Below are 105,520 nucleotides of genomic sequence, written 5' to 3'. Positions count from 1 at the left end.
TGGAGAAAATGGGCACCTATGGACTCTACCTATGTGTGGGACCGACGTATATGGTGATCTTGGTAGGCCACTCCTTCCAATAAGTTGAATTTCCATTTATGGAGAGTCATCAATTGTAAACTCTCCATGAAAGACAGACTTAGCAAGTGAAGACACATTTCTCTAGTGTGCTCTTTTTGCAAGATTGCTTTGGAGTCCCATTTCCATCTCTTTGGCAATGTTGGAGATCTAGAATAGATAATGGTAGAAGCTTAGTGGTGTCCAAAAGGGGGTTTTACTTGATTGACAATATCTTTCCAAAGTCATGTCTTCTTCTACTGGTAACAACTTCAATAGTGGCTACCTTGTGGCTACTTTATAATACGCCTCATCAGAAGAAATTGAGCCATAGCCCACCACATCATCTATGTAAATTGCACCATATAGTAAGGTCTAAAGAAGACCCTTAAAGGGACATGGGGAAGCCTTAATCATAACCCTAAGGGATAATTTGTATATAACCTTGACCCTAACCCTAAGGGATAAGTTGTAGATAGTACCTCATTTTTTAATAGAGTTGTACATTGTAGGTTTCCATGAAGTACTATCTCGCTCACTCTTGCCCTATCTCCTCTCTACTTGTACATGCTAATCACCCTAATCCTAAGGGGTAAGTTGTATATAACGCTATTTCGCTTCATTTTTTAGTAGATTTATACATTGTATGTTTGCATGATATACTCTCTCTCACGCTTTCCCTATCTGCCCTCTACTTTCACATGCTAAGAACTAAAAGTGCATATACTCTTGATGATGGTGGGAAGGTATCGTGGAAGCTATTTGATGTGTTTCCTTCCATTGGGGAAATTCTTTTTGCACTCCATCCTCATATGTCTTTTGCCTACATGATGCATTGCTTGTATAACACTCCCATCTCTATCTCCATTGAGGTATACAACCTCCATTTTCATGTGTTGTTGAGATTACAAGGCTTCATGCTTGCATTTTTCACTCCCAAGTTATAGAAAGAGTTATAGCAGCACTTTTGGTTCAAGAAGCTCTCCATTTCAAGAGAGAGAGAGAGAGAGAGATGGCATTTTGAATGTTGTAATGCTCTTATGAGATTTCGAGGGTGACAATTCATATGCATTTAAGTGTTTTGAGAGAGAGACTTTGAGAAAAGTAGAGAGAAAAAGATATTGCCAAAAAATTGGACTGAAAAAGGGACCTAGTTTTGGCGATCCCTTCTTGAATGAAAATGAATATAAAAAATGGGCCTATGGAGGTGGGATGCAATATGCTTGAGAGAGAGAGAGAGAGAGAGAGAGATGGCATTTTGAATGATGTAATGCTCTTATGAGATTTCGAGGGTGACAATTCATATGCATTTAAGTGTTTTGAGAGAGAGACTTTGAGAAAAGTAGAGAGAAAAAGATATTGCCAAAAAATTGGACTGAAAAAGGGACCTAGTTGTGGCGATCCCTTCTTGAATGAAAATGAATATAAAAAATGGGCCTATGGAGGTGGGATGCAATATGGTTCTCCCACTTTATTATTGAAATGGTCCAAAGTCTAATGGAATTCTCTCACTTGTGCCCTCACCTCCCTATCACGTTCTTTAAGTGTTTGCAAACCAAATTTCTCATCCAAACCTAAACCAAATCACTTGAATCTTTGCAAACCCTTCCACGTAGCTACTACCTTTCTTCCATTTCCCACCTTTTTTCCTTCCCTCTCCCTTAGGTTTGGGTGCCCTTTATCCTTCTCCTCTTTAGAACACTAATTTCAAGCCTCTTCTTTCTTTTGAGTGTGAACCTTCTTTCTTTGTCCCTCCTCTTCTTTTTTTGAGTGGGGATACTAATTTTAAACATCTTTCTTTTGAGTGGGAACCTTGTTTTTTTGTTTGTCCTCAACTTCGCATGGACTTTCCTATCATGCCAAGGTTCTTGAGCTTTGGCAACTAGGAATCCTTGTTCATACCCCACACGGCCTCACTTTTTTAGTGTTTCATCTTTCAAGTTTTTTAAGTTTCAAACTATGTGTGATGAATGTTGTGTGGTGGTGGAAATTTTCAATTCCTCGTTATAAATTTCTTTTAGTAATTAAATAAAATCCTCAGAAATATGCTTTTGCATAAGCACAGCCTTTACAGGTATCACAAGCTAAGTTTTTTTGTGATTTATTTAAACTACTTGAAATTGTAGGCTTAAGTCATCCTAGGTTTGCATGTGGTGTGTTTGTGTGAAGAAGACAATTTCGAGTTAGTGTTTCCTTGTAGGCATGGCAAATACCTATAATTAAAGTGCCAAGGGTTCAAAGAGTCCATCTCATACTCTTAGGAAGTCCATGCCCACCAAAAAGAACATGCCGTTCTAGTTCTTAGAGACTATGAAGCCAGTTTAATTTAATGTTGAACAGAAATCATCCAGGAAGGAGGCTCAACAATAGGAGCCTCAGTCTTTCAAGGTTGATATTGGTGTTGTTAAAAATAAATAAAATTTGCAATGGCTTTAGTACTCTTAAAAGCCTTGGGAAAGTTAAATAAGAGAGGAAACTCAAAACAACAAGCTAGGAAAAACTCAAGGAAAGGAAAGGAATCAGACAAGGAGAAGGTCAAGGGAGAGCCCTCCAAAAGTAGAGACAACACAACCCAAAAGGTTTCATGAGAGTTGAGTCTATGTTGCAGAAAGGAAGGAAGGATTGATGTGGAATTTGATGAAGGTGCATAATCCTAGTATGATCAAGAGGAAGGGGAAATGAGAGGTACCATTACTAAGGAAAGTAACGTTTCATGGGAGGAACTATAGCTTGATGCCATCTAAGGATTTTGATACTTCAAGGGAATTCGACATGAGGCCAGGCGTTCAAGGCTAGTCAAATTCAAAGAGAATCATGTTCATATGATAAGTATGATGGGGACCATAAGCCAAAACCTATACTTGGATGGTGGTAGACTCTAGACGTGTACTTCACACGAGAGGAGTCAAACTAAAATTTGTCAACTCTTGTACCGGAAGGTTCAACATCCTTATGGCATCAACCACAAGCATTGTAAGGTATGGTCTCAAAAACTTAAAATGGATTTAGAACTCAAATTAAAGAGCATGTTTTATCTCCAAATTTTAAAAGAGAGATGTTCATGGAATGGGACAACTTTAGACAAGGATGGGAGAGTCAACGAGGGACTATATAGATAGGGTCTTCACTACTTTGTTGAAAGTACAAATGTTTCATACTATAACTCAACATGAATATCTAAGTGCATTATCAAAGATCATTTGATAGGAAATCACTTGTTTTGATGTCACACATTTGAAGAAAATGATTTTTTTGGCAAATCGAATTGAGGAAAGACAAATGGAGAAGGAAGATTCGACATTGGATAAGATAGACTCGAGTTTAGAAATAGAGGGATAGGTTTCACTTGAATAAATCAAGATTATTTCTAGGAAATAAATGGAATCCTAACTTGGGATAAGGTAATAAAACATGACAAAAAAGTAATTCAACCCCTTCGTGCAAATGAGTTGACAAGGAGATGGTGCAAAAATACATAAACGAGGTTTATGCACATATGATCACACTCATAAATTTTCGATTGTGCATTCCATAAAGTAAAAGGAATATCCCCAACAAAGCAAGAGGCTAAAAAAGTGCAAGCACAGATGAAGGATGTACCTAAGGATGTGAAGGAGAATGATCCAGCTCACACTCGTTTAAATGCTTAGGGTAGTGTTGGGGACAAACCAACCCTAAAACATTGTGGACCTCATAGCTCGAGTTATAGGAACTCTTATTCCTATGGTGAGCCATGTTCAAGTACCAAAAATTTTTAAGAATGTAATTTTCTCTTACTTGATTTACGTAAGGGATTGAGATACGGAAGGAAATGAAGATAGCTTGACTATAGAGAGACGAGAGTTCCTAGATGATTATGATGATTTCTTTTTAAGCGATTTACCTAACACTTTTACCGTAGGTCAACAGGGCAGACAACCCTATAAAAGGGTCCCATTAGTGGCCTTGCATCATTCATTCAACAGCCTAGTTTGTAGATCAACTTCCACTATGAAGAGTAGTGCACCACCGTGTAAATCACCATATAGACACAATCCTACTGAGCAGCAAGAGATTCAATCCCAAATAGAAGATCTTTTGGCTAGAGGCCTAATTCAACCTACTAGCTCACCATTTGGGGCACCCGTTCTCCTTGTCAAGAAGAAAAATGGAACTTTTCGAATGTGCATCGATTATCATGCCTTAAATAAAATCACAGTGAAAAATCCATACCCCATTCTGAGAGTTGATGATCTTAAGTTGAAAGGATCCACAATCTTTAGCAAGATCGATCTTAAGTCAGGATATCATCAAGTGAGAGTGATCGAGCCCGATATTTCAAGACTCCTTTTAGAACCCAAACTGGTCACTATGAATTTCTTGTTATGCCTTTTGGATTGACCAATGCACCTGCCATATATAGTTGGATGATGAATCGTATCTTCCTACCCTATCAAGACTTTGTGGTAGTTTTCTTTGATGATATCATGATTTATAGCAAGAGTCGAGAGGAACATGAGAAACACTTGAATCTTGTTTTCTCTCTCTTACGTGAGAACCAACTGTATGCCAACCCCCAGAGAAAAGTTCTTTTTTCTAGCCTGAAATTGAATATCTTAGACACATCGTTTCAACTGAAGGCATTTGAGTAGATCCCAAGAAGGTAGAAGTGATAGTAAACTAGCCACAGCCTAAAGATATCCATGAGTTACAATCTTTTCTAGGTCTGTGTAGTTTCTATCGCAGATTTGTTAGAAAATTTGCACATAAGGCACATCCATTGACTGAACTACTGTGTAAGACTTGTGCTTTCTCTTAGGGTGAGCAGCACACTTTAGCTTTTCAATGACTTAAGGGTGTAATGACGCACACACCAGTTTTGACCATGCCGGACTTTACGAGACCCTTCTTTGTCATGGTTTACTGATGCTAGTGGACATGGTTTTGGGGTTGTGCTCATGCAAGATAACCATCCAATTGCATTCGAGTCACGTAAAGTAAAACCAGCAGAGCTAAACTATTCCACGTATGATAAAGAATTAGCCGCTGTGGTGCATGCCCTTAAACTCTGGAAACACTATCTTATGGGTTCCAAGTTACTCATTAAGACTGATCACCAGAGTCTTAAACATCTCCTTACTCAACTGGTGATCTCAGATCGGCACATTAAATGGGCTGCCTTTATTGACAGCTTTAAACCGATGATCCAATATCAAGCAGGCAAAGACAATGTAGTGCTGAAGCACTGAGCCGTCGACCTAGCATAAATAATATCTCAGTCATCAAGGGAGACCCTTTCGAGCCTATGAAGGCAGACTATCCTACTGATCGAGACTTTTCAAAAATTTGGCATAAGATTAAGCAAGCTAATAGCACCCCTATGGCCTCGTATTCCATTCATAATGACTATCTATTCTACGAAAAGCGCTTGTGTGTCACTGTACCATTTCGACGCTTGGTACTAGAAGAGGTACATCAGCCACCCTACATGGGACATAGAGGCATCACTGCTACATATCATACTATAATTCAATATTTTTTCTAGCCTAAGCTTAAAGTTGATGTTGCAACTTTTGTTGCATAATGTCTTATTTGTCAAAAAGTCAAGAGCTACAAGGGCAAATATCAAGGTTTACTTATTCCTGTACCAATTCTTGATGGCCCATGGGAGTAGATTTCTATGGACTTTATTATTGGATTTCCTACAACTAGCTCAGGTTTTGATATGATTTGGACTATCATTGATAGATTTAGCAAGCAAGCTTACTTTATTCCTTGTAAGAAAACCTTGACCGTAGTTTAGGCTGCTCATTTGTTCATCAAGCACATCTTTATACACCATGGCCTTCCAAAAGTAATCGTGTCAGATCGGGATAGTAAATTTTGTAGTAACTTCTGGACCGCACTCTTTGACAATCTTGGTACAAAGTTAGATTTTTCCACTGCTTTTCATCTCGAGTCTAATGGCCAAACCGAGGTCACACAAAATACTATTTGTGACATGTTTCGTGCTTATGTGTCTGGTCAGCCAAGCAAATGGGACAAATTTATACACATATTACAATTTGCCTACAACAACACTAAGCACTCTACTACACGCAAATCTCCATTCCAAATTGTCTATGGAAAGACCATTTCTACTCCATTGACCCGCCTTAAGCACCAAGTAGAGGCAGTTGATCGATTTTCTGAAGATTTCTCTAGCATTTTGGCTACTGTCAAAAAGAATATCGAGCATGCCCAAGCTCTATATACTGCACGTGCAAACAAGGGTAGAAAGAAAGTTGTATTTGTTGAAGGTGACCTAGTCATGTTACGTATTGAGAAGTGCAGACTTAAGAGTATTGAGACACACCCTGTAGTTAAGTTTGCCCCTAAATCCTATGGTCCCTTGAAAGTTTTGGAGCGCATTAATGACAATGCCTATCGGCTCAAATTACCTCTCGATTGGAAAATTCATAATTCTTTTCATGTGCACCTCTTGAAACCTTTCCATGGAGACCCACCAGTTCGACCTATTTTAAACGATGCACCATTGCTTCAAGGAGAGACCTAGCTCTTAGAGCCATACCAGATCATCGATCAACAAATCACTCAAACGAGACGTGGAAACTCGTATCCTATTTATCTTCTTACATTTAAGAACCACCCCATTGAGGATGCTAAGTGGATGCCCGAGCGATATTTTCACCACTACCCTGATTTATTGACTACTTTTTTGTCACACAATCGAGGGCAATTGCGATTTCAAGCAAGAGGGATGTTACGAGAATTGGAATTATCCCATTAATTTAATCCTTAAGTATTTAGTTTAGTGAGATCCAGCATTTTTGTCACGCAGCTGATGCATGTGTACTCGCTGTTCCGTAGTGATGCATGTGTGCTCCTACATGGTTGGATATACGGCTGCAACAGCTGTATGAGTGTGTAGCATTATGTGCACCACTTACACGATGACAGTATGTGTAGCATGTGTGCATCATCCGTACAATTTCATTCATGTATAGCATCATGTGCACCATGAGATGGTATGTGTTGTAGAATCCCGTAGGATAGAATAGATGCATCTTGCAAGAGGTGTGAGAGCACAATGAAAGAAAGATGGTAGTTCTCTATTATGATTGTGAGAGAGAGGTCTCTTACTTATAGAAAGGGGGAGAAGGTAATACCTTCCCTAGATAAGTGGCAGTTAGCCCCTACATCAGTGGAAAGGCAACCCATCAGGTAGAGGAAGACCCCGAATAGAAGCTTGATTATTGAGCATGTTGAGCCAGCGCATCAATGGCTCTGTGACAATAGCGAATAGCAAAGGAGATAAAGGGTAGCCTTGCCTAATAGACCGTTGCAAGGTGAATTTTTTGTAATTGTAGCCATTAATAGAGATAATTGCCGCTGCATTAGAGAATAAGGCATACAAAACCCAGTACCAAAACCCATCTTAGCTAGCACCTTAAAAGTAAAGCTCCATGAGACTCGATCATACGCTTTCTCCATATCAAGGTTGAGAAGAAGAAACTATTTATTCTAAGCCAAGCTATAATCAATAGATAGTAGAATATTGAGGATAGCATCATGAATATTTCGCCCAACCAAAAATCAGTCCATTTGCAAGCAAAAATTTATTCCTCAAAGCAATAGCTTTGGCCAATACTTTGTAAGCTCCATTGAGCATTGTCAAAGGTCTCCAGTCTCCTGGAGACATCTTGTTAAACACCCTTAGGAATTAATTTGATGGTACCTATATTGACAGCAAAAGGCAATGAACCCGCAAGACAAAAAGCGTTCAAAAAATGGGTAAGATCTCCTCCCAATACCGCTGATAAAATCCAAAGGAATCCCATCCGGACCTACAAGCCATGGACATAACCACAAATTTCAATTCAAAAATAGAGAAGGGTCTTTGTAACAGCAGCGCTTCAGCAGGAGAAACAATGCGTTGAAGAGGTTGAAGAAACGTTTGTACTCTTTCCTCATACAAATCCACACATGGAGGAGGGGATCCAACAATACTCGAGAGGTGTCTCCTGAACACTTCCACGATGCCTTCCTCATCACATACCTCTGTACCATTCTCATCCATGATGACTGAAATGTTCTCCTTGCTCCTTTTATCTTTGACACTCCAAAAAAAGAAATCTGATGGGGCCGATCGCCTCCATCCAACCACCCGAGCCCCACTTGTAACCTAGTAGCCACAAGTTTACAGTGCTCTAGCTTACGGATGTGTAATTCTAGTGCGGAAAGAAGAGGTGGCAAGTAGGGGTCGCGAGGACAAGCTTGGAGAGTAGCGAGGATGGTAGAACGCGTACAGTAAACCACGGATACCTCCCTCCTGTGAACACGGGCTTGCCATCTTCCATGTTCCTTGCTGACGTTAACAACTGCCCGAAGGCAAGATTCCCACCTTGTAATGGGGTAGATTGCCTTAGAACGAGCTATCTCCCAAGCCCTAGCAAGGCACCTGTCGAAGTAAGGCTGCCCAAAGAAGGAAGTATTCATCTTAAAAGGAAGAGGCCCCTTTGTTAAATTTGTAGAGGAAGAGGGTCTGAAGCAAAACTGAAATAGGCAAGTGAACCGAAGCCCAACAACCGACCAAAACATCCCCAGTGAACCCTAGGGTCTAGCCACCAAGCTGCATCAGAAATGTAAACACGATCCAAACGAGCTGCTCTCCAAGAGTCGTCACAGTGTCTGTTATGCCACGTATGCCGATGGAGCTGACAAAGTCGATTCTTTAAAGTCACACCAATCCACTAAATCAGTACCTTTAGAAAGAGTAGTACAAGCCTGAAGCTTAGACTGAGACATATCAAAAGAAGAATGAGAGCGATCACTATCTTCTTCTGTCATATTCCAATCCCCACATAACATGTTTCCTAGCACAAACAACCTGTAAACTTTCCCAAAGTTGTGAATGCTCATCAGTCAAATAAGGAGCGTAGACGGAGATCAGCACAAAGAAACTCCCTTGATAATCAACTTCCACAGCCAAATAAGACCCATCAGTAGCCTGTGACAGTACATGTCCAACCAAAGGAAGAGCGAAGAAGCAAAACCGTACCCCCATGCCCCCTTTGTGGACAATTATCAAAGAGGTTGAAACCAGAAAGTTGTAGTTCCTCCTGATCGTGATTACCAGTTTTGAGTTTCTGAAGGGAGAGAACATCCGGTTCGTACATATTGAGCAGTGTCAACAGAGCATGTCTTTTCCATGAGGAACATGCTCCTTGAACGTTCCAACTGATGCAGGAATTAGGACAGCTAATTGCTAATCTGGACCACCTCCGGCATCGTCATCTTCCATCAGCTCCATCAGAGGAGCAAACATATTGACAAAAGGCTCGGAGAGAATTAACTTAACCCGAAATTGCTGAATTTACGCCTTTCTCAAGTCCATATGTTTCCTCATTCATTCTTTAAATTTTTGATAAAATTAATAGTTATTATGCGCATATAGGTCGGTAAACGAGAGGCGAGAGACAGATAGATAGATATTTAGATACTAAAACCAGACTCGCCGCTAGTCTCCTCCGCCATGGCTCCTCCTCGCGCTTCATCCGCTCAACGCCTGGACCTCGCCCGCCCCTTCCTTCGAGGCTCTTATGGCGCTATCGACCCCTCCCTGCCTTCCTTCCTCTCTGTCCTCCGTGACGCTGGCGCCTCCGAATGTTGGCACAAGCATGGCACCTTCTTTGAGCACCTCGTAGATGTCTACCGCATTCTCAAGCTCTGGAGCGCCCCCGATCCTGTTTCCCGTTGTGGGCTCTTCCATTCGGCCTACTCCAATTCGTATGTCAATCTTGCCATCTTCCAACCGGACGTCGAGCGGCAGAAAGTGCGAGACATAGTTGGAGACGAAGCTGAGCGCTTGGTGCACTTATTTTGTATTGTACCACGACAGCAGTTAATCCACGACATGCTGCTCTTTCGCTTCACCGATCAAGAACTTTTGAGTGCACTCGACAGCCATGGCTTGCCGTCGCAAGAGGAAAAAGTCTCAAACGGGCACCATGTGATGGACAATTCGACCACGGGAATAGGAAAAGACATTGATCAGGTGCTTAAATGTAGACAGAAAATAAGGAATCTCATTCCCGCTGAGGGCTTCACTGTGAAACACATTCGTTCGGGCGAGGACGTGCACATATCCCGCGCTCTTATTGCTATCTTTGTTCTTCTCACCATGGCAGATTTCATCGATCAGTTAACAGGTTGGCAAGATGTCCTTTTCGGCAATGAAAGTGGGACTCTTACATGGGCAGGAAATAACTGCACAGCTTTATGGCCTGGGGACGGTAAGCCCGGGTTATGGATGAGTGCAATCTCTCGCATGGGAGTCTTGCTCAACCTGATTTTGAAAGAGGAGAAAGAGATGCGAAGCCTTGGGAATAATGAACTTGAACTTGAAGTTCCGCCAGTTTTTAACAATTGCACCGCAATTCTAATCCCCGCCCATCAAATTAAGGCACGGGACCTGTACTGGGAGGCTGTTCATATGAAGGAGGGCGAGAACACCTTGGAACGGGCAGAACCTCTGTTAACAGAATCTTGTAAACTCAATCCGTGGATTGGTGAACCTCATGTGCTCCTTGCCCAAATCTATCTCACCCAGGAGAAGTTTGATGTGGCTGAAATCGAAGCAGAAAAAGGTTTGAATCTTTTATTAGAATGGGGAACCAACTGGGACAAACGGATTTCGTGGGAGGGCTGGATTTCCTGGTCTCGGGTGCTAAAATCCAAGGCACAGGAAAAAAGCTGGCCCAAAAGTGCTTGGGGTGTTATCAACTTGGGTCTAGTTAAGTGAAAGGAGAATTTACTCGTGGGTAGGACATAAGTCAGTTGTGCACGGACCTTGCATCCTCTTAACAGACAGCGAACTCACAGGTAATATGGTTAACAAACTTTAATTATGATGGTTGTAGACTATGCTTGATTATTACACACACAGTATTCTGGAATCTGCTTACATTTTGTTAGTTGTGTCTGATATGATTTGGAACATATCTAATTTCGCCATTCACTCGTGATGTTTGCTATACTTCAAGAATATGGTAGTCGTGGTTTTTGGCCTGCACTGAGGAGGGAAGGCTTTAGTAAAGGTGTTTCCCTTTAAGAAAGGGAAAATGATGTGGATTTTTTGCTATTTTGGTCCCCATTTTTTTCTCCCCTTCCTCTCTCTTCTTCTTCTTCTTCTCTCGGCTTCCAGGGCAGGCCTTTTGAATTTATTCAACTTGTTCTGTTGCGTGAACTTATTCTGCAGAAGTCTTTATGGTTGGTCGAATTTTCTATCAAATAAATGTGTTCACCGCCAAGGTATCTCCACACATATCAAGCCACGTGAATTCAATTTTAGCTATAATTTTGCGTGCTAACAGTATGTTCCTGTGAGGATAATTCGTGAACTTCAGGAGCCACAGTCGTGGTCACTGAAGTATGTACTATGAATACTTAGCTATCAGTTTAGCGAGGGAATTGAACTAGAATCATTAATGTCTGAGTGGCAGTTGTACTTCATATTGCATATCGAAATTTAACAACCATCTGATTTGATTCGAGTGTACTTCACTCACAATTGACTGCAGACACTGTGAACACCGTTCTAAATTTTCATGTATACAAGGTACCGGTACTGTATACAGTTAAGACAATTTCAGTATGAAGAGTATGATGTGGAATTGAGGTTGATATATCACGTCCGTGCATATGCACAATGATGACAATGTTCTAAGGGAAATCTGTGCACGGAGACAGCTGTCCGTTATGCGTTTTTCAGTTTGGCTGAACCTACGTTCTTGTGAAATAGATTTACTGGACCAAGGGAATTGCATTGTAGAAAAACAGAACTTAATATGGTAAAATCGAAGCAGTCCAGAGTTGTTAGCTTTCAAGTCAATGTCACCATCTTCTTACTAGAGTGCTCGTGGTTCTTTTGAGGTGTTATGTAGGCTTTTATAATCTCGAATTTGGTGTCAGCTAAGACCCTTTGATGGTATGGGGTAGCTATCTCCACAATATGTTCCTAACATGGTTGTGCTAGAGACTCCTTGGAAGGATCATTGCAAGCCCCACAAGTCTCCGATGTAGGCCTAAAATAAAAATGGCGGAGGGAGGGGCTCTCTAAGAAATCTCTCAAAAAGACGAGCAAATTGTATCAACAAAAAGAGGATTACAAGAGAAAGATCAGCCTTTTCCAAGAAATCTCTTACTCCGGTCTTCATCCGAATCTCTTGGTTGGTCCACAACCATCTGCGATCCTCAATGCTGCTGGGCTCAACATTAGAGGCTTATGCAAAAACAACAAGGATTCCTTTACATATGTACATGATGCCAATAGAATCTCATAGTGAAAACAATAAATTTGATGCTAGATAAACTTGTGAAGTGAAAGGTAAAGATCCTTAGATTAAGCAGATACTGGGAATAGATATCAAAGTAAATGAATTCGTCAACAAGGAGAGAGAATTTAATCAAAGCATCAACATGTGAAAGGAGAATTTATGCTAAATGCAAATAATATAATGACTTGTTATGCGACGAAAAGAAAAAACAAATATGAGTTTTATCATTTATCTAGTTTCTATAGTAGCTCTGTTTGGTACAAATAGATTTAGCTTAGTGTTTTACAAGCTTTCTGTCATTGGGCAGTAATTCCAAGTTAGCTGTAACATTCTTAGTTTAATACATTCAAAGTTTTTTTGCTCGTACTTAAAACAAAACGAGAAAATTGCAAGTTTGCTAAAAGTAAATATGGGATTGACAAGACATATATACAGGAAACAAATGGCCAAAAGAAATATGCATGAGTGTTTAAAGTCATGAGAAATTGTATAAAAAACTTTAATGCATGAGTGATTAAAGTTATGAGAATGCATGGGTGTGAAGTGTCTTCTTCCCATTTTTTCAATTGGGCCCATCTGTGACATTAGAGGGCTTCTGCCACTCCTATCAACACATTGGAAAGGGATAGGTCCTTTTGGTTGCATACATTACTAGTTCATTTTTTGAAAAGCCAGGAAAAGTACAAGCTGCAAATTTGAATTTTGAGCCAATGGATATTTGAAATGCAAGAGTAACGAAGCAATTATAGAAACCTCTTTTGGCCAAATACCAGAGTAAGAAATGAAGGAAAACAAAATTAAAATAAGAGAGTTTGCAACGTATCACAAAATACCCATATATGCCAAGTGACTTTCTCTTTGATATGATAAATTATATAATAAACACAAATCTAACCTCTGAGGAACACTGAGCTAGTATAATGTATAATTAAGATGATGTATAATATAGGCAAGTAGATTTTGTCGATAAAAATTGTTGAGCATATCATCTTGTCTATCCTCATGTTCATTGTGAAACACCAACTAAATAAAACGTAAATTGAAAAAAAGGGTAGTATTCAAGCGCATTATTTAGTCTATACAGGTGACCTATTAGAAATGACTTCTTACATTCGACATGTCCTCAGTGGACAGTCCATCTGCAACGTTTAAGGTATGACAAGGTCCATCTGCAACGTTTAAGGTATGACATGTAAAACCTTCGCCTTAGAATGTGCCCATCTTCTTAAACAATGTGCTAATAGTAATCAGAGGATCATTATTGTATTTTAGGATTTCTAATACTATAGTACCTTTAAAAAAACACATATAAGTTGTTGTACGTGGAAGAAGAATAATTTTTCGTATTGAGTGTGACATTTATAAGTGTGTCTTGGTCACCCTTCTCATACAGGATTTTCTTGTATTTATAAATAACTTCTCAATTTAAAAAAAAAGTTATTTTTGAAAAAGAAAAACCATGTCAGCAAAGCTAGATAGTGTTTATTTTAAGACTATAGAAAATAGTGCAATATTTGAAAAATATATTCAAAATTTGTTTATAAGAAACATGTTTACATCTCAAACATAGGTCACATTACTTCATCTAGTTAGAACTTCTTCTGTACAAATGTGTGCATGCAACCTAGTCAACACTTCTTCCATACTAAATTATAACGCATTCATTTGGATCATTCTTCATTTAGCTCTTTCCAAGTTGATGTAAGAGTAACATAATATGTGACTCTGGATCATAAATTTAGATCTCACATAGCAGCATTTTAATCAATCCATACCAAGCTTAATAATAAGTAACATGTATTTTTCTAATAGACACTTAATAATACTAAGATCAATTGAATCAACATACAACAACACTATCTAAATGGAAGTTGTATCATGAAATAACAAGCAAAATCGACATGACCTCAATTGGTCTTTTCTAAAATCACATAAGGTTGGTGTAATTTGTGTGAGACAAACAATTGACTCTCTTATTATCAGATCTATCTAGATACCTTTGATCATATCACACAAAAATGATGAATATATTAAGGACTATAGACCTCCACGCATCCCTATGTAGCTTGTTGTGGAGGTTTACAAAGATCAAGACCTAAAGCTCAGGCTAGGTTCACTATATAAAATGATAAAAGTTTTTGACACATTTAGAGAAGGATGAGCCACACATCAACCTGAACAAACAACCACATGGGCTTATAAGAGAATTGGCTATGACACAAGCACCTCTATCACTATGTTCCATGCACACATAAGTAGAGTTGCTTTAACATTGCATATATAGATTTTGTAGTAGATTCGGCTATGGCAACACCTTCAACGGGTTCCAAGAGACAAGGTCATCTCCTCCTAGCTTCATGTAGCATCACATGCTAGTCATTGCTTGTCGCCCAGCACCAAGATATCTCTAGGCTGCTGCCAAAGGGCACCCTTTTCAACTTCGAACTGACCCAAAGGTGAAAAAGAACCTTAGGAAGAACCACGTCCACATTTTCCTGTAGAAGTGCCATGTGTCATGGTACTTGAACCCCTCTCAACCTTACAGGAGTATCCCCTCCTACGAAGTTTAGCACCAAGCCAAAAATGCCAACAATCCCCCCCATAAATTGTGTAGGGGAGGATCAACTAAAAGAACTACGGCCATACTAATTTAGTCAGATGAGAAATCTACCATAAAAAAACCCAAGAATGTCAAAACCAAAACTGTCGGCTCATTGCGAGCTCAAGAATCATGGTCTGCGTTGACATCATGGCCGGCGGTGGTTCATACTGAACCGATCCTACAAATTGATCACCTTGCTTTTCACGAACCAAGCAAGATCTTGAACTGCTACACACATCTTTTCCCTCTTTACATCTGTTGCCGAAGTCCTTATAACAGTATTTTTTCTCATGCCCTTCCCAACCACAATAGTCATAGATTGTCATGTTCTTCTTTCCATTGTACTTGCTTTTCCTTTTGCCCTTGACAGCATATCCTTGCTCTCCTGTACCTGTAGTATTTTTCTCTACCGCTCTCCATTCACTTAGAAGCATAGAAACGACATCATGGAAGCTCAATGCATCAGAATTTACCCTCATAATTGTGACGAGAGTTCATTGTACCCTGGTGGTAGACTGGTGAGCAGTATGGATTTGGCATAGTCATCATCCACCTATACCCCAAGCACTTGTAATTTCCTTACAATTGCTTGCATCTTGTTAAGATGTGCCAGAGAGTCTCCATCACCCATTTGAAGAGTAGAGAGCTCCTGTTTAAGCGTGATCTTAAAGTTTCTAACCCTTGAGCCGAACAATGTTTCCAAGATGCTCCAGCTTTGAGCTATAGTTTTTGAGATGTCCACATGGTGGACGAAATCTATTCCTAAAGACCTTCCTAGAAGGCCTAGGGCTCTTTCATTCTTCAAGTCCCACACATTCATCTTTTTTAGACCCTGATTGTTTGCAGGTCGCATCTCTAAACCCAAGACAACCCCTTGTCCCCTTCTGCATTAAGAGAAGTCTGACAAAAAGTTGCCAGGAAGGAAAGCTCCATCAAATTTACAATAGAGGTTTTTGGTAGACTTGACTTCGTCGACCACCCATCTATTCTAAAAAATCAAGGAGTGTGCACAAGCTTCTCAATAACTATCTAGGTGCTCACTGCCTACTTTGATACTACTTGTTAGGTTTCAAGATGTAGATTGCTACCTCAAAGAGATAATCACATGCACGGAACTGAGACAGATATCACACAAAAATGACTACTATGCACAAGCTTCTCAATAATTGTCTAGGCGCTCACCACCTACTCTGATAACACGTTAGATTTCAAGATGTAGATTGTTGTTACAAAGAGAGAATCACATCCAAAGAAGTGAGACAGATATCACACAAAAATGACCAATATATTAAGGACTCATCGAGACCTCCACACATCCTTATGCGGTTTGTTGTGGAGGTTTACAAAGATCAAGACATGAGCAAGACCTGAAGCCTGCGCAAGTCTCACTGCGTAAAATTATAATGAATTCTAACATAATCGTAGAAGAAAAACCCACACGTCAACGTGAACAAACAACACACAAGCATATAAGAGAACTGGCTGCGACACAAGCGGCTCTATCACTATGCTCCACGCACACACAAGAAGAGTCGCTTTAGCACTACATATATAGATGCTGCAGTAGAGTCAGCTACAACCAGACGCCTTCAATCCATTCCAAGTTACAAGGTTGACTTCTTCCAGCTTCATGTAGCATCATGCGCCAATCATTCCTCATCACCTAGCACCGAGATGTTTCTAGGCTACTGCCAAAGGGCACCCTTTCCAAGTTTCATGGAGCCCATGAACTGATCGAGAGGCGAAAAAGAACCTTTAGAAGCACCATTCCCACATTTGCATGTAGAAGTGCCATATGTCATGGTACTTGCACCCTCTCAACCTTAGAGTAGTATCTCCCCCTACTAGTTGTAAACTTCGTCATTAGAAGTTGCAATGTAGAGTAACTGGAATGTCATAACAAGGGACCTTGAGAATTTCAAGTTGCAATATTATACAATTTTACGTTAAATTTAAGTTGCACATAGATTTCATTATACCTCACACGTATCTTCCTCATCACATATATACTTTGTCCCATAAGTCATCTCATGATTATATCGGCATGTTGGTACATTCTTATGATGGAAAAATGAGATAGCTATATACTAATGCAAAATGCATGGGTATATTGCACATTGCCAAATATATTCTACAAGTAGACATGTATTCTACTCGTCTTTGTGTATTCTATTATATTGGCACAATTATTTGCATGTTAAATCATGCCTATCTTTTGTATACACTGTGAAGGGCTTGATGAGTGATAACTTGTGACAATTGTACATACAAATGGCAATTGCCAACGAGTGTGCATCTATAACTCCTCCAACTCCTGACTGCCAACGAATGGCATCTATAACTCCTCCAACTCCTGATATTTTTTTGAGTTTTCTATGTGAAGAAGATGATCATACAACTTCAAGGAGAGAATAAAGACATAAAACTATAAGAGAGTTCTAGGCCTTGAAAGATGTTCTTGACGAGAGAAAGGATGACTGTGCCTCTATACTTCTTCAACAAAATTAAAAAAGATCAATCCAAAAAAATAATAATAAGTCAAGATGATTTAGATCAACCTTTGCTAATCACACATCTTATTGAGATGGTTGTTATCAAGGGCCCTACTTTGCTCATATCTTTTTTGGTTGCTTCGAATCATGTACAAATATGGGCTATTATTTTGTAGCTTGCCTTCAATTGGTGAATCATGATGTACATGGTCGACGGTAATTGAGTTTACAGTCTTATCAATCCTTTGCATTGAAAAACATTTAATTTGCCGTGTTTAGATACAAATCTTATACTCAGTAAGGTGGTTGGATCTTCCAAAGGCATGTGTGGATGATGAGTTAGGGTTCTTTAACTTGCACACAATAATCATGCAACAACATTGTAAGGGTGCGCAGTAGGTGTGGGCTAATTCGTGCATTAAGCATTCATCTTATCATGTTTTATTGTTTGCTATGATCTATTTCTTTCCATGAGAAAAAGAAATGTCAAGTCATCTTGAATCCATAGGTGTGTCAGTAAAAAGTAGCAAGAGTTAGCTACTTAAAAGGAATTCCATGTAAAATTTGTGCTCATATCTATTGTGATAGAAGAAGGTAGTATATGAGTATGATAATTATCCATTCACTTGATCATTTAAGACAGATGGGATTGTTTTTTTCTTTTGAGGTTGTATCACAAAATTGATAAATGATATGAAAAAAAATCACCCATCTCTAGTTTGGAGCATAGTGATGGAAGCTATGAAGATTGTGTGGTTGTTTAGGAAGGTGAAAAACAAACGTGTTACATATTGTTGTGAAATGATATAGAACTTCCTAACTTCCATCTATGAAATATCCATGAAAGAAATTTCCACATAAGATGCAACAAAAGATAATTTCATAGCATCATGCTTTCAAATCACAGACCATCACTTTTGTATTTACAAAGTTTTGTTTATTGGTGGGTTTATTATGTGGTAGTGTGTGATGTTTCTTAATGTTGTGGTGCTATTGCATGAACCAACCATATGTTGACAGTATAGATGGTTGTAAGTCTGTTCTTTATCTTTTATAGGGATGTTGATGTTTGTTAGTACATGCTCATATATATTTTTGTGACACATCCTAAAGTATGGTTATAAGTATGTTGCTTGTTTCTTTATAGGAACTAGCAAATACTAGCCACCGTGATGTCAAATTGTGCTTCTTCCTCGTGTTTCTAAGATTACCAATTCTATGAGGTTTGCCGTCTTAATGCATCATTACTAAGATTTGAATGCTCTAGTGCTGAATAATAACATCAATTTTGTTTTGTTTAAATACTAATCTTGTTTAATGTGTAAGACATTGGCCTCATTGTACATCCAAGAATGTGAATCAAACTTCATGACAATATATGACCACTATAGGACTTTAGACGTATGACATATAACATTTTATTTCTTCTATTCATCTTATATTCGAGCATTGTAGTTTGTTTTTTAGAGCCTCCACCTAGCAATAAGGTCACATATTTGCATGGATGCTTCATTCAATGTCAAAGTTCTATTGCACCAAATCTTTTCATCAAAGAAAGTAGGTAGATGTGATCGTTCGTGGAGCGAGATATGAAAGTAACCCATCTCTTTACAAACTCTTCTCCCATTCGTTTATGACATCAAACATATTGTCCCACTTTGTTTCCAGTATTTCATGTCCCTTTGAACACCATGTTGTTTCAAATTATTATAGTCCTTGACCTCTCACATTTTGGCCTTGTGAATAGTCATAGCCTCTCGCCCTCCAAACTCCAATTTCGGACTTGGAATGCCACTTAGTGGCTGAATCATGTGAGTGTTTGAGCCAACACCTTCAAAGGCTTTTGGCTTGGAATAAAAAGTGTTCCTTTCTTATTAGTAACTACACATCTGCAGTTTGTTCATGCATAGGAATAGGTTGTGCTTGAGCATCATATGTGCCGATGATGGATAGTGCCATGTGAATGGCAAAGAGATGGTTGCTTGGCTAAAAAGGAGAGGCGGAGCAAAGACAATAGGCTAAGCTAAGCGAGAGGAGGACTACAAGAATGAAGTAGGGCTAGCATAACTCAGGCCAAGAATTTCAAAGAAAGTTTGTCTCTGGAAAAAAAACTCATGTCAAAAGAAATGGAGAGAGAAAGAGGGAGAAGGTTTTGGAGTGAGACCACTATTGCTATGATCGTTGGATTGATCTAACTACAAGTAGGACCATGCTCTTCTCACTTGGCGGAAGGTGAATTTGTTAGCAACTCTCTCGAGAAGGACATCTCCCTAGCCTAGGAAGTGGGGTTGAGAGGAGGAACATCTATGCTCTACCTCCGAATAGATTTAGACATCTAGCTCTTCTTGTGGAAGATCCCTCTCAAGTGAATTGATAACATTTGCTCAGTTTCCTATCTCCAAATCGCTATCCATTGAGGCCACGACAATAGAATGGAGCTCGTCTTTCAATACACCGGTTGGTTATATAGGGCATGATAGCACAAATATAGCAATCAATAGCTCTCATAGATGAATATTCTTTAAAGAGCCTAACAATATACGATATATATATTTTATCAAGGGCACTCATATTTACCAATCATGACATTCTTGATCCAAAATTGAAGGAAAAAAAGTCTTTCCTTTCTCTGACCACAGGCATTGCAGTGGATACTTGCCAGATTTGTCAACCGAGACATGTGATTAATACTTATTGGCATTTTATTGACAGACAACACCCCACTTTATGATTTGTTTTACTACTAAAGTGATGCTTTCATACTCACAGTTTGACGTGTACCTCTCTTCATCTCCAAAGGGTTTCAAATGAGAGACTGTAGTCCCATTAAAATCTGAAGGACTTGGTGAGCATATTGCAACAAAAGAACTGACAACGACAGAAAAAATGGAGAATTTATTTCAAGTATTTGCATGAAGATCATTTTACATCCTAAGCACCAGATGGACAGAGCCTCCCATATGAAGATGGACAATGACAGAAAAAATGGAGAATTTATTTCAAGTATTTGCATGAAGATCATTTTACATCCTAAGCACCAGATGGACAGAGCCTCCCATATGCCACAGCCTGCGCGACGACACCAAAGAGAACTCGAAGAGTCTTTGGTTTGTGGATCCTTCTATGGATGCATTTCCCCTCACTAGATTTTTTTAAAAAAAAGGCTCAAGCCATAAATCCACCTTACTGGCTCTTCTTGAGATGTTTATTTTTGTTGAGTTCAGTTCTTGTTGTACACTTTCAAACAAAAAACCATAAATTCATACTTTCTGGAAAGCTACTGCGGACCTAATTTCATAACCAACCAACATAACTGTATATATTTCTAGATGAATCCAGGAACATGCCCAAACTCATCCTCTAAACACAGAACACATAATGCAATTTCTCTCTCATAATAGTCACTCGTAAGGTTGAAAACCATTAACTCCATCAGCCATAGCAGGGACTAGCTCCTATGACATCCCCACTGACGTCATCAGTGCCCAACAGTGGGTGTAGACCAAGGTATAAACATATGCTCTCATACATAACCATCCCCACACCCACACATACTGAGCATCCATACAAAGGTCTTTGTCCTGAGTTTCTGTCGGCACTCCGGAGGTGAAGGGAAAACTCAACAGTGTCAAAGGCTAGCACTAAAGGAGAAAGCTAATCAAAAAGTAGTCCACATTCTTTCATTCAAGCTACAACTTCTTGTGAAGACTATAATTTCATTTGTCTCTCCCAAACGAGCATCCAAGCCAAAAAAAAAAAAAAACTTACACCATCTTGCTGGTAGGGTAACGCAACATAATTGTATGTATAAAACGTTTGAAAGGTGTCGCTTCATGAATTATGAAGTGCCCAGTAGATTTAATAGCCAAACCATGTACTGTATCTTTTCTTTACCTTGGCATGATGGTAATATAACATATTCGTCGAGTCCCCCCCTTCCCCCCTTTTGTAAGCGGCTTTTTCTAGGTTCTTCCTCACTGATTGCAGGCATGCTGATCCAGAAAAGCTGGTTGGCCAGCGTCATTGAGATAGAAGCAACTACAGGGCCCTTTTGAATGCTAAAACTGCATTTACAGCCAGCCAAAAACATTGAAATCCATCTAGTCATATACCTATACGAAGAAAGAACTGGACATTTTAAAATGTTCCTTTCTACATCTTTGCTTTTCTAAAGCAATATTGTTTCCTCACGGTAAATAAACTTACAGATTGTTACAGGTGATTTTCTTGCTCATGTGAAAGCTATCTGCTAAATAGATGAGACGAAGCTCATGATACATGTTGGGTATGACATGTGAATCTGAGATTAAAAGCACTCCACAATTACAGGAAATCATAAGGGAAGGAATGAGGAGTTAACAGTGCATGAAGTTTACTAGCAAAGCCACAGTCAATTTTGTTGATTTTGAATCATCTTTACTGAATTCCAAAATGTTATCCCGTTTTCTTTCCCTTCGTGACTGACACCTCACCAGCACATACAGGGCATGCCTGCAGGATTCAAAGCCATAAGTCATGTACCTTCTTCCAAAATAAGAATTAGATGCCTTTGAACAAAACTTTTTGACTAGAGTAGGCAATTATTCTTTGAATTCAATACTTTGAAAGCCAGATTGTGTCAAAAAGGCCATAGCAAAGCTTTCAACAGAAAAAAGCCGAAAGTTTGCTTACCTTGCTATTTTCCAGCCATTTTTTAATGCAATCAGCATGATATGAATGCTTGCATGGCAAAGTAATCATGGAAACTCCTCTTTCATACTCTTCAAAGCAGATCACACAACTGCATGGACAGAAACAGGAAAAACACCACTCACTAATGCTCCTAAGACTAATTATGGAAGAATATATGGCAATGCAATCTTTGCGTCAGAACAATACAAATAAGGAAAATGTCATTAGTCCACACCTTAAAAGGACCTAGGGAATTCAGCCCTCTTCTTAGACATCATAAATTAACTCAAAAGGTAGCTTCGCACGTGGACCTTCTCTCTAGAGAACAACACCTAGACATTGATTGTTATTTTCTTTGTGTAGTTCCTCGACTGTGTCTGATGTAAGACTTTGTTGAGGGCTTAGTTACAATCAAACGTTTGCAGGTTCCAAACGTTTGAAAAACAGGTGTTTCGAAACGTGGTTTATTTTGTATATGATAATTTCACTAAAAAATATTATATACTGCATATTTTGACTTATTATCATTACAAATAATAGTACACAGCTTACAAGCTACAAATTTCATTAAATACAAGGCTAAAGGCTGAAGCTATCTGCACACTGCAAGAACAAGACGTAAAAACAATTAAAAATGGACAGGCTGTAGCTTGTCATGTGTCTAATGTAGACTCTACAGTTCTAATTTGTAACAGCCTAGACCCTACGAGTTACAAACTACATTGTACAGTATTAGAATTTTGAAGAAAATTTACCTTGACATTACAGGCATTGCAGAGCTGAGAGAACTCAGCAGTATGGGCTGTGCAGTATGGGGACTGCGCTGGGCAGTAGACTGGCCACTATGGTAGGGCTGTAGGACTCAGGAGATAGGAGAATCAAGCAGCCTACAGGCATTTTAAAAAAGCCCAAATCGATGCAGATTTGAGCTTTTAGAGCTATTTCAAACATTGAAATTTTGAAAAAGCTAGATTTTCAAACACCTTCAAACGTCCAAAATTTTTCAAGCGTGTGTTCGGCAAAGTAACGAGATGTAGGACTGTCTAGGGAAGAGTGATATCATATCATGTCCATATTACATAATCATACTCAAAAGGTTGCTTCACAGAAGTTGCTATGAAAAAACTACCCACCTATTGCGAAAAAAAAGTGTAATCTGCACCTCAGATCGAGCGCTGAGGCACGTGCACGCACACACATAGGTATATATATACATGGATAGTGTGTGTGTGTGTGTGCGCGCACATTCTGGCTCAGAAAGGAAAAATGATGCTACAGTTTCTACATGGTGATCACCCTTGGGCTGCTATGACGCGCTACTTGCTTCTTCAACTTACTACTATTGCTTTTGGCTATTGGCAACCCACTCAGTGGAATTTTCTGTTGGGCAGTATTGAAGGCAAGCTCAAAGGTTGCCCTATTGTTACTCAAATGTTTTTGGATTGAAAATATATTCTCTCGCATCTGGCTTGGCATGGCCGAGACTCCTTGCAAGGTAACTCTTTGAGACCTGAGAGCATCCACTGGTCACGGGTTTTTTCTCAGCCATTGGCTTTACAAGAGCCCAGATGCTCGTATTTTCTTAATTCAAAAGGGATTTGCTCTGTGGCAGATGTCATTCATGATGATGGCACTCTTTTATCCTTCCTTTTGGCTGCTGGAAAATATGGTTTAGGAACGCACTATCGTTCAGATGCTTCAGCCATTTCAGCCAGTACTTCCTTTAGAACTTCAAGACAGGCTTCAGGATTGGACTCTTTCTCCACTACAGTCTCATATTGCTGGAAAATATGGTTTAGGAATGCACTATCCTTCGGATGCTTCAGCCATTTCAGCCAGTACTGCCTTTAGAACTTCAAGACAGGCTTTAGGATTGGACTTTTCTTCCACTACAGTCTCATATTACAATCTGGGCGTCAGACAGGGCTAACCAGATTTGGTGTTTGCATCATCCGGTCAACCGGTGGAGAGAAAGATTGAAACAGATTTGGCACTCCAAAGTCCCTCTATGACAACAGGTCTTTCTATGGCGTGTTCTATTGGGGGTTGTTCCTTCTGGACAACTTTTATCCTGCAGACGCATAGCTCCATCTATTTGTCGTAAATGTTTAGCTCGGAGGGAATCTATATCTCATATTATTTGGCACTGCCCCAAGACACGGTGCTTCTTGGGCATCCTTCGGCAGAGATTGAGACTGAGATTTCCTCAGGCTTCTTTTGGCAAGCTTTTTTGGTTGTTTGGGATCAAGGTTGCACTCTGGTTTCTCAAATGTTTTTGGATTGGAAACATATTCTCTCGCATTTGGCTTGGCATGGTCATGACTCTTTGCAGGGTAACTCTTTGAGAGCTGAGAGCATCCACTGGTCACGGACTTTTTCTCCACCGTTGGCTTTCTAGGAGCCCAGACACTCATATTTTCTTAATTCAAAAGGGATATCCTCTGTGGCAGATGTCATTCATGATGTTGGCACTCTTCTATCCTTTCCTTTGGCTGCTGGAAAATATGGTCTAGGAATGCATTATCGTCCTATATCGCAGGCCATCACTCGGATGCTTCAGTCTTTTCAGCCAGTAACGCCTTTAGAACTTCAAGACAGGCTTCATGGAATGCTATGCATGATGGAGTTTATGGTTTTCAATCTTATGAGTGACTATCCTGAGATTGAAACTACTTTAATTTGGCAAGAACCCAATCAATTTGTTAACGACGGGTAATTGTCCAACCTAGAGGATAACCAAGATGGCAGACCAGCTGAGTGGGCATGACAATTTCCCCCGGCCATACTAGGACGAATGGAGGCAATAGAAGCTCTATTAACATCTGAATCAACAAAGAGATCAATTTAGCAAAGCATCAGGTGATGTCACCACAATGTAAATATCCTAAGTCAAAGTACAATTGACCATTTATTTGATCATAATTAAAGAATTTTCCATCTAGGCTAATTATGGTCAAAAGAGTTCTTCTATTGGTCAAAGGATTGACAACAGTCAAAGATACTTGACTTCGGTCAAGTAAGTCTGATTTCGATCGGGAAGACTTGGTTTATACCAAAAGGTTAACTGCGGTTAACCAAGATGTGCCAACTTCGGTTGGAGAGACTTGACTGTAATTAAGACGCCTCGACCCTTGGTCAAAGCCCCTTAATCAAGATCAAGAGCGTTGACTTCGGTCAACCAGAGAATAAATATATTTATATATTTGTTATGTGTGCACATGTGTTCAGTGGGGACGCCCACCGTGACTAGGATTAGTTCACAGTTTATTATTTTTGCATGCAAAGCACGAACAATTAATAGGTGCCATGGTAGTGCGCTTTAATTAATTATTACAGGTACTATGAGAGACTAAAGACCCAAGCAATTTGGAGCGTAGCAAGCATTTCGGAGGCCACCCGTGTGCCCAAGTGCTACGAAGATCCCAGAAATTGCCCTCAGAGGCATGTAATAGGACTTAGTCTAGATTTTAGACAAGTGGCATGTTGCCATTTTGGAATGAGCTTGAAGCTCTTGTAAAAATTGATTCACGTTTTGGATTTTTAGAAGCAACTCTACGCGCTGAACTGTGTACTCCAATTCTCTCTCATGAATAAAAACCTTTGGGGGGGTCCAGGCCGACGTTTTGTCCTGGGCCCTAGTGTATCTGTAGAGAGAGGGAGAGCTTTAGAGTGTGTTTCTGCAGTAATTTATGATCGAGGTTTTGTCACCATCATGTAAATATCCTAAGTCAAAGTACAGTTGACCGTTTATTTGATCGTAATTAAAGAGTTTTCATATGTGTTAATTGTGGTCAAAGAGTTCTTTTAATGGTCAGAGAGAATTGACTACGGTCAAAGATACTTGACTTTGGTCAAGTAAACTTGACTTCGGTCGGGGAGACTTGGTTTATTACCAAGAGGGTTTAATTACAGTTAAACACAGAACCACATAGTTGACTACGGTCAGAGAGTGTTGACTTCGGTCAACGAGACTTGGTTTATTGCCAAGAGGGTTAACTACGGTTAACCAAGATGTGCCAACTTCGGTTGGAGAGTTGTGCCAATTTCAGTTGGAGAGACTTGACTATAATTAAGGCACCTCGACCCTTGGTCAAAGCCTCTTAATTATAATCAAGAGTGTTGACTCCGATCAACCAGAGAATAAATATAAACATATATTTTTATATTTGTTATGTGTGCACATGTGTTCAATGGGGACACCCACCGTGACTAGAATTAGTCCACACTGTATTATTTGCATGCAAAGCGCTAACAATTAATGGGTGCCATGGTGGTGTGCTTTAATTAATTGTTGCAGGTACTAGGAAGAGTTATTTTCCTAAGTGCTACGGGAGCCTACCAAGAGTCTAGGAGGCGGTTCGCGTGACCAAGTGCTTTGAAGACTCCAGAGTTGCCCTTAGTGGCATGTAATTAGGAAAGTAAAGTAGAAATTGACAAGTGGCTTGTTGCCAAGAAGGGGATACGTTTGGATTTATGTATGTACAGCTTCTACGCTGAACTCATGTACTCAGTTTTCTCTCAAGTAATAAAAACCTTCGGGGGGGTCCAGCCCGATGATTTGTCCTAGACCCTAGTGTATCTGCTGAGAGAGGAAGGGAGGGAGAGAAATGAAAGTGTCTTTGCTGTATTTTTGCTTGGAAGGTTTTGGATGTCCTCTACGGGTAGATTGCATTGGTATCAGAGCTTGGCTCGCCTTCTTTTTGAAGGGGGTGACGATCTAAAGCTATGAAGGCTAGCGTAGCGATTTTACGCTGAAACACTTGGCCCGTTTGATGACGTTGCTAGATATGGCGCTGAGCTTCATTATCCGCTATATCACGGATTACACTAGCAGAGGTGTAAATATTGCAGTAACCGAACGACTGTAACTTTGAGGCTTGAAAGCCACGCGGGACCTGCCAACAGATGCCCACGGAGCTTTTGAAGAGGCCAGCCAAGGCGCAATAGATATAAGTCGGGCTCTTTCCTTCATGTGACGAGATGTCTCCATGTTGGCGTAAGTCTTGACGCAATAAGCCTCACCACTCCAAAGTTCTTTTGGAGAATAAGAGGATGCAGAAGATCTCGCGACGGACGGTCTCCAGAAGGCTGACTGACGGACCTTCACGCAGAGACGCAGAAGCCCGTGACGCGCGACGGTCTCTGAGGCGCGATACTCTAGACGATTCGCCTGCGCAAATTTTCTCAGCCAAGGTTCAACCTTAGGCTTACATGGCAGCCAGCAAGGAAGATGACGTGGCACAGGTGTACACGTGGCATGCACAAAGCTGACGTGGCAGACACGTATGGATGCTGACGTGGCAATGGGAGCTAATGCTGACGTGGCAGCACATGCAGGGTGATGATATGGCAGGACACATGGCAGCTGACCTGGACTGTGGAGGTGGCAAACCAGTGGCTAGACTAACTCTGGGTAGTTAACCCTGGTTAGAGGTTCAGTTAGTTGGTCTAACCAAATTAGACTGGTTAGTCAAACCAGGTTTGGCCAACTAACCTTAGTTTTAGTAACACCAGACCATAGCTGGTTAACTAGACTACAAATGGTTGAGGTCCAGTTGAAAGCCAACCAAACCAGACCAGAACTAGTCTGGTTAGAGTAACCAGCCAGTTACTTCATCTGGTTACTGTTCCCAAAAAACAAAACAAAAAACCACAGTTGCAGAGACTGTTTCTGCTAGCAGTCCTCACCTATCTGAGAGTATTTACTGTCAGAAAAAGCAGATGAAGAGAGAAATTAGAGATGTGCTTAGGAAAAGGGAATCAGATGCATTCTGAGTGCTTTTTGCAGCAGCCAGAAAAGGGGCAATATAGTCGTTGATGCCTTGGCAACTTTGTGGGTATATGCCTTGAGTTGACAGCCCGGTACTGGCATAGATTGTGAATGCAAGACACCTCTTGTTGAGGTAAATTTTCTCTTTGAAAAGCAAAGGTTGCGTGCATCAGTTGCATATATAGTGTGTGTGAGAAACTTGCAGATCTCAAACAAGTTGTAAGAAAATGGCTCAATCACCTATCTAGTGGGATTCACAAGATAGGGATGCACATCCCAAACAGAGAAGTGTGCAGCACAATCAGCAAGAATTTGAGCAGATGGTACGCACACGTATACAAAAGATGGAAAATCTCAGAAAGGATCCAAGAGCTCAGCATTTGTTTCAAGCAGAAACTATGCCTAATGCAGCTTATGATGTGCCAATGCCAAAGACACACTCTCGTGTACAGCCAGAGAGAGAGAGATCTCATAGGGGACGGTCTCATAGCAGGAAGAGATCGAGGCATCATCACCGATCTCCCAGTCCTTCACCATCTAATTCGAGCTCGACTTCTGTATCTTCTTCTTTATCAGATAAACCATCTAGGAAAAGAAGGAAACACAAGAAGTCTAGGAAGAGAAAGTCTTCCAGAGAGACCAAGGAATTCAAAGAGGGAGGTAAATATGTCAAGTTCATGACCCATAATGGACAATATGGTCATATAGACAAAGCATTGCAGTTCATCAGGCAGTTTGATGCTGCATTCGGTACAGAAAAGTTTTCAAGTTAAGAATGGTTAGTTTGCACTTGACAGCGACAGCTAGTGCATGGTGGAGTGCACAGACCACAGATGGGTCAGCCCCAAAGAAGTGGAAGAACTTCAAGAAAGCCTTCTACTAGCAGTTTATACCTAAACAGTTTAGAGATCATGTTCTTCAAGATTGGGATAGTTTGCATATGGATGCAGGAGATACAGTGGATGTGTACAACCAAAAGTTTTGGGATGCTTATTTGCAGGTTGCACCTTTCAAAAAGATCTCCAAAGGAACCCAAATGAGAAAGTACAGAGCAGGTCTAAGTCCAAGAATTCAGGCAGTAGTGAATGCTTTGGGGGCAAAGAACATTCAAGACCTTATGCATTCAGCTTTAGTAGCTAGTCTTGTGCCGTTACAAGATCCATCCATAGTACTATCCTTGCATGTAGGACGTGCTGAAAGAAAGAAAACTGATTTTTCAAAATCAAAAAAGAAAGAGTATCCCAAGGTTGAAAAGAAAGGGTTTCAGCCTCAGAAGCCGAGGGGTACTCAGTTTTCAAAGACGTATAAAGGCAAATCCCCATTCAAAGAGGAAAAAATAGCAGAATTCCGCAGAGATGGGAAATGCTTTAAGTGTGGGAAAGGGGGGCATGTGGCTGCCCAGTGCCCAGAAAAGCCTTCAACTTCGAAGGGAAAAGAGGCAGAGAAGCCACAGGGACCGCAAAAGCCAATGGCAGGAGGAATTCCTGACATACTGGGTCATGTTTCAAACCCAGAAGAACGAGAATTGTTGCTATCATGGGGCAAAGTCAGAGACCAGCAAGCGCTGATTTTATTTGATCCAGGGGCTACTGATAATTTCATATCAGAGGACCTAGCCCTGAGGCTAGGAATAAAGACGGAGGCGTTGGGCAGGGCTTTGGATGCCGATCAAATGTTCGGTGGAAACCCTGTGCCAATCACTCCCTTGATAGGGAAGCTCCGTCTTCATGTACAGAGTTATGTGGATCCGGAAGACTTCTTCATTTCTCCATTGAAACATCATGATGTAGTCTTGGGTATGCCTTGTTTCATTGCAAGGCAGTGAAGTTGATTCTTCCTGAAAGAGTGCTGGAGTTTGTACATAGGGGCAAAGTATATCGTGTGGTTGCTAGGAATAGAGGGGAAACTATTCCCATTGTATCAAATAGTTTTGTTGGAAAAGAAATAAAGTCTGCAGTTTCAGCTTACATGATTTTTGTAAAAGAGAGAGATGTGGAAATGCATGCTGAAACAAGTGAGGCAGATCAGAATAAATTTCATTTTATTAAAAATTTTAAAGATTGCTTTTCTGACGCTTTGCCAGGGGAGCTACCCCCTGAGAGGAGGATCATGGCATAGAACTCATTCTTGGCAGCGAGCCACCCAATAGGCCCCCAAACACAGTTAGTGCAACTCAGCGAGAATAGATTATGACTCAGGTGCAGGACTTGTTGTCCAAGGGCTTGATTCAGCCCAGTTCTTCTCCTTTTTGTTCCCCTGTACTGCTAGTACAAAAGAAAAATGGTTCATTCCGTATGTGCGTTGATTACCGCACACTGAACAAAATGACCATCAAGAATAGATTCCCTATTCCGCCCATTGATGATGTGCTGGATTAGTTAAATGGAGCTTCAATTTTCAGCAAGATAGACTTAAAGAGTGGCTATCACCAAGTGAGGATACAGCCTCAAGATGTGCACAAGACAGCGTTCCGCACTACTTTTGGGTTGTATGAATATTTGGTGATGCCTTTTGGATTAACAAATGCCCCACCTACCTTCAATAGGATAATGGATCATATCTTCCAACCCTACAGACAGTTCACTGGCACCTTCTTCGATGACATAATTGTCTTTTCTAAGTCCGAAGAAGAGCACAAGGAACATCTTGCTATAGTATTTCAAGAGTTGAGAAATCATCAGCTCTATGCAAACAGCAAGAAAAGTGAATTCTTCCTGGAAGATATCCATTATCTCGGGCATATAATATCCAAGAATGGGATACAAATGGATCCAGCAAAGATCCGTGCCATTCAGGAATGGCCAGAGCTGAAAACTGTGCATGAAGTTCGAAGTTTCCTAGGCCTGTCGTTCCAAATTTGTATCAACCATTTGATGTGGATTGTGATGCTTGTGGGGAATGTGTTGGGGCTGCATTGCATCAGAATGGTCATGTAGTGGCTTATGAGAGCAGGAGACTCCGGGATGCAAAGAGATATCTGGGAATCTATGAGAAAAAGTTATTGGCTGTAATCCATGCCATCCATACATGGAAGCACTATCCTTTGGGTGCAGATTTTACTATTAAAACAGATCACCAAAGTCTGAGATATTTTCTAACTCAGACAAAACTTTCCGAGAAGCATATGAAATGGGCAAATATGCTGTCAATGTATCATTTTCAGATTGTCCATATCCCAGGAATTCGGGACAGAGTGACAGATGCCTTGTCCCGAAGACCCCAGGTCAATAATGTGACTATTGCTTATCATCAGGACCTGGAAGGCATGAGGGAGCAATATGCTAATGATGCAGATTTTGGTGAGATTTTACAGCAAATGCAAGAGGGGCAATCCACCAGTCACTATTCCCTGAAAGATGGGTATCTAATGAAAGATGACTGCCTAAGCATCACCCAGGAGATGAGGAAAAAGATTTTGGAGGAATGCCATGCACCTCCCTATGCTGGACATAGAGGAATTACAGCAACAACTCTAGCACTAGAGAGGTATTTCCTTTGGCTAGGGATGTGGAAAGATATACATCAGTTTGTTACTGAATGCCTTACGTGTCAGAAAGTGAAGTATGATAGACGGAAGGCACCTGGCCTACTTATGCCTCTTCCTGTGCCTCAGGCACCGTGGGAAAGTATTACAATGGACTTCATTTTTGATTTGCCAAGATCAAAGTTAGGGAATGATGGGATTTGGATTATCATTGATAGATTCAGCAAGCAAGCTCATTTCATTCCGATTCGCAAAACCATAAAGGCAGATCATATGGCTAAGATTTTCATGGCACCGATCTTTAAGCACCATGGTATGCCTAAGTCCATTGTCAGTGATCGAGATCCCAGAATGACCGGTCTATTCCGGAGAGCTTTATTTGATAATATGGGAACGAGTCTGAATTTTTCTTCTTCTTTCCATCCCCAGACAGATGGTCAAAGTGAAGTAGTAAATTCTACACCATTGGATATGCTGAAATGCTATGTGGGTGACCAAGGTTCAGACTGGGAAAAGTACCTACCATTGGTAGAGTTTGCTTACAATAATACAGTACACAACTCTACAGGGAAAGCCCCCTTTGAGGTCATCTGTGGGAAGGTGATTCTGCCACCTATCCTGAGGACCAAGGATGAAATATTTGCAGCTGCTCAGTTTGTGAGAGACCTCCAGACAGCTTACAGCCAAGTCCGGACCGCAATTGAAAGGTCTCAAGAGAAGCATAAACGAGCTGCAGATAAGCATAGGCGATAGCTAAATCTCAAGGAAGGGGATTGCGTACTGCAAAGTTATCTCCCAGGTACTATGGCCCTTTCAGGGTTACAGAAAGAATAAATGAGGTTGCATACAGGCTAACATTGCCAGAGCATTGGAGGATTCACAATGCATTTCATGTGAGTCTTCTAAAGAAATTCCAGGGGCCAGAGCCTACAGAGCCCTTATCAGAGGATCCACCAGAAGTGGATGAGCTGGAGGAGGTCCTTCAGCCAGAGTAGATTGTGTACACAAAGGCCCTCAAGGCAAGGAGTTTTACAGGTATCTTGTAAAATTCAAGAATTATACGGCATAAGATGCATGCCTAAACAGTTCAGAGATGATGTCCTTCAAGATTGGGACAGTTTACATATGGATGCAAGGGATACAGTGGAGGTGTACAATCAAAAGTTTTGGGATGCTTATTTGCAGGTTGCACCCTTCAAAAAGATTGCCAAAAGAACCCAAATGAGAAAGTACAGAGCAGGTCTCAATTCAAAAATTCAAGCAATGGTGAATGCTTTGAGGACAAAGAACATCCAAGACATTATGCATTCAGCTTCTGTAGCCAATCTCGTGCAGATACAACATCGAGCCACAGTGCCATCCTTGCAAACAGGAGGTACTGAAAGGAAGAAATGATATCCCAAGGTTGAGAAGAAACGGTTTCAGCCTTAGAAGCCGAGGGATACTCAGCTTTCAAAGACATATAAAGGAAAATCTCCATTCACTCCTAAACAGATAACTAAATTCCGCACAGATGGGAAATGCTTTAGATGTGGGAAAGAGGGGCATATGGCTGCCCAGTGCCCTGAGAAGCCTTCGGGTTCTAAGGAGCAGAAAAAGCCACAAGTACCACCGAGACCAATGGTGGGAGTAGTCCCAGATGTTTTGGGTAGTACCTCAGACCCACAGGAAAAGGAGCTTTTGCTATCATGGGGAAAGGTAATAGTGTTGAGAGTTCACGCTCAACATCATTTGATCACGTGTGCATAGCACCATCATGTGATCATATGTGCATAGCACTAACCTTATAAAGTGCTATAAAGGAAAGGGTTAGATCCCCTAACCCTAACCCTAACCCTAAATGGGTTTGTATATATTCTATTTTTTCAACTAAATTTAATGTATAGTTAGTCATTTGTGGTGTGCTCTCTAGCTATGCCCTCTCTCCTCATCTCCACTCTTCTTCTCTCTCCTCTTCATATTTTGTCATGGTATCAGAGCTCCCTTGCCTTCCGTTGAGGCATTGCGATTCCTGAGAGTACGAGAGAGATTCAAAGATTGAGTGTTCTTTCACTTTTGTTGAGTGATAGAGAAATTTCCGTCCATTTGAGAGGAATTTTCGTCCATGAGAAATTGAGAGATTTCCGTTAATCTCCTTCCATTCGATTCATTGTTTCTTGAGAGATCTATTGTGAGAGAGAGTGCTCTTCTTCCCTTGTAATTCGAGTGATCTTTGTAGGATTCATTGAGAGGAAAAGTTGTTGCTGTGAGAGTGAGAGAGATAAGGAGAGAAAGGAAGGTCGATTCTGAAAATTAAGAGATTTGTCTCCAAGAGTATCTGAAAGAAAAGGAGCGAGTCCTTCATAGTCTTCTGTGTCACTGAGGGAGAGAGAGAGATAGCATCTATATTCCAAACGAGTCTATCCTCAATCCTCGGCATCACCTTAAGCCCACGGCCACGCAGTTGGGCAACATAGCAAGCACCAAAGCAAAGGCTCGTCCCACGGCTCTTTTAGCAAGCGGCTCCACGACTCCTTCAGCTCGTTTGCACAGTGCATTTGCGACCTTCAACACGTTCAACAACAAAGGCTCCGAGGCCTTAATCGTCGAGCAACTCAAGCTCCAACGCCCTCCAACGGCCGCCTTCAACAACGACCCTCAACGACTCTACAAGCGCACTACAACGAAAAGCTCTTGGCCATCGACAGCCAAGAGCCCTTCTCCAGCAGACAGCTCCCAGCGACCCAGCCTTCACGGACAGAGCGCATCCAATGCTACAACGACTGATAGTCTCCACAGCCTCTCAAGCGGCATGTAGCTTCGACTAGTCGCTTCGTTAGCTGCTCCCGACGCCATCTACAACTGCAGAGTCCTCTAATGCTCCAACACAAACGACGACTCCCTCAGAGCAATACGCGACTCCTACGACACCTCCATAGGCAGCTCCGAAAGGCCAGCACCTCTCTCCATCAATCTGCAGCAAAGGCTCCAAACAGTGGATCAGCACCTGTAGCACCGGCTCCATCAAGAGGCTCCTAGAGCCAAACTCTCAACAGCCGCCTGCAGCGCCAAACGGGCTCCCAAATCGCCTCCAAGCAAAACCTCCACGACGCCAAACTCCATGTACTTGCCTCAACTCAAAGTTTCAGAAGAAGGCCGTCGACGGGATCTTGAAGATTCCGCCAGCATCGAGCAGATTCTGTCAAGCATACCTTGTGGTGACACGTGTCCAAACCTTATCCTAGAGGATCACCCATCCAAGGGCTTGGTCAAGGATCAGCCACGTGGCAATTGGAGCTGCCACGTCATCAACCTATCTGCCACATCATCATTCGGCTAGTCAACTGACAGGTCATCCTTATTTGCCACGGTGGCAGGCCACGTCAGCAGTGCCAGCTCATCAACCACGTCAGCATAGCCACGTCAGCCTAGATCAAGTCGTATCTCTTGATCCAGGAAGAATTTGAGGGCACTCCAAAAAGAAAAGTCGCTCGATTTTTCGTGCTCTACGCACTCGTCACATCACGTGCATATTTTGGCACAAGTTATACTCACATTTTAGCCTCGCCGACAAATCCACTTCCTACACGCACATCTGCCTCTACATCGACGCATCTGACCCAGCACTTAAAAAGAACAAAAGAAAAGGAATTATTTGCTCTTCTTTCATCAATCGACAGTTGGTATATAGATCTAGATCAGAGTAGACTAGATTGCCATAGAGGGGACGCTTTGAATTTCCCCAAGTTGCCAATCTAAGCCATGCCCAAAATTCCCAACTAGTAACTACTCGGAGTCAGCCCATACGGTCCCATACGCTCACATATGGTTTCACATCATTACATTACCTGAAACCTGACTTTCCATCAGTTTAGTGAGCAGACTTCAGAGTTCAGAGGCATTGCCGATCGTTCAATGGGCAGATAGCATTTGATTTCACACACACATGCCACCATTGTAAAGCCTATACGGCTATTTCACGGCATTGTGCACATCATTTCAGCCTTGTAAAGCCTCTTGGCTATTCCTGGCGTCATTGCCACAAGCCTTGTAATACAGATTGGAATTTATATATTGCGGTTCTTCACCGACAGTTTAGAGATTTCACTTAGCAGCGAAACTAGTCATGCTTATGTACTCCGGATAAAAGCCTACAACAGTCAACTTGCAACAGCAAGAGAGACTATGAACCCCGCAAAAATGGTTCAAGTCATCCTGAATGGACTAGGAGAGGGATACGAGAATCTAGTCCAAAGTATTGCCATCCAACGGCAAATTCTGACACTGGAAGAGCTCCAATCAGTCCTACTTAGTGAAGAACTCAGGATGCAAGCCATTCAAGCACGAAAAGGTCATTCTAATGATCAAGCATTCACAGCTTCAGACAGAAGTAGAGGCAGAGGCAGAGGTAGATCATTCCAGAAAAGTCATCATCATCAGCAACAGAGTCATCAGCAAAGCTAGAATCAGCATCAGCATCATCCTCAGCAACATCACAATCAACAAAGAGGAAATCATTCCAACCGAGGAAGATTTCAAGGACGAGGGAATGCATCCACCAACGTGTCAAACATCCATTGCAATTACTGTCACAAGTTTGGACACTATGAAAGAGATTGCCCCAAGAAGCAGTACAACCAAGGCTGTCAGTCCAGGAGCAATCGAGGCAATTTCCGCGGCAGAGGAAATCATCGTGGTAGACATTCTAGTCACAGTCATTTTGCAAATGAACATGAGAATATGTTTCTTGCAAGCGAGGAAATGCAGCAAACTGATACAGTGTATCTAGACTCTGATTTCAATCCCAAAGATGATTACAGCTATCAAGTCGACCAAGTGAAACAGGATCCTTGGTATATCGACAGCGATGCATCATCTCACATGACAAATCATCAGGAATGGTTCACAAAGATGAAACCATTAGAAGGTCAGAAAAATGTTATCTACACATCAAACAATACACCGAATCCAGTTCAAAGGACAGGTGTTATCCCTATGAACAATTTCATTGGTACGAAAGGATTGGTGAAAGAAGTACTCTATGTTTCGAAGCTCAACAAGAGCCTTTTGTCAGTAGGTCAAATGACGGAACACAATTATCGAGTCATCTTCGACGGAGGTAAATACACTATCACACAAATCCAAAAGATGTCAGCTAGTAGCAAAAGGTGTCAAGGAAGGACGCTTGTACAAAATGCTAGCTACAGTACCAGATAAGCATGCCATGTCAGCTCATCCGTAACAGATGCCACTATCTACAAAATGGCACAAGAGATATGGTCATGTCAACTTCAAGTACTTGTTAGATCTCAAGAATCAGAATATGGCAATTGGGATTCCGAAGCTACAGTTTCTTGGAGAGGTTTGTGAGGCATGCTGCTTTAGCAAACAAAAGTGAACCAACTTTGGCAGAATTAGTCTCGTGCACCAGGTATTCTTGATTTAATACATACAGATGTATGGGGTTATGCCCAGACCCACAGCATCAATGGTTCACTTTACTACTTGACTTTCATTGATGACTATAGCAGATATTGTTGGATCTACTTTCTGAAAGAGAAATCTGAAGTGTTTTTCAGGTTTTAAGAATTCAAAGCCATGGTAGAAAACTAGACAGAAAGAAAGATCGAAGTCATGAGATTAGATCGAGGAGGTGAATACATGTCTTCAGCATTCATGAACTTTTGCAAAAATCACGGCATTCGAAGACAATTCACTTGTGCAGATACTCCTCAGCAGAATGCAAGAGCTGAAAGGAAGAATGAGACTTTAGCAGACAGTGCTAGAGCAATGCTTAGTGAAAAGCATCTTCCGAATCAGTATTGGGTAGAAGTTCAGCATTCATGAACTTTTGCAAAAATCACGGCATTCGAAGACAATTCACTTGTGCAGATACTCCTCAGCAGAATGCAAGAGCTGAAAGGAAGAATGAGACTTTAGCAGACAGTGCTAGAGCAATGCTTAGTGAAAAGCATCTTCCGAATCAGTATTGGGTAGAAGCAATAGCCACTGCAAACTATTTGCTTAATCGGCTTCCTACCGAGCCAATACAAGGTATGACTCCTTATGAAGCATTTACTAGACACAAGCCACACATTAGACATCTCCGCATATTTGGTTGCATAACATATGCCCACATACATGATGATCATCGCAGAAAATTGGATGCGAAGTCACGCAAATGCATCATGGTTGGCTACAGTGAAGAAAGCAAAGCATACAAATTGTATGATCCCATCAACCGCAAGGTCATTATCTCCAGAGATGTAATCTTTGATGAGGAATCAAAATGGAAAACCTCAAATACGCAGGAGATAGAAGCATCGACTTCAAAGTCATCTACTGAAAAGGTTGATGAAGAAGAGCAAGAATTGCCAGCAACACCCCAAGCAGAGCCACAACAGCTCAGACGGTCTACCAGAGAGAGCAGACCTCCAGCTAGATTTATGCGCAAAAAGGCAAAGCAATTCAGGTGGAAACCACTAACTATGCTCTTATGACTACCATCATGGCTACAGAAGAGCCAGTGTACTTCGAAGACGCACAGTAGACAAGCCAGAATGGCAAAATGCTATGAATGAAGAAATGGATGCTTTGTATAAGAGTAATACTTGGGAATTATGCGACCTTTCACCAGGAAAGAAGGCCATAGCAAACGAATGGGTATACAAAGTGTTAGAATTATAGATATAATTCAGCAATGACCAATGTAATTTAATAAGCTAGTTAGGGACACTTTTCCCTCTCTAAGAGGTTTTTCCCCCTAACTACAGTTATTCCACTAACTATGGTTAGTGACTACTAAGGTTTTGTCACTAGGACAAAACCTTATCTCTCACTTTTTCAGTTGTACTCTCACACTCTTCTATTGCAACTAAGCTCTCAAGCTTTCAGCTCTCAGCTCACTCTCTTGCTCTCTCTCTCTCCCCAATCTTACATTTGGTATCAGAGCGGGTTCAAGAGCTCCGTGCTCCCTACTCCCTTCAACTCCTGCTCTCTACCTCCAGCTCCAGCCCAACATCTCCCTGCTCCAATCGCTCGCTGTCCGTACTGATCGTGATCATCCGTACCTGCGCTGACCATCGTACCTGCTTCCGTACAGCAAGATTGCAGCGCCGTACAACACGTACTGCACCTTCGTCGCCGTACAGCCTGAAGCCCCGCACGTAGCTGCGCCGTACGCCTGTACTTCGCCGTACACGCCGTACAGCAGGCCGTCGTATCTACTTCCGTACAACTCCTACACACAAACGACCGTACAGTTCGCCGTCCGTACATGTGGCCGTACAGTTCATCGTCCGTACCTGCGGCCGTACAGTTCGTCAGTTCGTCGTCGTACTTGCGACCGTACAGTTCGTAGTCCGTACCAGCCAGCCGTACAGTCCTGTGTCAGCCAGCCGTACATCCATTCAACATCTGCCGTACTTCCGTACAGCGGTAGCCCGTACAATTATCTGCCGTACAATTATTTTGTTTCGAAGCAGATTCTCTTTGCGGACATTGCAGGCAGATTCAGAGGTTTAGCCCAAAAATTTGGGGCTTTTTGCTGAAATTGCAAAATTTGGGGCTTTTTGTGCTTTTGCCCCTTTCTGGTTGCAATTTCAAGCTCGAAATTTAGGGCTTTCAGTTTTGCAGTACAATTTCTTGTAGAGATTTGGGGATTTTGTGATTACACTGCAATTTCGCAGTGAAATTTGGGGCTTTGCAGACAGATCGCAATTCTTGCAATTTTTGGGGCTTTTGACCAATTTGCCCCTTTCTGGTTGCAATTTCAGGCCTATTTTGGGGCTTTTGTGTTGGGAGAGCAATTTTGGAGATTTCAGTTCATACTGCCAGAACGCACTTTTGGCAGATTCTGGAGAGTTTTTTATACTTGGACAGATTTCTGACAGTGCAAGTGCAGAAATCTTAGTTGCATTTACAGCCAGTGCTTGGCTGTGTTTTTTGGGAGTTGTGCATTTCATTCCCAGTAAGGGAATTCAGTTTTGTATCTGCTAAAATCTCTTTCTCAGATATGGCCCAACAAAATCAGAATGACTTCCAGTTCGGTGGTCTTTCACAGGAAGACAAGTTGGATGGTACCAACTACTCCCTCTGGAGTTTTATGGTACGCAATATTCTGATTTCTCGCAATTTATGGGATTATGTGAATGGGGGTGAGATCCGACCAGCAGGTATAGCACCTAATACCCCTCCCCAGCAAGGAGGTGGAAGAGGTCGTGCACAGGGTGCGGCTGCAGGACAAGTTGGTGGTGCAGCTATAGCCACTACTCCAGAGCAGAAGAGATGGGATTCACGGGATGCCTTAGCTTTGTCATGCATCTCTCTTTCAATGAAAAGATTTATCATTCCGCATATCCGGTCGTGTAAGACCTCGAAGGCAGCGTGGGATATCTTAGAAAGCATGTATGCAGCCCGGAATGATGCAAGGGTATCTTTCTTGAAAAGAGAGTTAAGTAATACACATATGGAAGAGGGTGACTCCATGTCAGTCCACCTCACAAAGCTACAGGATCTCAGAGAGCAATTATTGAACATTGATGAGATTATTCCTGATTCAGAGATGATAACCACCACTCTGAATTCTCTTCCTGAGTCTTATCTCAGCTTTCATACCTCGCTGAAAGTCCACCTCGACAGTGCTCAAAAAGGACAAACTGCAACATAAGGAACCGTAAACTATTTACATGATAGGACTTCTGCTTCAAGAAGAGCAGACCAGGAAAAACTTGGCTTCACGTGCAGGTGAACAAGCTATGCTCTCAAAGTTCAAGTCAAAAACAAAGGGACAGGCAAAGACATCAGTAAATCAGCCTTTCAGTGGGTTAGGACAGCCTTCACAAAAGGCTAAAAATGATGCAAGTAAGCCCAAGAAGAAGGGTTTTTGTCATTACTGCAAAAAGCCAGGTCATCACATTGCAGAATGCAGGAAAAGGCTTGCAAAAGAGAAGAAAAACAGCTCCGGTATGGCTGTTTCAGATTCAGCTCCTCATGCATCTGACAGTGGGGATGCTGCAGCCAACTTTGTTGGACAGGATTATGCCTTTTTATCTTGCATTTCAGATTCTAGGCTGGCTGCTCCAGATGCTCGGTATAGTACAGCCACTTGTAATGATGATACATATGCCTTTTTTACTTGTAGTTATGATCCTTCCACGAATGCATCAGCTTTCAGTGTCAATGAAACACTGAATACTTGGTATTTTGACAGCGGTGCCTCCAAGCATATCACTTCTAGGAAGTGTCTCTTTACTTCCTTGCATCCACCTCCCATTGGTAAGAAAGTCACTTGTGCCAACAACTCGTCATATTCAGTACGTGGTACTGGAGAAGTTGAGCTTACCATTGATGGCTCAGTTTTCACACTTTCAGATGTCTTGCATGTGCCTGGCATCACCAAGAATCTCCTTTCACTGTCCACTCTTAACAGGGCCCATGATTTCAGGTCATCTTTGAGGATGACAAATGTGCTGTCCGAGACAGGGAAAATGATTATGCCTTGAGATTATCTGGTACTCTGCTGCGTGGGCTTTTTCAGCTTGATCTTTTTGAGAAAAGAGCAGCCCGTGCTCTTGCAGTTTCTACTCCTACTGTTGCCATGCAGAATGCAGAGTTATGGCATGCCGAATATGGCCACATGCATTACAACAGCTTGATGACACTTCAGAAGCACTCTATGGTTGATGCATTGCCAACTCTTGAGATACCTCCTCCACATGCCTGTGAAGGGTGCATTTTAGGCAAGATGCATAGATTCCCCTTCAAAAAGGATGGTTCAGTTAAAGCTGTCCGAAAATTACAGCTTATTCACAGTGATGTCTGTGGTCCCATGAGGACTCCATCATTGGGTGGTCATCTCTACTTTGTTACTTTTATTGATGATTACTCCAATTTCACTTGGGTCTTTGGGCTGAAGCGCAAATCAGAAGTGTTCATGGTGTTTAAACACTTTTCAGCCATGGTTGAAAATGAAACTGGACTCAAGACACAGACATTGCACACAGATAGAGGTGGGGAATACTTGTCTGCAGATTTTGATGCTTTTCTGAAAGACAAGGGTATTGTGCATCAGCTCACAGTGAGGCTAACCCCTCAGCAAAATGGCAAAGCTGAGAGGAAAAATAGAACTCTTATGGAGATGGACAGATGTATGCTGAAAAGCAAACACATGCCTCACAAATTCTGGCTTGTAGGCCTAATGTGTGCCAACTACATCTTAAATCGGGCTGCCACTAAGGCTTTGAAAACAAAAACTCCCTATGAAGTCTGGAATGGGAGAAAGCCTTCAGTGGATCATTTCCGTGTCTTTGGATGCCTTGCATATGCTCATGTGCCAGTTGAATCTCGGCATAAGTTGTCAGATAAGGCAATTAAGTGCATATTTGTTGGGTACAGTGCAGAAAGCAAGGGGTACCGTCTCTACAATCTTGCTACACGCAAGATCATTGTCAGTAGAGATGTGATATTTGCAGAAAATTCAGCTCACACTGAGGCTGAATTTCATATGCCTTCTTCTTCAGAGGATGTTTTTGAGGGGTTGCTACCCATTGTCTTGGGTTCCCCTGCTGATATTTCTGATGCAAATCAGAATTTACAGCCACCTCCCGATGCTCCAGTTCAGCCACAGGATGTCTTGCCACCTCCACAGGCAGTGGAACAAGTGGTTCAACAAGAAATTGCAGACATACATGCAGCAAAAACAGTCCCAAACTGGCTGTTATAGTAAGATTGATGCTCCATTACCTGGCAGGACTCGCAGTATAGTAAGGCACATGGAAGGTGCTAATTCAGTGGAATCAGCATATGCAGGTACTCTTCTCGATGAGGAACGGCCTGCAACATTCGAAGAAGCAAAGGACAATGTGCATTGGATGAATGCCATGCACGATGAATTGCAGTCCATTCAGAAAAATCAGACTTGGGATGTCGTAGACTTGCCACCAGGTAAACATGCCATTGGTACACGATGGGTTTTAAAGGTGAAACGGAAGCCAGATGGCTCCATTGACAGATACAAGGCAAGGCTGGTTGCCAAAGGCTATGCTCAGAAAAAGGGCATAGATTATGAGGAGACTTTTGCTCCTACATCCCGGATGACCACCATCCGATCTGTTATTGCAATGGCTGCACATTTTGAGTGGAATGTTCATCAATTGGACATTAAAACAGCCTTCCTAAATGAAGACTTGTTGGAAGAGGTTTATGTCAAACAATCTCCAGGCTTTGAAATTACAGCAAATGCACTTCACGTATGCAAGCTAAATAAAGCTTTGTACGGGCTGAAACAGGCCCCTCGTGCATGGTATGCCAAGATTCATGCCTTTTTGACCAGCAAGGGGTTGCATAATAGTCCTACTGAGAGCACCCTCTACATCAAGAAGGATGGGGGGGAAATTTTAGTCATCATTCTTTATGTCAATGACTTACTGCTCACACGGTCCAATGAAGATAATATTGCAGATTTCAAAGCTGATTTGCAGACCAACTTTGACATGTCAGATTTGGGGCTGCTTCACTTTTATTTGAGTTCTCTCAAGAGAGATGTGGCACTGTTATGTCTCAGTCCAAGTATGTGCAGAAACTCTTGGACAGATTTAACATGCATGATTGTAAGCCCATAGCCACTCCCATGAAGACGGGGCTGAAACTCACAATGCATGATGCAGGAGAATCAGTTGATGCCACATTTTACAGTCAGGCTGTTGGATGCCTCATTTATCTCTGCAACACTAGACCTGATATTCAGTTTGCAGTATCTCAGGTGAGCAGGTATATGCACAGCCCAAAAACCATGCATTGACAGGCAGTTAAGCGCATCTTCCGTTATTTGCAGGGCACGAAGTCTTTTGGCTTGTTATTTCCCAGGGGGGGTGACATGCAGATGCATGCCTACAGTGATTCAGATTGGGCTGGTGATTATGACACTAGGCAGTCCACTAGTGGCAATTGTTTCTTCTTGGGTAAAGCTTCCATTTCCTGGCTGAGCAAGAAACAATCTACAGTGGCTACCTCATCATGTGAAGCTGAGTACAGGGCAGCTTTCACAGCAACAGTTGAATGTGTATGGCTGCGACGTCTATTTGCTGATCTTCATCTGTCATTGGAGGGTCCTTCTCCAATTCTCACTGATAGTCAGAGTGCCATTGCAGAGTGGCAAAGAATCCAGTGTTTCATGCTCGCACGAAGCACATTGAGGTTCACTATCACTACGTCAGAGAGAAGTTGCATGCAGGAGAGATCAATATGATCTTTGTGTCCACACATGACAATGTTGCAGATATTTTCACCAAAGCACTACCACGTGAAAAGTTTGAGGCATTTCGCAGTGCCCTGAACTTATATCCGTTTGGTGATTAATCAGCCTTGTACATGACATTGGCACTGCAGGGGGGTGTTAGAATTATAGATATAATTCAGCAGTGACCAATGTAATTTAATAAGCTAGTTAGGGGCACTTTTCCCTCTCTAAGAGGTTTTTCCCCCTAACTGCAGTTAGTCCACTAACTATGGTTAGTGACTACTAAGGTTTTGTCACTAGGACAAAACCTTATCTCTCACTTTTTCAGTTGTACTCTCACACTCTTCTATTGCAACTAAGCTCTCAAGCTTTCAGCTCTCAGCTCACTCTGTTGCTCTCTCTCTCTCCCCAATCTTACACAAAGTAGAGTACAATCCAGATGGCAGTATTCAAAGATACAAAGCCAGACTAGCTGCAAAAGGATTTGCACAGCGATATGGTCAGGATTATGATGAGACTTATGGCCCAGTAGCAAAGATGGATTCCATACGGTTCTTGATATCACTAGCGACACTCAGCAGATGGAATGTGTATCAGCTCGATGTCAAGAATGCATTTCTCAATGGTTACCTAGACGAGAAAGTCTACATGCAACAACCAGCAGGTTATGTTGAACCAGGAAAGGAGAATAAAGTTTGCTATCTCAAAAAGAGTCTCTACGGCTTAAAGCAAGCACCCAGAAGTTGGTACAGTAGAATCAACAAGTATTTTGCTGATCTGGGATACATGAAGTCCAATGCAGATCATACTCTCTACTACAAAGTTCAAGGGGAAGATATTACTATTGCACTTTTGTACGTAGATGATCTGATTGTGACAGGAAGCAAGGATAGCTTCATCAGAAAATTAAAACAAGACTTATCTGCAGAGTTCGACATGAAAGATCTTCGACTTATGCACTATTGTCTTGGAATTGAGTTCTGGAGAGATTCAAATAGCACATTCATGAGTCAGCTCAAGTATGTTAACAGTCTCCTGAAGAAGTTTCATATGGCAGATTGCAAGATTGCAGCCACTCTCATGGAACAGAGTTTGGAACTTACTAAAGATTCAGAAAAGCCTACAGTCAATGACAGATACTACAGGCAGCTCATCGGATCTCTTATATATCTGACTATCACTCGGCCAGATATTGTTGCAGACATCTTTACCAAACCACTCGGTAAAGAGCTATTCGAGAAACACCGACTAGCTCTTGGTTTGACGCAAAGGAAGAGCATTCCCATTAAAGGGGTGTGATGGAATGTAATGCTCAATCCTTCTTCGATTCCCCATAATCATCATCTTGAAGGAAGGCCTACTTCATGATGTTGATCTTAAGGGAAGGTGTTGAGAGTTCACGCTCAACATCATGTGATCACATGTACATAGCACCATCATGTGATCATATGTGCATAGCACTAACCTTATAGAGTGCTATATAGAGTGCTATAAAGGAAAGGGTTAGATCCTCTAACCCTAACCCTAAATGGGTTTGTATATATTCTATTTTTTCAAATAAATCTAGTGTACAGTTAGTCATTTGTGGTGTGCTCTCTCTCCTCATCTCCACTCTTCTCCTCTCTCATCTTCATATTTTGTCAAATAGATCAGCAAGCATTAATCCTATTTAATCCAGGGTCTACATACAATTTCATATCCAAAGATTTAGCCCTGAGATTAGGGATTAAAACTGAAGAGCTAGGTAGAGCTCTCGATGCTAATCAAATGTTCTAGGGGAATCCAATGCAAGTTACTCCTTTGATTGGAAAGCTTTGTGTCCATGTGCAGAGTTATATAGATCAGGAGGACTTCTTAATTTCTCCTCTCAAGCAGCATGATGTTGTACTTGGTACACCATGGTTCCATAAAAAATAAGTAAAGATAGAATACCATGAGAGGGTGCTGAGTTTTATCCATAGGGGGAAAAACCAACGTTTAGTTGCCAAGAATAAAGGGGAAACTAATCCCATTGTATCTAATGTTACATGTGGTAAAGCAATAAAGTCTGCAATTTCCGCATACATGGTTTTTGTAAAAGAAAAAGAGAATGATATGCATGCTGAAACAAATGATGCAGACAAAGATAAATTTCAGTTTCTTGTGAGCTATAAAGATTGTTTTTTAGATGCTTTGCCAGGGGAGTTACCCCCGGAGAGACCAGAAGATCATCAAATAGAGTTAATGCTTGGTAGTGAGCCACCAAATAGACCACCTTATAGAGTCAGTGCAACTCAGAGAGAGGAGATTATGGCTCAAGAATGGCCTGAGCTGAAAACTGTGCATCAAGTCCATAGTTTTTTGGGACTTTGCTCCTATTACAAGAGATTCGTCAGGCATTTTGCTGATATTGCAGCTCCACTACATGACCTTACCAAGAAAAATGCAGCCTTTTCATGGGGAATGTCACAAAAGAAAGCATTCAATATACTCAAGGAGAAGTTGACTACAGAGCCTATTCTTGTAGTCTCGGATCATCAACCTTTTGATGTTGAATGCGATGCCTGTGGAGAGTGTGTTGGGGCTGCATTACATCAGAATGGACATGTAGTAGCATACGAAATCCGAAGGTTGCATGACGCTGAGAGATATTTGGAAATCTATGAAAAGAATTGTTGGCTGTAGTTCATGATGTGAATACATGGAAGCATTATCTCTTGGGTGCAGATTTTACTGTTAAAACAGCTCACCAAACTTTGAGATATTTCCTAACTCAGACAAAACTTTCCGAGAAGCATATGAAATGGGCAAATATGCTGTCAATGTATCATTTTCAGATTGTCCATACTCCAAGAGTTCGGAACAGAGTGGCAGATGCCTTGTCCCGAAGGCCCCAGTTCAACAATGTGACTATTGCCTATCATCAGGACCTGGAAGGCATGAGGGAGCAATATGCTAATGATGCAGATTTTGGTGAGATTTTACAGCAAATGCAAGAGGGGCAGTCCACCAGTCACTATTCCCTGAAAGATGGGTATCTAATGAAAGATGACTACCTATGCATCACCCAAGAGATGAGGAAAAAGATTTTGGAAGAATGACATGTAACTTCCTATGTTGGACATAGAGGAATAACAGCAACAACTCTAGCACGAGAGGTATTTCTTTTGGCTAGGGATGCAGAAAGATATACATCAGTTTGTTACTGAATGCCTTACGTGTCAGAAAGTAAAGTTTGATAGACGGAAGGCACTTGGCCTACTTATGCCTCTTCTCGTGCCTCAAGCACCGTGGGAAAGTATTACAATGGATTTCATTTTTTATTTGTCAAGATCAAAGTTAGGGAATGATGGGATTTGGACTATCATTGATAGATTCAGCAAGCAAGCTCATTTCATTCCAATTCGCAAAACTATAAAGGCAGATCATATGGCTAAGCTTTTCATGGCACAGATCTTTAAACACCATGGTATGCATAAGTCCATTGTCAGTGATCGAGATCCTAGAATAACCAGTCTATTCTGGAGAGCTTTATTTGATAATATGGAGACGAATCTGAATTTTTCTTCTTCTTTCCATCCCCAAAGAGATGGTCAAAGTGAAGTAGTAAATTCTACAACATCGGATATGCTGAAATGCTACGTGGGTGACCAAGGTTCAGACTGGGAAAAGTACCTACCATTGGTAGAGTTTGCTTACAATAATACAGTACACAGCTCTACAGGGAAAGCCCCCTTTGAGGTCATCTATGGGAAGGTGATTCTGCCACCTATCCTAAGGACCAAAGACGAAATATTTGCAGCTGATCAGTTTGTGAGAGACCTCCAGACAGCTTACAGCCAAGTTCGGACAGTAATTAAAAGGTCTCAAGAGGAGCATAAAAGAGCTGCAGATAAGCACAGGAGACAGTTAGATCTAAAGAATGAGATTGGGTACTTTTAAAGTTCGAGAAAGCTAGGCTCCGCAAGTTTAAAGGCAAACATAAAGTCTATGCAAAGATATCTCCCAGGTACTATGGCCCTTTCAGGGTTACAGAAAGAATAAATGAGGTTGCATACAGGTTAGCATTGCCAGAGCATTGGAGGATTCACAATGCATTCCATGTGAGTCTTCTAAAGAATTTCCAAGGGCCAGAGCCTACAGAGCCAATATCAAAGGATCCACCACAAGTGGATGAGCTGGAGGAGGTCCTTCAGCCAAAGCAGATTGTGTACCATACTGTACGCAAAGGCCCTCAGGGCAAGGAATTTTACAGGTACCTTGTAAAATTCAAGAATTATACAGCATTGGATGTCAAGTGGATGGATGAAGACATGTTGTCTGATCATCCACAGCGTTTGATGTTTACAAGGAAGCTTTTCAATTGAGGTCAACTGAATAGAAGCCGAGGGGATGTCACCACAATGTAAATATCCTAAGTCAAAGTACAGTTGACCATTTACTTGATCATAATTAAAGAATTTTCCATCTAGGTTAACTATGGTCAAAAGAGTTCTTCTATTGGTCAAAGAATTGACAATAGTCAAAGATACTTGACTTCGATCAAGTAGGCCTAATTGAAGGTCCGAAACGAAGAGAGAGAGAGAGAGTGCAGGTACAAGACGGATAGGTAGTCACGTCAAAAAAACTTAGATAACTTGAAACACACAAGTACAAAGTACTTGTACCTAGACCTAGGACTTGTGTCCTAGGTGTCACATAGGACTAAGTGTCCTATGTGGCCTAGAAGGCACTAACACTATAAGTGCCTACACTTATGCCTACAAGGCACATACCATGGCCTATAGGGCATCACTAGAACCACCAGAAGATGGCCTACAAACCCCCCTCCATGGGATGAGCTGAAGTACTCTAGAAACGTCTCAGAATACCTGGTAGTTTCTGGTCATGGTGGCACATGTTCATCCAAAAGGATATAGCCACCTATGAATGTACAAGGAATGTCAGATCATGTAACAAAGGGAACCAAGTGTAAAGCCTGTCGGAAGACTTCTTGGGACGAGGAAGTGCCTTTGTAAACATATCTGCGATGTTGTCCTCTGTGGGAAGATAGGACAACTCTATGTCTCCTGCTGACAACCGCTCCCGAACATAATGATAGTGAACTTCAATATGCTTGGTACGCGCATGAAACACTAGGTTACGCGCAATGGCCAAAGCACTCTGGCTGTCAGTGTAGACAATAGTGGAGGATGTCTGGCAAATACCAAGATCTGTAAGTAACTGTCGAAGCCAAACACACACTACTGTAGCAGTGAAAGCTGCCCTGTACTCAGCCTCACAGCTAGACGTGGCAACTGTCGGTTGCTTCTTGCTGAGCCAAGAAATACATGAATTGCCAAGCAAAAAACAATTGCCAGTATGTGACACTCTGGTGTCGGAACATCCTGCCCAGTCACTATCCGTGTAAGCATGCATGGTAAGTGAACCTTGATCACCGTAGAAGAGGGCTAAATCCTGAGTGTCTCTGAGATATCTGAAGACTCTCTTTACTGCCTGCCAATGCTGGAACTGGGCATGTGCATGAATCTGCTGAGCTGAGATACTGCATACTGCAAGTCAGGTCTGGTGTGACATAAATAAATAAGGCATCCAACAGCCTGCTGATAAAGAGTGATATCACATGGTGGGCTCCCATCATGAGCTGAGAATTTGAAGCCAGGGTCCACTGGAGTAGAGATTGGCTTGCAATCCTCAAACTGAAAACGATCAAGGAGCTGTCCAATATACTTGAACTGAGACATCATGATACCCCCCTCAACATGAGCAAACTGAATGCCCAAATAATAATGAAGCCGTCCCATGTCTGACATGTCAAAAATCTGCTGCACATCAGCCTTGAAAGCTGCAATTTGCTGAGTATCTGGGCCCGTGATAAGCATATCATCCACATATAAAATCAGGTCCACTCCCACAGACATAAAGAGTGGGTTCTGTGGGGCTATTCTGAAAACCAAGGGATAGTAAGTGTGCATGAATTTTGGCATACCATGCCCTGGGTGCCTGCTTCAATCCATAAAGAGCTTTTCTAAGCCGGCATACCTTATTTTCAGAATTAACAACCTCAAAGCCAGGAGGTTGTGTGACATAGACTTCTTCCTGCAGATCCCCATGAAGAAAAGCGGTCTTGATGTCAAGTTAGTGCACTTGCCAATGATGATGGGCTGCAATGGCAATGACACATCGAATGGTAGTAATCCTGGATGTGGGAGCAAATGTCTCCTCAAAGTCAATGCCTTGTTGTTGGGCATACCCTTTTGCAACAAGACGGGCTTTGTATCGATCTATGCTGCCATCAGATTTCCTTTTTAATTTGTAGACCCACCGAGTTCCAATGGCATGCTTGCCAGGTGGGAGATCTACTAATTCCCATGTGTCATTTTTGGCAATAGATTGTAACTCAGCTTTCATTGCATCCATCCACTCTTTGCTGTCAAAAGCATTTTTATGGCACAAAGGCTCTTCATTGCAAGCTGTAGCAAGGAGTGCAAACTCAAGAAAGTGACCATGCTGTCTATTTCCTTATCTTGTCCGGGCAGCAAAAGGCTGATCTTGTTTGCTGTCTCTCAATGTATCAAGAAGCCATCTGGGAACTTGCCTTTGCTGTCTATTGACAGCTCTTTCTTCAATGACTGCATCATGAGTAATGGGATCATTTTGTGCCGGAAGAGAAACCTACAAATCAGCATGAGGTTGGGGCTGATTATTGCTTAGTGGAGGGCCTGCAGGAGGCTCATGTTGCTGCTCAAAATCCTCCTCTGATGATGGCAGAGGTAACCAAGATTCAAAGGCATCAAACATGTCAACATCTAGCTTTGCTTTGCAGTCCACAAGAGGAGAAGCTGAATGTTCAGCAAAGATCACATCTCTACTGACAATAATCTTCCCAGTATTTGGTTGGTATAACCGATACCCTCTGCTCTCCTGGCTGTAACCAATGAATATGCATTTGATTGCCTTGTCATCAAGCTTATGTCTCAGCTGAGATGGTACATGAACATATGCAAGAGACCCAAAAACTTTCATGTGTGAAAGTGAAGGCTTCCTGCCTTTCCATGCCTCATAAGGTGTAATAGTCTTTAATGCCCGTGTAGGTGATCTATTCAGCACATAGTTGGCACACATTACTGCATCAAGCCAAAATTTATTGGGCAAAGACTTGGCCTTAAGCATGCATCTGGCCATCTCCATTGTGGACCTATTTTTCCTTTCGGAAACAGGATTCTGCTAAGGAGTGTAAGGAGTAGTGCATGAGTGAATAATGCCCCGTGAGGATAGAAATGCATCAAACTCCTTTGACATATACTCACCCCCCCATCTATGTTGAGGGTGACAAGCTTGTTTCCTGATTCATTCTCAACCATATTCAGCCATCTCTGAAAGCATAAGAAAACTTCAGATTTGGCCTTCAAAGGATATACCCAGCAATATCTTGTGAAATCATCAATGAGAGTCATGAAATACTTATACCCCCCAATGGCATTTGTCCTCATTGGGCCATAGACAACACTGTGTACTAGCTGCAATTTCCTTTGTGAGAGTTTTGGACAATTCTTTTGGAAAGGAAATCGATGCATCTTACCCAAAAGACAACCCTCACCCATTCTCTCATGCCAAAGATGAGTTTCAGCAAGCTGTGAATCTGAAATAGCCAATGCTTCAATAGAAAGTGCAGCTGGATGATGATCAAGGTGATAAAGCCCTTTTTGCAAAGTGCCAGTGAAAACTATGGCATTGTCATCACGAAGATCATATACTAGGCATCTGTAGCCATCAAAAATTACTTTCAAACCTGAAGTAGCAATTGCTGAAATTGAAATCAAGTTGACTTCAATGCCAGGCACAAAAAGAACATTTGTCAGAGTGACAGGATGGCTGGAAATCGATGTGAACTGCACATCTCCAACTCCTTTTACAGCATATGAAGCATTATTAGCACATGTAACAGTCCCCCCTCAAGGTGCATCAACTAGAGAATGAAACAACTGTCTGCAAGATGTGACATGCTTGGAAGCACCACTATCAAAGTACCAGGACTGAGCATCATTAGCAGTAAAGAGTGCATCAGCTTTGGAGGGATCAAATGAGCAATGGACAGCCCATGCCCAATCATCCTGAAGAGCATGTGCATGTGAAGCATCTACTGGCTCATGGGATTCAATAGCATGTGAGGCATTAACTGTCAATCCTGCTTTCTTTTTCTCCGAAGCAATGCGCTTCCTGCATTCTGAAATGTCATGTCCAGGCTTGCGACAATAGTTGCATCTTTTCTTCTTTCCCTTATCTGCTGTATTTTTAGATGCATGGGAGGAATTGCAGCTGCTATGCGCAGAGGAATTGCAGCTGCTGTGCGCAGATTTTGGCTTGCCCATAGGCTTGGAAGCCTTGCCTCTTCCTGTCTGCTGTGAAGCAAATGCATGATCAGGAATAATGGCTTGTCTGTTAGCTCTACTTTGCTCTTCCTGCAAAAGCAAAGTAACTAGCTGGTCAAAAGAATAGTGGTCTGGATTACCCATGGCCACTAATCGAAGGGTTGTAGCAAACCCTTGATATGTATCTGGCAGTCCATTCAATGTGGTACTGACAAGCTGTGAATTTGGCACCACCTCATCAATGTTGGCAAGCTGTTCCATGAGGTCCTTGACCTTTGTCAAATATGCATCCATTGACTCACCTTCATTCATATTCACTTCCTGTAATTGCCTTCTCAAATATGCAACATGAGCTTCATTGCGTATCTGATAGAGAGAAGCCAATTTATCCCAAGCATCCTTTGCTGTCCTGCAAGACCGGATGTGTGGAATAATGATTCTCTTGCATGATAAAGCAATGCATGAATGTGCATTTGCATCTCTTGCATCCCATCTTGACTGTTCTTGAGTTGGAAGAGCAGCAGCAGGAGTGCTAGAAGATGAGGCATCAGGAGGAGTACCCCTTGCAGAAGAACCAGCAGTAGAAACAACCACTGTAGCATTGGTTAGCCTCAGATCAGCCCCAGAAACAATATTCCACAAATGCTTGCAACAAGAATATGTTTCATGAGATAAGACCACATCGGATAGTTGGTGCCATCCAACTTATCATCTTCACGAAGAACTCCAAATAAATCTTGAATGTTCCCAGCCATAGCAACTGTGATACCCTAAAAAAGTCCTGAAAACCCAAAAGCCTCAAGGCTATCACTGTGATTGTGACAGGCAATGTTCACTGCAAAAACAGCAAATTTGGCAAAAGCCCCAAATTTATTGAGGGCAAATAGGCCAAAAAGAGGGCAAATGCAGAAAAGCCCCAAATTTTGCTGAAATTTTTGCAAATGTGACCCAATGTATGCAAATCTGACTCAATGTCCTGCAAATGTAACTTAATGTCCTGCAATCTGACCCAATGTACTGCAATCTAAACAAGAATTTGCAATCAAAGGAGGTGAGAGGAACTAAAAGCCCCAAATTTGCCAATGTCCTGCAGAAGCCCCAAAACTGCAAATGTTTGTAGATGACTGTAGGTAGAGTCGCACGTGTGAAACTATACGGAATACCCAGAGCAAGTACAAGCTGTATGATCAGCTGTTCTACATGTACATGTGTACGGAAAGCTCGTACAAGCTGCTGACGACTGATCTGTAGGTATACATGTACGGAAGATCGTACGAAAACATGTACCTTGTACGGAACATGTACGGTGCAGGTACCTTGTACGAAGTTCCTATGCAGGTACAGTTGTACAGAGAAGTTTCTGCACAGGTTCAGTTGTACGGCGAAGTTTCTTTGTACTGATAAGTTCCTGTGCAGGTACGGTTGTACGACGCAAGTACCGTTGTATGGCGAATCTACCACTGAAGATACGGCGATGCAAATACCACTGAAGGTACGGACGTGCAGTACGGCGATGCGACGCGCAGGTACGGCGACGTGCAGTACGGACGTACAGTACGACGATGTGACGTGCAGGTACGGCGACATGCAGTACGGCTATAGGTACCAGACCTTCCGTACGACTGTACGGAAGGGAATGCAGTTACACCTTTGGTTTGGAAAGCTGGACGCCTGGATCTTGGACAGCAGCTGAAGAGCCTCGAACAGGCTGGAAATGTGACGACCAGCAGTGCAGCAGACTCCCAATGAGCAATGGGAGACTCGGGGGCTGACTTGAGCTGGAAGACAAGAGCAATACCTGCTCTGATACCACTGAAGGTCCGAAACGAAGAGAGAGAGAGAGAGAGTGCAGGTACAAGACGGATAGGTAGTCACGACAAAAAAACTTAGATAACTTGAAAACACACAAGTACAAAGTACTTGTAGGTACCTAGACCTATTTGTGTTCTAGGTGTCACATAGGACTAAGTGCCCTATGTGGCCTAGAAGGCACTAACACTATAACTGCCTACACTTATGCCTACAAGGCACATACCATGGCCTATAGGGCATCACTAGAACCACCAGAAGATGGCCTACACTGATTTCGGTCAGGAAGACTTGGTTTATACCAAGAAGGTTAACTACATTAACCAAGATGTGCCAACTTCGGTTGGAGAGACTTGACTATAATTAAGGCGCCTCGACCCTTGGTCAAAGCCCCTTAATCATGATCAAGAGCATTGACTTCGGTCAACCACAGAATAAATATATTTATATATTTGTTATGTGTGCACATGTGTTCAATGGGGACCCGTGACTAGGATTAGTCCACAGTTTATTAGTTTTGCATGCAAAGCACTAACAATTAATGGGTGCCATGGTGGTGCGCTTTAATTAATTGCTACAGGTACTATGAGAGACTAAAGACCCAAGCAATTTGGAGCGTAGCAAGCATTTCGGAGGCCACCCGCATGACCAAGTGCTACGAAGATCCCAAAAATTGCCCTCATAGGCATGTAATAGGACTTAGTCTAGATTTTAGACAAGTGGCATGTTGCCATTTTGGAATGAGCTTGAAGCTCTTGTAAAAATTGATTCACGTTTTGGATTTTTAGAAGCAGCTCTATGCTGAACTGTGTACTCCAATTCTCTCTCATGAATAAAAACCTTTGGGGGGGTCCAGCCCGACGTTTTGTCCTGGGCCCTAGTGTATCTGTAGAGAGAGGGAGAGAGGGAGAGCTTTAGAGTGTGTTTTTGCAGTAATTTATGATCGAGGTTTCAGGTGAGTAGCTATTGCATAAAGCAAAGCACTAAGAGAACATCCTTGTCTCATTGATTGATATAAAGTCCATTGATCAGAGACATCTCCCGATAAAATGGATGCCGCTTTGCTATTACTGTAGAGCCAATAAATAATATGTTGCATTCGATGCCGCAATCCTAGAGCTTGCATAGTCTGCGAGATGAAATCCCACTGCACCGTATCAAAAGCTTTAGCAATGTCCACTTGGAGCAAGAGTACATCCTGCTGAGTATATTTGGCATATTCTATGCCAACATATGCACCGTCCCACCAGCATGCATTCGACACTTTGTGAGTTGTAAGCTCATTTGGCATTTGCCTCATAAAACACTTCGGGACCGAACAGTACACACGGATGCCTCCAAGTTCCATCCCTAGTAGTATATTTGATTATAATAACAAGCCTACTAAGCAGCCATTATACCTACAACTAGTTATGACTTGAAGTCATAAACTATCACCCTTAGTAGGACTTGAAAAAGATTTTCAAAATCCCTTTGTCATGTACCACACATTGTTGGTCTTACAATCTTAATTATTCATTTTGGAAAGGTGTGCCTTGTACATCCTATACCACAGCCAAAATGTAAGGACTCCCTCTATGGCCCCAAAAAACGCTATATGCTCCAATTCTCTTTAAAAGTTGGCGTGTGGTGGTAGCACAGGCCCTGCAAATCCCAATCCTATTTCAGCCCTATGGTTTGAGAAGCCTCTCAACTCCTAATTTCTCACCACTCCTTGATGCTGAGCAAAGCAAAGTGGCCACTTCCCTTTCATGACTGTGATACCTAAATCCTTGCTCCCTACTTTTCTCCTCTAGTATAATCTATGTGCCATCTGATACCTAGTGCTTCAACCGGCTTGTGGCGCTTGCCACCTACCCATTATGGCCTGCATCCTCCTGGTCTTGTGTCGATCTGTAGCATATTTTGACTTCCTATGGCGGTGATCGCACAGGATCCACCATAGTGGTGGTGGCAGAGACCCTGCAAATCCCAATCCTTTTTCAGCCCTATGGTTTGAGAAGCCCTCACAACTCCTAATTTCTCACCACTCCTTGATGCTGAGCAAAGCAAAGTGACCACTTCCCTTTCCTGACTATGATACCTGAATCCTTGCTCCCTGCTTTTCTCCTCTAGTACACTCTGCGTGCCGTCAGATACCCAGTGCTTAGATTGGCTTGTGGAGCTTGTTATGGACAGATTTCGGCCCTCGCATGGAGGTTCCACCTACCCATTATGGCCTGCATCCTCCTGGTCTTGTGTCGATCTGTAACATTTTTTGACTTCCTACGGCGGTGATCGCACAAGATCCACCATAGTTACTACGTCGTTGTACTCTCGACTTGACAAGATTAGATAGACGCTTTGAGGCAGCATTCGTTCTTCTTGATGCTGTCTTCTCCATCATCCAGCAACCGACTTGAAATCATGGAGCATGGTGTGTAATCTACACAAGTAAATGTATATGATGCTTTTTTGTTTACTATGATCAGCCCCACCTTGTGTATTTTGCATGAATCCTGCAAATATAGTGTCTTTCTAGTTTCAGGTCCCAAGATTTTACAGTTTTGCTTTAAATACCTTAAACAAAATGTCATTTCAGCAAATACTAAATGAAAAACTCACATTTCTAAGCAAGGGTGCTTGGGACATTGGTCTCGGTAGCTCATGGCAGAGGGTAAAGGCATGATTTCAATATGTTCCCTACTTTTTGAAGTAAGAATTAATTTTTCGCAAGCCCTTCAATCATATCTAGTCTAGGGCTAGCTCAAGGAACTCCATTTTCGTTTCTACTACTCTGGTTTACTTGAGATCTCAGGGGTTGAGCTTCTTTAATATGTAGTTGTGCCTACTCATACGAAAGCCAGTCAATGGAGACATTCGGTTTTCTTATGCTCATGTATCTATGGACTTCCTCCCCACGTGCAATGTACACACAAACTAACACTGTCTTGAATTTGGATATTTGCTACAACTGTCGCTTGTGATCTTAACAGGAATTGTATGTTGCAAATTGTCATCTGTGGTGTTTTCGAAAAAGAGTTCATCTTGGTGTTTTCACTTCTTTGTCTCCCAGTATGAGGCTTCACATCCCTCCAATTCAATTGGACAAGATTTTTGCTAGCATATGGTAGTTCCTGTATGGGTAAGATCTTCTTGAACCTTAACAAATGCCTTGATCCATCGAACACAAGGGTCACTTAACTTTTAGTGTACTTGGGCTTTCTATACTAATGCCACTTGGGATCCCTATGAGATGGTTGAAACTTGAGATAGATGCATGAAGGTCCCTAGTTGGATTGTGATCTTAGGTAGATGGGAAGTAGATTTGAGTAGGGGTTTCTCCTTCTGAAACTTCACACCCTTCTGATTGAAGTTGGTTTGTGAGATATCTCTCCCTCATTATGTCTGATGAAGAGTGAACTTCCCTTGATGAAGATACTTATACTATCTATGGCATCCAAGGTTTATGTGATTTTTCCAAGCCTTAAGCTCTATTTCCCCCCTTTTTGAATGCACTTGGACAAGCATCAGTGGGCGTTATTGTTAGCTCGTTGACACTTGCATAATTTCAGATCTAGTAAGCAGATCAGACAGACGACCTTTTTCAAGTATGCGTGAGGGTCTTACAAGTTCTTTAAGATGGCATATCTAGCTATTGCATTACATTTGAATAATGCAAGTATAGTGTCTTGCTAGAGCAATGATGCTTGGACATTGGTCTCACTAGCTTAGGGCAGAATTAAAGGCATGGTTTCAATGTAATCCGCATTTATTTTTTGGCAAGCTAGAAGGCTGTAACTGCATAAAAGATTCCTTTCATTGCAATGTTTCTCTTTTTCTGCCTCAGCTGATGTCTTGGGGCATTTTGATTGATGTGCTGCTGTAGCACTCTTCATGCCTTTGTTTGCTAAGCATAGTCAATGGAACCTCTCTCAACATGATTGTCTGTGCACTAATGTAATAGCAGCACTTGATAGGCATCCTAAGTAGTCTCTCTCACCTTCGAAAGATAGACATCCTAAGTAGTCTCACATGCCATCCCTTAGAAATGTTTATACTTAAAGATTGTAACCCAACTTGATGCTCTCCTTGTAATGCACCTCCGTTGGATCTCCTTCAGTCATATCTAGTCTTGGATATTCTCTTGCTTGAGCTACACATCTTAAATGTGTCAGACGTTCTTGGTTTTTTTAAGGATATTTCCTACTAAATCCAATAAAGATGTTTATGCCGTCGGAAGATATGATCTGGCATATTGGAAACAAACAAGGTGTAATAACTGATATTTTTAAGAGATTTAGAATGCTGTCAGCTAGTAGTGTGTGGGTATTGTAATGCACTTAACCTGAGATGTATTTTCAGTACAAACAAGTCTCATTATCCTCAGTAAAAAGGTTATTCCAATTTATGTTTGTGGTATAGTAGTATATTGTAATGGAATCTTTTGTTGATTTTCATTGGGAGCTTATTTTTCGCATTAGACAGTGTGCTGTCCTTTGATGTTGTTGCAGTCCCTAAGTATAGTTTACCCCAGCCAGGATTAGTATGGGGCTGTTGTAAGAATGGCATTAAACTATTGATGTAATCTCTTCTCAAATCTTTAGCTAGTCTCCAGAAAAAAATCTAATGATCTTCTGTGAATGTCCTGCAGATATCAACTTGAAACTTCCTAAAGGTTAGTGGTAATATGTTGCTAATTTTCAAACATCCCAATTGAAACTGTTGAATGTCTATATCTATAGTGAGCCACAAACATGTGGCATTAGCTCCTTCTCAAGGAGATCACTAAAAGTAGAGGACCCTAGATCAGTCTGCATAATGGTATCTTGGTTTCTCATACCTTCCATTTGTCTCTGCTGACAAAACATCAGCTAAGCCAACCTGGTTATGTGTTCTATGCTGAGGGTACATACTCCAGCTTAGCCCTTAACTCTAGTTCATAGTTTCTTTTAGCACATTACGAGCAAAGGATGATAGCTGGAGTATCTTTGCAGGCTGCCAACAATTACTTTTTCCTTTGAAAGATACCCATATCTACATCTTTTTTGGCATTCTTCTTAGGATATTCCCGACTACAATAACAAGCAGTCAGGATCTATGACCCCTGTAGTCCCTTATTATGAGGACTCATGTTCTAACATTGCCTTATATGTGGATGGAAAGCAGGTAACATGTCCTGATATTGTATACTTGGATGACTACCAAAAAGATCATCACTTTAGGAAATTTTTTGAGGCTTAACACAATTCAATGTGTATTTTTTCAAGGACAAATCTGCATATTAATGGAATGTCTATGGCTAAACCTCTCTGCACACTTGTACTTCCCTAAATCAGATGCAACACCACCACCTATATACAGGGTGTTTACTCTAAACTTGAAGCGCACACATGGATAGGTTAGTAAGCAAAGCCAAACTTATGCTCATCAGCATCCAAGCGTAGGCTGCCATCTGAGTTTCCAAAAATTTTGAAATCTCTTCGGTAAACTGTAACCAAACCTTAAGATCCTTTAAAATACTTGAGCAATAAAATCACTGCTATTATGACACTTTTGAGCAGTTTGCAACACACAAAACAGCTTCTCGAACAAATCACAATATGGCTCTACTCCCTAGAATAGCTTGTAGAAGGTCCTGGGCTCATCAGCATCCAAGCGTAGGCTGCCATACGAGTTTCCAAAAATTTTGAAATCTCTTCAGTAGACTGTAACCAAACCTTAAGATCCTTGAAGATACTTTAGCAATAAAATCACTGCTATTATGACACTTTTGAGCAGTTTGCAACACATAAAACAGCTTCTGGAACAAATCACAATATGGCTCTACACCCTGGAATAGCTTGTAGAGAGTCCTGGGCACCCTTAGACCAAATCGCAGCAGTGCTAGGCTCCTTGGAATCAATTCGCAGCAGGTCTGGGTGCTTCGCAGCATCTCTGGGCACCAGGTAGGGCTGGAAACCCTAATTGCAGCAAGTAGATGATCTTCCAGAAGGGCTGGGAACTGGATCGCTGCAGCTGCACTCTTTCCGGGCACTTGTACGAAGACATGATGCTGGAATGAATCGCAACTCAGCCTGGGAGGAGTAGAAGTGGATCGCAGCAATACAAAGAGGGGTCTGGGAGAAAGAGAATCCAAGACACCACAATAGGGCACAGAAATAAGAGCTGGGCCCCCCCGAAGGTCTTTATTGCAGCTGCACTCTTTCCAGGCACTTGTACGCATCAGAGAGTCGAAGATATGATGCTAGCATGAACAGCAACTCAGCCTGGGAGGAGTAGAAGTGAATTGCAGCAATAAAAAGAGGGGTTTGGGAGAGAGAGAGAATCCAAGACGCCACACTAGGGCCCAGAAATAAGGGCTGGACCCCCCCGAAGGTCTTAATTTAAATAGAATAATCTTTGTACAACTGGCTCATGATAGCGCGTAAGTCTAAGTACAATCTTGAATGAATCTGGGAGGCCAGGGGCCTTTCTTTTATAGACTAAAGCTAGGTCCTGCTTTCTAAAAGCTACTTTTACAAAAAGCCAAGCTTTTAGTCTTTTTTCTTCTAAATCTAGTGCTCTGAAGCTTTTAGACGCCTTTTAATCTTGTGGGCCCTCCTTTTAACGAGGTGCCCCCTTGTCTTTACTTTTTGAGCCTTGTGTGTTAGAATTATTATTATAATTCAGCAGTGACCAATGTAATGTAATAAGTAGGTTAGGGGCACTTTTCCCTCATTTAGAGGTTTTTCCCCCTAACCACAGTTAGTTCACTAACTATGGTTAGTGAAGGATAAGGTTTTGTCACTTAGACAAAACCCATCCCACTTCTTGTATTAGTCACTTCTTCTATGGCAAGCACTACGTTCAACTCTCTTGCTCTCACACTCTCTTTTCTAACATTTGGTATCAAAGCCCAGGTTCTGCTTTTTTGTTGCTTCCTAGCCCGCAAGCTCCCTGCTCCCTGCTTCCGTACTTGCTCTCTGCTCCTTGCACTAAGCTCCCGTCCACAACTTTCTGTCCATACAGTCCGTACGACTGTACAGATCCGTATTGCCTGCTCTGTACCAGCCTGCGCCGCCATTTCATAAAAGTTCCAGTGCAGCAGTCGTCCGTACACTTCGACATCTGTACTGATCCGTCGTACAACGCCGTACAGTTCTTGCCCCATCATTCCGTACAACTTCTGCGCCGTACTGTCATCCCGTACTTGCACACCGTCCGTACTGTCAGAGTACCTGCATCTTCGTACAGGCCGCTGTACAACAGCTGGCAGCTCGTTCGTACTTCAATGCAGTACTGTTCCGTATAGGTATATGGAGTCCATCCGTACAAGCTGTACCGATCGTACAACTGTACTTAGCCGTACTGATAGTTCCGTATTGTTAGTCCTTACAGCTTGGAGGCGTTAGTACCTTCAGCAGTTTTCCTCTGCAGGACATTTTGAAAGGCGCTTTTGTCACGCATTTCTGCATTTGAGCCATTGTTTGGCTATAAAATTTGGGGCTTTTGCAATCACACTGCAATTTTGCAGTGAAATTTGGGGCTTTTGCACGCAGAGTGCAATTTGTGCAACATTTGGGGCTTTCAGACCATTTGCCCTCTTTTGTATGCAATTTCCCACAAGAAATTGGGGCTTTTGCATTTGGGTTGCAATTTTGCGGGTAAAAGGGCATTTTGGAAGTCTGCAAACAGTTTTGGACTCAATACGAGTCAAATTGCAGACTTTTGCCACCTTTTGCAGATTCTATTTGCAGATTTTTGGGCATTGAGCAGAGCATTGTGGTGCATTTTGAGCCTTTGACAGGCTGTGACAGTATTTGTCACTGTGGGCATATTTTTCTTTGCAGATTTTACTTGTGCATCTTACATCCCAGGAAGGGATTTTATTTGTTCAGTTTGCTGTATTTCTGAGTTTATCTGGCAAAACTGGCACAGAACAACTCAAATGAGGTGTTCGGGGTTCTCACACAGGAGGATAAGTTGGATGGCACCAACTACTCCTTGTGGAGTTTCATGGTTCGCAATATCTTAGTTGGCACAAATCTTTGGGATTATGTCAATGGAGATGAAGAAAGACCAGATACAACGCCTATACCCGTCACTCCTACAGCTGGAGGCACGGGTAGAGGTACAAATACAGCACAGGTGATTGGAGCAGCCGCTCCAGGAGCTCCCACAGCAGAGCAGAAAAGATGGGACTCTAGAGATGCACAAGCTCTTTCAGTAATTTCTCTTTCTGTCAAGAGGTTCATTATACCTCATATTCGGTCATGCAAGACATCTATGGCAGCTTGGGTAATATTGGAGAGTATGTTTGCAGCAAGAAACGATGCCAGAGTTTCCTTTCTGAAGCGAGAACTTTCCCATACACATATGGAGGAGGGAGATTCCATGAATTCTCATCTCACGAAGCTTCAGGATCTGAGGGAACAATTGCTGAACATTGATGAAGTCATTCCGGATTCAGAGATGATCTCCACCATTCTGAACTCTCTTCCTGAGTCCTATCTCGGTTTCCACACCTCGCTGAATTTGTCATTGAGGGGGGGCAGCAATCCTCTCTCCTTTCACGAGTTGGTAGGACTTCTGTTGCAGGAAGAACAAACACGCAGAAATATGGCAACCCGGGCTGGCGAGCATGCTATGCTCTCCAAGTTCAAGCCCAAGGGTAAAGGGCAGCATAAGCCACATGCCAATCAGCCCACACATCAGCATAAAGCTGATTCTAGACAGCCTTCTTATAAGGCACAGGGTGATACAAACAAGCAGAAAAAGAAGGGCATATGCCATTATTGCAAGAAGCCAAGTCATTATATTGGAGAGTGCAAGAAGCGCATAGCCAAAGAAAAGAAAAGGGATTCCGGTATGGCTGTATCAGATGCATCAGGTCCACATTGCCATGATGGAGGAGATGTTGCAGCCAACTTGGTTTAAGAACATGTTAAGCAACTAAAAATAAGTCCAAGAACATTAGGATGACAAATTCAACTCCCTCCATAACTTAGGAGTAGAAGAATGCGGAGTTGTGGCATGCCAGGTGTGGGCACATGAGCTATGGCAGCTTAATGACACTTCAGAGGCATGATATGGTTGATGCATTACCTCCTTTGGAGTCGCCTCCTCCTCATGCATGTGAAGGTTGCATTCTTGGCAAAACGCATAGGCTTCCCTTCAAGAAGGATGGTGCAGTGAAAGCTACAAGAAAATTGCAGCTTATTCGCAGTGATGTCTGCGGTCCCATGAGGACACTTGCTTTTGGGGGTTATCTCTATTTTGTTACATTCATAGATGACTTTACAAACTATACTTGGGTCTATGGTCTCAAGGCAAAATCGGAAGTGTTCATGCATTTCAAACACTTTGTGGCTATATGAGATAGGACTCAAGGTGCAGACACTTCGCACAGATTGAGGGGTGGAGTACATGTCTCATGAATTTGAGACATTTCTGAAAGAAAAAGGCATTATGCATCAGCTTACAGTGAGGCTTACACCTCAACAGAATGGCAAAGCTGAACGGAAGAATCGCACCGCCATGGAAATGGATAGATGCATGCTCACAAGTAAGAAGTTGCCTCACAGGTTTTGGCTGGAAGGCCTCATGTGTGCAAACTATATTTTAAATCGGGCTCCTACAAAGACTTTGAAGACAATCACTCCCTATGAGGCATGGCATGGGAGAATGCCTTCAGTGAACCACTTCAGAGTTTTTGGTTGTGTTGCATATGCCGACGTGCCTGTGGAGTTCAGACACAAGTTGTCAGATAAGGCACTAAAATGCATTTTTGTGGGATATAGTTCACAAAGCAAAGGCTATCGTCTCTACAATCCTACTACACGCAAGATTTTTGTCAGTAGAGATGTCATATTCTCTGAAAATTCTGCACATACAAATGCTAAATTTCAGATTCCAGCCTCTTCAGATGATGTGTTTGAGGGGATGCTTCCTATAGCATTTGGTTCCCCCGCTGAAAATCAGAATTTACAGCAACCTCCGCCAGCTCCACAAGCAGCCCCCAGCTGAATTGGTACAACCTCAGGGTGTGGATGAAGTTGTCAGGCAAGAAATTCAAGAGATACACGCAGCCAAAACAGTCCCGCATTGGTTGCTTCAGACTCTCATGGAGAGTAGGCTTGAAGCTCCATTGCCTGGCAGAACTCGTAGTGCAGTAAGGCAGATGGAGGGAGCTCATTCAGTTGAATCAGCTTATACAGATACTCTTCTTGATGAGGAGGAGCCTGAGACATTTGAAGAAGCAAAAGATAATGTGCATTGGATGAATGCCATGCACGATGAGTTGCAGTCCATTCAGAATGACCACCATCAGGTCAATTATAGCCATGGCTGCAAATTTTGAATGGAATGTTCATCAGTTGGACATCAAAACAGCTTTCCTTAATGGAGACTTATTGAAAGAGGTTTATGTCAAACAACCTCCGGGCTTTGAAATTTCAAGAAATGCACTTCAGGTATGCAAACTGAATAAAGCTTTGTATGGGCTGAAACAAGCCCCACGTGCATGGTATGCCAAAATTGATGCCTTTCTGACCAACAAGGGGCTGCACAATAGTCCAGCTGAGAGCACCCTCTACATCAAGAAGGATGGGGGGGATATTTTGGTCATCATTCTTTATGTAGATGACATGCTGCTCACCGGATCAAATGAGGAAGTAATTGCAAATTTCAAGGCCCAATTGAAAGCTACTTTTGATATGTCAGACTTGGGCTTGTTACATTTCTTTTTGGGGATCCAATTTATTCAAGAGAAACGTGGCATTGTTATGTCTCAGTCCAAGTATGTTCAAAAGCTCTTGGACAGATTCAACATGCATGATTGCAAGCCTATGTCCACTCCCATGGAGCCGGGACTGAAGCTTACAATGCATGATGTGGGTGAATCAATTGATGTCACACTCTATAGTTAGGCTGTTGGATGCCTCATTTATCTCTGCAATACACGACCTGATATTCAGTTTTCAGTTTCTCAGGTGAGCAGGTATATGCACAGCCCAAAGATTATGCTTGGCAGGCTGTAAAACGCATCTTCCGTTACTTGCAAGGTACAAAGTCTTTTGGCTTGATGTTTCCCGGGGGGGTGACTTGCAGATGCATGCTTACAGTGACTCAGATTGGGCTGGAGACTATGATACTAGGCAGTCCACCAGTAGGAATTGTTTCTTTCTGGGACATGCTTGCATTTCTTGGTTGAGCAAGAAACAGTCTACAGTGGCTACCTCCTCATGTGAAGCTGAGTACAGGGCAGCTTTCACAGCGACAGTTGAATGTGCTTGGCTGCGTCGTTTATTTGCTGATCTTCATCTTTCATTGGAGGGTCCTTCTCCAATTCTCACTGATAGTCAGAGTGCTATAGCAGTGGCAAAGAATCATGTGTTTCATGCTCGCACGAAGCACATTGAGGTTCACTATCACTATGTCAGAGAGAAGTTGCATGTAGGAGAGATCAGTATGATCTATGTGTCAACACATGACAATGTTGCAGACATCTTCACCAAAGCACTTCCACGTGAAAAGTTTGAGGCATTTCGCAGTGCCCTGAACTTATCTCCTTTTAGTGATTGATCATTTCCTTGTACATGACATTGGCACTGCAAGGGGGTGTTAGAATTATTATTATAATTCAGCAGTGACCAATGTAACGTAATAAGTAGGTTAGGGGCACTTTTCCCTCAATTAGAGGTTTTTTCCCTAACCACAGTTAGTTCACTAACTACGGTTAGTGAAGGATAAGGTTTTGTCACTTAGACAAAACCCATCCCACTTCTTGTATTAGTCACTTCTTCTATTGCAAGCACTATGTTCAGCTCTCTTGCTCTCACACTCTCTTTTCTAACATTGTGGGACCTACTTTTTACACTTTTCTCCCCACTCTTGGGTCCTTTTTGCACTCTCTTAGGTCCTACACATGGCACAAACAAATTCCAACACTTTAACCCATTAAAGGTTAGCGAAATGCATGCATTCCTAGTTCTTGGACTAATCCTAGTCCCTTGTTCTTTTTTTCCAATGCAAAGCAAAAGTATAAGTAGTAAAACTTATTCTAGTGAACCAAAGTCAGTTTTCTTTGACCAAATCAATCTAATAAAAACTCTTCTTTATTTCTTGGGAGTAATACCAATTGGTGACATCACCTCGGCTTCTAATCAGTTGTCCTCAACTCAAAAGCTTCTTAATATAGCTGTAAAACTTGGGGATACCTCCTCTCTTAGCATCAATTGCCTAATAGCTCTAGTACTTGGCAATATACTTGCTTGTGGCATTCTCTGCTCCTTTTGGTCGACTGGCCTTTCAAGGCACTAGGCAGCCACACGCCCCTCTTTGCATCTAAAACACTTGCTTCCGCATGAAGATTCTTGCTTTTCTTTGACATTTCTTGCTCTTTAAGAGCACTGGGCAGCCATTTCTTTGACATTTCTTGCTCTTCCACCTCCGTCGCTCAGCCTCTCCACCTTAAGCCCCTCCTCACAGCTCAGCCTCTCTCTCTCTCTCTCTCTCTCTCTCTCTCTCTCTCTCTCTCTCTCGTCAGCCTCAGCCTCAGCCTCACCCATCACCTCAGCCTCGTCGCATGCCATCTCAACTTGAGCCCGTCACCTCAGCTCCAGTCTCATCGCCCGTCACCTCAGCCTCGTCACCGTCCATCGTCAACTCCACCAAGGCCACCAGCTCTGCACCAGTTAACCTAACCTAGGTTAACTCTAACCTAACCGAACCTCGACAAAGGTTAACCCAACCCAGGGTTAACCCCTAGTTGGGCTGAACCCCCAGCCCAGCTAGGGGGTTAGCTTAGGCAGCAGAAGATATGGCCAGCAAAGAATAACCGAGCCTCTCCTGGAAGTCCCCTCCCTCAACCCCAATCATTTCAGGCAACAGGTCCCAATACGCCACCGTTGCAGCTATGGCACCCTCTCCGTATGCACATACATACCTCCGAGGAGGTCTAGACCGACCCGTCATTGGGCACCTCAATACAATTCCCAATAAGGAGATCGTGGAATGATAAGAGTCCTGACTTGGTCAATGATGATCATGTTCAATACTGCTATAGAGAGCTGGTACTTGAGCATGTCATGCCCCACAACAACAAAACTGAATTTCATATATCTAGATGAAATCCTCTGGAATGAGATGGCTGAAAACATATAGCTCTGTCATAATGGAATAAAATCATATTCATGACTTCAACTGGGATACTTAGAACATACTACCCACAAGTGGGTCTTGTCCTCAAATCTCCAACGTACTTATTCTCCATGTATGAGAACTCTTCAAGCTATGCTTGAATCATATTAACTGGGAGCTTTGGAGCTGATTGAGAAACTAGTTTTTGCACTTGATAAAACCACGGATCATATAAGGTCCAACTGTGTATTTCTCAATATCCATAAAGGATATCCATACTGTGAAATAAAAGAAACTGGTTCCATAATATGCTTGGAATAGTATAATCCAGAACTGAGGTAATATAACTTAGAACTGAAATACTTGTTCAATAATGACCACATGGGATTCTGCCAAAAAGGATCTGATACTTGATCTTGAATCTGTCATGGATCTAACTCTCGACACTTCTCCCCTTTGGCATAGGCTGCTCAAACCCATAAACTGATCACTGAATACAATAACTTTGAAATTCTTTTGTCTTGGAACTGTGTATACTACAAAAGTTTGCTTTGACCAAACAAATTATCCATAACCTTGACCACATAGGTCGCAGAAAATTGGTTCCATAATAGAGACTGTACAACCCATATTTAATAACTTGGAATCCTCCAAGACTGAAATAATATAACTCGGGATAAATGGCTTGTTTATCAAGGAATACTTTGGAAACACTTATAGATGTATAAGAAATCTTGTGTTCTTGACTTTTGATTCCTGAAATCAAGGAAACAACACACTTATTTCCTTGTAATAAGATACAAGGGTTAGATCTTTTTAAATCAGAATGAGGCAAGCTTAATAAACATGAAATAATTACTTATTTTTAGATGTCCCATAACATCTCAAAAGCCACTTTGTCCAAGGACAAGCTTCAACTAAGAGGTGGTGGTGACTTGAAGCCTTTTTTCTTAAATTGTCTATCGCCTCACCAATATCTGTAGCAATCTAATCAAAGGAGTTGGTTTACAATCAAACTGAAAACTGGAGCGAAAATTTGCTGAGAATACTTTGCGCTACAAACGCTCTCCCAAAGCTTGAACAGGTCAAATCTCCCACAAAGGGTTTCGCCACACCCAGGGCTTTCTTTGGGTGAATTCGACGAGCATATCAATGCTTGAAACTATGGACCCAATCTTGGGATTTATGCTAGACATATGTGATTGATCTTTGAGCGCTTGATCTTTGAACACTTGCTCTCTGAGCACTTGAAGTACCTGCTGAAACTCTCTCTTGCAACAGGTTTATAGAAGTTACTTGCACTTGGGATCGTCATCAACATAGAAGTTGATGAAGCCACGCTCTGATACCACTATAACCAAACCTTAAGATACTTGAAAATACTTGAGCAATAAAATCACTGCTATTATGACACTTGGCCCTACTCCCTAGAATAGCTTGTAGAGGATCCTGGGCACCCTTAGACCAAATCGCAGCAGTGCTAGGCTCCTTGGAATCAATTCGCAGCAGGTCTGGGTGCTTCGCAGCATCTCTCGGCACCAGGTAGGGCTGGAAACCCTAATCGCAGCAAGTAGATGATCTTCCAAAAGGGCTAGGAACTGGATCGCTGCAGCTGCACTCTTTCCGGGCACTTGTACGCATCAGAGAGTTGAAGATATGCTGCTGGAATGAATCGCAACTCAGCCTGGGAGGAGGAGAAGTGAATCGCAGCAATAGAAAGACGGGTCTAGGAGAGCAAAGAATACAAGACACCACACTAGGGCCCGAAGGTCTTTATTGCAATAGAATAATCTTTGTACAATTGACTCATGAAAGAGCATAAGTCTGAGTAAATCTTGAATGAATCTAGGAGGCGAGAGGCCTTTCTTTTATAGACTACGCCTACCAAAAAACTAGGGCCTGCTTTCTAAAAGCCAAGCTTTTAGTCTTTTTCCTTCTAAATCTGATGCTCTGAAGCGTTTAGGTGCCTTTTAATCTTGTGGGCCCTCCTTTTAACAAGGCGCCCCCTTGTCTTTACTTTTTGAGCCTTGTGGGACCTGCTTTTTACACTTTTCTCCCCACTCTTGGGTCCTTTTTGCACTCTCTTAGGTCCTACACATGGCACAAACAAATTCCAGCACTTTAACCCATTAAAGGTAAGCGAAATGAATGCATTCCTAGTTCTTGGACTAATCCTAGTCCCTTGTGGGCGTCCCCACAGTTCTTTTTTACCAATGCAAAGCAAAAGTAAAAGTAGTAAAACTTATTCTAGTGAACCAAAGTCAGTTTTCTTTGACCATAGTCAATCTAATAAAGACTCTTCTTTATTACTTGCTAAGCTAGAAAATCTTGTCTTCTGTGTCTGTGTGTGTCCACCAGACGGGGGGGGTGGGCTACCTAGGACTAGATGACAACGAAAAATAGTACAGCTTAAAAACTCATAAGAAAACGGCTTTGAAGCTCCCCACTTCAGATTTTAATTCTATGTCTAAGCATCCTAGACATACCCAAGCAAAAGTTCCAAAGACACATGCTAGCTAGTCGCTTGTTATCGTTGAGCTATACATACTCAATGAAAAGAAATTGGCCTAGTCTAGAAGGTAAGTTAATGCACTACGTAGAAGAGTAAGAACTACTCTATTTAGAAAGGCGAGAAAATATTTAAGATGCATATACATAGCATAACATTATAGAGTGCCACAAAATGTCATGATGGATTTTGAAAAGCTGATATTTGAGACCTCCAGAGAACTAGCATTTTATGCAAAACCAAGATAAGAATGCACTTACCGCTCATCTTTGTTGTTTCTGTGACAGCATTTCTTAAACTTATTAACTGGAAGCATGGCAATCTCCTCGGGAGTTAGACCCTTGTATTGAGAACCCATTGCTTCACTCAAGGCGAGTAGATCCTGTTAAATCAAAAGAGGGGTCCCATAGTTGTGCTATAATAGTATTAGAAATCAAAACTTGAAACAAAATGTCAACATTCATTTCTAACTTCATACACAATCCACAGGATGAGTCTCTCTCTCTCTCTCTCTCTCTCTCTCAGCCCCTAGCCCCTCAGCCCCCTAGCCCTGCCATCAGCCCCCTCCCTGCCCACACCTGCCTTGCAGCACCTCCATCTGCCCTGCAGCACCCTCCTGCTGCCCCGCGGCACCCTCTTGCTGCCCTACAGCACCTCCTGCTGCCCCGTGACCCCATAACCCCTCTGCCATGCTGTCACAGCTGCCACGGGCTGTGCACCAGGCTGCACAGCAACTTTTGGCATCCTATAAGCTTGGCCTGGCCAATCCCCGGGCCTGCCTAGGACCCTGAATAGAGAGCGCCAGAGCCACTTTGGGCCCCAAACACACACCCCCCCCCTGCTGCCAACTTCAAGAACGTACCTGCCTGGGCTCAAAGACCTGCAAACACAAGAAAAAGTCAAGAACAACTACGGCAAACATTTGGACCTGCAAATCGATCAAGAACTTCAAGATTCTCAAGGTTGCAATCAAGAAAGGAATGTAAGCCACAATATTGCTGCAATCTTCCACAAACTAGCAATGATTTTCAATAATATTCTGCACAATGCCTACATGGGGATGTGTAGAAGATATTTGGGGAAAACAAGCTCTGGAAACAGCTATGGCAGCCCTCTCATATGGGACAGCTCATAAGGGTACCACAGAGGTGCTCACCTGCCTCAAAATTATTCAGGAAAGAGTAGACAAGGGAGAGAAAGAAGATGGGGAATTATGACAGTGTCAGGCCAATGGGATGCGTGCACAAAATGGACTGAAAATGGCAATGGCACAATTTGGTCCAATCCCTGGAGGTTTCTCGGAGACCTACACTAATAGACATGATCTTTTACATCGAGACACATGAGAGCCCAGAGTGAGGGCTGCCCACAGTGATGGGAGATACTTGGGAGTCAGCCCATAGGAGGGAGATGAGGAGAGACAGTGGAATATGGGGCTCAAGAGGTGTAGTTCTTTTCAAATCACACATCAGGCCATTCATATCCGTAGTTCGGAGAGAGGAGCATACACGACATGTGTGGAAACGAGTCCGATTACTGGAGGCAGTCTTCATTTCAATGTGCTACTTTCCCCCAGATATATCATCCTATGCCATGAGGTCACCACAGAGGGACACAGCCCATATGAGACGATATATGATGACATCACGAAGTTCTCTAGGCAGGGAGATGTCCTCCTTCTCAATGACCTCAATGCACAGCTAGGAGATAGACAGGTGGGCCTACTGCACTTTTAGGACTACCAAAACTAGATCTAGCTGAGCTCGGGATAGTGAGACACTCAGCAAATGTACCACACATGACAGGGTATGGGCGTCATCTACTTGAGCTCGGAGCTGTCCACAACTTGATTATATATAACGGTCTCCAGAGATGGCCATCATCTGGCAGGCTCACTTGCTTCCCACATGGTGGAGGGGCCAATACAGTGGACTACTTGATGGGTCCCTTGGCCTTTGTACCACAAGTACACAATTTCATTGTGCCTCCCCCCTGCTCGGAGCTGATCACTCATACCTGGCTTTTAGCATCTCGGCTACCATGCCAACCACAAGGAGAGTCCCCCCCCAGCACCCACACGGGTCCAGGTTCATTTTGACCATGCTCTTGATCCAATCTACGAGAGCAATTTAGCCCGTGAGCTCTCGGATCTACTTGGAGATGATGCAAACCTTACCCATGCTTCAGATATCCTTATCTCAGTGGTACAAGACATTAAGGCTAGATCCTTCTCCACCACCCGATCTGCAACACATGCCCCACCTGGGACAATACCTCAAAATCCTTGGTATGATGACTAGTTCAGAGAGCAAGCATTGGGTCACCTTACAACACATGAGGCACACCTGATTTCACAACAGACACGTTGTACAAGACGGGCCTTCCTCTCACACAAGATGGAGGAGGTGATCCTCTTTCCAAGGAGGAGACCCTACCATTGGATGGGGCCTGCTAACAGCGGTCTGAGGGGAAGCCACCTATTCCCATCACAGACCCAAGGGTTTGGCACTCCTATGCAAGTACACTCTATGATGTCCCAATGTAGACACCACCTGACATGTCTTCCCTGCCCAGGCCCACCACATGTCGCTTGTCCTCTCGCATAGGATGGAGGAGGTGATTCTCTTTCCGAGGAGGAGACCCTACCATTGGATGGGGCCTGCTGACAGCTCCTGAGGGGAAGCCACCTATTCCCATCACAGTGTTAGAAATGACCCAACAGAGGGTACACAAAGCGGAAGACTGATAGTAATGCCCAAGAGCTCACACAGTGTGGGTGTGGGGTGTGGAATCACAAACTTCTTTACTTAATGTGCGTCACATAGATGTGCAGACTCATCAATAGACAATGAACCAGCCAGATAGAGAAACCACCAAAATATATATTTCCGTCCAAAACTATGGACACAATACAAGAGAGATGGATCCAGAGTCCCACCAATGGTGTGGTGCTCTGATCTTACCACAAGGTCCTTCTCCTATCAGCTGGCTATCTCTAGACTCGAGCCCGCATGCTCCACCTCGAGCTTCTATAGACTTTCCGTCCAATGTGTTCTTCTCCACCTTACTGCCTGTGAATCAGCCTAGGTGGGCAGCCCCTGCCAAGCTTTGTCTGCAGCACACAGGTCCCTGTTCCACTGCTCCAACCTGCTTGTGAATGGCTGCTCCAGAAGGTATGATGATCACAACACCTTGCTGCCCTAGAAGACAGCCAAGGTCCCAGCCCTTAGGGAACTCAGTCTGCAGCACTCCTTCAACTCTCCTTTACCTCCAAGATGAGGCCAAAGGGAATGCCTTCAGGCTGCTCCTGTCTGCTCCACTTTCTGCTGGATGTTGGATATGAAATGAGGCCTGAGGCCTCTCCTTTTATATGGCTCAAGGCCCCCTTGAACCAACCGACCAGCCAGCCCTAAATGGGCCGACTGGCTGGTCTGTAGCAGCCCTAACCAACCGACCAGTTGGTTGGCTGGTTGGCTTCCTATCCAGCCCTATTTAGGGCCCTTTGCTGGCCCTTTGTTCCATGCAGGGTCCAGCCCCTTTGCTGCTGCTGTCCTGCCACCTGCCAGCCCCGCTTGCAGGCCATAGACCTGCCCATATACTTTGCCAAGGACCCTGTCATGCAAGCGCCTCTGCCAGGCCCTTCTCCAGCGCTGTACAGTTCCGTACACCCTGCTGATGTCAATGCCTCCTTTCATAGGGTCCTGCTGCAGTCCACTGAATGCCTCATGCCAGGCCTGATCCAAGACACACTGTCCCCGCCATCTTCCTGCACAAGAGCTGCTCCTGATGCAGCCTTTTATCCTTGGGACACCCCACCAACCATGAATGCTCCAGATCTGTCCCAGATCCGCACATCCAGGTAATCTCTCTTTGGGCACATCCTGCCCTAGGTCTCCCTCCCCCACGCTCTCCACATTTGGGGGCTTACAGATGGGGAGGTGACCTTTCCAACACATAGACCCAAGGGTTTGGCACTCCTATGTGAGTACACTAAATGATGTCCCAATGTAGATGCCGCCTGACATGTCTTCCATGCCCTTGGGCCCACCACATGTCGCTTGTTCACTACACAGAATGTACGAGGCGCACTCTGTCAGCTTCATAACTCTGAGAGCTCAGGATCATGAGAGGCTACGAACTGAGCATTTCACACATAGTTGAGATGTTCAACAATAGTGTATGCCACAACTTTCCATCTACTTGGAGTACTACCACCATTGTGCCCATACATAAAGCAAGAGACCCCCTGGACACTGGGAATTACCGCACTCTAATGACTATCCACACTCTGGCTAGGATCTATGGGTCAGTACTAAAGAGGGAGATCAGCAGTCATAGAAAGGCAGACGGACAACGGGCTCTAGGACATGTAGGTTTCCGACAACAGCACTCCACCCTTGACCACGTCTTCACTTTCAAGGCCATCATTGAGGAGGCGAGATCGAGGCGCCAGAAAGTATACGCTTGCTTTGTAGACTTCCGAAAGGCTTTTGATACTGTCCCACGCTCTCGTATGATCAAGAGGCTTCAAGAGATGCTGATTCCAAAGGTTTTGATTTAAGGGGTGATGAGCCTATACGAGTCCGTGAGAGGGAGAGTTCAAGCTCCGGGGGGTCTATCAGACTAGGTTGAGAGCACCATCGGAGTCAAGCAGGGATGCCCTCTCCACAGACCTCTTCGGGCTCTATATTGACGAGATCACATCATTTATTGACTGCCTCCTAGAGGCAAGGGATCACTACTGGCCAACTTGATGATACAGATATTGTTATATGTGGATGACACATCAGAGGGGCTATAGAGGCATATGGGGGCACTAGAGGTGTTTTGCAGGGAGGGAGACTTGACAGTCAACTTGGGAAGACCAAGGCCAAGATCTCCAACACCTCACGTGCGGTACTACACCGACACAACTTCACTTATCGAGGTGAGCTAGTAGAGATAGTGCAGTCCTACACATACCTGGGAGTAATCTTCACAGTGTCAATTTACAGGAGGGTAGATGCGGCCAGAGCACGACTCACACGTGGACAGGGAGCCTTGCCCAGACTAGAGAGGTAGTGCTGTTAGGTGCACTTTTAGGGCCCGCCGACTAAGGGATGGCTTTTCGACACCCTAGTGAGGCCAACTGCCATGTACGCAAAACCAATTGCCAGCACCGTCCGGCCTTTTGGAGGAGGCTATGAGAGTCTTCCGAATGTAGACTCCTAGATTGTTGTAGGGGACTTCAACAAACCGGAGTATGGGGAAGACAAGCACGGCGGCGCCTCCTTCTCTAAGATGTTAGCAGCAGAGCGGAGCACCTGGGAGCAGTTCATTTTCATGATTAGTGGTAGAGACCCGTGGCAAGAGCCAGATTTCAGCAGGATATCTGGCAGCCTCCTCTTCTCTTTCGGACAGAAGAAACATGATGGACTGCTTCAGAGGCTAGACCGCTTCTACGTTGGGGACTGGGCACTGCACATAGGCGGCTCTACTGAGATTCTGGCAGGTACCACGATGTCAAACCACTCTCCACTAGTACTTCACTAAGAGCAGCCCCGCCGAGGTCTTCCCCAAAAGGGGGTCCACATTCTAGAGGACTTCCTACAGGACGAGGAGATTCAGCAGGTCATGGCAGGGATTTTGGAGCAGTCAGAGATGGCACCATGCGAGGGCTGGGCTTCGTGGGTAGCCAATGCGATCCAGAGGAGCAGTGAGGAGTTGCAATCTCATGCCCTTAGGCGGAGGAGGACTCTTCAGGAGCGCGAGAGGGCATTGAGGAGAGACCTCGACTCCATAGAGCGGCTCAGGGAGCAGGACCCAGGTTCTTAGTGGCTTGGTGACACATTCAAGAGCACTCGCCTTGAGCTTCAGGACACGGAGATTCGGGGGGCTGAGTTCTCCTATCACTCTTCTCGGGCCCAGTGGGTACAGCAGGGGGACAGGATGACGAAACAAATTTTTCAGACCACTGGGCCCTGATCGGCAGGCACGCAGCTACAGTGTCTCCGAGATCCACATGGCATTATGCACACTTACCCGCATGAGATTTTAGACCTGACCACTGGAATTACAGCCAGCTCTTTAAGACAGAGAGGATGACTCCAACTGGTATTGTGGCCCGGGAGGTAGTTTAGGATCACGTTCCGACAGTAGTCTCGCAAGATTTGTGCAGCAGTTTGGAGGAGCCTTTAACAGATGAGGAGCTTTGGGAAGCCCTCAAGGCTCTCCCAACCCACAAGTGTCCTGGCAAGGATGGCTTGACTCCGGCCTTCATTCCAGAACTTCTGGGAGATTATCTCCACCCCTTTCCGACTAGCTTGCCAGAAGAATTTTCACACGGGCTCCCTCCATCAGTGCCTGAGCAGGTCCCTGAGCAGGGGATGGATTTGTTTGATCCCAAAAGGGGGAGATAGGTCAAATATCCATCAGTGGAGACCAATCACTTTGCTTGATACTGCACACAAGATCCTCGCCAAGGTCTTAAGTTTGTGGTTACGGCTCCATCTTACTGATATCATTCACGACACACAAACCGGGTTCGTCTAAGAGCGCAGCATCCTAGACAACATCTTCACGTTCTGGGAGGTAGTGGATTGGTCCAGGGAGGAGTCACAGCCGCTAGCCGTCGTCCTCTTGAATTTTGAGAAGGCCTGCAACAGGGTGGGTACTATGCGAAGGGTTTACGAGGATTCAACTTCCTCTCAGCTATTTCAACCAAACCATTTGCCCTCCTTAATCAACCTCTTTTTTCTTCATCAGTCATGGAAGCGAATGGCACCCATCCAGGACGTGATTGGTTGTTCACATTCCTTACAAGACCTTTTCCCTTCTCCTTCTTATTCTTGAACCGATTTGGTTTCCTAAAGGTTGGTCTGTTGTTGGTCTTAGTGTAGACCCACCATCCTTGTTTAAGGGTTTACGAGGATTCAACTTCCTCTCAACTATTTCAGCCAATTTAGTAAGGTCTCTAAGTGTGGTCAAACCGGTTTCAAATCGATATTACAAATTGCATGACTGTGTCACCGATGGCAATGAAAATCTATCGTAGCCACTACTACCAACCTCGTATCTCACTTTTGGGCTTACGGCTACAAAATATTTCTTTTTTCTATCTTCCTCACTCTTTTTGGGTAACGTTTCCAAAACCTAGCTGTAATTCAGCATTACTCTCATTGTCGAATTGCTTAAACCTTTCCCAACGGAAGGCCAAGTTCTCTTCATGCCTCGATGTCATGAAAGTGGCTTTCAGCTGCTCCACAAACTTAGCCCATTCAAGGATAGGCTCTCTTTCCGTTTGTAATAAAGGTCACCACATTAAAGCAAGCTTTTGTAGATGCACAGCAAGCTTCTCTTAATCGGTCTTGTCTTCACGGGCAAAGTACAGCTCAAAATGGCGAATCCAATTAAGGATTTTATCAGCCTCCCTTGCTCCATCATATTTAGGGAATTCAATTCTCTCTCGTGGTTGGAACTTGACTCTCTTCGAAGGAGTACTCTAATCTTCATCCCCAAAGCATAGAACTCTCTTAGTCCCTAATTTTGCTAAGCTTAGACTCCTCAATCATATTGCTAAGCTGAGAAACCAGCTTATCAACGGGAGGCTCCTCTCTTCCTCTTGCATTTGGATCAAAATCCATGTGTACGGGATTTTGAGCTAAAGGTGTAAACTCATCGCCTTGCTCTTGGGTGACTCATTTCTCGTCTCACTTCCAAAGGAGAACTCTCCATCAAGAGATTCTTGTAGGAAAGACTATTCGTGGGTTTTCATAATCAAGACGTGTAAAGTCTCACCTAATCTATCCTCTTTAGAGGGAGATAGTGGTGTTCTTTCCCTCTCTCCTTCCAGACCCCGGTAATGGAGGAAACGGGACAAGTTCATTACTATACCTCCCTTCCCCTTCCATTCTTTTCTTTTACTAATAAAAAAGAGGAAAATGACTTGTAATTTCAAAACAGAGGTTTATTTAGTTACAGAGCCGGCCGTCCTTATCCGATTCATCCTCCGTTTGTGTTGGAAAAACAACCTGAAATGTACTCTTCTTCCTTCTCTTTTGAGTTCTTCTTCCTTGTCTTTGCAGTAAACTGGTACACTCAATTTGGGCTGTTTATTTTGAGTGAATTGGAGGCATCGACACCTTTAGAGGGGGTACTTTGTGGATAGATCACCCCCTTAAATATACCTTTGTAAGACTAGAATAAGTCCAATCATTCAAACTAGATCACCCCCTTAAACCTCGTTCCAATAGGGAGAACGTGGGAGGGAAGTCACCCACACTAAGACACCCTGTTCCCGGTCAAAAGACCAAAAATTTCTTAGACAGCCCTTCCCTGAGAACCTCCGGATTTCAAGGTTGGAAACTTTTATTGCTCAATTTCAGACTTTCAGACTTTCAGATTTCAGCTTTTTGGTTATGGGGAGAGAAGACTTCCTTATGTGCTGTCGCAGCCGTGCGTCACCTCTCCTGTTCTGTTTGCCCCACGGGCAGTCCGGGCACCTTTCTGTTGGCGCCATTTTTGCAGGTCCCTGCGCCATCTGTGCACTGTGAGAACAAGGGAGAGTAGAGAGCAAGAGTGAGAGTTGAATAACTGAATAGAAGAACTGAAGTACAAGTGAGAGTTAGAGGTTTTGTCTAAGTGACAAAACCCTTATCCTAACCACTAACCGTAGTTAGGGATTGAACTATGTTTAGGGGAAAAAACCTCAATAAGGAAAAAGCGCCCTTAACCTACTTATTACAATACATTGGCCACTGCCTAGAATATAATAATAATTCTAACACCCCCCTGCAATGCCAATGTGGTGTACGAGGTAGTGATCAATCACCAAAAGGAGATAAGTTTAGGGCACTGCGAAATGCCTCAAACTTCTCATGTGGAAGTGCTTTGGTGAAGATATCTACAACATTGTCATGTGTTGACACATAGATCATATTCTGTAGATTGCTTCTTGCTCATCCAAGGAATGCAAGCTTTGCCCAAAAAGAAACAATTACCACTGGTAGACTGCTTGGTATCATAGTCTCCAGCCCAATCTGAATTGTTGTAAGCATGCATCTGCAAGTCACCCCCCCTAGGAAACATAAAGCCATAAGACTTTGTGCCTTGCAAATAACGGAAGATGTGTTTTACAGCCTGCCAATGTGTAGTCTTTAGGCTGTGCATATACCTGCTCACCTGAGATACTGCATACTGAATATCGGGCCTTGTATTGCACAAATAGATGAGGCATCCAATAGCCTCGTTGTAAAGTGTGGCATCCACTGATTTACCTGCATCATACATAGTAAGCTTCAGCCTTGGCTCCATGGGAGTAGCTATAGGCTTACAATCATGCATGTTGACCTATCCAAGAGCTTTTGCACATACTTGGATTGAGACATAACTATCCACTAAAAAATCTGAAATGCAAGACAAAAAGGCCTAGTGCTCTTCCACAAAGTTGGTTGTAACATCTCCTCCATCATGTGCATTAGGAGCTGATGCATTTGAAACAACCATAACTGTTTAGCCTTATAAGAGGGCTGTCCTGAATCAGCTTTATGTTGATGTGCAGGCTGATTGGCATGTTGCTTTTGCTGCCCTTTTCCTTTGGGCTTGAACTTAGAAAGCATGGCATGCCGCGAGCCCGTGTTGCCATATTTCTTCTTGTCTACTCTTCCTGCAACAAAAGTCCTACCAACTCGTGAAAAGAGAGAGGATTGCTGCTCCCCCTCAATGACAAATTTAGCGAGGTGTGGAAACCAAGATAAGACTCAGGAAGAGAATTCAGAGTGGTGGTAATCATCTCTGAATCCGGAAAAACTTATCTATATTCAGCAACTATTCCCTCAAGTCCTGAAGTTATGTGAGGTGAGCATTCATGGAATCTCCCTCGTCCATATGTGTATGTGATAGCTTTCTCTTCAAGAAGGAAACTCTGGCATCATTTCTTGCTACAAACATGCTATCTAAAATCTCCCAAGCTGCCTTCGAGGTCTTGCATGACCGAATGTGAGGAATAATGAGCCTCTTGAAAAGAGAAATAACAGAAAGAGCTTGTGCATCCCTAGAATCCCATCTTTTCTGCTCTGCTGTGGGAGCCACTAGAGTAGCAACTCCTCCAATTACTTGTACTACATTTTGACCTCTACCTCTGCCTCCAGCTGTAGGAATGACAGGTGTAGCCACAGATTCTCGCCTTGCCTCATCTCCATTGACATAATTCCAGAGATGTCTACCAACCAAGATGTTGCGAACCATAAAACTCCACAAGGAGTAGTTGGTGCCATTCAACTTATCCTCCTATGTGAGGACTCCAAACAGCTCATTGGGTTTGTTCTGAGCCATTTCTGCCAGAAACTCAAAAAAACGCAGCAAACTAGACAAGTAAAATCCCTTCCGGGGATGTAAAATGCACAACCAGAGTCTACCAAAAAATCTGCCCACAGTGACAATTACTGTCACAGCCTATCAAAGGCTTGAAACTCACACTGAGTCCAAAACTGCTTGCAAATCTCCCAAATGGTCTTTCAACTGCCAAATTGCATCCGAATGCCAAAAGCCCAATTTCTTCAAGGAAATTGCATCCAAAAGAGCGCAGACAGGTGTATGGACAGCGTACGGAATGCTTGCAGCAGATGTACGAAATCCGTACGTGTGTACGGACGGCGTGCAACAGCACTGGTATGGAATGCATGTACGGTAAGTGGTACGGATCCGTACGTGTGTACGGACGGCGGTGTTATGCTCTAGCCGAGATAGCATGACCTCGGAAAGATCGGTGGGCATTTTCTCTTAGATGACCGACTTCTGTAATATTTCATGTGCGTAAATTAAATGGTCAAGGGAAGTAACTGCCAAGGTCCTAGGTGAGGGTGTATTGGCATCGACTAGGTGGTTCTGAGTGCTCAGGCCTAGGTGCACCTAAATGTGTAAGAATGCCAAGGGGCAAATGTTTTAATTGTGCCCCAAGAGAGGGGTAAATGGTGTACCAAGTTAAAGGTCTAAAATGATGACATGTGGCATGAGGGAACCATCTAGGGAATTGTGGGCTTGTGGATAGGCATGAAGGAAATAAATTACGTATCTTGTGTGCATGCAATCTACAAGAGAGGCTGGGAGAATATTCGGGATGCCATCACTTGTAATTGTACCCGGGAATCAACGCAAAGAAATCAGAGATTAGAATTTGAGCGTTTCATTTGGTATCAGAGCGTTCAGGTTGGACGAGGGGATTGCGTACAAGAGAGCAGCGCCGAAGATGCGTGGAAGGTTGCACATCTGGGATGTGGTCACGTAAATAGCCCGTGAGCTGAGGCTGATTCCGAAACAGAGAGCAGGCTGGAGAAGACCAGGCTGATTCCGAAAGAGAGGGACTACGTCTGAGAGAGAAGCGAATAGCTTGGGTGAGTGCAAGAAAGAAGGGCGGCGACGGAAATCAGCGGGGTAGGCTGACGATGGGCGGCGATGGGCATTGACGGGCTCTTGGCGACGACAGCCTCTTGGCTGTTTTAGGTGGCTCTGTTCGTGCAGGCTTGCGTTTGGAGAGCCACTGCTTGGTGTTGATGGCATAATCGTGGCGTTGATGAAGCTCGAAGGCGTTAGCGCTAGTGGAGGCTATGGAGCTCGTTGTTCGCTTGCTTTAGGCTGGGTGAAGCTATCGGTTTGAGGTCTGGTTGCAGGGATGTGAGCGCAGAGAGCTGCTTCTGTTGATGGAGCGGCTGAGCCGTTTGCTAATAAGCGCAGATTTTCCAGGGCTAGTGCAGGTCTGCCAGGATTATTTCTGCCTTACTTGGAAGATGAAACAATTGGTACTGATATTTGCCGTTAATCCTTGATTGGGTGGCCTGGGATAGGCTGCATGTGCTGCTTATTTTGGGTTGTATGCATCGTGAGACATGCATGCAGTTGTGACTGCTGTTAAGCTTCAGTTTGTGGCCTTGCATGTCAAGTAATTTGATGCAGTGCCTAAAATAGCAACATGCAAATTGAGCAGTGGATTGCAAGAGAGTTTGTAGCTGCATGCAGTGTGCATGTGGCTGCATGCCGTGTGAATATGGTGCAAGCATGCAAGAGTCCTAGTTAGTTGCATGCATTGGGCATGAGGTTGCATGCAAGCATGCAGGAATTCCAGTTTGCATGCATTGTGCATGTGTGAATTCTAGGTTGCATCCAGTACGCAGGAGGTAGCATGCAATGTCAGTAAGTTACTGCCTCGAAAACTGCATGCAGAACAGTACTTTTCATGGAGTGTAATCCATGGACCACAAATAGAACACCTTATTGGGTATTTGCAGACTAGATAGCCTGCTCTTGCATACAGTTATAACTGAATTGAATTTTTTGATCTTGCATTGGTGAAATAATAATGAAAAGTGTAAGGAATTATCGTTGCTAATGCATGGCAACAATGAACAAAGTGCAAGCCTCTCCTCGTAATTGCAGAGCCGAGCAAGAAACTAAGAGCTTTTACAGTTGCTAGTTCTGAAGTTATCTTTCTTGAATATGGTGGCACAAGGCTATCAGAAGCATGTTGAGATTTAAGTTCTTAATCATGCACATTTGCACCTTTCCTCGTGATTGGAAGAACCATGAAGGCTAGAGTCCTTGAAGACTGGCCTTATTGTTGACATCATCTAGAAGAGCCTTGTGAATAGCTATGAATTGCTCATCTAAGGTTGCTCTGTCATACGAGTTATATGACAAACAATTTACTTCTAATCTTTGCTCTAACTATGTGGTTTTTCTATAGTAAGCATGCATGGACAGGAAAGACTTCATCTGGAAGATGAAGAGCTCTCTTGTAATAGTCTGGAAAAGGATACCAAGATCTGTTCAGATATTGCACTCTTCAAGAGTTAAGTCTAGAGAATTTATAGCCCGGGGCAAATTCCAGTTTTCTAAGAAAGACCTTGTGAATATATTTTGGTCTACCAGTGTGAGAATTGAGGGGATAGGGCACACAGATTGGGCCCTACATAAAGCATCATGAGTACAATTATGTAAGCTACCAATAATGTATTAGAAGCATTATGAAACTCTTTATAGACTACAATATACGCTCGTGCATTTTAAAGACACATGCACCCTATTTTCACTATTCCATATGGGAATAAGAATAGCCCTTATAATGCAGAAACAGACCATCATCTCACTTCATTGCATTACCTTCACTTTTAAGAAATCCAACTAGGTTCTGTCACGATAATAAGACATAAGACTGTAAAATAATGGAGTAAAAGAGATAATGCCATACATACCTCATATGACATAGAGTCTGGGTCAACCTCATCCTGTGAATATATCAACATTTTATCAAATGAGAAAGAGAAATTACAATGGATTTCAATGCATTTATATGTTAAGCATACTAATATATGCAATCGCACATATCCATAACTACTGTTAGAAATTACCCAACAGAAGGTTCTTACAGCGGAAGACTGATAGTATTGCCCAGGAGCTCACACAATGTGGTGTGGGGTGTGGAATCACAAACTTCTTAACTTAATGTGCATAGATGTGCAAGCCAGTAAATAGACAATGCTCAGAGACAAATATAGAAGCAACACTTTATATTTCCGTCCGTCCACAAAGTAGGATAGGATACAATACCAACAGGTTCTCCTACTAGATGTCAAGCACTTCTAGATCTCTGAGCCCGTGTGCTCCACCTCGAGCAAATGTAGACTCTGTCTAAAGTTCTTCTCAACCTTGCTGCCCTGAGTGTCAACCTAGGTAGGCAGCCCTCCAAGCTCAGTCTCCAGCCTTCTCCGGTATAGGCTCCAAGAGTAGGTCTCCTGCTGCTCCTGACTGCTTGGCTTTTGCTGCTCCTGAAGATATGATATGAGGCCCAAAGCCTCTCCTTTTATAGGCCCAAGGCCTTGCTGCAAAAACCGACCAGACTGGCCGACTTGAAGAGTCTGTTTGGGCCAACCAGTGTGCCCCCCCCCCAGTCTGTAAACCGACCTGGTTGGGCGCTGTTCCTCAGACCCGCCTGGCCACGTGGCAGCCCGCCATAGGCCCAGGCAGTCTGCCTGAATCCGGCCTCTAATCACTCAGAGGGCAGTGGAACTAAACCTTTAATCACTTCAGCACTTATTTACAGCTCACAAAGCATATATCACAACCATTAACCATTGCATGATCACCATTTGGCATTTACCCATTTGTTCACAAACAAAACCACTGAAAAAGGGCTGGAGGCTAGAATGCCCCTGCTCAACAGACATAGACAAGTGCACCCGATTGGCCCCAAACATCGTGGCGCCCCTTTCGGTATTTCTTTATATTTCACAGTGAAATGATTACAAGTTGCATCTAGGAGACCTTCCCTGCAACTGAGCACGCAGCCCCAATTCACTAAGCCTTCGCAAGGCTTTCAAGCATAGAACACCATCACATAAGTGCACTTAACCCATAGGCTCAACCCAAAGGCATTCTCTTTTCCGAGTGCAATTCCATTGGCTGTCCAGATGCAATCACACTGCACCCCAGCTGCACTCTCTTTAAGTGGTTTCCAGATGGCATTCACAAAGCTTTTCAAAGCTCCAAAATAAAATCAGCAAAGTACCCAACCAAAGAATGACTCATGTAGCACTGCCTGGACTGCCTGGGCACCTGTGAGCCAAGAAAGAGGCAGCACACGAGGCCAACCAATAGCTTATGGCAAAAAGAAATTGCAGTAGCAAAATCACAACTCACCAAGCCCTGAAGACTCGAACCAAGTCCTCAATCGCCAAGAGGACATAGTAGCCAATGCCCAATTGCATTCTCAGCCAAAGAGGAGTGCAAAGGCATGAAGAAAGAGCATTTACAAGAGCCGACCAGCAAGAATTCCACTGAAAAATGCGAAAAGAAGCACTTCTGTCGCGATGAAGTGGGAGTTCTTGGGCTCAAAAGAAGCGTGCTTCAGAGAGGAATGCATTGAGAAGGTTTTGGAGAAGTTTCATCGCCGGAAAGTCCTCCAAAACTGAGAAAAACCAGTCAACCAGCGCATCGGACCACTCGAAATTCAACAGAAAGCTGTAGCTTTACAAGAGGAGAGGCCTAGGAGGCGGTAGAAGAAAAAAAGTCCAGAAAAAGCCACTTTTGCAAATTCGACCAGCAAAAGAAGTGCTCAGCTCTGCCCGTTCTACCAAACGCACGGAGGGAAAAGCATATCACTACGAAGGGGAGGCAGAGGGGAAGCCATCGGGCCAAACGGAAGTCGAGGAATCCAAACGGGTGAGGAGTTATGAAGAAAAACGGAATTCAGCTGAAGGAGGCTAAAAAACCAGTCCAAAATCTCAACAAAGGGAGAAGATGAGAGAGAAAACCACACATGTGAAGTTTAGAAGGCCCCGGAAGGTCCAGGAATGGCAAAGGAGCATGTAGAAGGCACTAGAGCCACCTGGAACTCTAGGGGGGCCACTGAAGGTACATGGCCCTCTAGGGAGCCCATTAAAAATGCCACATCATCATTTCCCAACAACCACTCTTTTAATTCCTTCCTTTGGGCCTAGGGATTAATTACGCTTATGTGCTAGGCACCATGCCGCGTTTAATTACACATTATTAAGCCCACGCTTGGACTTTTAAAACCAAAGTTGTCACGGTCTTGTAGTACATTAAAGTACTTAGACTTTCACGCCCCCGTGACATACCCCTCTCTTGAAACAGCAAACCACAGTTTGCTGCCCCAAAACACAGGAGCGAGCATGAAATATAGCATAAAAGAGTATACAAGAAAGCCGCAGCTATAGTATACAGAGGCACTGAAAATATGGCTAGGAGAGGCATGCATCCATCCATATATACTGCTCAAAATCTATGTGATCCTCGGCGATCAATAGTCAAGATGCATCAATATCATGAAGTCTCACAGCAGAAATACTGTTAGCTCAGTATCTCGGATGAAACATACAGTGTCATCAAGCGACCTCATGAAATCACAGTGAGCTCGTCTGTACTGAGGGAGTGGAGGTGCTAGCCCCCTCTCGAACATCAGGTAATGCTCCAGACGCTCGCTCTGCTGAACTACCTGTAGGAGCCCGGACCGTAGTCGGCTCTAATTGGAAAGCATCAAGGTAAAGCTGCAATATCCCAGGTGAATCTGCCAGTTCACCTTCCTCCATCCATTTCGCATCAAGTGATGGGTAATTTTGAAATTTTACCAAGTAGCGACGGATAACTTTACCCTTGAGCTTTCTATCTCTGTGTGCCAAAATCTGCTCTGGGACCAGAAGTTCATCCTGTTCTTCCACTTCAGGCTGCACCTCATGAGGTACATCCTCGGGAATATCTCCATGATATTGCTTTAATAAGCTCACATGAAAGGCATTATGTATCTTCCAATGCGGAGGCAACTTCAGCCTGTAAGCTACCTCGTTTATCTTTTCAGAAACCTGGAAAGGACCATAGTAACGCATGTTCAGCTTTGTGTACAACCTTTCCTTGCCTTTCTTATTTTTCAGCCTTGCCTTCTGAAAACGCAGCAAAACCCAATCACCTTCTGTGAATACCAATTCCCTGCGGTGCTTATCTGCTGCTCTTTTCTGCTTGTCTTGACTTCTTTGCAAGGCATATTTGATCTTCTTGTAAGCCTCTTCAAGGCTTTCCACAAAACGATCAGCTTCGAAGATTTTCTCTTTTGTATGCAAAATGGGAGGTATCTTCCTGGCACCTTCCACTATTTCAAAAGGTGCTTTACCTATGGATGTGTGCACCGTATTATTGTAAGCATATTCCAGCAAAGGCAAATAATGCTCCCATTTGCTTTTGTGGTCTGAGACATAGCATTTAAACATATCCAGGATGGTAGAGTTTTCCTGCTTTGATTGTCCATCAGACTGAGGGTGAAAAGATGACGAAAAATTCAGCATAGTGCCCATATTTTCAAACAGTCTTCTCCAAAAGAGGCTGGTCATCCTCGGATCTCTATCACTGATTATGGATTCAGGCATCCCATGATACTTGAAGACATGCTGCAAAAACAATTTGGCCATTTGATCTGCTGTAATTTTCTTTCTTATTGGCACAAAGTGGGCTTGTTTGCTAAACCTGCAAATTATTGTCCACAATCCATCATGTCCAGTAGGAGTACGTGGAAGATCAAACACAAAATCCATGGCTATGCTTTGCCATGGTCTATTCGGAATTGGCAAAGGGTGTAACAACCCAAGTGCCTTCTGCCTGTCAAACTTTACTTTCTGACAAACCATGCATGTTCTCACATATTCTTCCACATCTTTCCTCAAAGATGGCCAATAAAAGTATTGCTCCACTGCTGTAATTGTTGCTGTAATTCCCCTATGTCCTGCATATGGAGGAGCATGACTTTCCATTATGACTTTCTGTCGCATCTGATTAGTGACACAGAGTCGTCCATGCATCAAAATGAAACCCTCTTTCAACATATAGTGATCATGCCTTTGACCATCAGAAACATGTTCATAAATAGTTGAAAAATCAGCATCATTAACATACTGATCTTTCATCACATCTAACACATTGTTGTAAGCAATGCTCACTGCTGAAACACAAGGTTTCTTGGAGACTACTTCAGGCTGTGGTTTCCTGGAAAGTGCATCAGCCACGACATTTTTGTTACCCGGCACATGTACAATTTGAAAATGAAACATTGAAAGGAAGTTAGCCCATCTCATGTGCTTTTCAGATAATTTTCTCTGCGTGAGAAAATATCTAAGTGACTGATGATCAGTTTGCACATAAAAATCAGCTCCAAGAAGGTAATGTTTCCATGTGGTCAAAGCATGTATCACTGCTAACATTTCCTTCTCGTATGTCTGCAAGTACAATTCAGCATCTTTGAGAACTCTACTCTCATATGCAACCACTCTGCCATCCTGCATCAAAGTGCCTCCTATGCTGTTCCCACATGCATCACAAGTTACAGCCAAGGGTTTTGCAAGATCTGGCAAGATCATAACCGGTTCAGAACACAATTTTTGCTTCAGCTCTTCAAAAGCTGCATTTTCCTTTGGTCCCCACCGAAACGGTACAGCTTTCTTTTGTAAAGCATGCAAGGGAGAAACAATTTCTGCAAAGTACTTTATAAACCTCCGATAGTATGAACACAACCCAAGAAAGCTTCTGACTTCATGCAGATTTTTCAAAATTGGCCAACTCCTTATGGCCTCAACTTTTGCAGGATCCATCTTGACTCCATCCTTTGACACTATATGATCGAGAAAATGAATCTCATGCATAAAGAACTCACTTTCTAATAGCTTGTGTCTTTTCAACTCTTGAAACACAATAGTGAGGTGTTTTCTGTGCTCCTGCTCATTTTTAGAGAACACAATGATGTCATCAAAGAAAGTGCCCACAAACTTTCTGTGTGCTCTAAAAATTATGTCCATCATTCTATTGAAAGTGGCAGGTGCATTAGTCAAACCAAAAGGCATCACAAGGAACTCATATAAGCCAAATGAAGTGCGGAAGGCAGTCTTGTAGACATCTTCAGGCCGTATCCTTATCTGATGGTATCCACTTTTAAGGTCAATACGACTTAACATTGAGGAACCTTCCAACCGATCCAATATATCATCAATGCGTGGAATTGGAAAACGGTTCTTAATTGTGACTTTATTCAAAGCCCTCTAATCAATACACATTCTCCAACTGCCATCCTTCTTTTGCACAAGCAACACAGGGGAACAGTAAGGAGAATTACTTGGCTGTATTGATTCCTTTTCCAAGAGTTCCTTCACTTGTGACATTATCTCTTCCTGTTGTGCCTTACTGACACGATAGGGAGGTATATTAGGCGGTGAGCTTCCTGGAATTATATCAATTTAATGATCCTCGGGCCTCTTGGGAGGTAATTCTTGAGGAAGTGCATCTGAGAAACAATCCTGAAAATCTGAAATAAAAGCAGCCCTTTCTCTATCTAAAGCAGAAAGAGTAGAGCCTTCCTGAACTGGTTGGCTGTCCTCTTTGACAAAAATCAAGTACGCTGAAATATGACACTTTATTACATTGGAAATACAAGAAGCTGAAACTACAGGGATGGACTCCTCTTTCAACTTTACATAAAGTACATGATTTTTGCCTCTATGAGTTAAAGAAATCTTCTTGTTTCTCATCTGCACATCAGTCCCCACCCTGTACATCCAAGGCATCCCAAGCAAAGCATCACACTCTGGCAAAGGCATAATGTAGAAGTCCTTTGCATCCTGATATCCCTGGATATGCATCCTCAACTTGCCAATGATAGGAGTGACAGGTGTGTTGAGTTCAGGGTTGGCCATATCACACATGCCGGATGGCCCCATTTCCCCAGGCTCGATGCCAAGCCTTCCTGCCATATCAGGAGTTATGAAATTTGCCTTTGCCCCAGAATCAAAGAAAAACAAACAATTCTGATTTCTGATTTTTCCCCATGCTCTGCACATCTCAGTCTTTTTCATTTCCTCTTCATCATGTGCATGTGGCAAACTCCCAATCACATCTCGAAGAAGTCCTGCAGTAGGTTTAGGCTTTTTGCCCTTCCGATCAGCCTATTTATCACCATTCTTATCATCATCTGACCTGTCTCTTTTCTTGAATGGGCAATCATAAGAGCGGTGTCCCTCTCCTTTGCATATAAAACATTTGTTTTGCTCCATGAGTGACTTTTTCTCTTCATCCAATAACTTGGTACGGGGCTGTTTATTAGGCTGTCCACGCCTTTAACCAGCTTTGAATTGGGCTTTTCCTCCCTTTTGAAACGGTCGTTTGCCATAATTTTTCTTTTCAGATTTGATGTCCTTATCCTGGTGTTTGGCAGCCCGTTTGTTGTCTTCTTTCTTGCTGTCCATAAAGCCCAAATTCTTCTCCTGCATCCATGCATATGCTGTCCTTGCATTCTCAATTAATTGAGTCATAGAACCCACCTTGGTTTTGATGCAATAATCACGTAGCTCACTAGGCAATCCACAACAGTACCTCTCTATTTGCTCTTTCAAAGAAACATGCCTGTAAGAGCTCAATGGCAGCAAAACATCCCAAAACCTCTGGGTGTAATCATCAAGATTCTTGCAAAGTTTGTATGACAGGTCATGCCAGTGTGAAAGTACTTCAACTTCAAAAGTTGGACTAAGCCAAGTAGAAGAGAACACTTGCTTAAATTCCAGCCAAGTAGTAGGTGCATCTCATGAAGCATAAGGTTGGTGTACCACTTAAGTGCATTGCCTTTCAAAAATGTGGCAACCTTCCTCATCTTGGATGCTTCTGTAAACAAACCCCCAAGAAATGCAGCATCAAACTGTTGAAGGAATGTGAGGGCTTTGTACCTGTCCTGTACTCCATTATATGTATCAAACTTGACATGAGAACCACCATCCTTAAATTCTTTATATACATTTGATATTGGCTGTCCCAAAGATGGCTGTATATTTGCAGCATTCCCTTCACGAGGGAGAGCCATGCTTGGCTGAACATTAGGCATGGGAGCATATACTGTGGCTTGCATGCCTGGCTGCATTCCCACATTGTCATACATGGCTTGTTTTCTATGCCCAATTGGCGGTGAAATCAACATAGCATCAAAGATAGAATCTGTACCAAAATATTCAGGTTGCTGCCTCAAATATGGCTGAGGTGGTTGAGCCACATTTATGGACTGCACATTATTATTTTGAGGAGTAGAAATACCCAAACCAAGGCCTTGTGCTGGCTGCTCATACTGTTGCACTGGATGTACTTTTTGTACCTCTTTCTCAAGTGCTCTTTTGGGCGATTCCTCTCTCTTGGAAGTCACTTTCTGAGTCATTTTTGATGGCTGTCCCTCATGGGAAACTGATGCATGAGTGTGCGGTCCGCCATGAGAAGCTGATGCATGTGTGTACTCACTCTTTCCGTGCTTGTGCTTTCTTGATTTCTTCTTCTTCTTGGCATTTGTTTGCACAATCTGAGCCAAATTTTGAGCCAGCTGAGTCAAAGCAGTCACTGCACTTGCAAGCTGTGCATTCAACATAGTAGCATCATCTGACTCACTGCTAGAACTAGTATCACCGTTGAGCTCAGTTGTAGCTTCATGTGTGGCCTGCTCAAAAGGCATTTTTTGTGCTCCCTGCAGCTGTACACTAGCTGGATCATTAAGGCTTTCCTGCCTTCTCCTTTGAGGAGTTGTGGAGCTCTCTTGCTCATGGGTACTCACCATGTTTATGGTTGTAATATACAGCTGTCAAAAAGTGCAGCAAAGATATCCTTCCACCAAACTACCGAGGCCCACCTCTTGAGAAAGAGTGTGTGGTGTCCCGGCAACGGAACCAATGAAACCGGCCTCTAATCACTCAGAGGGCAGTGGAACTAAACCTTTAATCACTTCAGCACTTATTTACAGCTCACAAAGCATATATCACAACCATTAACCATTGCATGATAACCATTTGGCATTTACCCATTTGTTCACAAACAAAACCATTGAAAAAGGGATGGAGGCTAGAATGCCCCTGCTCAACAGACATAGACAAGTGCACCCCAAACACCGTGGCGCCCCTTTCGGTATTTCTTTATATTTCACAGTGAAATGATTACAAGTTGCATCTGGGAGACCTTCCCTGCAACTGAGCACGCAGCCCCAATTCACTAAGCCTTCGCAAGGCTTTCAAGCATAGAACACCATCACATAAGTGCACTTAACCCATAGGCTCAACCCAAAGGCATTCTCTTTTCCGAGTGCAATTCCATTGGCTGTCCAGATGCAATCACACTGCACCCCAGCTGCACTCTCTTTAAGTGGTTTCCAGATGGCATTCACAAAGCTTTTCAAAGCTCCAAAATAAAATCAGCAAAGTACCCAACCAAAGAATGACTCATGTAGCACTGCCTGGGCACCTGTGAGCCAAGAAAGAGGCAGCACACGAGGCCAACCAATAGCTTATGGCAAAAAGAAATTGCAGTAGCAAAATCACAACTCACCAAGCCCTGAAGACTCGAACCAAGTCCTCAATCGCCAAGAGGACATAGTAGCCAATGCCCAATTGCATTCTCAGCCAAAGAGGAGTGCAAAGGCATGAAGAAAGAGCATTTACAAGAGCCGACCAGCAAGAATTCCACTGAAAAATACGAAAAGAAGCACTTCTGTCGCGAGGAAGTGGGAGTTCTTGGGCTCAAAAGAAGCATGCTTCAGATAGAAATGCATTGAGAAGGTTTTGGAGAAGTTTCATCGCCGGAAAGTCCTCCAAAACTGAGAAAAACCAGTCAACCAGCGCATCGGACCACTCGAAATTCAACAGAAAGCTGTAGCTTTGCAAGAGGAGAGGCCCAGGAGGCGGTAGAAGAAAAAAAGTCTAGAAAAAGCCACTTTTGCAAATTCGACCAGCAAAAGAAGTGCTCAGCTCTGCCCGTTCCACCAAACGCACGGAGGGAAAAGCATATCACCACGAAGGGGAGGCAGAGGGGAAGCCATCGGGCCAAACAGAAGTCGAGGAATCCAAACGGGTGAGGAGTTATGAAGAAAAACGGAATTCAGCTGAAGGAGGCTGAAAAACCAGTCCAAAATCTCAACAAAGGGAGAAGATGAGAGAGAAAACCACACATGTGAAGTTTAAAAGGCCCAGGAAGGTCCAGGAATGGCAAAGGAGCATGAAGAAGGCACTAGAGCCACCTGGAACTCTAGGGGGGCCACTGAAGGTACATGGCCCTCTAGGGGGCCCATTAAAAATGCCACATCATCATTTCCCAACAACCACTCTTTTAATTCCTTGGAATGCCTTTGGGCCTAGGGATTAATTACGCTTATGTGCTAGGCACCATGCCGCGTTTAATTACACATTATTAAGCCCACGCTTGGACTTTTAAAACCAAAGTTGTCACGGTCTTATAGTACATTAAAGTACTTAGAATTTCACGCCCCCGTGACACTGCCCACCTGCTGGCCCTGTTCCCGACCTGTTGCAGACTCCATACAAGGCCCAAAGACCCTGCCATGCAGGCACCTTTGGCCTCTCCAGATCCCACCTTCAGCCAGGCTTCCAGCAGCCCTGTTCTCCATCCCATAGGCCTCCGTACAGCCCCGTACAGTGGGTCTGTACCCTGCTCATTTCATCGCACCCTTCACAGGGCCCTGTTGGCAGGCCGTACGCCTGTTCTGCAGTTCCATCTTACCAGGCCAGATCCAGGACTACATACCCCCGCCATCTCTCCTGCACAAGGTCTCTTGTGCTGTCCACATGACAGCTCATGTGCTGCCCATGTGGCAGCCCCATTCTCTGCCCATGTGGCAGTCTATACATCCTTAGGTCCACCTCCCCCACGCTCTCCTCATATGGGGGCTTACAGATGGGGAGGTGACCATTCCAACACCCCCTCTCACCGACACATCCAAGCCCAATGCCAACACGTCGATGATGATGCTCCAGTAACTCCCTAGTCGTAGTCCTCTGGAACTTTTCGATGTCGAAATCCTTTCTTGGCTTTTCATCCAGTGGCTCCTGCTCCACCAGGTCTGGTTCTGCTTCCGCACACCATCCTAGTACACAGGTCCATCTCTGGTAGCACCTCCTGGCACCACCTCCTTCAGTCACATTCCCACCTTCAAACTCGAAGGAATCCCAATCCTCCGCAATATCCACGGGCTCCCAATCTTGCTCTAGTAGTTCCGGTGCAGCAACTCCAACCTGAAGAGATGGAACCTCACTATGAGTATGAAACAGAATACCCTATGCACTACATGGATGGTGCCAAAGAACTCATCCCGGTGTATGCTAATCAAGTAAGGCCCACCACATATCGAACACCCATCAAGTGTTTTGGTTGAGGGGGTGGCTTGATGTTTAGAGGAGGTAGCTACGTAAGAATCGGCCACACAAGTTAACGGAGATACGAAAAGTGCATGCCTCGGTCTCTTTCGTGCACTGTAAATATTGTGGACATAAGTTCACGGGAGCAATCCAAGCATCACGATCTTCCAGTTGTCCCCCTCATAATGAGTGAACAGCCTAGAGTCTTCTAGGCACCATGCTCTAAGGGTCTGTTTCAACCCGTTCTTCCTTTGGCAAGGTCTGCAACAAATGAAAATCTCCAGATAACCTGGACCATGAGCTCTCGCTGAGCTCTCAAGCACGTACTCTTCTGGCTTCAATACTCCTTGTCCATCACCTTCTAGCAATCTGCGTCTGAGATTTGAAGAAGCACCCATACTTTCCCTTTTGCCTTCGAAGAAGGGCAATTCCTTCCAATCTCGCATCACCTGAGAAAAATGAAGAGCAGAGTATCTCCACAAGTTGCTATAAAGGCTCAATAAAGATGATCAAGTACATACCAGACCGTCGTAATGCCTGTGTGCTTGCTCTGAAAGCAAACCATGCACTTCATCAAGGCACCCACCAAAAGCTTGTGTAATCCTGTACTGTCCCCTTCTGAAGTACAGCATCCATCTAACCATGAGACCCCAGGGCCCTCCATGGAATCCACTCTCATGTCAGTGTCAACAGCCATGCACTTGGAAAGTACCAAGCACTCCATAATGTCCATCACCTTCACAAAGGCATCTGACTCCTCGTCGACTCACATCTCAATGTCAGACATCCTTACTATGGTTTCTAGGTCCATCACCTTCACAAAGGCATCTGACTCCTCGTCGACTCACATCTCAATGTCAAACATCCTTACTATGGTTTCTAGATCAACATATTTGAACCTCGGTCACACACAAAGATGTCACCAAGAACAACTATTCAATCACCACATTTGCTTTGGCCTTTGTATCTCCCTCTGAATTTGAGTCGGACTCCTTCCTTTTGTTTTTCTAATCCGCCTTCTTCTTTCTGCAATCCTTTGCAAAATGACGTGGCGTATCACAGTAGAAACACTTCTTCTTCTGCTTCCTCTTGGAAGTATCCTCGTCATCAGAGTCATCTTTCTTGGACATGCCACCGTTAGGCTTGCCCTTTCCTTTGCCAGCATAATCCTTCGCCAGCAATACCTTGTCATCCTTGTCATTGTTGTAGAGCTTCTCCCTCGCTTCCTCCTGTAGCAGTAATGAGCTTCCGAGCCAATAAATGACTCTGGATCTTCACCTTCCAGATCGGGTAGTTCGTCCACAGTTCCGTCTTGCCAGGCCAGATCCAGGGCTACATGCCCCCGCCATCTCTCCTGCACAAGGTCTCTTGTGCTGTCCACATGACAGCTCATGTGCTGCCCATGTGGCAGTCTATACATCCCTAGGTCCACCTCCCCCATGCTCTCCTCATATGGGGGCTTACAGATGGGGAGGTGACCATTCCAACAACTACACTATGTGATACCTTCCCAACTACCACAATTTTTGCATGATTAAAAGTATTCACAAACATGGTATATATTTATCATGTGTGTTTGAGTATAACTGTCACTTGGCTCTACCACATTATATTTCCTTTGATGAAGCTTTCTAAGGCAGTTAACAGTGAGCAAGCAAAGCTCAATGAGATATATTTAGATGAATCCATAAACACACATCTAAACGATTCCACAAACATGCCCAAAGTCACCCTATAAAAGCAAAACAAACAGTGAGGTTTTAACCTCATGATAGTTGCCCACAAGCTGGAAAACCATAAGCTCCATCACACACAGCACAGGCTAGCAGCTGTAACATTCCCGGCAACGTCATCAGTGCCCACAAGGGGCGTAGACCATGATATAACCTCATGCTCTCACACATACACAAGCATCCATTTCCACAAAGGTCTTCATATTGAAGTTTGCCATAGCTTCAAATGCGAAGGGCAGACTCGGCCATGGTGAAGGCTAACACTTATAAAAAAATATACTTAAGCATCGCTTCATAAACTGCTATAAAAACAAGATTATTTTATTTCAGCCTCTTCCAACGGAGCATTTCTAAGCAAAACAGCTTTTTAAACATAGCTAACGGACAATGCATGAAAAATTTTAGAAAGAATCATTGCATTATCAACAAGCTACCAAATCCACAAATGGGCCAAAACTATCTTATGAAGTGTTACAATGCTTCCATTGTGCACTACCTTCCTGCTAGAGGGTTGTCTTGGAAGTTGGGTTAGGAAATGAGAGGTTCTACAATAGCTACTAGTTTTGGGAAGCTTAAGTGAATTGTATGGGTAGTCACGACAATCAATACAAGGCCTCTAGATGTCTCAAGTAGAGGAGAAGACGTGAACTTGTCTCTTTTAGAGAAAAGCTTTGGACAATCTAACAGCAGCATGAGAACATGCAATCACACTCATGCAACAAACGATTCCACATATGTAGGCATGCGACCAACCAAGTTCATTGTTGCAATTGTAAGGTTGAGCAGAATGAATGTATGTTGTTGTGCAAGTCGATGTTCAGCTATTTGTGCATTAGCGGGTTGCTAATTCTTGTTGTTGCTTCTGATTTTATGGAGCAAGCATAGTTTCGAGCTTAAGTACGATAGTATTGCACGTGACAAGGGAATGTCCATAAACGATTGTTTCATGGCGCAACAACGAGCACTTGCAAATTCCACCAAACGTTTGTGTATGTGATTATTCAAGTGACTAATTGTGTGATTGTGTGATTGAATTGTTTTGCCAAAGTTCTACCATTCATATGTGTGCATCATGGAACCACACATGACAAAGTAAAGGTAAAATTTTTCTACTTACATATGTGGTTTGTAGCACTTTTAAAAAAGACATATATGATCTAGATAAGAGGGAGCAGACAGCAAGCTTAAAGCAATGGAATGTAGTTACAAATGAATGATACAGTAGACCCAAGTACACCCTAGAGTCCTAGACGGACCATGTGTCCTACCTAAATGTACTAAGTGTCCCAAGTTGGCCAATAAGGCCTTACCAAGTCCATGTGGCAACAAACCCCCCCTCCATGGTAATAGGTGTGGCTGAAGTATCTTAGATACATCTCATATATACCTGGAAACTAAATCATGATTGCACATGTTCATCCATGATGGATATTGATAGTATAGGGAAAGCAGAATCACGTGACAAATGGTACCAGGTGTAAAACTTGGTAAAAGGCTTCACACTTGGGTCGCGGTAGAGCCTTCGTGAAGATAGCAGCTAAGTTCCTCCGTGGGAACATAGGACAATTGTATATCTCCAACTTATAGTCGCTCTCGAACATAGCCGCAATGTGCTTGGTACGTGCATAAAAGATAGGATTACGTGCAATGGACAAAGCACTCTGGCTGTCAATGTAGATCATGGTAGAAGATGCCTAGCTGACATCAAGATCTACAAGTGATTTGCAGAGCCAAACACACTCGACGATAGCTGTGAAGGCTGCCCTGCACTCAGCTTCACAACTAGAATTTGTAACTGTAGGTTGCTTCTTACTGGACCAAGAAATGCATGAAGAGCCAAGCATGAAACAATTCCAACTATGAGACACCCGTATGTCATAACTGTGAAGAGCCAAGCATGAAACAATTCCAACTATGAGACACCCGTATGTCATAACTGTGAAGATAGTGGGAGAGAGGGAAGGAGTCTCACTTGCGGCTTTCTCACAATCACAAAATGGGGGAATACACACAAAGGTGGAGGCTGAAAACAGTTTTCCTCTTCTTAGTTGTGAAAGCCAAAAGAACTCAAGTACAAAGAAATAGAAGAACCCTATATGTGGGTCTCAAACCAAACTTAACTAACTAAGGTGGCATACTAACTGAGCCACGAACTAGTGTAGATAAGGATAGTTGTCATCCAGCTATTATTCGTGGGCGGTGTACCAACCGCATCTCCAGCTAACAAGTCGGTGACATAAGTACCCACAACGGTCACCCTGGCATATCTCGAGTGGAGCTCGATATCTCAACACTCCCCCTCGAGCTCAATCCCAAATCCTGCACACCACCAAGCAGGTCTCTGAACTTGCGCAGCTTCTCTGCGCCCAATGCTTTCGTGAATATGTCAGCTACCTGATCCTCTGTGCTGACATAAACTAGATCAATAAGACCTAGTAAAACCTTCTCCCGCACATAGTGATAATGCACCTCAATGTGCTTTGTTCTAGCATGAAAGACTGGGTTCTTTGCCAAGTGTATACTGCTCATGTTGTCACAATAAATGACAACCGGCCCATCTGTAGACTGATGCATATCATAGAGTAGCTTATGCAACCAAGCTACCTCACATGCAGTCATTGCTGCACCCCTGTACTCAGCCTCTGTGCTCGACAAGGCAACTGTAGGCTGTTTCTTGCTGCTCCAAGTGACTGCAGCACTCCCAAAAGAGAACACATATCCACTGGTAGATCGTCTATCAGAAATACTATCAGCCCAATCAGCATCAGTGTATCCATGCAACTGTATCTGAACCCCAGCCTCATAAAATAGTCCATACTGCAATGTGGACTTCACATACCTGAGTATGCGTCTAGCCGCATCCAAATGTGGTTTCCTTGGAGCCTGCATAAACTGACTTACCAACCCAACAGCATAGCTCAAATCTGGCCTGGTAATAGTCATGTAAATCAAACTTCCTACTATGCGTCTGTACATAGTAGGGTCTTCCAGAAGCTCACCTGCATCTGTGCTCAGCTTCACATTCTGCTCCAAAGGAACTGAAATAGGCTTACAGCCTGTCATCCCATATTTGGACAGCATGTCCAATCCATACTGCCTTTGTAAGAGCTGTATCCCACTTGGTGATCTAATCACCTCAATGCCCAAGAAATAACGCAGCTCTCCCAAATCCTTCATCTCAAACTTCTGCCTCAATAGCATTTTCACATGAAGGATATCTTCATCACTATCACCTGTGATGATCAAATCATCAACATAAATGACCAGCAGCATAATCCCTTTCTCTGTTTTTCTCACATAGAGTGAGAAATCTGCCTTGAAAATCTAAAAGCCAATAGTGACAAGATACTGTCCTATCTTGTCAGACCATGCTCTAGGTGCTTGCTTCAAGCCATACAAGGCTTTCTTCAACCTGCAAACAAACTCAGGATGAGTAGCATGAATATAACCTGCTGGCTGCTCCATAAAGACCTCTTCTTGCAAATCACCATGCAAGAAGGCATTCTTTACATCCATCTGATGTAAAGACCATCCCTTTGATGCAGCCATAGCAATGGCTGCTCTTACGGTTGCCATCCTTGCAACCGGACTGAAAGTTTCTTCATAATCAATGCCATATGTCTGTGCATACCCCTTGACAACTAATCTTGCCTTGTATCTATTCACAGAACCATCTGCATTGTGCTTGATCTTATAAACCCACTTACAACCAATTGCATTCTTGCCTTTAGGCAAAGGCACCAATTCCCATGTAGCATTAGCATCCAAGGCATCCATTTCTTCATCCATGGCTTTCTCCCATTTTTCATTTCCCATGGCTTGCTCAAAAGAAGTGGGTTCTGGTTCCTGTATCACTTTGACCATATAGGCATAGTGAATGGCTGTAAATCCATCATATTTCAGCCTATCCACAGGATACCTAACCTTGGTAGACCTGCGCAAAATAGGCTCACTTCCAGGTGCTCTCAAAACATCCCTGGTCTTCCTTACTCCAGGTATAACAACAGAAGGAATACCCAACTCATCATCAATGCTCTGTTCTGAGCCACTGGATTCACCATCCACATAAGAGTGACCTGCATTCACATCAAACATGGGCTGATCTACCTTCTCTTTTCCTTTTCGTGATACCTGCGTACCACTATCTGCATTGCTTTGAGGGGATTCTCCTGATCTCAATCTGCCTGTCCATGGCGAAGTATGTGAACCACTGGTAGAGGACACTCCAGGTCCACTGATATTTTGTGATTGCTGCTGTGCATTCTATGCAGCATTACCATTTTGTGCATCTACATCAATCATCACATTTACTGGTTTATACCAGCTGCTCATCTCATCAAAAACAACATCTCTGCTCACTGTGAACTTACGTGTAGAAGGGTTATAGCATCTATACCGCAATGCAACCAAAAATCTTCAAATGAGAAATATCTGGTTTCATACCAGTATACATCTCCTCTGGCGTCATGCCATGTATTGCTGCAGTGGGAGTCCTGTTCATTATATAGACTGCTGTAGCAACTGCTTCAGCCCAATAATAATCTGGTAGATCTTTTTCATTTAGCATAGCCCGAGATACCTCTCCACCAATATGCCTGTTTTTTCTTTCTGCAATTCCATTTTGCTGTGGGGTATGACTGCATGAATATTGCTGCTTTATACCATGCTCCTGCAAGAACCTTGCAAACTCATTTGAGAGGTACTCTCCCCCTCCATCTGACCTTAGGCATTTTATTTGCAGGCCTGTTTCTTTTTCAACCATAGCTTTGAAAGCTTTGAAGTGCCCAAACACTTCACTTTTCTTTTTCATAAAATACACCCACAGTTTTCTGCTGAAGTCATCAATAAATGTGACAAAATAGTGACAGCCTCCAATAGATGCACTTTTGTAGTCCACACATCAGAGTGGATTAATTCCAATGGCTTTTTACTCTCTTGAACATGCCTAGGAAAAGGTTTCCTTGCCTGTTTCCCAACTTGACAGGCTTCACAAATCTTGTGCATTTCTGCAACCTTGAATTTTGGCAATCCTGCAACAATATTTTGGGCTTGCATTGATTTAAGTCGCTGTATATTAACATGACCAATGCGTTTGTGCCAGATATCAATATCTGCAACTACACCGGTCCCATGTGCAAACATTGCTGCACTCAATTCAGGCATGTCTGCATCCAATGTAAACATCCTGCCCTTCTTCTTTCCTTTTGCTATCAAGCGACCATTATTTTTCATATCCTCAACAAAGCATCCATGAGGATTAAATCTGACCTGCAAGCCCTGCTCAACCATCTGACCAACAGAAACCAGGTTCTTGGTGATGTTCGGGACATAAAATACATCAGACAAGTATTTCTTTTTCCCATCCTGCATAGACAAAGGAATTTTGCCAATCTGCACAATAGGATGTGTAGTATCATCACCAGTCTCCACAAATCCTGATTTTTCCATTTTTCTTGCATCCTGCATCCATTCAGCGTGACCTGTCATGTGGTTTGACGCACCCGAGTCAACATACCACACATCATTGCTTTCTTCTGCACTTGTTACAGAATTTGTCATATGCTGCACCATAAACAAATGCTCATTTCTGTCATCACCCTGTCTACTAGAGGATGCATAATTGCCTTGCTGCAATTTTCCATTCATAATGTCATTCTGCTTTTTATAGCAGTCCTTAGCCATATGACCCATTTTGCCACAATAGTAGCATTCAATATTGTTGTTTGCATTTTGGCCTCTCTGCCATCCACCACGGCCTCTTTGGCTCCCCCTGCCTCTAGAGTTCCCACGTCCTCCTGCATAGGACTGGTTTTCTTGCGTTTGCTGCATATTCTGATTTCTACCACGGCCTGCAAATCGGCCTCCTCTACCTCTGCCTCTACCTCTGCCAGCATTTGAGTAGAAGACAGTTTCTTTTGAAGTTCCTGCTGAAGAAGATGCACCCCCATTTCTCTGCTCTTCAGAAATTAGAAGAGCAATCAACTCCTCAAAATCAGGAAAGTTTTCACGGACGGCAATGGATGTCCGGAACTGTGCATAATCCTTTCCTAGACCATTCAAGGTCACAGAAACCAAATCGTCATCATCCACTGGCGACCCAATGGAAGCAAGTGCATCTGCAATTTTCTTCACTTTCATGTGGTAGTCATTTATGCTCAAATTTTCTCTCTGCACACATTGTGCAACTCCTGTTTGAGTTGCATTTTCCTGGCTTGCGTATTTGTGCTATACATTTTTGCCAAAGTATCCCATGCCTCCTTTGGCGTATTTGCATCCTGAATATGCACAATCATGGAGTCCGAAATACTGATAGACAGCCAGTACATAACTTTCCTGGCTCTCTCATGCCATCCTTTGAATGCCTGCATTTCCTGTTGACTGGAAACATTAGGAAGAACAGGTTCTTCTTCATTTCCTGTAATGAATTCCCAATAGCCTTTTCCCATCAAGAAATTCGTCATTCTAAACTTCCATGCCTAGAAGTTGTTCTTGTCAAGCTTTTCAGTGACAATCTGTGAAAGAGAATCAGATGCCATTACAGAACACTGCAAAATATTCTGTCACTGCAAAAAACACAGCTTTTTGCCTCACACGGGCAGATCTGCAAAACTGACGAAAGTGGTATTTCACCACACAGTCACTTCCTAGTGACGATTTTGTATCAACAGGCAACAAGCATGAATCTGCAACTCCCAATATCTCTGCACACAGGCATACGATGCAATTTGTGCGGCACCTTTCCACCAACTAGCCGCGCAGTGGTCACACAGCAAAAAACAGGGCCCTTTTCTGAGTGCCTGCGAAGAACTTCCGCCTTCAAAACGGACCCCGAAACGACCTCAAATCAGAAAAATTAAGTCACTGAGGGCCTTGCCCAATCCCCCAGCATATACTGCGCTCTCGCCACACCGCGAAGAGCGTCTCAATCTGAGACAGTGCACTCCTGCACTTCTGGCTGTGCTACCTGCAGAGATTTGCTCCCAAACTTGAAATAAGAAAGCAGCACTGGTCCTCTTACCAGGACACCACGAACTTGGCTTGCTTTCTTGAGCTCCTTACCACGAACAAGGCTCTGATACCATGTGAAGATAGTGGGAGAGAGGGAAGGAGTCTCACTTGCGGCTTTCTCACAATCACAAAATAGGGGAATACACACAAAGGTGGAGGCTGAAAACAGTTTTCCTCTTCTTAGTTGTGAAAGCCAAAAGAACTCAAGTACAAAGAAATAGAAGAACCCTATATGTGGGTCTCAAACCAAACTTAACTAACTAAGGTAACTGAGCCACGAACTAGTGTAGATAAGGATAGCTGTCATCCAGCTATTATTCATGGGCGGTGTACCAACCGCATCTCCAGCTAACAAGTCGGTGACATAAGTACCCAACGGTCACCCTGGCATATCTCGAGTGGAGCTCGATATCTCAACAATAACAACCAGCCCAATCACTGTCCATGAATGCTGCATAAAAGTGAAGACTTATCATCATATAATAATCTTAAATGCTGCGTGCCTTTCAAGTATCAGAAGACACGTTTCACTGCATGTCAATGTTGTGTACTGGGCTTGTGTATGAATCTACTTAACTGGGAGACTGCACACTGTAGATCAGGGCTTCTAGTTTGAGGATTGTAAGCTGTTCTCAACACCATTGGAGCCTAGCTTCCGTTTCTCCTAGGAGGATGGGAGTGACCCATTTGATGCCATTCTTTACCAGTAGTCAGTCCAAGTATATTGGACAGCTCTTACACCAGCCTCTGTGGATCTGTTCTGAAAACCAAAGCATAACAAATGTGAATGTATTTTGGCATACCATGCCCAGGGTACATAAACTCTGAGTTCATTCATCTATATATATATATATATCTGTTCTGAAAACCAAAGCATAACAAATGTGAATGTATTTTGGCATACCATGCCCAGGGTACATAAACTCTGAGTTCATTCATATATATATATATAGATGAATCCAAGAGCATGCCCAAAGTCATCTCTAAAACCACAACACACAGTGCAGTTTCAATCTCATGGCAGCCACTCACATGATTGAAAACCATAACTCTGAATTATCTCTCTCTTTCTCTTTCAGCTAGCATCTCCACGCATCCATACTCAGCCAGGACGGGCTTAGCTTCTTAGTGAGAGAGATTCTTAGCCCTCATGCCCATTACACTCTCAATCCAAGACAGCCATCAAAGACAAACTCGGAAAATATCGGTGCGCCCAGAAAGAAGGGTAATTGCAATTATTGCAAGAGGCCTGGACACCATATCAATGAATTCAAGAGAGAACGGAAAAAGAAGGAAGGATCGTGCTTCAGTAAACAATGTGGCTGAAGATTGGTCCATTTTGGTCAGCCATTATGACATGAAGTACAATGCCAACCATGAGGTTGCCTCATTCAGTGTGAGTGATGCTTCAGCTACACCTTACAAATTTTATTTCTATTTTTTAAACAAGCCAAAGAACAAAGTAGAGACAAAAAGAGACAAGGGAAGAAGAGGATTTGTAAGAGACAACAAACAAAACTCGAGTCAAAGAGAAAAATAAAAATAAAGTAACCTAGTTAGCAAAGCTGCGCTTATGTTCTCACCAGTATCCAAGCATAAGCTGCCAGCTGGGTGTCAAAAGATATCTTGGGTAGATGCTTTTCATTTTACTGGTTAAAAGAGTTTATTGACTTCAAACTTCAGCTTGTTACTCCTAGTTTGTAAAATCCTAGGAGAACATAATAGTCAGCGTATCTAAAGTTGAAAAACCTAAACCATTACCTGCATATTGTTTATTTGGTCATGCTGCACCCTGCTTGCTGCACATGTCACAGAAACTCCTCATAAGCATTTCCCAAAAGTTGAGTGTTTGCGTTTTTTAAGACTTGATAACAGAGTGAAACGCCTTTTAAATTTTCAGACTTCTGATTTGCCATTCCCCTAACCATAAAACTGCAAGAAGAAGGCGTTTTAAAGGACTTGGTAATAGAGTGAAACTCCTTTGAAGCTTTCAGACTTCTGATTTGCAATTCAACTAACCCAAAAACTGCAAGAAGAAGCTTCGGTGTCATTTATTTGCTTAAGAAGGTACGCTAGAATTCATTTACTTGTCCTGAATAAGAATTGCTTTAACAATTAGAGGAGCTTACAGTCTTCTAGTGCAGCCAGAGACAACATTATCACGAGCTGTTCCTGATCATCAGCATCTTGTAGAGCTTGGGCAAAAGCTTCATCTCTTTTCAGCTGCACTTTTGATTTCAAATCCCAATTACCTGCAAATGCAGAACTGCTACTTGCTGACCCATCGTATTGCTCGCAATCAATAGAGGTATTCTTCACTCTCGCCAAAATATAAGCTCTTTCCTGCATGTTATGAATGAAACGGTGTAAATATTACTCGTTCAATCCCATTGACGTTTAGAACTGCTTGGTAGGATCAGCTAGCTTTTCCTGTGATCTACTTCGAGAAAGAAACTCGTTAAAGAGTTATATACAATGGTGAACCTGTTCTTGAAGAGCCTTTGCGAGGGCGTAATCGGCGTCGAGCTGACTTAGGACACTGAACTCGTCTCCGATTTCCGAATGCCCTTCCACAAAGTGTACTTTCATTTCATGGCTGCCGTATTCCGCCATAATGAATTTTTCAATTTGTCCTTCTCCCTTCACGCTTCCGACTATCGAATCCAGACCTCGCTAAATACTTCTGTATAGAAAGGAAGGCAAAAATCTCAGTAAATTCGAAAGTGTGGTGTACTAGTTCTCAAAGGCGCCTACTGGCGCATGACCTCAGAACAGTTTTCTCGGAAGCCTCAAACGCAAACTTCCAGTAGCGCTTCCGATTGCAATCCACAATGTGTGTAGTGAAGCATCAGTGTGAGGAATGCCGGCTTCGATGGATTGAGACTGGAAACGCTGCATTGCAAGCTGGAAGAAGAATTAACGAGAAATGCAAGTATACCGTGAAGGATCGGGAACGTCCCTGCCGCCCTCCCGAGGAGCCGATGAATCCGGAATCTATAAGGCATGCATGTTTCTAGTTCTAGTGCCGGAAAAGTAGATGCTTAATCTCAACACATTATTCCATACCTTTAACTTAACCTCCTTTATTTCTCAATTCATATCTTAGGTGTAAAGGTGGAGCACTCCAATTAAAAGGGATAGCTGAAAATTTTCATGGGGAATCCATTACATCTTACCCCTAGTCAACATGACTATCTCAACATGACTATCTGTGAAACGAGTAACATGACCCATCTACACAGATTAGAGACTCGCTCCTCTCGGTCTCAAGGTAGGATCTTAAAGTGTCTTTGATTTCAAGACCCCCTCTTTCTCTCTCTCTCTCTCTCTTTACATAATAGTAAGGAAAAGACTCCTTAATTAGTTTACCCATGCATCATGGTTTTTGAATTTTATACTTCCTTTGGGCACATTGGATTGAGATTGGGATGACCCTTTGGGCTCATCTATCTATAGCTAGTATTGTGTTTTTTATCCACTCCTTGACAATCGCCTTAATTTAAAACTTCCTTAGGGAATAATGGGCTCCATCTATACATATATATATACTTTTATCTAACGTTTTTGCTCATCACCTCGTCACACATTTTCTGACATTACTGCTCATCGCACTCATGGTCGATGTTTTGCTAGAGGCGTATTGATTCGAGCCTCAAGATTTATGGTAGCTTTGGGTACCATTAAATCGTCACACATCTTTTGATGT

General features: G+C 43.0%; 2 protein-coding genes across 3 annotated transcripts; one reads left to right on the top strand and one right to left on the bottom strand.

The window, feature by feature from the left end:
• Positions 1 to 9,544: 9,544 nt before the first annotated feature.
• On the top strand, positions 9,545 to 11,012 carry LOC147895529 (E3 ubiquitin-protein ligase). Its single transcript, XM_087384177.1, has one exon. It carries the CDS (start codon positions 9,572 to 9,574, stop codon positions 10,838 to 10,840), a length of 1,269 nt encoding a protein of 422 aa, XP_087240303.1. The 5' UTR covers positions 9,545 to 9,571; the 3' UTR covers positions 10,841 to 11,012.
• Positions 11,013 to 21,270: 10,258 nt separating this feature from the next.
• LOC147895528 (E3 ubiquitin ligase BIG BROTHER-related-like) lies at positions 21,271 to 104,876 on the bottom strand. 2 transcript variants are annotated; one of them, XM_087383917.1, is made up of 8 exons: positions 104,753 to 104,852; positions 104,299 to 104,494; positions 103,944 to 104,157; positions 103,576 to 103,613; positions 82,604 to 82,636; positions 69,641 to 69,762; positions 22,140 to 22,248; positions 21,271 to 21,959 (listed from the first exon to the last, which is right to left on the bottom strand). In XM_087383917.1, exons 2-8 carry the CDS (start codon positions 104,425 to 104,427, stop codon positions 21,903 to 21,905), a joined length of 702 nt encoding a protein of 233 aa, XP_087240043.1. In that variant the 5' UTR covers positions 104,428 to 104,494; positions 104,753 to 104,852; the 3' UTR covers positions 21,271 to 21,902. The 2 variants fall into 2 exon arrangements, with proteins under 2 accessions (XP_087240043.1, XP_087240042.1); XM_087383916.1 differs by having other exon boundaries at positions 21,272 to 21,959; positions 104,299 to 104,497; positions 104,753 to 104,876.
• Positions 104,877 to 105,520: the final 644 nt, after the last annotated feature.

The sequence above is a fragment of the Dipteris shenzhenensis genome, chromosome 13 (assembly GCF_047967505.1).
Source record: "Dipteris shenzhenensis isolate YYH24624 ecotype China chromosome 13, Dip_SZ_1.0, whole genome shotgun sequence".
NCBI classification, from domain to species: Eukaryota; Viridiplantae; Streptophyta; class Polypodiopsida; order Gleicheniales; family Dipteridaceae; genus Dipteris; species Dipteris shenzhenensis.
Note: the sequence above shows the minus strand (reverse complement) of the source record. Positions and strands in the feature narration are given on the sequence as shown.

What these genes read in the sequence shown, in the direction of transcription:
- LOC147895528 (XM_087383916.1), bottom strand. Translation starts at nt 104,427, where the DNA reads ATGGCGGAATACGGCAGCCATGAAATGAAAGTACACTTTGTGGAAGGG. An exon ending in TCTGGCTGCACTAGAAGACT is followed by an intron (nt 103,614 to 103,943) that starts GTAAGCTCCTCT and finishes TGACATGTGCAG; the next exon opens with CAAGCAGGGTGCAGCATGAC. An exon ending in ACCAAATAAACAATATGCAG is followed by an intron (nt 82,637 to 103,575) that starts GTAATGGTTTAG and finishes ATATATTCACAG; the next exon opens with GATGAGGTTGACCCAGACTC.
- LOC147895529 (XM_087384177.1), top strand. Translation starts at nt 9,572, where the DNA reads ATGGCTCCTCCTCGCGCTTCATCCGCTCAACGCCTGGACCTCGCCCGC.